The sequence below is a fragment of the Epargyreus clarus genome, unplaced genomic scaffold (assembly GCF_041222505.1).
Source record: "Epargyreus clarus isolate Ecla_fem2 unplaced genomic scaffold, WU_Ecla_fem_2.2 ptg000019l, whole genome shotgun sequence".
Taxonomy (NCBI): Eukaryota; Metazoa; Arthropoda; class Insecta; order Lepidoptera; family Hesperiidae; genus Epargyreus; species Epargyreus clarus.
Window position 1 is genome coordinate 2,117,650 of NW_027332227.1, and position 144,179 is coordinate 2,261,828.

The 144,179-nt window shown below is 34.5% G+C and overlaps 3 protein-coding genes across 10 annotated transcripts; 2 read left to right on the top strand and 1 right to left on the bottom strand.

Annotated features, from left to right (window-relative positions):
• Positions 1-2,101: 2,101 nt before the first annotated feature.
• On the bottom strand, positions 2,102-28,956 carry LOC140750466 (alkylglycerol monooxygenase). Of its 2 annotated transcripts, XM_073084002.1 has the most exons (11): positions 28,850-28,956; positions 28,403-28,522; positions 15,168-15,317; positions 14,465-14,592; positions 12,585-12,736; positions 12,048-12,151; positions 11,074-11,236; positions 9,382-9,533; positions 6,535-6,666; positions 6,023-6,142; positions 2,102-2,589 (listed from the first exon to the last, which is right to left on the bottom strand). In XM_073084002.1, the coding sequence occupies exons 3-11, from the start codon at positions 15,309-15,311 to the stop codon at positions 2,323-2,325; spliced, it is 1,362 nt and encodes a 453-aa protein (XP_072940103.1). In that variant the 5' UTR covers positions 15,312-15,317; positions 28,403-28,522; positions 28,850-28,956; the 3' UTR covers positions 2,102-2,322. The 2 variants fall into 2 exon arrangements, with proteins under 2 accessions (XP_072940103.1, XP_072940102.1); XM_073084001.1 differs by lacking the exons at positions 28,403-28,522; positions 28,850-28,956 and adding an exon at positions 16,872-17,077.
• Positions 28,957-30,649: 1,693 nt separating this feature from the next.
• On the top strand, positions 30,650-107,756 carry jus (EB domain-containing julius seizure protein). Of its 7 annotated transcripts, none has more exons than XM_073083504.1 (9): positions 30,650-30,888; positions 86,863-86,999; positions 88,116-88,268; positions 102,171-102,311; positions 102,890-103,004; positions 103,321-103,417; positions 103,768-103,852; positions 104,735-104,776; positions 106,163-107,756. In XM_073083504.1, exons 2-9 carry the CDS (start codon positions 86,900-86,902, stop codon positions 106,306-106,308), a joined length of 879 nt encoding a protein of 292 aa, XP_072939605.1. In that variant the 5' UTR covers positions 30,650-30,888; positions 86,863-86,899; the 3' UTR covers positions 106,309-107,756. The 7 variants fall into 7 exon arrangements, with proteins under 7 accessions (XP_072939605.1, XP_072939604.1, XP_072939606.1 ...); XM_073083503.1 differs by lacking the exon at positions 30,650-30,888 and adding an exon at positions 45,613-45,868; XM_073083505.1 differs by lacking the exon at positions 30,650-30,888 and adding an exon at positions 45,613-45,868 and having other exon boundaries at positions 106,181-107,756.
• Positions 35,690-37,797, top strand: LOC140750274 (uncharacterized). The gene is made up of 2 exons (XM_073083717.1): positions 35,690-35,770; positions 36,865-37,797. Exons 1-2 carry the CDS (start codon positions 35,690-35,692, stop codon positions 37,795-37,797), a joined length of 1,014 nt encoding a protein of 337 aa, XP_072939818.1.
• Positions 107,757-144,179: the final 36,423 nt, after the last annotated feature.

A 144,179-nucleotide genomic window follows, 5' to 3' on the forward strand; every position in this document is an offset into this window, starting at 1 on the left:
GTTTATTTATAGGCGAGATGCAACAAACATCTGTGTTGCATCATCTGTTTACTAAACTATTTTACCTGCAATCAAATCGATTATAACACGTACCTTGTTTTTTTTATTGTTTTATCAAAAACACACGTTAGTTGTAAATAAGGAAGTGAGAGGAACAAATATGAACATAACAACATAACGAATTTATATTAGTAATACGCTTAACGCTTATACTTTATACTTGTAGCGACTACTAATTTATACTATTGACGACCCGCGTGGCGGAGCGGTCACCATACCGGTCTTACGCGCAAAGGGATCCGAGTTCGATCCCCGGTCAGACAGATACCTAAATGATGAATTTAGATAATATGTATTTTGGATCTGGGTATGTGTGTGTATTTGTCTTTGTGTGTCATAGATTAGGAAAGATTACTCACTCCTAACAAAAAAAAAATAACCAGATTTGACTATTGAAATTGTCTCTGTCATCTATTTTTGTGTTTGAAAAATATTAATAAATGTATAGTCTGATTCATAATTAGGTGTCCAAAATGTAAACAAAGAAGTGTCACTGTCAAAATTAGCAAGAAACAAAAACTTTAACAAATTCAACAAAAAACGAAAACTTTAACAATTATACACAATTTAATAAACGCGCTATGAAAACGAGAAAACATTTGAGTTCGATCACAATCACGAAAATGAATAATATCAGCTACGAAACTTAAAAATGATGGCACAAGAAATGTTTTGGATTTCGATTGTGTTACCATTATCACACTTTAATTTTCTACCATAAACTTTGTTTTTTATTATTGTTACTGTATGGAATGAAATTGAGGTGATATAAATATTAGAAAATGTGAATTAATCTTAATTTATTTAGATTATTATTTTATTATTGTTGTATAACTTTAATATCGACAAAAATAAGAAACTACTATTTGAAACGTATTTTCTTGATAGGTCAACACCTTTGTTTACATTTTGGACACCTAATTATGAATCAGACTATAGAGCATTTACGAATGAAACGATATTTGTCCGCACTTTTTCTTCGATTTCGTGTTTTTGCACCACTTAACTGCACATGTCGGCATTATTCCGCGTAAATTACACCATGACAGCTATTAACTGGCTGACAGAATTGTCAGCCGTTTAAGCCATTTAACGGCTTCCTTCAATTTCAAGGCAGTGAGATATCTATACTTATCTAGGGTATCCTAGTTTGGGGCTGTGAATGTAGAAAGCGTTTATTATTATTGTAGCCCCGTACCAGATTTCTAGTTATTTTCATAAGATTGAAGTGTCAAACGAGCTTGCAGTCCACCTGATGGTATGTGGCTACTGCCGCCCATGGACATGTAATCAATACCAGATAAGACTAGATTCCTACCCGAGGTCGAGCACAGATGAGCAGCTACTCCTGAGGATTAAGCTGGAGTGCCTCAGAAAAGTATGTTTTACCACACCCTTCAAACCAGAACACAGCCATGCTTAACACTGCTGTTATTAGGCAGATATAGGTGACGCAGTGGTGCCGCCAGAGTCGAACCACAAATAGTTCTACCACCTTTTACCTTTTTTTGTCGTAAGTGCTGTGGACAAACCTTAGATCAACATGACCTTCACATAATTAAATTTATGGTTTAGATGCCCTGGTATTCAACCCAAATTGAAATGGAAATGCGTGACGTAAATTGTCATAACACAATATGTATCTTAATAAATTTTAATAAATAAATCGATCCATAACATGTGCCTATTTCTTAAAATAACAATGAGGAATTGCCTTAATAATTATTTACGCAATAATTGTGAATTGCCGATGACTGTTTAAGTAATTGTTTTCTTATCATGTTTATTGTCTTGCTTATAATATACTTAAGTGGGTCATGTGTAATGGATATTTATTATTATTTTCAATTTAGGACATTTTTAATGCATTGCAAATCGAACGCATAAGTTCTCATAGCATTATTTATTCTAAATTCCATTCCATATGTATTGAATTTATTCATTATTACATGAAATCCACAAATAGTTGTTTAAAGAAAATAAATTCTCGACACAAATTATCCATCAATAATGGATAATTCAATGAAAGTAAGCATTGCACTTATTTATTTTACATCTTTATTGTTAAAAATCAGTACTACATTACATAAATATAATAGACAGTCGTTTCTTTTAATACATACTATCTTATATTAAACATAAGGACAACAATGTAGACACGATATTACCACAAGCTTACTCTTTTAAAGCTTCTAAATAAACACCGAGTAATAGTACTATCAGTCATTCTATAAAGATTAAAAGAAAAAATATATTTTTATTTTAATTTCCCTTCTTATCTGCCTTTATTTCAATACTTTTATATACGAAAAGCAACGAAAATAATCCGGATAAAAGATAGAAAAGTTGAAGTATCGGCCCAAGAGGGGACACCTTGAAGAACACCAACCTATCTGCTAGTACTAAGATGAAACAACGCATAGTTTCGAAAAGAGGGGCCTTTGGTGAAGCGTCCAGTATCATTCCGAAGACCGTAAGAGACCCGATGATATAAGCCATTGAGAGAAGTACGGTGATTGGTGACATTGCCTGAAAATAGATAATTTTGATAATAAAGTGGATACAGCGACATCTATCGGCATATTGTAGAAAAACTCAGTTCGCATCGGAACTCTATCGATTAGTTTTAGGTACTTTTCAATATTTATATTTTTTGTAGCTAAAATTAATATGCCATTCATCTGAAGATCTTCATGTTCATCATTGAATATAACGACAATTGTCCAAGAATCCAACCTTAGTTCGTAGTTCTCTGGAGATTTCTCTTGTCCAATTTTATTGTGCCGTTCTGAAGTTTGGTCCTCTTGTGGCAAAGTTTGGAGTATTTTCTCGTATTGTGTATTGTTAAGATAAAGGTCGTGGACAACTTAAGGACGTTATCAAGTACATAAATATTATAAACGTGAAAAAAATATATACCATCCATCTGTCAGATAATGCTACAGTTTTTTTTTTATTAAAGGCAGCCTAAGAGTACTGTTCTAAAATAAGTATTAAGTATTTAATTATGATACTGGTTTAATTAACACTATACTAGGGTAGCAAGAATGTACTTAAGCTTACAAAAAAATATAAATGCTAGAAAATCTGAGTGGAATTTCAGACAGTTATAACTGAGCAGTCGAGTTATTGCTAATGTGGGAACCAAAATGTAACGTATGTCAAAATCCATAAAGATATAGATTGCAATTAGGTTCTCAAATGCACAGTATCGCATTAATATGAATAAAAGATATTTTTAAAACCTATTTATCATTACATTACTTATAGTATCATTCCATAATAAAGGGACAGCCTAGTGGTTAATCTCAGCCTCTTATACGAGTGGTCCGAGGTTCATATCCTGAGCATGCATCTCTAATTTTTCAAGAATTATGTGCGCATTAGAATTTAATTATCACTTACTTATTGTTTGAAGGAAAAATTATGATATACCTTCCTTGCCTGAGAGCTCTAAAAAAAATTCTGAAAGGTATGTGAAGTCTACCAATTCGCATTTGTCAAGCACTATAAGGGACTATAAACCCCATCCCATTCTGAGAGAAGACCCGTTCGCAGCAGTGGGACAGTAATGGATTGATGATGAAATTTCCATATTATTTAGAAATTAAATTATAACCTCATCCCATTATCTTGTTCTAGACAGTCTATCAAATTTCCAATGTCACAAAATTCTAGGGAACGTATGCTTACAACATCACAGATAATTGAATTTTCCTGTACTCAGTATGAAATTATAATACTAATGAAGTCTATTTATACTACATTTTGCCGGGAATAACTAGAGTGTAAATTTAGTTTAAGATAAATAGAATATTTAGAAGGTGGTAGAACACTTTATGGTTCGACTCCGGCGACCACCGCCACACCTATTTCTACCTAATAACAGCAGTCTTAGGCGCTGCTGTGTTCTGGTTTGAAGGGTGCGGTAAGGGAGACAGACTTTTCCGAGGCGTTCCAGCTTAGTCCTCAGGGGTAGCGGCGCATCTGTGGCCGACCTCAGGTAGGAATATCTAATCCTATCTGGGGTTGATTACAGATGTCGATGGACGGCAGTAGCCACTTACCATCAGGTGGACTGCATGCTCGTCTGCTACTCCTATATTATTATTAAAAAAATATATAAGAATATATTGTTTGTCTAATTCACATATTGTTGTTAAAATGGTTATAGGTAATTGGATTAACACCTATATATTGTAATACTATTGTAGAAGGTAATTCTATCGTGATTGTAATAACATTAGTTGCAAGACATTTTTATCGATATTACCATGAAAATTAAATAGTTGCTATATTTTTGTTATTGTAATTTCTTATATACATCTGATGTAACTTGTCCCTGCCCTCTATGGTAATCTGTAATCAATTCCAGATTGGAATCCTACATGAGATTTGTCACAGATGTATTGCTACGCCTAAAGATTGAATAGGAAAGCTAAATCTCTCTCTCTATATATATTTTAAACTCTTACGTTACTTCTGGGAAATAATGAGTGCAGTAATGAGCCTTGGGAGTTTCTTCATAGCTCACACTAAGTACTTTTGGCCTAGTTACTCAAAGTTTATCTTCATTGTAGTTTCTTTGGTTGGTGAACAACTGAAGTTTCGCTAAGTTACTACATCAAACATAGGCCTTAAAAAAGTGTACGTATTATTAGCTCTTTACAACTGTAAGTTTTGGCTTAGTGTACACTTTTAATACGAATAGTTTTGAGCGAAGAAATAGAGACTAGTTTAATGAAGTAATTGATATTACTAGATGTAGGTTCAATAAGCGATGAGTAAGTCCAGTTCGAATGCGGTCTAATAATTGGAAATTTTGTCATTATTATATAAATAAAAACAATTACAATAATTTAAAAAAATATATACATTATATAACGTTAACTTCAAACTGCTCTTTGAACGCTCAAATAACTACCCAATGCAACTTAATTTATTTCAGCTTACAATTTGCCACGGAAAGTTTCTTCCCAGAGTACGGACAAGTCAATCAATAGCCCTTGAAAGTCAAAGGCAGTTCTTAGATCAAGAGAAACTTGCAAGATAATGATCGCGGTCCCGTCGAGCCTGCGGGCACTTGGAGGTGTTTATGGCCTAAGTTTGGGAATACCAAGGAATATTTATTCTATTCGAGGAAACTTTGAAGTGGCAGATTTGGTAGGTTTGAGATGTTTTGATAAAGGAAGTGAGTGAATCAACTTATTATTAACAAACGTCCGGTCAGCAGTGAGTCAATTATGTATTGATGACAGCGTAATTGGGATTTGAACCAAGAGCGTTTAGGTAGATAGCCAGAATCCATACCTGTCACTGTTAAGTAATACATAATTATTATTACATATTATTATGTAGTATACAATTAACAATTTGGTTACTTTTAGCCCTAAAACGGTTTGAAACCTCAAAATATATTCCTTTTTACACAAAAAGGGACAACAAATACCCGAGGGATGGAATTTCAAACGCAATTTTTCAAATAAACTGGATTCTAGTCATCACAAAATTGTTGTGAAAGCCAATATGTCAAGGGCGTCAGATAAATCTGTCGCGTCAGTTTTAGGAATTGATTTTTAGATTGATGTCAAAACAGTTGGGGTTTCGAGTGGTATTTGAAACATATTTTTGATGAGGTGGATTTATTTTAGTTAAGAGTATATCACGAGATATTAAGTAAAAGAGAAGTTATATAGAAGATAACAGCTTTAAAACTACCAAGTGTTTGTTCATTGTCACTGTCAACTTATTATTGTCCCACTGCTAGACGTAAGTCTCCTCTCAGAATGAGTAAGCTTTATGCCATAATGTATCACATTAGCCTAATGGATTAGCATATTTCGAAACTTTTATAGAACTCTCAGGCCGAAGGAATATCTTGCTGAACTTTAAGTCAGGATAATTTCGTCACTGCTTTTTGTTTGTTTCTAACTTTAATTGTATATCTAGAAATGTAGCTTACCAAATGACTGTAGAACAGCTGGTGGAACCCGTACAGAACCAAGGCGTAGTGGGTCAGAAGATACGCGCTGCACCAAGTCGGTAAGACCACGTCGTATTTCACCCTGGTGTGGATTCCAGGCTGGAAATGCAAAATAATACTGATAAAATGCCATAGGTTACAACACTATTCGACCTAATGCCAGTGATGCCGATTGTTCCTTCTAGACTTCTTTTTATGTTTTTTATTATTTTTAATCCGACTACATAAAGTAGACAAAATATTTTGGAGGGTATGTATGCCTAATTTTTTAGCACGCCCTGCAGCAAAAATGACTTGACGGATTTTTATATATTAAGTATCGTTGGATTTGCCTAAACTGAAAGTGTGACATAGACATAACTTCACTTTTCAGTTAGTTATTTTTAAGCAGTGTTAAGTTTTATAATAAGTACTAGTACCTCTATTGTACTTAAGACACCTTTTATAACAATCGTTACCGTTTAACATTTAAAGTATTAAAAATAACTTACATCTTCCTTCATATCCTTGAAGCGTATGTTATTGACAGGCTTCCAGCTGGGCCTGTTGAACACTGCATTAAGCTTGTGGGACCATTTGGTGTATTCTTTGAACTTCTGTACCACATAACAGGTGTAGAATGTCTGGAAGCAAACGCTTAGTATTTAGAAGTTGCTTAGAGAACCTTGCCGTTGGACTTCGGCGGTACTCCTCCGACTTTTTTGTCTTTTAATGGAACTCTTCTATCAAAATGTACAAGTTAACTTAGCTATAGGTGTGTTTTAATTCCACCAATAGGATTGGTTGATATTCATGCCATGAAACTGCGTTTAATAAAAAACAAAGAATTGTATTATTTACTTGATTTGAATCAAACACATGGCTTAGTTATCGCGCACATCTCTTAGAGAGTAAATCTTACCGTGCTCAACTCTGTTGTATTGTTTTGAAGCATAATATTATATTGAACTACATTATATATGATTTAATCTTCCGATTTAGCAATGCATCTGTGGTCAGACGAGTTAACTACAGACTGATCGAGTACAGCCATACGAAAATTTAGGACCCGTGTATATTTCATATGACCTCTCAGAATTTATTTCAATTTGAATATTTTATGAACGACTGATCAGATTTTTATAAGCTTTGCACAACGAAGTTTGTACCTCGATAATCATAAATTTAGGAATATTTTGTAGTATAGGAGTATATTATTTCGAAAATATTTCACCCCTTTCGTTTCATAAATCAGAGATAAACCAAGTGTTTTTCCTCAAGCTCAAATAAACAAATGAGAAATCGCAGAGATTCTCAAAGTTTTCTCGTCAGAAACCGAAATGAAATTGCGAAGTAAATTTAATCTTAATATATGCAAAGACGATCCGAACTTGCTTTGGAAAGATAACGAATTGTAATTTACATAATATTATCGTGCGATCCATACTCGTATCTGTAACATTATGTTCTAAGTCTAATGTATTCTATTTTATCTTTATGAGTTTAAATGTGAAAAAGTTTACGCATTTACGAACTTTACTTATATTGTTTAAAATATGCTAATAACCATATGCTAAGTGGTCATTAGGGCACATCTTTAATATCATCATCATATTGTAGAGTATGATACAGTACTTGATCTATCCTGATACAGATCAGGATTGTACTTGAAACCAAACAAAAAGGTATCGTCACTACTGAAGACTAAGATGTTCGCTTCATAAACAGGCCATCCGACAAACCCTTCCAACAAAACCCAAGGACTGCTTGACGCAAGTACCAATAGTGTAGCGATGGTATATTCTGGGTCTTTAATTCTTGAAATTATTATATCGAAACAAATAATGTAATTTATCTTAAAAGTTATTTCTTTAGCGCGCGTTAAAACTTCTAACTGCGTATTTACTTCACTATATACTTTATCGCAGTGCAATTTATTTAAATGTTTTTAAATCGCTTTTGTTTATAAATATTTTCAACAATAACTAATAACATTTAACTAGCAGTAGTATAATTTTACAAATTAATTATGTTATATATTTTTTTTTAATCACGCTTTTAATCAAGACTTGAAAAAATCGTAGATTATTTTTGAACGAAAATAGATATTTGATAATTAAGCATGTATGTTTCTTATAGATTAACACACGTTGTTCCCGGATCTAACAATATGCAAATTCTAGTATTTAAATAGTTAACGCTAATGAACTATTCATTGGTTATAAAATATTTATAACTAATGAATCTAATATAAAGTTATAAATTTGGTAATTTAGCACTATCTGTAATATTTATTCTGCGGAGAGATTAATTATCAAGGCGGGTTATTCATTTGTTTTGTCCCGCGGATTCACCTGAGATTAAAAATGGAACATAATTTAAAAATAAAATTTTCAAATAAGACTAAAAGGAATTTACACTGCGACGGCAATGACGGTTTAAATTTTTTAGTGAGGAGCTTTAATGCCTTTTTCAAAATAAAATTAACCTATGTTATTCATCATAAAATCAACCAAAATCAACCAAAATTACCAAAATCAACCCAGCAGTTTTGGATACTCGGAACAAACAGACAGACAGATATAAAATAATTGAGCAAAATGCTGATATTTTGACATTACAAACTACACCATTAGTTCTTTAAAAATATGTTTTTACATAATATACTTTAACATTCTCTTAGTGACATTTAAGTAAATTATACCTATACGCAAATTTATAGAGTTGTCTTAAAGCATCCGTTTGCATGATAATTTTTAGATGTTTTGTATTTGGATATGTCATCGACTTTATATACTCGTAGTTGTGCTATTAAAATTTGTTGGTATATCGATTTATTAGTCTATTAAATGGATTTATGTTCGTCCAGATTACGTGACTTTTATGACTTTACCAGTCAAAAAATATTCTTGTAATTTCGATTCGATATAATAAGGCTTCAAGTGTTCGACAGACTACCTACAATAAAGACCTGCCAAGTCTAATTATGCTTGTTTTACACATTTTCAAAATATAATTGTTCACACTAACATAGTGGATATTTCGGCAATATGTACCTTGATTTCCACGTTTATATGTTTGCCTAGCTGGGCATCGAACCCTGAAGTCTTTGTTAGACCAGTATGTGACCGCTGCGCCACACGGATTCTATGTCTTAATATTACCAACATCAAGGAGGTTGAATTTCCAAATTATGTACTGAAGTTTATATAGCGATTATTCAGATTTCAATGAATATTAAATGGAAGTAAATCCTTTCCCTGTTTATTATTATTGTTCCAGGTACCCCATCGTAACAAAAGAAAAGTATATAAAAGAATAGTCTTGTAACTACCATTACGCCCACAAACATTAGTTACCTGTAAATGCATGGGGTTGAACGAAGGCTGGTTATAGATCAGGCCATACACGATGCGATCGTCTTCCTTCTCTTGGCGGAAAGTTCCAAACAGCTTATCCCAAATAATGAGCACGCCACCGTAGTTGACGTCGATACAAAACGGATTGCTCCCTGGAAAAACAAAAATAAATAATTGGCCAAGTGCAAGTCAAACGCACACGGAGGGTTCCGTGCCACCAAAATGTTCATATTTTTTATTTTTAGTATTTATTATTATAGCAGCTATTCAAATTGATACATTGTGAAAATTTGATATTTTACCTATTACGGTTAAATAGATAAAGCTAAAAACATCGAAAAATAACAGTTTATTGTATTTATTGTAGTTATTGCGACCCCCGATTTATTTTCAATTTTTTTTATAATATATGGGTAGCAGACGAGCATGCAGTCCACTTGATGGTAAGTGGCTACTGCCGCCCATGGACATCTGTAATCAACCCCAGATAGGATTAGATATTCCTACCTGAGGTCGGCCACAAATGCGCCGCTACCCCTGAGGACTAAGCTGGAACGCCTCGGAAAAGTCTGTCTCCCATACCACACCCTTCAAACCGGAACACAGCAGCGCCTAACACTGCTGTTATTAGGTAGAAATAGGTGTGGCGGTAGTGCCGCCGGAGTCAAACCACAAAGGGTTCTACCACCTTCGAAACTATTCGACTATTTTATTTTTAGTATTTGTTATTATAGCGACCACTCTTATACATACTCTATAAAAATCAAGTGTCTATCTATTACGGTTCAGGACATAGAGCCCTTTGACAGGCGCACAGACAGCGGAGTCTTAATAAAAGGGTTCCGTTTTTCCCTTTGGGTACCGAACCCTAAAAATATAATCAAGGATCCTGTCAGCGAGCTCAGTTGCTATAATCTGACAAGAAAATGACGTTACACGAATTTCGTAAATGATCTATCATATGCTTATCATATGATGTATTTTCTGAAATATTTAACAAAATACGTGACGTTCTTACAAGTACTCGATTCGTTTCAAAGTATTCGAAAAGTTTTATTCTCGGAAGATTCTGATTTAATTTGAAGATAGAAAGTTTCTGTGTATGTTTTGGCAGCTATAGCAACATCCATTACCATTAGTATTTGTTGGATTATTTTAATGGAAGCAGTAATGAGAATGTGATTTTTTTCATAAATTTAAATTAGCAAATGGGCACGTAGTTTTATGGTAAGTGACCACTGCCGTCCAGAGATATTTGTAATCCACTCAATGTAGAACATGATTTCTATGTAAAGCCGATCCCAGATGGGTGTCCGCTCTTAAGGATTAAGATGGTCGCCTCATAAGTGAACCGGAATTCACACTCCTCCGTTGTAACGTATACTTAATGTTAAAAGCATGGACATCTGGAATCAACCCCAGATAGGATTAGGTATTCCTACCTGAGGTCGGCCACAGATGCGCCGCTACCCCTGAGGACTAAGTTGAAATACCTTTGAAAAGAATGTCTCCCTTACCACACCCTTCAAACCAGAACACCGTAGCGCTTAACGCGTTATGAGGCAGAAATAGGTGTTGCGGTAGTGCCGCCAGAGCCGAACCACAAAGGGTTCTACACCTTAAAAGTACATGTGGCGATGATTATTAAGACTAGCTTTATCTTATAATTCAAACCTCATAGAGTCTTCTTACCATGATGAATTCTATGATGGCTTGGCGTATTCAACACGTACTCCAGTGGGCCCAGGGTCTTGACAGTCTCCGTGTGGATCCAGAACATGTAGAGGTAGCTGAACTGGTGGTGCACTATGAACTGAGCAGGTGGGATCGCTAGCGCTAGTGGGAGGTAGAACGCCTGAAAATAATACCTTGAAGTTAGTTTTAATTAAATTGATTTTGAGGTCGATGTACATATATATTGGTATGTAAAGATGAAAGTGTGTGGTTGGTCGTAGGTACATTGCTACCTTCAATAATATTCAATAAAATATGTGTTATCTCTGAATTTGAATCCGCAAGACGCACGATTTTTAAGTACAATAGATGACTATTCGATTTAGGTAGTTATCTTAGAATATAGGATTAGCGTTATTCAAAAAAACAGGCTCAGCAGAATTAAAATAAAATATAATTTATGTTAAATAAGGAAAAACGGCATATGAAGCGAATTAACAAAAACTACATAAGACCATTGTTAGGTATATCTTTCACGTGAAGAAGTAATTAGCACAAAGAACTTCAAATACAAAAGGTTGCTGAAGGCTCGTTAATAATAATCGTTACTCATCAACTTAAAGTACACACTGGGGATTTACTTGTAGACCGTGAATGATAGATAGTCCAAAGTTTCATGAGACACTTCAAAGGTTGGATCAAAGTTGGAAACAAGTCTAAAAATGTTGAGGGGTTGCGTGATGCATCGGAATATTTTTGAAATAAAACATCTTTCGACGCGTTTTCTCATTAAAATACTTAAGGGTTTTGATTTAGAGTAAACTCAGCAATATGCCTACTTTGACGAAAAAAAAGATTCCTCTTATGTAATACCCTTAAAAGGTCATGGACTTAAGTTCATGATATTAGGTTTTAGGAAGCTAATTAATATAACACTTGCTGAATTCAAGAGATATAAGTTGTGCAGCCATATATTAAGTGTGTATACTTACAAAGCCACACCATCCTTGCAAAATGGACTGTCTGATCCCAACTCCCATGTTGAAGTCTTCCGAAGTGTGGTGTACTTGATGTTGAGCCCAAAGAATGTGGATTTCTGTAATTGAAAATTATAACATGAAATTTAAATGGGATAAAAGGTATTTAAAGGTTCGAAAGGTTTTTGTGAATCTGAGACACTACCGTTGCACTTATTTTTCTTTTGGCTACTTTAGAGGATGTAGTGTTTATAGGATATAATGGAACTAAATATAAACCACCTCAAAGCCTCAAGGGATAAAAAGCAAATTGAGTAAAATGTCAATTTCAGGAAAGTCATCTGACTTTTTTAAATGGTAATGTAGCTATTGATAGAAATCTGTAAACACATCCATATAAATGGAATGTTATCTGAGGTCGGTATATTACGTTGCTTAGGATAAACTTAAACTTTCTTGGTACTATAGTGCAATTTCGAACCAAGATCACAGCAGCGCTCAGCTGTGTTTTATTGCAACATTGTTTACATAATCGTCAATAAATTATCATACCATGACAAGCTCTATGCATCCAGTAGTAGCAGAAGTCCATGCCCAGAGCTGCTAGGAACCAGGTGGTTGTGTGGTCCCATGGCAGGTCTATCAGCTTCCAGTTCGAATATATCCAGGAGTATGCGTAGAACTCAGCACCTCGCCAGATTAACCTGTATAAAATATATATTTTTCTTAATCAATTTGGTTTAGGGTAGTAATGGCCAGCCTCGTCCTAAAGGCTTTCAGTCATGTTACAGTTAGACATTAGTTATTATTTTCAAATAGGAAAATGTATTTTTAACGACAAATCTTCTGGCGAGTCGGTCATTATATCACTTCGACACGCAGTGGTTGTGGGTTCATTCCTCGATCAAGCAAACGTCTTAATGATCAATTTTGTTAGTTTGTGCTATGTTTATTTGTATCTCCTTGGATAATACCTTTATTATCGCATAAGGAAGAGAGTTATCTCATAAAGAAGTGAGTGAAGAAAGAACCATTTCATTATAAATAATGTGCTAAAAATCGGTCTATAAGTAAATGTTCGTGTAATTTGTAAGACGAAATTAATATTTTTCCTGAGAGATTTAAACACGGGTCGCAATTAACTAAAGAGGCTAAATGAATGAACACAAAATTCTCGTTCGGAAAATAAAATTAAAAATAGCTCTCTCCGATCCGCTGAAGCCTTAAATTAGTCGCCATGACGCTTTAATTAATGTTACAACAAACAAGTATTTTTACGGTACCGATAAATAAATTTTGTGCTCTCATAAAAGAATCTTAATTAAGGGCAGGCTTTTGTTTGAAATTGTATGACTTGCTTTAAACCTTTAAATGAGTATGTATTGGAGTGTTCAGAGAGATTATTTTCGGTACATTTTATGAAAACAGGTTTACAATTTGCGAGTAAAGGTTCCTTTCATGATGACCTAAACAATGATGTAATCTTTTATTGTTTGAAAGAGCAAATGTACATGCAGTCCACATGAGGGTAAGTTACCTTCTAACTTGAAATGCCTCGGATAAATATGTATCCCTTATCACATTCTTCGAACCAGAAAGCAGCAGTGGTCAAAAGTGCTATTATTAAGCAATCATACGTGTGGCGTTGATGCCCTTGGAGTTGAACCACAAAGGTTTCTATCACTTTTAATAACATGCTGCTAACAGTAAGTGTTTCCACAATGATTTCACGATGGACAAGCATGCAGTCCATCTGATGGTAAGTGTCTACTGTCGCATATGGACATATGTAATCTACCCCAGATAGGATTAGATATTCCTACCTGAGGACAGCCACACACGTGCCGCTACTTCTGGGTATACCTTACCCCACCCTTCAAACCAGAACACAGCAGCGCTTAACACTACTGTTAATAGACATAAATAGGTGTGGCGGTGCTGCCGCCGGAGTCGAACAACAATGGCTGCTACCACTTAAGAAACTAATTGGTAAAAAATGTATGGTAACCAAATATAAAATAGGAGTTGAGGATTAAAATAGTCTCCTTAATGCAGTAATAGATGCGGTGATGCTTCTCCGGTGTAACGATACTGGTTCTTTGCCTTACTAGCTCTACCACTTTTCAAATGTCAATATTGATTATAGATATTTGCAGATTTGTGAATCATTACTTATTTTTTTCTTCCGGGTATGAGTATTTGAGTCTTAATGCGCATAGTCTGGACTGGATATATATTATAGCATTTTTAATTATCGTCATAATGTGCGCTTGAAAGAAATAATAATAAATAATGTCCAGCGTCATTTTGATTTCAAAGGTGGTAGAACAAATATGGTTCTGCAGATGTCCATGGGCGGCAGTAGCCACTTACCATCAGGTGGACTGCATGATCGCCTGCTATTTAATATTATATAAAAAATGTCATCTTACCTGCCACCTTCATACAGTATGCCGTTCGATATACTGGTGATCCCATCGTTTAATCGTATTCCTCGTTTTCCTTTCAGTTTCAGTACGAAGTGTTCCAACAACATAAACATAAAGAAGTAGGGCCATGACTGTAAAAATAAATTAATAAATAAACAAGCTAACAAACACTACGAGTAAAATAATAGTTTGTAAAAAGATGTAAAATTTTGTCAAGAATATATTTAGTGGAGTACAAATACTACTTGTGTAGGAGCAATACTATATATCTATCTACAAAGTTAACCAACATCGGGCGCGATCGGGAGTCTGATGGGCGCCCGCTAATGCCTTATCACGGTTATTTACTTCAAAACGTACCCTCATACATTGATTCTGGTTGTTTTGTATGGAATGGATTGGGATCATTAAACGTTTAAAGCCTTATCGACGCTTTGAAATCCGACACGGATTGGTCACTGAACTAGATCTCGTTCCAATTATTTCGCAAAAATATTTTTGAGACCTTTCACAATAAACTTAGAAAGTAAAAGTTCATCTATACAAACGTATTTAGAACATATTCTATAGAAATTTTGTTTTTTTTTAAACCCGTCACATAATATGTGCATAAAAACTACTTTTTTACAAATCACAAATTCATAATCGCACGTAACTTCACGATTTGATATATAAGTATATATAAGTTAAAACTATATCCACTTACTTGCACATAGAAATTCGGCACTTCGTTTTCACTTTCGAACTGTGTGTTCTTAGGGTTTATGATGTAGAACATTCGCCCCAGCCCCTCCACGAACTCGCCAGGCCTCAGGAACCCCGCTCCGTCCACAAGACTTGTGTCATTCATCGTTGTCTTCAAAATAACATCGTTGTCAGATGTTGCGTATATATATATTTCGGAATAATTATTAACCCATTAGTCAACGCTTAGTTTTTTCAAAATTTAATCGATGTAAATTAGTGTGCTACAATATGTTAGAGGAAGTACTAAAAAGCTGTCAGATATATATATTCGCAGATTTAATCAAATATAAATAGATGCGATATATATGTTTGTGAGGTTTATTTTTTGATAAAATTGTCTGTGTATTGCGCAATTATTAGCAACGGCTTATCGTTTATTTCCTAAATGTTTAAATCCTTAGTGCTAAGTTAATGAAATAAGTAATTAAAAACATAAAATTCCATTAACAACAATTGCGCAATGTTTTAAAAAAGTGTGTTAATTTTACATTTATATAGATCAGGTTTATTTAATGGTGCAAAAAACTGTGCATAGTATTTTGCAAGATAATGATATCTCTGTTTAATTATATTTTGATGGTAGAGCTCTTTAGGCGTCGACTGCGATACCGGTAAGTAGGTGTGGCGGTAGTACCACATATATTTCTCTAAAGAATTTATATGTTTTATAGATTTGTTCCTATACAGGGTGAATTTTTCAAATAGGCCTTCAGAGCCAAATCCGAAACTATAAGGATTAGCGAAAAATGCTGAGCGGAGTTACGAGGCCATAATTTGATTCTTATAAGCAACTCTATCAGATAGAGGAATAATATAGAGGACGTATTTTTTTTCAAAATGAACTCGTTCGATTCCCGACTAGGGAAAAAGGTATTTTAAAAAACTAATGATGCAGTAAACTAATATTCACCCTGTATATTATTTATTTTTATTTATCTCGTATTGTTAATTTTATATTGAGCGGAAATGCTTAGTAATGTTCTTTATCAATCAAATAGTACTAAGTATTATTTGTGATAAAATAATAAAATAAAATAAAAATCAATATAGTTAACTATATACACACGTATATTTAATAATTTTAGTATGTATGCGGGGTTCTGACTTATTGTCTGATCTGTTATCAACATTAAGGACAACTGTTTGACGCTCAGTTATATTTGTTCAGTTGCTATTAACTTCTAGAGGGCTCGTTTCAATAGAAAATATTTTCATTGTAAATTATCTAAAATATATATTTATATAATGTACTTGTATATTGTAAGTCTTAAATCGATTCTTATTTGTATCAGTTTGTGTTTTACACCGGTCCGCATTGGAGCAGCTTGGTCAAGTATGTTCTAGGATGCCCCCATTCATCTCAATTTAAGGAGACTCGTGCTCATTAGTAGGACTTAAAAGTATTGCGATTAGCCACCAAAAATAATATATATAGGAAACAGTTACCAATTTTAACAATAAATATAAAGCTACAAAACTAATATTATACAAATATTATCATTCTTATGGAATGTAATGTAAATGAAACACACACAAAGTGCCTAATTAAAGTGTAATAAAATTGACGCTCCTTTTGACAAAATAATACATGTTACGTAACCAATACAATAATAATATAAAGGCCGTCAAAAAATCCTTAAAAAGAAATATCAAAATAAATTACCCGATTTTTCGAGGACAAACACTCAACAACAAAGTATTATTAAATCCGTTTGAAACTGCAAATCTGTTACATTTTATAATCGACCGATTTTATTCTAGGAATTCAAATGAATTTTTGGCAAGAAATTCTCAGTTCGAGACAGTATAGCACAGTTGCCAAGGACCAACTGATTGAGTGAACCCACAGTTTGATCTTAAGACTACGATGCACTTTCAGCATGAAACTAGGACGTTAATCGAGATATCAACTACATAACCGTTCTAATTAGGGTTGATGATCTCCGGAAAACGGAATATTTGTTTGTAATTTGTTAAATGGGAAGGCAATTTTACTTTCCATGAAGTGTAGTAGTATTTCAGTGGAAAGATGTGGATGCCGTTTGACATACAAGGTTTTGAAGGTGGTAAAACCCTATGTACTTCAACTTCAGTGGCATCATCGCCACATCTATTTTTGCCTAATAACAGCAGCGTTAAGCACTGCTATGTTCCAGTTTGAAGAGAAACATACTTTTCCAGCTTAGTCCTGAGAGGGGTAGCGGTGCATCTGTGGCCGACCTCAGGTTGGAAACTTATAGTCCATGGGCGGCAGTAGCCACTTACCATCAGGTAGACTGCATGCTCGTCTGCTACTCTTAGATTCTAAAAAAAAGGTTGATCTTAGTCCTCAAAAGTGACAACTGGTGATCGGTTCTCTTAGAACCCAATTAAAAATTAATTGTTGAAAGAAAAAAGAAAGAGGAATGAAAATTAATTAAGCCGGCAAAATACATAAATAGAGTAATGTGTTACATGTTGGTTACAGACGTCTATGGGTGGCAGGGACCACTATCATCATATAGATCGGGTTGCTATTATGAATATGCCAACTTATGAAAAGTTGCACCTGATATTGAGTTTTAGGCTAATGAGTGTTTCGGTATTATATGACCGTAGCGCCCCTAGCGGACTGTATCAGAACTGATTGGAAATGTATGGGAAATACGTAAACTAATACAAAAACAGTCATTTCTGTAAAAGCGTAAATACTCATATTAAGGGTACTGGCCACATCACTCTTTCGCATCACTTACCGTATAATTTCCGTGCTCTTTATTGCTGTGTAATTGGAGGAACTGGATCAAAGTGCCGACTAACAGTCGGCAATTCTTGAAGCTTTAATATCTTATATTGATCGATCAAGTATCAGATCAGATCAGTATCGATCAGTAGTAAGTAGTAGAATGGAATGTAAATAGATCGATCTGTTTACATTCCATTCTGAGAGATAAATATTTTTTCATAATACAGTTTGTTTAAACAGATCGTCAACGAGTTCGAAGACTTCTATTTTATGTAATGGGCAGATATTTTTTATTGTTTAGGCTAACATATTGTTCATTGCAATTATGGTCTTTTGTATTTTTTTTATACATTTGCAAAGGCCAACAATCCTTAATAATGTTCTCTAATCTGAAGTTGATATACCTACATGCAGTATATTTAGTGGTGACAACTGCCGCCCGTGGACATCCGTAATAAACCTCAGACAGAATTTTAGTCCTAAATAGGACTATACAAATGTGTTCGGCCATAAATGCATTACTTGAGGACTTTAAGATGTAACCCATTGTATAAGTGTATTTCTCTTACCACATTCTTCCCACTAGAACACAGCAGCCCTTTCTGCCTGCCTTTCCAGCCTTTCTTTTATTATGAGGCAGAAATCGGTGTAGCGGTGCTTTCGGAGGCAAATTACGAATGGTCCTCCCACTTTAAAAGAAGACAATTACATAAAGAAATCAGATATTTTGTTCGGCTGTATGAGATGATTATTTTTCAAAGTCGGTAAAAACTAGTTGCCTCAAAATTTGTACCCTTGCAAGACACAGCCCTAGTAGTCGGTAATCCTACCTGTAACGCGAGATCGAACCCGACGAGCCTTGAGGAGTTAGCCGCAACGGCGCTATTAGCTACCTCGTAGTTAAGAGAATGTATGAAACCTTATGTAACCAGCCTCTTTACATACATCGGGATATATTTTTAACTATTATTTTATTTTATTGGAAAACACATTGTATAAGAAGCTTCTATAAATATCTAAATACAGTGAAACCTGGTTAAGTGAGACATCAAGGGACCTGCAATGTCGTTTCACTTATAGAGGTATTCCACTTACCCAGTGTCTCAGTTTTCCTTGTCCTTCAGAACATTGTGATTCAATTTTATGTTTACTCTGAATTATTCTACAAAGAGTAGATTTTGGCACATTAAATTCGGCACAAACTTCTTCGCGTGTCTTCCCACTTTCATAAACGGATATTAACTTCAGTTTTCACGTAATGATAACGATTGTAGCTTTCGTTTTGACATTTTTCAAATAAACATCTGTATGATAGTAAAGCGAAACTAAAACTGAAGGTAATTGAAGCTCAAAATTTGTACTTACGTACTTGGAATTACGTGTGGAATTTGTGGGTAGAATAAGAATGAGTAAACAAACAATGTTATCTCAATTACAGAGGTTTATGCATATAAAATTTACTCGCTGTCTCAGTTATAGAGGTAACTATGATGATAAATCGAAAGAACAAATCCCAGATATAGAGGTTTACCTCGTCCCACTAACAGAGGTAATTCAGTGCCAAAGTGTTGGGACCTCAGCATGAGTTCCAGTTATGGAGGTTTCTCACTTATCCAGGTCCCACTTAACCAAGTTTCACTGTAATATATACAACTAAACACAATTGATTCGTTTCCGTAAATAAAACATGTTTGTTTGCTCTACAAAGCTTAAAAATATAATCGTCACGTCACGTCACCAACCCATTACTGTCCCACTGCTGGGGACGATTCTTCTCTCAGAATGAGATGGATTAGGCCATAGTCCACCGCGCCGGCCAAGTGCGTATTGGTAGACTTCACATACCTTTGAGATTTTTTTATATATAGATCTCTCAGGTATGCAGGTTTCCTCACGATGTTTTCCTTCACCATGGTAATTAATGTCTAATACGCACATAACTGAAAAATCAGAGGTGCGTGCCTAGCATTTGAACCTCGGACCCCTCGTTCGAGAGGCTTAGTTTATAAACCATTAGGGTATCACTGTTTTTTATAATGTAATGTAAAAATATAATAAATAACAAGAACACTAAATGCCACTTTTTTAATAATATCGTCTTGACCATCCTGTATAAACAAGTAATAAAAAATATATATGAGCGCACAAAACATATAATTTTATATTCCTAGATTTATACGGATCAAGTTCTTTGATCTTATGTTTTAAGACATTATTCATTTATTCAAATGGCTTTGCTGCCGTCATATCAATTTTGTCTACCTCGTTTGAGAAATGAAGTATAAATCATTCCTGAACGTAATATAAATTTAATATTCCCATTTCTATAAGTTATGGCCTTTATAACTATTTTTTTCATATATTTGAAGTAGAAGATGAGTATGCAGTCCACTTATTGAAAAGTAGCTACGTCTGTAATTAAAGTCAAATAAGATTCCTACGTGAGGTCGACAGGTGCCGATCTAACCCTGAGGACCAATCTGGAATGCCTCCGAGAAATATGTCCCCTTAAACTCACCACACCATATGTGTAACACATATATTCCATATATGTAATGCCTACTGCTATGTTGCTGATACATTTATGCTGCTGTTTTGGGGTTGTGTAGAAAAAAATGGAGATATTTTTTTCAGATACTGAAATGGCAAGTAATTATTGGACGTCTTATTGAAGTAGTAAAGAAACATACAGTCCAGTAACGGACACTATACTGAAAAATAAGTAACACTGTCTCGTGTTAGTTTTAGTCCTTTATTCTTTAAACCAGAATATAATAATGATTAACATTTCTGGTAAAACACAGAAATTAGTATTTCGATAATACGCCCGGAGTCGCGCTACGAGGGGTTCTTCCTTAAAAATCTAGATATAGATAAAATCGTTAATCTGGGATAGTGTATTTCAAAGGTAAACTTTTCAAAACTAATCTGGGCTCGACCTACCACACCTATTTCTAGCGTGCAACAGCTCTTCTATTTTAGTGAAAGGGTGTGGATGTTGGCTGACTTACATTGGCCACCACCTCTGTCATCAGGAGTATCAATACATGATATATATTATTGACTTCAGTTGACACCCCCTTTCTATATAGAATTGATTATTATAAAGCAGATGTCCATAGGCCGCTACCATCAGTACCTACCCTTACCAGGAGGTTTACGTTTCGACAAATATGAGTGTTTTGGTATTTGTTTCCGTATTTGCCCATACAAATTCCAATCAGCGTCCCTAGCGGATTGTGTCAGAACTAGGAAATCGTATTTGCCCATAAGTAAACAAATACCAAATCAGTCATATTTGTCGAAACGTAAAAACTCCTGGTACAGGTCTGCATGCTCATTTGCTTCCACCTCACAAAAAAGTATGTAAATCTCTTAAATCTACGTAAATAGTAATGTATCATTATCATCCATTTGTTACATAATACACACGTCAATCATGTTACAATGCAAACATATTAATACTCTTTATCGCTTGACTACTTCTGTATCGAAGCGATCACCGTAACAGCTACTGTTGTTTCTAAGGAGTCATTAGTGTTTACGATAAAGCATATTTAACACTTAGCAGATGATAAAATTAAAATTATTGGAGTTGAAGCAACCACTACCCATATATGTGTATTAATAGCATTGTTAGCATTGCAAAGCCTGCGGCGTCACATGGTCGTAGTTATAGCTTTGTTAAGGGGCCGGGGGTTGCGTTCCGTTGGAGATCCCGGAGTCCTCTACGCAGCGCCGAGGACGGCCACCGGGAGGTTTTAGTGCGGTAAGAGTCCCACATAACCCTGTATCGCTCCCACGGCATCGCGTACCTTTTGACGGTTTCCCCCTCGTTAACAAAAAAAGGGGCTGGGAGTTCTGAAACCAGGCGTAGTCGACACATTATACTCTAATCTTATATGGGGTTTACTTATTATTAGAACTTCATAAAATTACCTTCTTTCTTTATCTATTCGCCGTACCTGTTTCTAATAACATCGGTGTTAAGCGCTGGTGAGTTCTAGTTTATCTAGAACTCTATATTATATTGGGTTAATTACCGATGTCCAATTACCATGGATGGCAGTTCTCACCATCTGGTGTATTGCATCCTTATTTGCTACCTATATTATAAAAAAAAGTATATTTAACTATGTTAAAGGCTACGTGTTCCGGGAAAAGATTAAGCCATCGTGCAAAGAAATAAGGTAGAGGTTCATTATGTCATGATTTCCGAATTTAATAAATTATTTTATAACAATTTTATTATAAAATCACCGTTTAAATAGTATCTGGTTTGATAGATGTAAATGGCATGTCGAATTAAAAGAAGTTGTCAATTTAAAAAAGGAAAGTAATTTGGGCGGGAGGAAAATAAATTATGTTGACGAAAATAAATATAAGTAATATAATGTGTTAAAAAAGTGGGATAAAACAGAACGGGAAAGGTTAATTAAAGATATAATAAATGACGTTGAATCAAGGTAGTGTCAAATATTTATATATATTTAAATGGAATCTGATATGAACGCTGCATAAATATGTTCTGATGAGAAGACGTTTCATTACAATTAAAGATTGTTATTGTAAATATGCGTGTGACTCACACAACACGACCTCTCTCAATATAAGTTATGGTGTCTCAAAAGGTATGTATGCAGTAAATATGGGATTTACAATAAATTTTACAATAGTAAATACTTGTGATGAACTATTCATAAGTTATTGGAGACAGCGCCATCTATGCGACACCTTCAAAACTAAGTAAGGCTTCCGTAGGCCGTGCTATGTTCTATTTCGTGTTATACAATGTAATAGTTTTGTAAGTCAATCATTAGATGTCAGTGTTAGCGACGTTTACGGTCACGTCCTTTTAAAATAGGTAGATTATTATGTATATAGTACTCACGAGCATAAATATATGACTATGGGCAAATTAGCAAAAATATCTGCCCCAAGAACGAGTTCAGTAATATCTGCCTGCATAAATGTAGCAAAAATATCTGACATTAACAAGCAACATAATGAAGAGACATCAGCAATATGTGATGATAATATTCATCAAATAACTGTGACTACCTCATGAAGTAAAAATATTATACGACATTAATTCCAAAATAATATGATCTCTCATGAAACGCTAATAAAGTTATATTTTTCTTGGTAAAGTAGGGATTATTTTATATAATATTGATGCCTCTTTAGAGTTCAAGTATTCCATGCATCATCATCATCAGCTTCCCGCCGTAATTCCCTTTTTTCGGTTAAATAAATGGCATTCTTTTGGGACAAGCTTAAGTTCAAGTTTTAAACCATTATTTAATCATTTGTTTTTATTATTTAACTGCAATAAAGCAATATTTACACGGACTAGAAATATATATATTAAGTAATTGTATTATTATTTCCTAGATATGCTAAGGTTCTTTTAATATTTATATTTAAAAAATAATTTAATATAGCGTGGAATCTAAAACTGCAGTTATCAGTTATAGAATTAAACTTTTATTACAAAAGTAAGGTAACAATATCTATCTTTGTTTCATCTACTTGTAACAACTGTTTATTATTGCATAGAAACAGTTGTATCTGAAACAAAGGAAAATTCTCATTAAGACTAGGCAACAACGACACTTGGAACATAGAATTATTTAGAAGGTGCCTACAAATGGTACAGAATACCGCCTGTGTAAATATAATTTCCGGCTGTCGTTGTGTTCTAAGATAATTGACTCGTTTATAATTTGTAGTAGCATTTATCTATTACAGGTACATATAACTAACGGTTTATTATTTAAGAAAGTAAGGCACTAAATAATATTATATTCTTAATAATTGTGTCCGTTTTATTTTTAATCTTCGCAAATATGATCATATATCCAATTATAGACGTCAGCTGAAATAGCTTACCATTCGTCAAAGGCGTAACTCTAGAATTCTCCTGGCTCTGTATTCTATTTTATACGATCCAGCTTCTCCTTTGTATCTAAAGGGAAAGTTTCAGTTCCACACCTCGTCTCACGATAGTGGACTACGTTCCTCCAGAATTTTGAAAGTCAGTATTCCTCCACATAACAGTGGCTTCTTCCGATATTCTTTCACAGTACAGGCAATACTGCTATGGAATGCCCTACCCGGAAACATCAGGCAAGCTCCAAGCAGGAGCACTTTCAAGAGATTGGTTCGTGAACATTACTTACGACCACCTTCTAGCATTTGAGTCCTTCGATCTTTTATACTTAGCATATTTTTAATTTGTTCTTGTTTTGTATATATTTATTATTGTTACTAGTATGTATATATATGTATAAATATATATATATATATATATATTACATTTTATTTTACTTTTGTGTAAATGCCTACCACATAATGTCGCCATCGCCCAGGGTTGACTGGCAGAGAATGCCATTAGGCATTAAGTCCTCCCTTGTTACCCTTAGTTTAAGGTGTTTCAAAATTAAATAAATAAATAAATAAATAAATTAGAATAATGAATATTTTCTTCACAAGGTACCTACACTATTGTTGAAATATTAATATTATTATCTGTATCGCTAGACTATATAATATTCATAATTAATAACTTAACTTTTCATTACGCTGTCGTGATGTTTAGTTTTTGTTTTTTTTTCTTTGTATAGTTTAACAGTGTATTTATTCCCTCTTGTTACATCTATGTAAAACATGAATTACTTGTTTCTGAAATAAATAAATAATGTAAATATTATAATCTGGCATGGCGCCAAATTGGCATCTTAAATTTGCGACAAATTTTTAGTATACGAATTCTGTTTTATTTTAACATTCAAAGCTAAAACATAAATAAAGAAAAAGTAATTTTTCTTGTTTCGTTTACCGTACCTCTGCAAAATAAAATGGTAAAAAGGTTTCGTGTAGTGAAAGGCTGAGGTAGGTAAGAGAAGTTTTTCAGGCGTGTAAACCCGACCAGGTCAACTGTGTTTCTTTTCAAAATATTTATGTAGCTACATAATAATCTCCTTTAGTTACTAATATTCTCGGGACTCTTCTGAAAATTATAAAAACCGATTTTTTGGTTATGCTCCTTATCAACCTTTATTTTTTTGCCTACCAAGTAGCAAAATTTGTAATAGGTAGAAATTGTCAAAATTATGTCAATTTTTAAGAGAAAAATTGGATAGATTGTTTATTAATAAGTAATGAAGGAGTAAACGAGCACGTAGTCCATCTCATAGCAAGTAGCTACTGCCTCTAAGGGGCATCTGTAATCAACCCCAGATATGACTAGAGTTCTACCTGACCACACTCTACCTACCTATAGGCCGGCTACAATGCGTTGATGCGTCTGAGAACTAAGTTGGAACTCCTCGTGCTCTCGTCTCTCTTACCACACCCCTCAAAACTAAACTCATCAGCGCTGAACACAGCTGTTATTAAGCAGAAATAGGTGTAACGAAGATGTTCTACCACCACCTTTAATTCTTTAATACCTACATCCATTGAAAAAGAGTGACATTTTTGTAAATATTCTAGAATGGTTGTGGCGTCTAGTCTAGTCTAATCGTACTTGCCTGGTGTTGCAAATAGCTCAAAGCGGTGACTAATTCAATTTTATGGTTCAACACCCAGACTACTCGCCGTAAAGCTTTTATGAACACTTGATTAGCGTTAAATCTATATAAAATAAATGGCCAAGTGAAAGTCAAACTCTCACACAGAGAGTTCCGTACCAACAAATTTTAATTTACTTTATATTTTTAGTATTTGTTGTTTAGTATCATAGCAGCCATAGGAGTGAATGCATTGTGAAAATTTGAAATGTCTATTTATTACGCTTCAATAAAAAAAACGAAAAACGCTGAAAAAGGACACTACCGACGCTAGGATAGACCTAGCACAGACAGACACACAGACTGACAGCGGAGGCTTAGTAATAGGGTTCCATTTTTATCATTTGGTACCCAATTAAGATAGACATTTGAGAAACAGAGGTGCCTGGAATTTGAATCTTGGACTCCGAAAGATTTGAACACCAGGTAACACCATAACGAAAGGTATCTATTTCCTTCTATTGGGCATGAGTCTTAATCTTATTTTATCTGGGGGAGGTCTGGAGCTTACTCCTCACCTTGTTATATAAATTTGTTTATTCTATGTTAATTTATAAATAATGCATCAATTCTTATTATTTTTTAAATTAAATAATTGTCTAATTGTAATATTCGCGAAATTAACGAAAACCATATCATTACATAAATTTATCAGTTTACTAACACGTGGAAACCAGGTGGCTATTCTGAGCATCTTTCAACGAAGTTTCGGATCCGCGCGAAAGTTCCCTGCCATTACGAACGTGATATTTGTAAAGAACCCGATGAATCTGTTAAACTAAAATTGCAAATAAATTTCAAGCAGGATTTTCTTACCACTTCCCTCCCAAAAAAAGATTATTGCTATTTCAATGACGTAAAATAATGTGCCATACGTGCCATATGTGTCATATGTGCCATATGTGCCATACATACTACGATGTGCCATATCTAAATTTTTGACTGCCTGTAAAATTTCATTTCTTAACGGATTTAAAATAATCCTTACTTAATATTATAAATCCGAAAGTAACTATGTCTGTCTGTCTGTCTGTCTGTCTGTCTGGTTGTTTCTTCTTCACGCCTAAACCACTGAACCGATTTTAATGAAATTTTGTACAAAGATAGTCTGAGACCCGAGAAAGGACTTAGGATAGTCAGTTTTTATCCCGGAAATCCCACGGGAACTAGGGATGGCGATCTAAGATCTATTAATTGGAGAATCGATCTTTTGGACCAAAAAAAATCGATTATTTTAATCGATATTAGTAAGGATTGAATCGTAAACTATGCATTTCATAAAGTGATGATCTTTAGCAAAGTTGTTGTCCATGAGCCCACTTCCAGAGTTGGTACGACCAATTTTCGCCAGATGGCGCCACTGTCGTTCTAATGAAGGTACGAATTTTCAGTTTTATGTATGTTAGTATTTCATATTATTTTCTTTTAAACGCGGGCGAAGCCGCGGGCAAACACTAGTACACAATAAGCTAAATTTTGTCACATGTACTTTTCAGATCTATTATAATTATTTGTCAGGTTCGTTTAAAACCAACAATGTGTATAACGTATATACGTTATAGGTACTTTACTACATATTGTACTAAAGTACATTATATCCGAAGTTTCGTCCGAAATTAATATACTACAGAATAGACCCTCAGACATGTAGATTTACCGGGATTTTCCGGTTATTAGTCACTGATGTGGCTTTATGTTCAACCGTGCAGCTTATGTTGATACATTTTATGGGTTACGACTTTATTTATTGAAGCGGTTTATTACGGGTTAAATAGATTCAGCATACTGTTTGGACTTTTATGGGATATCTATGTATATCTAGATTGACGATATTATGTTCATATTGGCGACGTTATGTTACCTTTAAATACATAGATATATATATGTGTTTACTTTTCTTTGTAATATTGAGAAGATTGTGCAACTTATGGCAAATGGCCTCTGCCGCCCATGTATATCACTACTCAACCCTAGAAAGGATTAGAGCTCTTAGATCGGCCACTGCGTTTGAATGTCTTGTATATTTTCTCTTCCTCAACAGATCCTTCAAAATGCAACAAAGCACGTTATGAGTCCTTAATCAATCAAGTATACAGCAGAGACTTCAGAATACAGCAGAGATTTTATATGGCACTGCTTTTATATGGCAGAGAAGGCCCAAGATGGATTTTACTCCTTAGAAATATTTTAGTCAAAATTTAATAATAATATTATAAGCCCTAAACGAGTATTTCCTAAGAACATATTATTATGACCTATATCGCGTTTCCCACATGTATTATTCAACCTCATACCATGTTTAACGTAGATCTACACTGTATGGGAGCTGCTATAATTAATCACAGTTCTTTATGGGTCATAGCGCTTCGCTTCAATCATTCGTGAGGCGTTCATTGTTACAAGCTTGTAAATATCTGTCAGAAGATAAGTAGTGTAGTGCTGTTCTGTAAAATATCAACACAAATTTAAGTTTGATTTTAAGTAATCTAGTTAGCTTTGATATAACAAAAATTAGAACAGGCGAATTCATTTTGGAAAATAGTAAATCTGTGCATTCAGGGCTATCATTTTATAGGTACATACATATATTTGTAATATAAATGATCCTGAAAAAACAAGAGGGATATTTAGTTTCGATCCTTAAGAAATTTTAGAATCTATCATATCTGCAGGAAGTTTTTCGAATCGCTATTATGAGAAAACTCCGCACAAGAAAATCCTCAGGTAGGCTAGATTTTAGTACAAATGGTTTTCGCGTGGCAATCCAGTACTGTGGATCACCCAATATCTCGATATCTCCCAAAATTAACATGAAATAAAATATCCAGGTAACTTGAAATCCCCAAAAATACTACCAGTTTCCGAACAATGACATAAAAATAACGTATTACTTACATAATGCGAGTTGTTTCTTTGTTCTCCACACCCGTTGCAACGTTAGAACATTTTCCCACGTAAAGCGATTATTGTATATCCATCTACGACTCAATTCTCGTCGCCGACACGGCCCACGTCCTGCAATCAATATTACAGCGACCACTGCCGCAATAAATGCGCTATAATCGACATGCGCCATTTTAGGAATCCTTAGCTGACTTCGAACTATGCGTTATTAAGAAATGCAAGTATATAAATTTTATAAATAAAAATATTTGATACTATTCTTGCGTATTTTCGACTACTTGCTAATAATAATGTCGTATCAGCCGACATGTCGTGTCTTAATATACGGCAGTATGTCAGCCAATTTTTGACGAAAAGAACGCCAAATGGCCATATGTATAATGTAATCGTATGTTAACAGTTAATCAAACAATGGCATAAAAATAACGTATTACTTACATAATGCGAGTTGTTTCTTTGTTCCCCACACCCGTTGCAACGTTCGAACATTTTCCCACGTAAAGCGATTATTGTATATCCATCTACGATTCAATTCTCGTCGCCGACACGGCCCACGTCCTGCAATCAATATTACAGCGACCACTGCCGCAATAAATGCGCTATAATCGACATGCGCCATTTTAGTAATCCTTAGCTGATTTAAAACTATGCTTAATTTAGAAATGCAAGTGTATAAATTTATATGATACTGGTTTCTTTTTTTTAAATCTCGATACATGCTGATATAATAATGACAATGCTATTAGTGTCAGTTTTTTGTTAAATATAAAATAAAATAAAATAGTTATGATAATAAACATTAACTTTGGCGCATTAATTGGTAACAGCCGACATATTGCATCTAGATATATGGCAGTATGTCCGCCAAGTTTGGAAGAAAAGGACGCCAAAACGGCCGTACATAAGCTTACAAAACCATTTCAAGCTAGTATAAGCACCCTTTTAGGTCAATAACCCCTAACAGTCTGCATATTTGCGTTTTAAGGCTACAATAACCGCCTTTAATGAACTTATATCGTAGAAGAAAAAATGCATTTTGGCCTATTACAACAACTTTACCAATACAAAGCCTACGTCCTGCAATCAATATTGCATGGGCTGCAATAAATGCGTTATATGCTGTTTTAGCCAAATGCGACCTACAACTACAACCTACAAGCCTTAAAATATAATACTCACACAGATGCATTTTATTACGGAACCTGTAGTCCACAAGCTATATAACATTGGCACGTGATTTTATGAATATTGAATGGGCTGTCCGGTCGGAGGAAGTATAGACTGCCATTAGACACCTGAGCTTCCCATGATGAATCTATTATGTGGTAAACGGTACTTAGAAGCATATTTCTTTATTCCCTTTATAGTTTATGCACTAATAAGTCAGCCTCACTTGCTCGAGGATTTCCAATTTAGACCTTATGTGTAGGATCTGTTACCGGTAGCCTATTTAGTAATCATTATGGTGATTGGTGATTAGTTGATGATAATTATGTCAGATAATTAATTGAATGTCATTAAGTGAACAGAACTGTGTGTTCAAAACTTTTTTAACACGCCTTTTTATAACAATCAAGTGACAAACAAGCATGCAGTTACGTATGTATTGTGTTTCTGTTATTTACTTTTTGTTTTTAAGTTATTTACTGTTGATAATACATTTAGTATAGTCTAATTGGTGTGGCATCGTTGGTCAGAGTTGCACGACGTACAGGGCCCCACTGAAAACCAGTCGCCGAAGTCTGTTATTTCTCACAGGCATCGGCAGAGACTGAGTGCGACCATTTTGGCTGCTATACTGTATCATTTATATCACGTGTTTTTTTATGTTGCCTTACATGGACTTAGATAGTCACCTCATCAGACGGCGTCCACACACTTTACCGGAACGAAAAATTATGTACTTCACGTTAAAAATACTAAGAATATAAATAAAATACTACTTGACTTCTATGAAATAGATGGATGACCTTAATCATATCCACAGCCAGCAACAAAGTTCTAAATGGAAAATAATAAATTTAGTTCTCAAGATGAGATTAATTTAATCTTTTGCTGTATATTCACAATACAACTGAAGTGAAGTCACTAATGAGAAGCCCAGCTACAATACGAAGGAGGTCAAACGTTTAGTTCAGAAACTACAAAGAGATATTAAGTTACGTTTTTGTAAGTTTACGAGTTGTGTCCGGCTACGTAATTGTGAGTAATAGGATGATTGTGCTGTTTAGTTGACTACTGAACTTGGGCGGTTTTACACACGAAATTCGTTTCGAAGTCTTTACGTTTAGTTTCGGACTTTTGCAGAATACTGCTCTGAATTTAAGAGTGTGTGACGCACAGTGTAAACCCTAGTTACTCTAAGTATTTTGCTTTAATATCATAGAACATTTTTAATTTAATAACTGTTTTGTTTGATAGTTATGTGATACATTCAGATGGTATTGATAGCTTTTTGATGGCTTGGTCTAAAGTAGGTAAGTAATAAAATATAATCAAATAATTTGTTCCATATTCGTACTAGGTCAGTAAGGAATTCTTATCTTATTATATTTCAGTATTTTTTCCATCCTCATACCATGTTTTATCCGCAGTTAGCTTCAATGAAATAATTTTGGAAGCATCTCTACTGCCTAAAAGCGTATATCAGTCCCACAATTGCAGGGCGAAATAATGAAATACACGTAGGTACAATAATATGCTCAAAAAACATTCCCTCCGCAGTCTGATGAAAAGCCCTATAAGCTTTACCTCCTTAATTAATAATTGAGTTCGAAATCTAAGGACCGATTAAGTCTGAGTCGCTCAGCTCAATGCGCTAGTGATATACCGGCGCCACAAAGCTTTTAGTACATCACGCCCGAGGCTGATTCGACGTAAAAATATTATGAAGCTTGCTCCCCAGTCATGTAGGATAGCCAAGCTATAGGATATCTTAGGACAGTCCATAAAAAATCATCCGTATAGGACAAAACCGGTAGAAGTGAAAACTTGAATATTAACGTTGTACATTTTTGATATTTTAGAATGGTTAGGAAATAATTGTGCACGAATTGCTTTAATTATCAGTATAAAAGTACTATCATTTATGTGGTAAAATACAATATTTATTTATTGCGCTATCGTACACAAACATGACAGTCTTACGAATTTTGGATCAGGTCACGTGTCCTGACGCGAGTTTAAATTAAAATTTTTACCCATCACAAAAAGTGCACAACGCCGCTAAAGAGGTGTTCACTTCAAAAATACAAACAAACTGCAAACAATTCGTGTTACCAAACAGAAAAAATAATTGAAATGAATGATGTTTTAATAATTCGAGGCTATGGCTATATGCTGCTTATTACGGATTATATCTGTTTCCATCAAACAAATAATAACAGATAACTCTGTTGTCCATAATTTTTGTGAAATAAACTTTAATCAATGATCAGATAGGGATTTTTTATCCTTCTATCTGTAATTGTAGGCTGAGGTTGGCTATACGAGTACAAAGTAATATTGTGATGGTCTAAACACCGTAGACTAGTTTGTATTACAATCGTGCTTCCATAGTTCAGAGGGTATGTTATGCTATTGGTCATAGTTAAAATAACTTAAAATAAGTGACTCTTTAAACTTTGTAGTAGGCATTATGGACGGTGTGAAAGCATTTGTACTAGAGTGGCCACTACTTGTACATTCTTCTATTTCAACCCTTATTGGTAGGACAATCGAGTTTGTTCCAAGCCTAACAATTATGAAAATAATGCTGTACCCAGCAGTGAGATATAAAAAGTGGTTGCAGCTTATACTACAAAACTGTATGGCAATTATCAAATGACATAAAAACACATCCAATTCATAGAAACATTCCATCTAATTACATAAAAAACCGTTCAGTTATATTTAGATTCTGTTTTTTTTAACACATGTCTAAGCGGTTCAAAGCGGTTATTTCCAGTTGCAATCTAGTTTTTATCGCTGTGTAACACACACTACGCTCGTGTTAAAACGCAAGGATATTATCACTTAACGCAATTGACATGAAACATTAACTGTACCTACAATGTTGATGTTTTTATACGAATGCCACATATCAGGTTCGTTGAACTCTCAGCAGGTCTCAACCCTAACAACTTTTTTCAATCCCGTTATGCTGACGTAACACCTAGAAAAAGTAAAGGTATGCTGGCTTATGAATAGATGCCTACATGCAACGTATGCTTGCGACGCTTGAATGTGGAACCTATTGTATGTAGACATGACTACTATTAGGAAAAATTGATACCTAATACATTTACCGTTTAAATATCTGTTATGTTAATACCTGTTACTAATCCTAATCAAATTTATATCTATGAGTATGAACTGCCTCATAAAACACTCGTTACATTTTGAATAAAACAGACGAGGTTTTGTAGCCGCCAGAAAGTTTACTTTATTATGAACCGTTAAGTATCCGTTAAAATAACTAATAAATTATTTCCTTATATTTAAACTCATACTGAATGAATTGAAGTAACTGAATTTAGCTGCGAAATTACCTATATAGTTAGCTCCTTATAAAACCGAAACGGCAGTGAAAGTTATCATAAGATGCAGGACTGCAGCTTCGTTTGCTACTTTAATTTTCTAAAAAAAATCTTTTCATGTTATGGCATTCTGGAAATTTAAGTGCAAAATGTAAGGAAAGTATAAGTTATAGGATCGAATTTGAAAAAAAAACTTTTTTCTTTGCTCATGTTACACAATTGACGTGATATCCTAACAAGGACCTCAAAAACGTTTTCGGAACAGAAAAATCTTCATTTTCCCGAAGTTTCCCCTTCAGAGCTCAATATTCTTAATTTATATGCGGCGCGTGTCTCAACGGTTCATCGAATAGTATGGAACGAATATTTCCAATACCACCCGAGGTTGGAATGTTCCCATCAGTTACGTAGGTGGTATTATCAGATAAAGGTCGGCAATTCATTTCAAGAAATCCAGATAATGATGATGTTTTAACCAAGAGTACTTTATTTAGAAGATGGTAGAACCTTTTAGGGTTCAAATCCGGCGGCACCACTGCCACACCTATTTCTACCTCATGACAACAGCGTTAAGGGCTGATGTGGTCTAGTTTGAAGGGTGTGGTAAGGGAAACATACTTTTTTTCGAGGTGTTTCCCGCTTAGTCCTTAGAATATCTAATCCTATCTGATATTGAACTGATATTTTTTTGGATCTCTGGGGTTTAGGTGCACACGATCTTTTCCTTTACTGTTATAGAAAGTAATGATTAGGCAAAGCTCAGTCAGAGCTTGAATATATGCAAGATGTTGAGAAAACTTCGATAGCGTGATTCTGACTACTGGTAGCGCCATCTCTTGACGAGTAGCGAGAATTCGCCACAGAGAACCGTATGCCTAACCGTGTGACATAAATCTACTTGCAGCCAGGCGATAAATGACTCTAGAAGATATTTCTTTTACTTAAAGACGTGCCGTTGAAAGACATTTTTAACTTTGTAGGCATTTTCTTGACCCATATTCTTTATATTCCTTCTTATCCTAAACAACAATTCGTACACAGAATTGTCGCGATTCTATACAAAAAAGCTGAAGATTTGAATGCAAAGAAATATAATTGCTTCAGGAAAATATTAACATTTCAAACTTTAATTCTGTGACGGTAAAGTTTTCTTATAAATGCTCTCTGTTGTGTTGAGACTGTCGTGACTTGGTTATGACCTACTTTATAATTTAAAAAGCATTGCGTTTATTTAAAAAGTTTGAATTGTGATTAGATCTCACAAGGATAAAAATGTAGCCTGTTACAATCTAATACTGAAGGTTATACTTAGCTATATTTATTTGCTTTTAAATAACCCTAATTTGATTGTACATTCGAGTAAATATACACTTTTCACATTACCGTAAAACATAATAATAATAATAATAAGCCCCCTAAAATCCAACCTTACGTCCGAGCTGAACACCTAGCACACGTGGGGGGCGGACACGCGTACTGTACAACCGTACAAAAAACTTACGCGGCTAACAAGGCAGGGTAACCCTTTATGGAGATGAGTAAAAGAGTATATAATTTACGGTCGCTTCCCGGGGGGCGCCGGGGCGCATCTGGAGCCGATGCTGGATGCCACAGCATGCGATCCATCGGCGGTGAGGAGTTGAGCAAGCGGGCTCCTACCGAAAAAAATGTTACAGCTGGTCGTAGTGAGCTGAACAGGCGGGTTCACAACGTAGAAGCTACAGCCGATTCCACGGGCGATGATACTACTTCTTTATTCTCATCCATCCCTTCAACTCGCCCATCATACATGACAAGAAGAACAACTAGTTTGTCCACCACTACAACGCTTGACAGTGTTGTGCAAGAAGTCAACCTTGACTCTGAGCTTGCACCCACTACAAGCGCTCCTAGAACACGCAGACGATGGACACCAGAAATGAATAAGTTCATACTGCGTACTTACCTTCAACTTACCTTATTAGATACAGATAGAAAAACTTACCTTGAGTCGCTCCACTTGAAATTCATAGAGAAATACCCTAATATGCAAGTCAGCAGACAAAGAGTAGGAGACCAACGCCGAGCTATAATTAATAACAAACTACTAACACAAAAAACAATAGATGAAATAGAAGCTGAAGTTAGAGAAGAATTAAATCAATTAAAATTAAGTGCTCAAACTCAGTTCCCAACTAATCATACTCAATCAATAGCCACAATTACACAAACACAATCTACAACACTGGAAACACCTAGGGCACAAAATAAAACGCTATCTCGAATGAGATGGACCAATGAACAAAATGAAGCGATCATGCGGTCATATTATCGAGTTACAACTTTGGAGACTAACCAAACGGTATATCGAAAACTCATGCATGAGGATTTTATAAGAAAATTTCCCTCACTTGCTCATTTAAGTGAGCAACGAATAGCTGATCAAAGGAGAGCAATAATAAACAACAAATACATTAGCACTGAAAGATTAAATTCATTAAAATTAGAAATATCGAACGAATTACAAATAAACAACAGCACCAATAATAATTTTGTAATCACAGTTAATGACAACACCACTGAAATCCAATCAAACGCAAATAACATAGATATATATTCTACAGACGATCCAATAATACAAATATTAAATAACGATCAAGTAGATGTAGCAACAGATGGACTACATAACTCTCAAACAAGCCTAGAAGATAGAGACCTATTAATAGACGCAACATTCCAACAGACACTACAATTTTACATAGCAACTAGTCCTACAAACAGAATGTACATCCCCAAACAAAAACCGTCTAAGAATTTGGCCAGAATAGTACACTACATCAACAAAATAACACTCCCTGAAAACGTAAATAAAGACACTGATTTTCAGACATTACAGACTGCTATATACAGTGCGGCATGGACCGCAGCTAAAGTTAACACTTCAGCCAAGGGAAAAGAACACAAACACAAATACAAAAAAATTATACACGCCCCATTGGCAAAGACGTTTAGAACGCAAACTAAAAGACTTACGATCAAAGATAGGCAGGATGACACAATTTATTAACGGCAATAGAAGCAGAAAAATAATAAAACATGTAAAACGTATTAACAAACAATATAAAATTCACACAGTACACGAAGAACCAAACACACAACCCGAACACACATTAGACACATTAAAACAAAAACTCGCAGTTGTAACAGGCCGGCTACAAAGGTATAAAGCATGCACTCAAAGAAAAAAGCAAAACACTCAATTCATCCTTAACGAAAAACTTTTTTATCGTAACATCAGACAGATTTCCACCAATGTTCAGAATAACAATTCTAGTGATGACGATGGTCAAAACAATCTGGACCTAGAGACCTTACAAAATTTCTGGGCAGGAATATGGGAACACCCTATCGAGCATAACACCCAAGCAGATTGGATACAAGCTGAACTGTCTAATGCCAGCACAAACATTCAGCCAATGACATTCGAACACATATCGCCACAAATATTTCACGAAGTGCTAGCTCGGTTACATAACTGGAAGGCACCAGGATCAGATCAAATTCATAGTTACTGGTACAAAAAGTTCACAGCTGTTCATAGCTTTCTTTATAATTACATAAATAAGTTCATCCAGGATCCCAAAACAATTCCGCCCTACTTAACATCAGGTACAACATATATGATCTCAAAAGACTGCAACGACCTCTCTAACCCAGCAAAATATAGACCTATCACATGCCTGCAGACCTTGTATAAAATTATCACATCCTGTATATCCTCACTAATATATAAACACACTGACACTAATAAGATCTTAGCCGAACAGCAGAAAGGATGCCGAAAGTTTAGTCAAGGCTGCAAGGAACAACTAGTCATAGACTCTATCATTCTTAAAAAGGCTCAAAAATCCAAAACTGATCTCTATAGTATGTATATTAAAAGACAAATCCGAACAGAAAAACGAAAAAGTCACGGATAACAAAACCAAACTACTTGAATGGAGCCAAAAGTCTTTACACGGAAGACATTACCAAGATTTAAGCCAAATTAATGTCGACAAGGAAGCGTCGAACGCATGGCTTAAACGAGGTGAGCTCTTCCCGGAGACTGAAGGCTTCATGCTCGCAATACAGGACCAAGTAATTGAGACTAAAAATTACAGGAAGTTCATTATAAAAAACCTAAGCACTGATACATGCCGAAAATGCAATAGTTCACCAGAAACCATCCAGCATATTACAGGCGCGTGTAAATCAATAGCCCAGACAGACTACAAACATAGACACGATCAAGTCGCTAATGTGATACACCAGAAACTAGCACACCAATACAAATTAGTAGACACCATAGTGCCCTACCACAAATACATCCCCGAAACTGTCCTGGAAAACCCTTCGACAAAATTGTATTTTGACCGAGGGATTTTTACTGACCGAACCATCCACTTCAACAGACCAGACATCACTTTAATAAATAAAACAAACAAAACTGGATATCTCATCGACATAGCTATACCAAATACACACAACTTACAAACTACTATAGCAGAAAAACTATCTAAGTATACAGAATTAAAAGAAGAAATAACCCGCCTCTGGCATCTCCAAAAAGTAACCATAGTCCCCATAGTGTTGTCCACAACAGGAGTAATACCAAAACAGCTCCACCGGTCCCTTATTTCTCTAAACCTGCCCTCTAACACCTACCACCTGCTGCAGAAGGCAGTGATAATAAACACGTGCAGACTGGTGAGGAAGTTCCTACAATGTGAAGCGGACAACCCGCACCAACATATCAATTTAAACATACCCTCATCTCTCTTTCAAGCTACAACGCAAAACCACTCTCTCTCTCTAACGAGTAACCCAGCTGATAGTCACTTGGCTTAGGCCCGTGCTATCAGTACTTTCCAGCTACCCGGTTAGCTGAGCAAAATAAATGAATAGAAAATAATAATAATAATAATAAATCTTTATTTGCTTAAATAAGGTACAGTAAATTAGGTGTAATAAAGAATTTGTATATTTGAGTTGTATATAGTGTATTTGAGTTGGACATAAGTAGCTTTTTTATTGTAAGAACTCATGATTATATTTATTACGTTTTTAATTTCGTTGTTGTTTACGAATAACGATTGAGTTTTAGGAATATTGTTATACTCAGATTAATAATAAAAAAAAAATAACAAAAAAATACAACCGACTTCTATGTCACTACAAAGTAATAAATAATTGAAGTAAATATTGGTTTAGTACATACTTCTGAAGTTGGCCCTCAATATATTTCGTTGGATAACGATGTAAACAGCGTGTTTAATATGAGCGCCGACTTCAGAAATATGTACTAAACCAATATTTACTTCAATAATTTTAGTCTTATATGTTCCAACCTAACCTAACTAAATAGTCAATGATGAACTGGCTTTGCAATTTCATTAGAATCTACACCAAATATCTTCAAACACAACTCAATTATTCCCATCGGTTGAGGAGTTACATTTTTTGTCTCCAGAACCCACTTTGATCCTCATCATATTTAAATGGGACCAACTTGTAGCAATTGTACACACACGAAATTAAAGAAATTAAAATAGGTTCATAAACGGCGAAGTTATGGCTGTTATAATTACATGGGTGGAGGAGTTCCCCTCATTTTCTCCAGAACCCATCGATGGATCCTAACCATATTTAAATGGGACCAATTTTCAGCTCGTGTATATACAATAAAAAAAGATTTATTAAAATTAGTCCACTAACGGCGGAGTAATTCGTGTACATACATAAAAAAAAGATACCGGCCCAATTGATAACCACCTCCTTTTTGAAGTCGGTTAAAAAAAGGTTTCGACGTTCACAGCCTCATACTAGAATTATCTGTGTCGTGAGTGCCATGGACACATTCAAACATTCACAGGGCAGTAAAGAAGTACAAGGGTGAACCAATGAAAGTACAGTATATAAAAAAGTTAAATGTAGACAATTGACTTGTTTTATAGTGTGTTTCTTTATTACTTTGCCGCGCAAGTTAAAATTAAAGCATTAATATAAAACAAAATATGACGTGTATCTAATAACCTTAGAAAATCTTAAAAATTAAAATGTCACGCTCCATATTTTAAAACAATACAAAACCTTTTTCTAAGAGTTATTTTAATCTAAAACATTTACAGTTGGAAAAGCCTTTTCATTTAAAATGACACAAACAACTTTCAGGTTCTATTTTTTCAGAACACAATGATCTTATGAACCGACTAGTAATGGTCTTGTTGTAGTATGAACGATGAACGATTGTGAGGCGTTGTACGGTTTTATTTCAATCGTCACTCTACCAGGACAGAACATGGGTTTGGGTTCGATCCCCGGCGAGACAAGTATTGTATGAATTTTAGGTCGCTGGTTTTATACGAAATGTAATTTTGTATCCTTGTGCACTAGTGAGAATAAATGTAGGTGTAAACAATATATAAATACCGAAGAGTGGTGCTCTGCTTCCTTTGGCGACCGGTCGTCCTTGATGCAACACACACTCGCGACTTCCGATAGGACCTTCCCGGACCTCCGCAAGAAAATATCTTTATATATATATTTCTTATGTGCGTGTGTATGTCACTGAACTCCTCCTAAACGACTGGACTGATTTGATGAAATTTGTTGAGTGTGTTCAAGGGGACTTGAGAATGGTTTAGATTCACAATTTAGTCCGTGGGAAAAGGTTTTTTAATTAATTTTTAATTCGTAAGTAGTTATAGAAGTAGTTATAGAATTTAGCAAAGTTGTTGTCCAAGAGTCCACGAGGGTTTGGGAGCTGTTGGTAAGACCAATTTTCGACAGATGGCACCACTGTCATTCCAATGCAGGTACAAATTTTCCGTTTTATGTATGTAATATTATTTCTTTAAAATGCGGGCGAAGCCGCGGGCACCACTAGTATATTATAATTATAGCGTCCCGTGACAAACTCTGAATTATAACTGAATGTATTTTCCGTGAGTAATGACAGAAACGTTAACATTTGAAATTTTGACTTTACTCTGTTTGTGTTATACTGAACAAGTGTCTAAATGATAAATTTAGATTTTTGTTCTGGATCTGGGTGTTTTTGGATTGGTTTTTGTATGTGTCATTTACGATATCGAAAAAAGTATGTAGGGCTATGAATGTAGACAACGTTATTTTTTAGTTGTGAATATCGACGCCAATCACGATTTGAATATTTATTATTACATTTTATTTGGTTACATACATTAACATTTGTTTTGGGGTATAAGCTTTATGATTCCATGAGGTTATTTTTGGATTTTTTAAGTAGTTAAGTAGTTTTTAAGTAGTGGATGGTAGGAGCCAAAAACATAAGTAGAATGCTGCTTATTTGCTACTTTGACATAAAACATGATGTAAAAAATATTACACTAGAAAATTACTATTGCACAAATAACTAGATAATTTAAAGATATAGTCACATACGATTTAAAACATTACCCTCCGGTGTGTAAAAAGGCCGCCTTATTCATAAAAAACAACTTTTCCACAAACTTTTCAACACGAAATCAAAGTAATGGATCAGATAAGAGAAAAACGCCACTGACGTAGAAGCTTGTGTTTTCGAAAAATATATAACCTACTCGTCACGTTCTATTTTGTCACACACCGCGCAAAATACGAAATTCTGGAAGCCCGTAAAGCTTCGTAACAGAGGTATGTCGGCCAAATTTTACTGAAAGCTTTTTCAGCGATATTTTAAAACCAGTTATTGCTGTGTATGAAAAAATTGTAAACAGTGACATCTTTCATCACACAAAATTATAATAAATAATAGTTTAAAAAAAATAAAAAAATACACTTTTTATAGAAAATCCAACTAAAAAATAGAAAATAAAATTTTTAAAATTTGAATTAACAATAGTGTAAATAAGATAAAAATATTTTTTATTGTAAAAAAAGCGTGGCGTGCATGGTGTCAATAGTTATAAATATTTTATTGATACGAGTAGATATTGAGTAGAAGGATTATCATTTTGATAATATCTTAAAAAGCACCCCACGCTTCTTTTACAATAAAAAATATTTTTATCTTATTTACACTATTCTTAATTCAAATATTAATTTTTCTTTTCTATTTTTTAGTTGGATTTTCTATAAAAAGTGTATTTTTTTATTTTTTTTTTAACTATTATTTATTTTTCATTTTTTGGTCGATTTTTTTATAAAAGCGTATTTTTTAGTTTTTTTTAACTATTATTTATTTTTCATTTTTTAGTGATTATTTTAGCGATTATTTTAACGATTATTACGTAGCGTATTATCAAGTTTATCTTTCGAATCAGCATCAGCACCTTTGCTTAGCAGTGCAAAAATGAATATTGGGTCATTGTTTAACACAGCTGTATGAAGTGGTGTTTTACATTGGTGTTTATTTTTATTGTTAACGTGAAAATCTCAGAGGAGTTGTTGAATGACATCCGAATTGCCAATGCTAACTGCTTTCTTTCATAATTTATACCATATCCCAGGTCCTCTATCTTGGATAAAAGTAATCACGGAAAAAGGATGATAGAGCATCTTTTAAAAACAGGCGCTGATGGCAATACTCAAGAGAAAAACGGTCAACTGCTTTACATCTAGCCATTTCAAAAGGACGTCGTCCAATCATCGATTTAATATTACAGCATGATGATGTTAATATCAAAAATAATTCTAGAATTTCTTCTCTTTGTGTTGCTGCTGCCTGCAGAGATTTTAAAACTGTTAGTAGTTTAATTAACTTTACAGCTCGAGTTAATAATATAAGTTGTGACTATGACGATGAGCTGAAATCATATATGCCTTTACATTTGGCAGCAAGAAATGGGAACAATGAAATAGTGGAAATCTTGTTAAAGGAAGGTGCAGATGTTGAAGTGCTGAATGAATAAGGATGATGAGACACCGCAGGTTCAGGTCAGGTCAGGTCAGGTCAGGTTAGGTTAGGTGATCGGCGCGCCTGGTAGATTCCTTTATTGGTATTAACGCAGACCTTCCGGGTCTCAGGAAAACAAAAATCGCTGATCCTGATTATCCTAGTAAGGATAACGGGTCAGAATATTGAATTGTCATCGGTCCTTAATAAGTATGCCAAATTTCAAGTTAATCCGACGTTTTGAAGGGGGTTAAAATCATGTTGAAAGATTCCGTTACATACTAACATACCAACATAAATACGTCTGAAGCTAATAAAAGCGTATTAAATAAGTATGCCAAATTTCAAGTTAATCCGACGTTTTGAAGGGGGTTAAAATCATGTTCAAAGATTCCGTTACATACTAACATACCAACATACATACGTCTGAAGCTAATAAAAGCGTATTAAAAAGGAAAATATTGATTAATTTATTTTGACCCGACTGCCAAGGAAGGATTATGTTTTTCACTGAATTTGAACACATTGGTTAATTTTTTTTTACCAGATTACCAAGGAAGGGTGGTTTTCGCATGTGTAAGTATCCATAGATAGGTGAACAAATAATTATAGTTCAAAAAACTAAAAAACACGCTTTTATGATAAAATCAACTAAAAAGTAGAAAATAATTTTCAATCTAAGAATCAATTAAGGAACAGTAAATAGTATAATTGTGAAAAAAGTGTGGGGCGCTTTTCGAACCTGATAAATGGAGCACCCCACGCTTTTTAAAAACCACGCTATAACAGTTATTGAAACTAAAAAGCAATAATTATTTACAATCTCGTAACTTGCGATGAACTTTCTCTAAGGCGCTTGAACCATCTCACCTCGAAAATCGTTAATCCTGAGGATGTTGATAAGTAACCTTTGAGTACGGAATCCTAAAAATCATTCTACAAGAGGGCATTATAGACATGTTTCAGAACATTTGAGTTATAGGGAAATAACATTTATATTTTCTAAGCTAAAAATCACGCTATAACAGTTACGCCTATAGAAACTAAAAAGCAATAATTATTTGCAATCTAAACTTGCAATGAACTTTGTCTAAGGTGCTTCAAAAATCTCGCCTCGAAAATCGTTAATCCTGAGGATGTTGATAAGGACAATGGTACAAAATTATTAAAATCGTGTATTGTAATCGGTTTTTGATAATTTTCCAAAATTTTGAATTAAACTGAACGTTCAAAGTGGATAGAGATCGGGTTCAAAGATTCCGTTACTGTTACGTACATACATACATACAACTCAAGCTAATAAAAGCGTATTAAAAAATGGCAGTGACGATAGCAGAATTGTGTATGAAATTGTTATACGTTTTAGAAAAAAATTAACCAAACCTATCGTGTATTTATCAAAATAGGAATGGAAGGAAATGCAATGACGGAATTTTTTATCACATTGCGTCACACTGTTTCATTAGATTCCACAGGAAAAACGGTTTTATGGAATATTTTAAATGAGGTATTAAATGCCGGAAGTGATAAGTAGCTGTACCATTTAAACTGATATCGTGTATAATAATAACCATATTAATAGTAGTTGATTCACAAACCGACAAGCTATGCATCATGTACTTATGCGTATGATAAAAAATATTATAGTTGTAAATGTCACTTCTATTCTAATTTATATATTTTTGTATATAGGCATACTGTAGGTACGTCACGCCGCACTGCCTGGCGCAGTGTTGTAATGCGATGCGTTGCACTGAAGCTCCGGTAATGTCTTACGGCTCTAGCAGACATGATACTTTGAGCATCGGCCATTCGCGTTTTGGAGTAAACGTCGGTATAGAAACACATTGGAGAGACATTGCGAAATATATTTTATTTTTAAAATATAGGAGTAACAGACGAGCATGCATTCCACCTGTAAGTGACTATTGCCGCCCATGGACATCTGTAATCAACCCCAGATACGAATAGATATTCCTACTTGAGGTCGGCCATAGATGCGCCGCTACCCCGGAGAACTAAGCTGGAATGCCTGGGAAAATTATATCTCTCTTACCACATCCTTCAAACCAGAACCCAGCAGCGCTTAACACTGCCGTTATGGGGCAGAAATAGGTATGGCAGTGGTGCCGCCGGAGTCGAACCACAAAAGGTTCTACCACCTTCAAAATTGATAGTTTGAGCATCGGCCATTCACGTTTTGGCAATTACGTCGGTGTAGAAGCACATTGTGGGGACTAACTGCGGTCGGTCGTGGTATCGAAAACGCGTTTTAGCGACTCGAATGCGTATCGCGTTTTGCACCGAGCGTCCAAAAATCTGCGAATGAAAAACTGCGACCGTTGTTTGAACGTGTACATGGTGTAATATTTGATCGGTGCATCTAGTTTCCGAAAATTAGCTAACGCTCGTACTTAATAATCAAACTATACAATTTGGCTAAATAAAGATAAAAATTAAATAAGTTATTATATGTTACAATTAATAAATTTAAGTCTTTAATTGGAAAATTATTGAATAGACCATTGTTAATAATGGGCATAATAGTCAATCGCTGATGCTAAAAGTAGATGGTATGCTGAAGCCCCCACTCTACATAATCGTGCGAGGATCTGCATTACCCAGATAAAAAGAATAATGTGAAAATTTCATGTCTTTGCCAATTTTTGCACACAGTCGCCTAGCTATAATACATAATCGTAATGAAAGTATCCACTATATTGCTGGCCCCAATACAATCTGAAATGTTACGAAATGTACTTATAAATTATCAAATTATTTTAATATTCTTTCTTGTTCTTCTGCTTTACATAACTACAATAGAAAGGGGTAGGTACTAAAAATATTGTTTACCGTACACCATTTGTCATAACCGTAATAGTAAATAAGTCACGATGTTATTGCGCTGCAAAGAAAAGGAATTCACTGGGGAAAAATAAAGAAGAGAAGTTTCCTTTTATAAGAATTCACACAATTGTATAAGATCGTAAAATGTATAAGTCACATTTCTAACAACTGCACTTTTATTTTAACACGTTAAATGTGTATAATATATAACGATTAACGATTACAAAATAATATTTTAATATATTTTAACACTGAGAAAAGTTAAATCCGTAAGTCATAAAATATAATTCCGCAATCTACCGTGAATACAAAGCTTATCTCACCCGTAACAAAGACTTTATAAGCCGCGTGTATAGTTCGACATAATACTGCATTGTATAGTAAGTCGAATGTATAATTTACAACAAAGCGAAGACAGTTATTTCAGTCTGCATGTTTGTTCGACAGCGCATGTGCAGTCAATTTAATTTTATAGGGATGTACCTTTATCGATAAAAATGTATCGATGATTTATTAGAGCTTCTGATGCAATGCATGGCATGATGTTATATTAATTACGATAAATGTTATCAAAGTTTATACGTACATACCTTGAAATGAGATTAATAACATGATTATGGGGTAATCTCTGCATATTGAAATAGAGTACACATATTTATGAAATAAATGTAACTGTTTCATAAATTAAACCTTAAAATATCTTTATAAGATTTCTTTATATTTTTCATAATATATGAAAAACATATAAATTAAAACATGTAGATAATGTATTTATAATAAAAAACTTACATAAATCAAACATTATTCACTTCGCATTTCTGACGGATATTATAACGAACCGATACATAGAATGTTCTACAGTATAAAATTACTAACAATGGCAACACGCAATCTTATATCGTAACATAACATCACTATCGTAGCGCTACGAGCCCACCCCTACGCTACGAACCGCCGTAGTCCGCGTTCGAAGCTACGCGGGCACGCCCGTACTTCCGCCCAACGCCGATCCGCATTTAGCACAACTTCGAAACTTCGGAAGTTCTAACCGCACTTCTATCTATGCGCGTGTATAATGCGCACCGATTAATAATTGTCGAAGTGCTATAAGGTGGTCTAAGGACACACATGTGGCAAAGAGGCATCAGGTTTGATACCGCTTGGCACAAGCCTGGCTAGTTTGGTGTGTCGATACCCCTTGTGCGCCGGAATGACACGGTGAGTCAGTTTTCTTTGGTATTCGCGACTTGGTTTGCCGCTTATTATATGTTTAAATGTATATTTTGAAATTCTCTACAGTTTTGTGATCTATTTGACGTCATTTTCTTTGATTTTGCCACAGTTTTTTATAATACTCGGAACTTACAAAGAGTAAAGATAAATAAATTATAAGTTTTGTAAATGAAAAGTATAGAAAATCGGGTACAATATGGTTTTCAAACAACAGTACAAACGAATAAAGAAAACCTTTGTTGTTAGACCATTTTCTTGAATTGATATTACTGTATCATGCCACCGTATTGTGTTTTCGGGAACAAACCGTTAACTTTTATGAGTGCGGTAGTTTTGAGAAATGGACAGGCAATTTTGAGTATTATTGTTTACCGATTATAATTTATTTAAAATTGTATGCTTGTACAGAAATGTATGTTATTTCCATTTTATTATTATTGTAAACTGAAAGGTAGGTTTACATTGTACTGCTTGTATCTTTAATTGCTTAAATAATAATTATTGAACATTATGAACGTAATAATAATTTACACGTAGTTTTCGTAATTTTAAGTTATATTAATGTAGAATTTGGTATAAATGTGTTTCAATCATAAAGAAATCTAGAGGGTCAAAAAGAATCATCGTAACTCTGAAGGTGCAATAAATGGAGATAATTGATACTGATGTCTTTTGCGCATCAACTCATGCGCAAGTGCGCATACATGTATCATAACATGATGATTGATGTTCGTGATACTAGATACTTTAAAACGATTATAGCTAAAACTACACAAATTATCGATCGAATTGTATGTTTTTTTTTTTTGTAATATTAAGGTAAGTTAAATATTGATTTTAGAAAATATTATTTTATTGTTGATAGATTCTTCCATCTGAATCATTAAAACATATAGCTGTTTATCTACTACTAAAACCTACACAAGGTGGTAAAACCCTTTGTTGTTCGACCCCGGTACCCATGCCCTACGCCAGTTGCTACTTACAGGTGAACTGCATACTCATTTACTATCTTATATATTACATAAAATATCAAAATATCTTATTACAATAAAATCATTTATCTTATTACGTATATAAAAAATCTCTGCACACATTTGAATGTTAAAATTTTTCGATTGAAAACAAGAAATTCTAGAATGTTCTAGTAAAAACATTTAAGATGGTCATAAAATACGCTGATGATGCACGGTATGGTGCATAGAATATACAGCTGCACTAACCGCAAAAGACATGTACAAATAGAATAATTATTTTCATTGGCAAAAACCTTAAATGGAGCTAAAATTATAATTATCATTACTCGCATTGCACACGTATATTTATAATCTCTTTATCACATAATTAATGATAAGGATGAGTACTATACAAAGAAAAAAAAAAATTTCTTATTCTTCTTTTGAAATATCCCTCTATTCTTACTTAAATTCCACCGTTTGCCTCTACTAGACCTTTAAAGGGTCTGCCTTTGGGAAATTCCGTATGTTATCCACTCAATAAATCTTGCGTGATCCGCTACGGATCTGACGAAACCCCTGAATGCCTATACTTTTTGCCTTTTATTTAGCAAATTATCTTTTTATACTGAAGTCTCATTTATTATGCAGCTTATTTTAAAAAGTCCTGTCGAATAAGCAATAAAATTAATTGGAAAATAAGTACCTCAATAAAATAATATTAGTTGGATGTATATACAGAATAATATAAGTATTACTTATATTATCGGAGTAAAAACGGTAATTACTCACTCAGTGAAAGTAAGAAAACTATTTCCAAATTTTTAATAATAATTCATGCGAATGCTCAATATATTTGATTACTTTATATGAAGCCTAAAACAATATAACAACCCAAAATAATTTAAGGGGTTAACCTATACATAGTTTCAGAAATTATTCGGTGTATAAAAATCCAAATGAGGACGTAGTCAACCTGATAATTTTGTCTAAATTTGCTGACAAGGCCTAAGCTAAGACGTACAAAGAATTAGGTCAGTATTTCAAAATCAATAGTCTATTTTCGTTCGATTGTCGTCTCCGATGATCTAGGAAATTATAGAACAAAACGGTATTTTTAGCTGAAAGCATTTAGGCAATATTCTAGGAATTTATACGAAGCCGGCAGAACAAAGAGCCAGCTATTGGCTGCCGGAACTTCGTTGTGGTTTATTAAAACGGCACATCGATTAAATACTTAACCTTAGATGGACTGCTAGCTTGTTTGTTACGTAGGAACCGTGTTGTTGGTATAAAGACAGATAACTTGGGATTGTATTAAAGTAGAGATGTCTGTATATACAAATGGCCTGATTATATAAATAGGGTATTGCATACTGGTTGGGAATTGGAATCCTAGACATTCGTCGTTGATTTTTCGTAATTGTGCGTATTAGAAATTAATTCAGCTCAATATTGACAAACGCAATGTGCTCTTTGATCCTTCAAAACCTTTTTTCGGTAGTCAAAATGCAGGGCAACTTTCCACTCGTGCCAAATTGAGGCTAGCCCCAACTAAAGCAGTTTAACTTTCTTCTTAATATAAACTTCCGCTGACATATCGTAAATAAATATTATGTAGGTACCCTGTTTGCGTCACATATTCCTAAACAAATGAAGTACTCCGAATGAATGATTCTTCAGAGGTCCATCTTAAACATAGTAAAAGTAAACAAAATTGGGATAACTCTATAACAATAAAACAAATTTTAAGCAAAAATCCAATATCAACAGTAGATATTCAATATTTAGTAGAACAATATGATACAATGATATGAACCTAACAGCGCCTGAGCATTAGTCTGCAAAAAATATCAGTTACACGATAAGGCTATTGATTCGTTTCATTGGATAAGTTATCAAACATCTGCAGTCACGAAAGCCAAATATATGGAGTAGAGTCGTTTGCGTCGTCGTGCGTTACTTAACACCCCTTGTCGTTTATGTCAAAATACATACTCATTATACATAATATATATACATAATAATTTACTCTTCATGACCCGCGTGGCGAACTCACCATATCGCTCTCGCATGCAAGGGTTCCAGATTTGATCTCTAACCAGACTGATATGTGAATGAAGAATTTGCATATCTGTTCTGGGTCCGGGTGTTTGTGTATTTGTCTTTGTGTGTGTCCATGGCACCCATGACACAGGGAATCTTATTGTGAAGTTATGAGTGTAGGAAGCGCCTTAGCGTTGTGATAACCTCTCAGGCAATTATTCTAACAAAATGTTCAAACAACGTTACATATAAATAAACAAAAAGGTGACTACATTTAGCAAAGCTTAATGTAGCTCAAAAAATAATATTACGTACTCGTAAAACCACCAGAATAGCGATTGTAAAAACCTGACACGCGTTTTCAGGTCATAACGTTTTTATAAACGCTCCAATGGCATGTTACACTTGACAATTTTGCGACCATAGAACCAGATTTGCATACGTCGAGTTGCAATGCGGAGGTTTTCGGAAAATACACGTAAGTTCAAAAGCAGCGGTTGGTTGAAATTTTGATTATAATACTCGTGTTATTTTTTATAATTTATGTGTACTAAAAGAGCAAGCAGTCCACCTGATGTTAAGTGGCTACTGCCGCCAGTGGACATTTGCAACTAACTTACTATTTGCTACTTTGGACTATGTAAGTTAGAAGGCCTCAGATAAGTATATTTCCCTAAAAATATATTCTAAAACTACTAAAATATAAACTGTGTAATACTTATATTAGCATTAAAATGTCGTAATAATCATTTCCGATACGTAAACTTTATTGTATAAAGGTATACTGTAGTAATCTAGTAATACATGTAAAGATGTTTAAAGAACCAAAATATACTATTCAAAGTATCCGCAAAGCGTAAAAACATAACTTAAATAAATAAAACTTAAATTAAAAATCGTAGCGGCATTCGACACTGCGTAATCCCGTATGTTTTCCACTTACACGTACTCCATGCGTTTTTGTTGGCAGCAGTCCAACTGACAGCGCAGTGCAACCGTGGCCCGATTACGAATAGCCTTAAGGCAATTAGGCTATGAAGGATTGCATTGTTGCACAATTGTGTATGAGAATTACCGTATATTCTGGTGAATACGTAATAAAATGAATAATAAATTCCATTAAGTACGCTCATTTGGCTGCAATCTCTTTAATGTCCCATTTTTGGGGACGGGTTACTAGATACTTAAAACGAGGCAGGCCTGAAACAGAAGCCATATACTCTTACTTCAGAGTACAATAGTTTAAAGACTATGTTTTAACCACAGACCTGTACCCTTACCATGAGTTTTTACGTTTTGACAAATATGACTGTTTTGGTATATGTTTACGTATTCGCCCATACAATTTCCAAGTTCTGATATAATCCGCTAGGGGCGCTGATTGGAAATTGTATGGGCAAATACGTAAACAAATACCAAAACAGTCATATTTGTCAAAACGTAAAAACTCATGGTAAGGGTACTGTATTTGTTTTGTTCCCAAGTTTTAACGCAATACGTGTTCTGCGCTGCCAAAAGTATATTGACAGATCTAATAACACTGATATCTTTTTAATACGCTTTTTTAAGTATATATTATTAAGTATATATACTCTTATTTCAAAGTACAATAATCCTTTCTAAAACCTAATTGTAATGGGTTAACACTTACTGCGTTAGCAAAACTAGATTGACAGAAGTAAATATAAAACATCGCTAGCCAATTAAAACCAATTAAAGCCAATTAAGTAAACCTTATAAAGATTTCATTTAAAATTTGGTATATAAACTTGTATTTACACGACAACATGTAAGCAAATATATTTACCGACATCTACTAGCAGGTAGCAGATAGCGAGTTTTATCGTCAGATATTTTTTCTATCGCTATTGTTGCGATGATCGGAGGCTGTGAGCGCCATTTGTGCTTCACGATAACAAAGGGGTATTACAGCGAGAGGGTATATGCAACTATCTATGATAGCACACCCAATTTCGATGATACGATAGCAATATGGTTTGAGTTTTGAAGTTGAACTGACAAAAATATAAAACGGGCTTGTAGTAGTGTAGGTGCTTTAACTCGCATATAAATATGTAAAGCTTTTTCGCTTGTTATTTTTTCTAGTGAAAAGTTACAGGGTTCATGTAAGGTCTTTCAATAAAAGCAAGCCTTTATTTTTATTTTTATTAAAAATACATTAATTAATTTCATTTGAGATGTCAAATGAGCATATAGTAGCCCTGATAGTAAGTGATCTTTTTGAGAAATAAGTCGGTATGCCTCATATAAATGTCTGTCTTCACAACCTTTAAATCAGAACGCAACAGCGCTGAAATTCTGATATACATCAGAAATAAGTATGGCGGAATGTTTCTACCACTCGAAATTACTGAATTGGTAGATTAAACTGCTTTTATTCTGTAGATACTTTTATCTTGTAGGAACTATGAAATGCCAAATACTAGATAATGGCCACAATAACATAGTTTCTATCGGGAAATAGCAGTTGCTTCGACTCTCACGGGGCTTGACAAAGGAATAAGGAATTATTTCCGACTGCGTATAAGGGCTTTGTCGTGAATGAGGGTCGAAGCCGGAGGGCCGAGGGTAGTGGCTTAACGCAAAAGCTGCAATAACGTGAAAGTTATCGATTTATTTTTATAGTGCACAATAGTAATGACATCATCTTAACGAATCCGTGTAAGTTTTCTCAAGATGTTCTGCCGGCGAGTTTTTTTAAACTAGCAATTATTATAAAAACAAAAACTCGATGTATCCATATACACCCATACATACCATATACACATATTAGATTGAAACTCGTCAAGTCGTTCAATTTTAGCGTATCCCAAAGAATGAGACAATCAGACGCTCGAAAAATATTACCCCCCTTGGTCGGGCAAAAATAATTCCTAAAGGTAAAGTCTACTAATTCGTACTTAGCCAGCGCAGTAACCTCGTACCTAAAATCCTCTCACTTTGAGAGGACACCCTTGCACAGCAATAAGACTCTGTAGACGACGACTAACAATGACAATAACTGAATGAACAAATTAATAAAATTTAAATGTAATTAATATTTTTTAAAACATATTTGTTACGATCCTTATGTTACACATGTCAAAATGATTATATACTCATTGTTATTACAATGATATCGTAATATAAACTACTAGTGGTGCCCGCGGCTTCGCCCGCATTTTAAAGATTTTAAACATTTAATTCCGCATTTTAAACAGAAAATTCGTACATTCATTGGTATGACAGTGGTGCCATCTGTCGAAAATTGGTCTTACCAACTCCCAAACCTTCGTGGGCTCTTGGACAACAACTTTGCAAAAGACCATCACTTGATCAAATGCATAGTTTCCGATTCTATACAATGTATATAGACAAATATTTATTTTCAAATAAATAGATAGATGATCGTTTAACATGGATAAGTAAAGTAACTGTAGGTAAAATATAAAATCGAATTTCGGTCTTCTGGGTTGAAAGATCGATTCACCAAATCGATCCGTTACTGGAGATCGATTAAAATAATCGACTTTTTGGTCCAAAAGATCGATTATCCGATTTATCGATCTCAGATCGCCATCCCTAGTTCCCGTGGGATTTCCGGGATAAAAACTATCCTATGTCCGTTCTCGGGTCTCAGGCTATCTTTGTACAAAATTTCATTAAAATCGGTTCAGTGGTTTAGGCGTGAAGAAAAGACAACCAGACAGACAGACAGACAGACAGACAGAGTTACTTTCGGATTTATAATATTAGTAAGGATAACACATTTATTTCATGTATGTTTAAGGCCGTCTGTATTATTTGCGTTGAAAGAAGAAGATGAATAATTACAAGAGCAGATGAATAATTGCACTTGTGTGTATGTGTGTCATTTGGCAAACAAATCTGTCAGAATGCCAACTTTATTTTTGCCAGGACATCAATTTGTTGTAGAGCGAAGTCGTGATAAAATATAATGTTCTTATGGTTTCATTTTTTTGTGTATGCATATTGTTGTATGTATGCCTTGTGTAGGTAGCTAAGTATACATGATTATACCTTCGTTTGTAAATAAGGTTTTCGCACAGAAAGTTTAACAACATACTAGTAGACGAGCATAAAGATTAGATTTTCGAAAATTCATTCCTATTGAAGCTAAATATGGGATATTTGATTGGGTAATTTGTCGCAATAAGGGATATAATTTTAAATTCCCGTTTCGTATATATATCCATTACATATTTTAGAAAACAAGCGATAGAAAATTAGACATACCGCCATCTTCGATAAACATCTCTGTATCAAGTTACATAAATAAATAATAAATAGGTAATATTTGTTTCTTAAGCTTCATATTTCATATGATATAACTATTAAATAAATAATAACAGGAAGAGGGTGTACAACCCTTACTTCATACACACCTCACGTTCCGCCCTTTACCTGTTGTGAAATTCAGCACTGAAGGATCATGACTCCCTGTAAGCACCTTACGCGTACAAACTTACATACATAATTATGTGTGTAATGGAATTGATATGTTACATATGAGATTGGATTCATTCCGAGGGATTCACTGTTTAAGAAGTTATAAATATATAAGGGTCGGAAAAGTGTGTGTCCCTTACCACACCCTTCAAACCAAAACACAGCAGTGTTAAACGCTGCAGAGGCAGACTTATGAGGCATACTTATTTGTGGTGGTGATACCGCCGGAGTCGAACCACAAAGGGTTCTACCAACTTCTACTATTAGTACTGGTCAGAGATGATTAAGCTGCTTTTTAGGGTTTCGTGTCCAAAGGGTACAAACGGAACCCCACAGGGCTCTATGTTTTGAACCGTAACGTACCTTTCACTTGGCCAATTATTAAAGTAAATGCACCGGTTTATTACTATAATTATTATTTATAATTAGTACTATAATTATTATATAAATCACTATAGTTATTATTTTTTGAGAACTTATTAGTAGTTAGAACTATATTTACATAGTTTCTAGCTAGCTACATCATAATAACATGCAAAAAAGTTTTAAGTTAATGACCTAAAGTGACATGGTCTTGTACAAATTTACATATAAGTACCTTTATTTAAGTTAATTACTTTGTAATGCATTTTAAATTGCTAAAAAATCTATTTTCACTTTACTAATATGATAATATCGGTGTCATAGTGGCATAGAAGGGCTAATAGAGATTATGATTTAAAAATTGAGGCCCAGGTGTGAGGGCTTTGTCCCGAGGCTGACGACCCTGGATTAACTCTGGTTAAAAAATTTCTTTGACCACCTCTTTTTGTTTAAATGTAGTATTTTTGCAGGTTAAAGTTGCTATGTTTTCAAGGGTGAAATAAAGCACATACATTTATACATGCTAACTTAATTCTTAAGGGTAGCAACACATTTGTGTCTGACATTAGGTGAGATAAGATTATTTTGTAGTTGGCTACAAATATTTATGGGCGAAATACGATAACGATAACAAAAGGACTAAAACTCGTTTTCAGCTTAAATTTCATAGTATCATAGTGGATTGCGGCTGTGCATTAAAAAAAAGCTCTACTTTATATTTTTATATTATTTTATTATTCTGATGCATATTACGTTAATTACAGTACCGCTTAAAATTATTCATTTATTGTAGTTCCCATTACCTTCACAAATAAGGTATTTAGGGAAAATTAGCCTAATACGAAGCTTCGAGCGTAATCTACGGCGCCTAATTTGTAACCAAATCGGTAGTAAACGATCCGAACAGAGGAATCTATTGAGTAGCCTTAATCTGAATTGATTTGGTATTACGCTTAAATTTATTTGAGTTGAAATTTGATCACTGAGAAGGTAATCGATACCGGCACGTTTTGTTATTAATAGCACATTGTTTCTTAAAGAAAATTAGTGATTAATGGTCATGGAATATGTTTAGGTCGTGAATATGGTTTCACTGGAAAGGTACTACCGACCTCGTCACCTCTTCTCACTACCTCACTTTTATAGTAGGCGACCATCTTTAAGTGGCATCACATTTAAGATCGACTTCATTTAGAATCCCTATTCTTTATTGATATGGTTACCCTTAGTAAAAGTTTTTACGTTTTTATAAAAATGACTGTTTTTGTATTTGTTTACGTATTTCCCATACATTTCCAATCAGTTCAGTTTTCCTAAATTCCCGCCTAGCCAAGATTGTGTTTTAATATTTAAAATAAGTAATTTAGTAAATTAGGGTTTTCAAACGTGACCTTGGAGCCTGTGTTTTAGGACAATGGTTCTCCAAGGTCATAGTCAAATAACTGATAGACGAGACATGTAGTAAATAGTAATAGAATTTTAATTTAGTCGGACGTATTGATAGCGATTGCTTTTTGTGGAAAAAATGGATTGTTCAGTCCTATTGTTCGAGTGTTATGTTATTTGTGAATTGGTGATATTTTAAATGAAAAACACTTTAACAACATACCTGTATGTGTTGTTCTTTATATAACATATGTATTTTACGCAGGAATAAATAAACCGAACATACCCGAAGCGCATATCACGAAGCGCATATCCCGAATGACATATCATGAGGTTCTTTAAGAAATCTTCTTTTCCTTGAAAGTTATCGATGCATTAGCGCCTTTACTGGTGTTGCAAATGTCCAAGTTTCAGTTCAGTCAAAAGTAATTATGTATTTTTATTACTATTAATAAATTTTAAAGGGAATTTTTGCTTTGTCGCTGCCGTTACATTCCGTTTAGCATTATAGTAAGTCCAATGATTTGGTTCCCCAAAGTTGGGGCACAGATGCCACCTTCCTACTTGTTATGTACTGCTACCCTTTGATGCCATTTTCGTCTAAGAATGATCCTACATTAGACCGCCCTTTGTATTATTAAGGAAGTAAAGAACAGATTTTTTTCTATCGTATTGTGTTATATGGTTCAGATTTGTATAGTAACGTATCGTATTTCGTTCATTGAATAACTCTCATATGTACAGATTCCCTGACGACGTTTTCCTGCAAGGTTTCAGCAAGTGATCATTAATTTTGAATATACACATAACTTTAAAAAAATACAGATGTGTTTTTGCGATTTAATCCTCGTATCTCAGATTGAAATACCGAATATCTAGCCACTAAGCTGTCACTGTTAACATAACACTAAATAATTTATCCAACATCCCACGCTATCTAAACTTCGGATATTAGCAAATTTACCGAAGAATCTCAATCATCTGCTTTTATCAACCCAGCGCCCGAAACAAGTTCATTAACTCTCAGCTAATTACAAAGTCGGGGGCGCTTCAGGGGTTGTACGTGTAAATTAATGTGAGGCTTAATAATAGGACGCTTGTTAATAATATGTTCTTACGTTTCGGATGATTAATTAGACATGAAATAGTTATTCACTGAATATTCGTAGTAATGCAGAGTAATTTTGTATTGAAGGAAAATAAGTAGACAAGTAATTTTAAATTATAAGGAGTAGTAGACATTACGTACAATTGATCTTTTGGTCTTGTTTATGCATAATATTGTGAAATAGGGCTTGAAACGTCCATCCGCATAATTTTATCTGAAAACATTATTTTCTTTTATTCATTTAAATGTTGTGAGTCTTCAAATATTACAAACATTCAGTGTTTAATAAAGCACCAGTTTTTTTAAGTCTTAAAAGATTTTTAAAGAATCGAAACAAAAATGTTTTAAAACATTTGCCGTTGTCACTTACAATGTTAGGGGCTATTTTAGTCTAAAACATTTATTTTTCATAAAGGTCTCATAACATTATGTAACCCACTACCCGTATTATTTCTTTAGCACACACAATTATGACACAAATAATCAAATACCGAATCAACATTAAATAGCAACTTCGCGACTAAAGTTAAAGCAACGAAACCTTCAGAATTTCTATCAACTAACTAACGACTCAAGACTAAGTTTGAAACTGTGTACGTTACAAGAATTAGTTGCAAAGAAATCGAACCCCGCACGGAACTAGCATTAACTTTGTTCGGACAAGGTAAAGTTAGTTAGTCGCAAACATACCCGAGGTTGTCTTAACTAATGCGCGTAAACATACGGTTAGTTATGGTGCATGTTAGAATATTTATTGTTTTATTGCATAGTATGTTTTTCGTGTTTTTTCAATGCAACTTGGGACCACATTTCTTTAAAAACAGCTTGATTTTAACGGTATTCTTCTATTATAAATTATTATGTAACGCCAATATTTTTCAAATTATTTTGAAATAGTGTCTGTTTGAGATTTTAAGATGTTCTCTGTTAAAATTTTATTTATTTGCATAATAAACAATTGGAATATGAACAATTCTAGCGAAACTACTATACATATACTTTACTTTGGAACTAAATTAGAGTGATTGAACACTTTTTTTAAAACCGCAAACATTTGGAGTTGATGCTAAAATATATAGGCTTTACGTTGAAACAAATAGTCAGTACGGCTACATTTTTTTGAAGTCACACTGTTGAGCACAGCTCTTTCCAAATTTCGAAAAGCTTTGTGCAAACCACCACGATACATCAATAATAAGTCGTTAGATTTGCCCATTAGTCAACTCTCTTCATGTTTTCTCAACTGTTACGAAACAAAACAATCTTTAGGTATCTTTCGAAACTCCATATTTCATTGACTATAAAATGTCGTTGCTGTAATTATCAGGTTGTTAAAACCGAATCGTTTCGTGCCTAGCACTCAGCGGTACAATATTTAGGTGAGGTCTTTGTTTGCAGTGTATAGTAACGACTTGTGTCCTTGATTTTGATGCGCTAAGTTAATAATATTACTTAAAAAGTTTTAATTGAAGCTGGTAGAACCTTTTTTAATTCGACTCCGGGGGACAATCGCCACACCTATTTCTGCCTTATAACAGCAGTGTTGAATGCTACCGTGTTCTGGTTTTAAGGGTATGGTAAGGGAAACATATTTTTCCAAAGCGTTCCACCTTAGTCCTCAGGGGTAGCGGCGTATCTGTGGCCGACTTTAGGTAGGAATATCTATCCTATCTGGGGCTGATAACAGATGTCCATAGGCGGCAGTAGCCACTTACCAACAAGTGGTCTGCATGCTCTTCTGCTACTCCTATATTAAAAAAAAAAATTGAAGTGACAGCCGTTATAGCTCAGTGATATGTAATTGGACTGTCTGTGATAGGATCCAGTATTCGACATTCGAGCAAGCACTTTTTGAAGTAATAGGCTTTTAAAAATAAACTATTTTTAATATTTGATTGCCCTTTGTCCCGTAGACTACTACTTGAACCCTATACTGTATACGAATGAGTCGGGGACCCTCTGATTTAAAAAATCTGTGGTTATTTTGAGAGCTGATACCACCTCAATATGTCTGCAAAGACTCCAAGCTACATGCTACTATGTACAGCAACAAAAGAGTAGTTACTACCTGGTCGTGTGATATTATTGCCTACTTAACACGTTTTTACTACCGCCGCTCCAATTTACACCTCAGTCACTTCAGCTTTATGTACTGTGAAGTTTATGGACCATCTTTGTTCAAGCCAACGTGCATGTAGTTCACTTGGTGTTAAGTGGTCACTGCCCGCTATAGATTTTTGTTATCAACTCTAAACATGATAACAAACTTATCACAATCAGCCACATACGCTTTGTTACATTGGAGGACTAAAGTGGAACTGCTCGTGTAAGAGTACCACATCCTTCAAATCAGAAGAACTGTAGGCTAAGCTTTTTTATAAGAATACACATAAAGGAAACCGAATAAAATGTATAAAGACAATAATAAATTCTGGTGACTACAACAACGTGGAAATATTGCTAGTTAAGTGAGTACTTCATTATTTCTTAATCGTTGAAGGAAATAATATGTTTAGAATACATACTACATACTACTACATACATGTTTAGAATACATACAATTAAAATATTCATATTAACGGAAGGTTTTTCAAAATTAAAGTTAGTTAAATTCGTTTTGAATCTTTCATAGTGTAATGGCGAAATAAACTGAATTAAATAGATTCATCTTATCTAAAGAATTAAATAAAATATGTAATATTGTAAGCACCAAACATTTGTACCAAAAAGCTTTCGTTTAGTAAAGTTAAAAACACAAAATTTTAAACATTAAGCAATTAAGGAACAGAGATCGGTTCTAAGGATTTATGTCGCTTCGTATTTCGTAAGCCCCAATAGGTTACCAGCTCATTATTGTACAAGACGTTACGTAGCGTTGCAAGGAGACTAGTCTGGGTAAGTGCCAAGATTGGACGCCAAGGGTACTGAATCGATAGGAGTTTAAGTATAAAGTGTTTCGCTGAAAGATATCTTGTTCTATTGTGGGTAGGAATTTATTTGAAGCTCGTGTAGGTTTCCTTTTGATCTTTTCCTTTATCTTATGTATAAAATTCTCGTGTATCTCGTGTTTTTCGTGTAATGTTAGTTAGTTGCCGTACTCCTCCGAAACGGCTTTACCGATTTTCACCAAATTTTATATGCATATACAGTAGGTCTGAGAATCGGCTACTATCTATTTTTCATACCCTAAAGTGATAAGGGTTGTTCACCCTTAACATTTTTTTGTTTATATGGCAACACAACGTTTGCTGGGTTACCTAGTAATTTGTAATAGATTAGATAACATTGTGGACTACGCAAAAAATCGAAAAATATGAATGTGAAATTGAAGGTGGTGGAACCCTTTGTGGTTCTACTCCGGCGGCACCACCGCCACACCTATTTCTACCTAATAACAGCAGTGTTAGGCGCTGCTGTGTTCCGGTTTGAAGGGTGTGGTAAGGGAGACAGACTTTTCCGAGGCATTCCAGCTTAGTCCTCAGGGGTAGCGGCGCATCTGTGGCCGACCATAGGTGGGAATATCTAATCCTATCTGGGGTTGATTAAAGATGTCCATGGGCGGCAGTAGCCACTTACCATCAGGTGGACTGTATGCTCGTCTGCTACTCCTATATTATAAAAAAAAAAAAAAAAAACGCAAATCGGCATAATTTTATTGTATTTTTGCATAGATTATGGTGATGAACTTAGCATTCAGAGTAGACCCCATCTACATAGGTTTAACAGTTCCCTAATGGCGCTAAGAGATGCCAAAGTTCCTTTGTCGTAAGGATTATCTTTGGTTGAGTGCCAAAGTTTAGTGTTCTAGATGTCTATGTAATGTCTATGTAGCGCACTAAATCTTTTATAACCTACTTCAATGTTTTGGAAACTATGTTTTGTCTGTAATATTGGTATGTCTTATTGCGGGTACCTACGGCTCTTCTCTGGTTTGAAACTCCATGCTACTCCAATGACCATTCTTGGAAGCACTGGTAGGCCAAACCATGCACAAATGTTTTAACTCCTTAGGTGGCGAGGTTTAGTGACCACTATACACTGCGGATATGGTGTGACCAGAGAGGTATTTTTTATAATATAGGAGTAGCAGACGAGCAAGCAGTCCACCTGATGGTAAGTGGCTACTGCCGCCCATGGACATCTATAATCAACCCCAGATAGAATTAGATATTCCTACCTGAGGTCGGCTACAGATAGCGGCGCATCTATCACAGGAGTAGCGACTCCTGAGGACCAAACTGGAACGCCTCGGAAAAGTCTGTCTCCCTTACCACACCCTGCAAACGGAACACAGCAGCGCCTAACACTGCTGTTATTACGTAGAAATAGGTGTGGCGGTGGTGCCGCCGGAATTGAACCACAAAGGGTTCTACCACTTTCAAACATACTATACTAGCCATATCTTGCTAGCGTGATGTAGTTTTGCGTTTCCGTGGAAAATTGTAGATGCTGGATGACTTATAAATAAGCGTATTGAGCGTCCGCCATAGTCCTCATGATTGACAACGCAAAAAACATATACATATATGTTCTCCGTAAGTAGTCATTACTACTCGGAGTACATATATGTACTCCGAGTAGTAATGACTACTTACAGCAATAACAGCCAAGATAACTTATTTGTTGGAACGAAAACCTTAGAAGGTTAGTTGAGGACAGTCGAGTATTACGTCACACTTCACGTTTTATTTCACTAAAATATGCACCTAAAAACCGAATTTACTCGAGTCATAAAAACGACAGGTGATTAACAATGATCATTACGAATAAGTGAAATTAATTATACGAGTTAAGTAACCAGCTTAACTATTAGTGAAAATGAACGTTGAATTATAAACCATTGCACATTAAATGTTCGTTAAATATGTAATTTGCATTTGGCTCAACTGGGGTTAATATTTGATTGCAGCGATTAACCCTCCGTTGACCTTTATCCTAAACAGGCTTAAATCTGTAAGCGTGGATGGACGAATCCTACTTTATTATTTATACACATTGACTTAGTAATAACAAGACGATGGTAATACAAACATCCATCAAAGGAAAGAAGTGTTGAAATTTTGGTAGTACGAATCCAGAGAACGCGACACCCACATATGTATGTCATACGGTATATTATTATGATGGCATAATATCGTATAGTTACTGTCTTATAACAGCAGTTAAGTTCTGGTGTAGTCCCGTTTGAAGGGTGTGATAAGAAAGACATACTTATCCGAGAGCGTTCCAGCTTAGTCCTTAGGGATAGCGGTGCATGTATTGCCAACTTCAGGGAGAACTATAATGTTAGTCCATGGGGGGCAGTGGCCATTTACAATCAGGCCATTTACGATCACATGTTAGTTAAAAAATGTAAATTGGAAGAACAAAGGGTAAAGCAACCTTTACGTAGACCGTACATAGAAGCCTACGCTCATATCCGGGGATCACTAAATTTGAGATAACACAATTTCCGGCGCCGGATGTAGGCTGTGTCCGGTTTTGTAGTGGGTTTAATTATATAACACTCGTTAAAATTTGTTAAGTACACTTGAACAATATGTACGTTTTAACGTTGGTAATTGTGGCATACTGTGAGTTAACTATTATTTAACTCAGGCGTTTTATGTGCTTTCAAAACCAATACAGAAACTTTACTGTTGTAATAACCCAGAAATATCTAAGGTGTTTGATTTACAAGTTATTTTTTTACACTTTTTTGTTATTTATGTTCGGGGCAATTTTGTTTTCAAAACGGGTTTAAGAATGTTATCAGATTGGCCATAGATGCTCCTACCCCTAGGACTAAGCTGGAATGCCTCGAAAAGTTATATCTTCCTTACCAAGCCCTTGAAGCCAGAAGGCAGCAGATTCACATTGCTATAATTATTAGATAGACATAGACGTGACGGTGGTGCCGCCGGATTCTAACCATCGATAGTCTCACCAAATTCTATAGTAACTATCATTAACCGGACCACACTTACCTGTTTTAATGCAAAAACGTAAGTAGAACGTGTGGCTTTCAGTAATAAAATAGTAAATCAAATGCAAGCTCGTTTGCCTCTCCCATGAATGAGTATCGGAAATATGACTGAGTTCCGGATATTGCGTTACTCCAGTCCGGATATGCGCGTTTCCACGTTGACTGCTGTTCAGTACAGTTCTTTGCACCTGGTTATGTTATGTTTTTATGTAGAAGAGGCTAATATGCAGAGAGTTTAGATGGTAAGTGGTCACTGCCGCCCATAGACATCTGTGATCAACTCCATATAGATTTTTTCTTATAATATTTTTCCTTTACCATTAATGTGGTAGTTATTTTGTAATACGCGAATAATTATTCGTAAATAATTATTCGTATTTCTGCCTTATAACAGAACAGTTAAGTGCTGAATAGTTGTGTTTTTTTGCTGAGTGCTGTTTGTCCTGTGTTGTTGTTGTTTTAGCTTGAATAGTGTGGTAAGAAAAACTTACTTATCCGAGGCGTGCCACGTTTGTTCTTTGTAATCGTTCTCAGGTAGGAATCTAATCTCATCTGGCGTTGATTTCAGATGTCCATGCACGGCTACATCTTAATTACAAATATATACCTGTATGACGATGAGCTTAAAAATGTTGAAACAATCATAAAAACTAAACATGCACTTGACATGTATTTTGTACAAACACAAGCATTGAATTTCTTCAAAAATTGTTTACATCCGCACTTAAATCTTTCAAAGGCTGTTGTGAAATGCACCGCTTCCTTCGGGTCTGTGTACATCAGTATCTCGATGATAAACGACAAGCTTTAGCTTTATCGCATAAAGCTCTGCGCCTCAGAACTTAAAAATAATTATTTCTTTAGTTACAATTTGCGGTTTGATGTTATTTTATCGTTTTTTAAGGTGAAGATAAATGTGAATGTGTATAGGTTTCAAAGCTTTTCTATGTTAATCTAAGTGAGTATTAAATAAAGAAGTTATTGATAGTAAGTAGGCTTTAATTAGTTATAGAGACTACGTACGTTCGTATTTGATTAAGTTTTTGATTCATAGTCAATTCAAATGTATTTACCATTTATATTTTTAAATTTGTTTTTGATTGAGAGTTATTTAGTAGTATTGCCATTTCACCTTTATCTTTGGTTAAAATATTTAAGTAGTATTACCAATTTTCATCACTTGGTTGATGCACTAATTAAAACACTGCTAATAAATGAACATCTTTTTAATACATAGAAAAAAAATCTATATACAATTTCACAATTAAGGAAACTAACAATTTCCTAAAAATTTAAATCAAAATCCCACAAAAATTGTTTGTTTCCAAAAGATATTGTACCGTCAAATCGAGTATTGTGTACGTTTCCGTTCTCTCAATCAAGCAATTAAAACTTGAGAGGAGTTTCAGCCAAAAGAAACAAAAGACTCGATTGTATTGAGTGGATAAGTTTTCCGCGGTCTAAATACACTTTGGAAGAAAACAGAGTTGTTTACATTTCCTCATTGTTGTTTAAGGTGAAAACATACGAGCGTCAGTAAGTAGCTAGTGTGTTTTATACTAAAACGTATGTTTTGCGAACTTCCTGATTTTCGTAGATCGTACAAAGGTAAACAACGTTAGATGCGTAACATTTATGGTGGCTTAATTTTGTGTGCGCTTCCGTTCTTCGGACATACATTAAGCTATTGGTCCCGTTTCTAATCATTATAATTATGGTCATTACAGCTTACGGCCTTATGAGCGGTTTGATTTTTTTGTCACGCCTTACAGGCCAAGCGGCTCGACGGATTTTAAATATTAAAATTGTCAAACCGTTATATTACGAGTTGTCGTTGGATTCGTTTAAATTGTTGAGTGACATAGGCATTACATTAGTTTTCAATTAACTATTTTAAACCAGACGTCTTTTTTATAAAAAAATACTAGTTAGGCTATTCTAAACATAAACATTTATGGTTGGGCCAAATGTCTCCACATCAAAATTATTCATATTCATCGCGTTGGCACGTCGCTCCATAACGACTGTAGGGACGTCATAACCGTTATGACATGGAGATATTGCAGAATGAGATACAGTTATGTTATTTCAAATATTTTTAGGATAGACGCATCGAAGCAGTGATTGCGTGCATTTGTGTGGTAGTACAGGATGGCGCAAAATTAATCACCCTATTTTGTTTTTGTATAACTTTGGAAGGTGGAAGACACTTAAAAGATATCATATTTTCAAATAGGCAAAAAAAAAGTTACAGGTCCTGGTAAAGTACTCTATTACTCAAAATCACTTTTTTTATTCAGAACAAAAGTTATTCAAAAACAAAATAGGGTGATTAATTTTGCGCCACCCTGTATATAAGTGTAGTCTATGTTCATGTGTATGCCCATGGTATCGGATTCGAATTAACTCTGATTTAACGAAGTGAAGAAAAATAGCTAAGGGTATTCTTTGTGTGGAAATTACGCTTGAGAGTTCTCCTGAGAGAGAAAGTATTTACCTGACTGTCGTAATGTTTTTCAAGTATTTCTATATTGTATATGTATGTCTCAGTCTTTGACACGCCTTGCAAGTTGCAACTCAAACAGCTTGTCAGATTTTGACACATAAGTTTTACGACAAATTGTGGCATAGGCTACATTACTTCCTTTTTACAGTTACTTGCTTTTAAGCAGTAGCGATTTAATTTTATAATAGTTTGTAGTCTACGAGTATTACATACTATATTACATTAATAGTGGGAACAAATGTCTCCACATCAAAATAATTCATTCAAAACATCGCGTTGGCACGTCGATCCATAACGACTGTAGGGACGTCATAACCGTTATGATATGGAGATATTACAGAATGAGATACAGTTATGTTATTTCAAACGTTTTTTAGAATAAGTATATAGGCAGTGATTCCTCGTGTGAATGTTAGTCTAGTCTATTATTGGTATTGGGTTCGAATAAGTAACTGTGTGTGAAAATTATGCTTGAGAGTTCTTCGTATATTTATCATGGGTGTATCACGCTAAACGAGTTACGAAATAAACTCTTTGTGGTTTATATGTAGAGGGTCTACTGTCACACATATTTTGTCTAGTTTCCATGGACTTGTGTCCAATCTCCGTGCGTAATGCGTATGTGACGTCATGACCTAAACATCTAGATTCATTGTTATCATATTTATCTGGCCTGGGTTCGAACCTGAAACTTATTGCGTATCATGCGGGCATCGTAACCGTCGTCAATATTTGACCGATTTAGGCGCTTCAATCCTATTTAAAGTTCATTTCCATTTCATAAAATGCAACTCCGTGCGGATTTAAAACGTTTTCATTTAGCCAAAAATAACTGCCCTTTCTTTCAGCCTATTCAGTTAAATGTAAAGATGCAAAACTGTTTCTTTCCGAGATCAGAAACAAAGGCGAAGTTAATGAGATCGTCTCGTCAGATTCATTACTTGCTGCATGCATGAGTTTTGCTTGAGCTTTGCATAAGCTTAGGTTGAGCAAACCATGGCAAAGGTCACATAATTATCATACGGTAACTACTTTTCTGTTTTCTGTTGTCTACATAGTGGGCGTTTCTAATAATAAAGCATACACTTACAAGTACACATGTTATACGCTTTTTTTGTAATGCAAAAAAAATGATTTATTTCATTATTTTGTTCAGATAAAAATATAATAATACAAAATTGTGTACAATTAATAATAAACTTATTAAAATTAAATATAAATTAAAGCTATAAATATTAAATCGAAGCATTAAGGTGGTAGAACCCTTTTTGGTTCGACTCCGGCGGCACCACCGCCACACCTATTTCTACCTAATAACAGCAGTGTTAAGCGCTGCTGTGTTCCGGTTTGAAGGGTGTGGTAAGGGAGACAGACTTTTCCGAGGCGTTCCAGCTTAGTCCTCAGGGGTAGCGGCGCATCTGTGGCCGACCTCAGGTAGGAATATCTAATCCTATCTGGGGTTGATTACAGATGTCCATGGGCGGCAGTAGCCACTTACCATCAGGTGGACTGCATGCTCGTCTGCTACTCTTATATTATAAAAAAAAAAAAAAAAAAAATTAAAAAATGTAAGTGCTAAAAATTACCGGCTTCAGATACAACAGGAATTGTATCTGAAGCAGGTCACGCGTTGCCACACCTAAGAACTAAGATGGTCACGGCATATTATGTAAGTCAGTAGATATCCACATACTCCTAAACGCAAGAAACGTCACGCTAGAAATAGAAGTGTAGAAATATATCTTCGTTCTAACTTTAAGAACCATTTTAGGAAACAGTAGGTTTTATTACCTGTAGAAAGAAAAACTCTTATCACACTCTTGAAGGTGGTAGAACCCATTGTGGTTCGCCTCCGGCTGCACCAACACCCCACCTATTTCTGCCTCATAACAGCATTGTAAAATGCTGCTGTGTTCTGGTTTGAGGGGTGTGGTAAGGGAGACATATTTTTCCGAGGCGTTCGAGCCTCTGGTTAAAACACCTTTTTACCTTACTTTACTTTACTTTACTTTACTTTACTTTACTTAGTGGTTACATAATTACAATAAGGTATAGAAAGGTAGAACTATAATATACTAATGCCTTAGTAACAAAGCGGTTCAGTCTAGTGTTTCTGTTTATATTCGGTACAAATATTTGTGTTACGAGCAAATATTTATTTTGGGCCAGATTGTTGGCGTTACATTGGTACAGTCGGCATTGGAATACAATGAAATTCGGAGTTGTGTTATTCAAACTCTTGAACATACTCGTATGTGTTAAAAGTTTTTGGGCACGCACAGTGTATATGTTTCCTTGGACCGTTATTCTTGATATATCGAGTTCTAAGGACGGTCACCATTCTGTTCGGACATATTAAAGATTTCCGCTAAACTTATTGACTTTTTATTATCATTAATTTTGAGAATTCAGAAGATTAAATGCGAAAAATATAAAGTAGGGTTTTTATACTAACGTCCTGATTATTTGCCGCTTATGAACATCTGTAATCATCCTTGATAAGATTAGACTCCTAGCTGAGTTCGACCCTGTGATCGAACTAAACTTAGTCCTCAGGGGTAGCAATACATCTGTATGTATTGCTACCCCCGATGCCTAAGTTTAAACGCCTCGAATATGTAGGTACACTTCTTTTACCACGTCTTCAAACCATAATACAGCAGTAATTTGTTATCCAGTGTTATGCTGATATTTGGCAGAAATAAGTTTGGCGGTGGTATCACCGGAGTCACACCACATATTTCTACCACAAGGTCTATAATAATCTTAACATAATATCGTAATTTTATATGAATCTACTTTTACATTCGATGACAACTAAAATGTTTTTAAATTTGAAATATTAGACTTGAACAAATATTCAACTATCAAGCTACAAGGTTTTCTTTGTAAAACGTCTTCCATTTATTTCGCCTCAACAATGACTTGTTGAACTGTCCCTTGATGTCTTTTTGTTGAATAAATGTTTGAGAATTGAACTCCAATCTCGGCACTCGTAGCGTTCCAATGTTTAGATTTACGAACAATGCTTTTAAATTTAACTTTGTTTAGAAAACAATTTAAATGTAAATGGTTTTACAAATGCATTTTTAAATTATTTCTTAATCTTAACTTAAATTATTTTTAAGATAAGATTATTTCTGTCTCATCCTGACGCTGTAAAAAGGAAAGGAAAAGGATGTGGAAAGGAAGATGCACTTAAAAAAGGTGTTTCTACGATCTAAGAACGTATAAGGTCTGAAATTAAGTTCTTCCTGGAACACTATGAAGTGTGGTTCTTCAAAGAACGTGCAAAATGAGGTCTTCTAGTAAACTTTGGTGACTCTATTGATGTTGTAATGTCTTTATGCGATAGTGTGTGGCTTCCATCACGTATCCAATCTGACGTTAGATTAAAACCACAGTCACAGCGGTAGCAACGCATTTGTGGCTGACTTCAAATAAGACTCCGATCGTATTAAAATAAGATTACAGAAGTCCATGGAAAGCAGGCATGGGATTTTCAAAGTTATGTGAGTTTATAAATTAATTATCACTGGCTTAAGCGGTGAAGAAAACATCGTGACGAAACTTGTATACCTAAGAAATCTTAAAAAATATTTTTAAAGGTCTACCAACTCGCACTTGGCCAACGCGGTAAACTATGGCATGATCCTTCTCATTCTGAGAGGAGACCCGTGCCCAGCAGTGGAACAGTAATGGGTTGATGATGATGGAAGGCAGAGACCACGTTTCATAAGGTGGAGTGTATGCTTGCTTTAATTTGATTGATTGAATTAAAATTAATGTGATTGATTGAAAATTATTACATTTAAGAATTGTTTCGGTAGTAGTACGAAGGTTAACTGTGATGAGTTGACTGACTGATGCCAATCATGTGCATCGATTTCCTTGATTGGAAACCTCGAATCTCACTTCAGTCAAGTGAACTATTTGATGTACTCTGATTAGTGGTGGCTAATTATTTGTTTATTTATATTTGTTGTTATCAACTAGTTATCTCCTGCCACTTCATCTGAAATCGGATTGTAATCTTATACATGGTAGGACTTCCGAAGTATTTTTTATACATATATCTAATTTTTATTATTTGTAAGGTTTGTTACCGGAAAATTCAACTTCTCTCTTGTTATCTTTTTAATTAGATATTCAATTCAGTTTAATTTTTTTAACCTTACACAAAATTACGAAAAGTTACAAAACTTTTGTAATTTTTTATCTTGTCTTCATAAATTATCATTCTTAGTTAGACATAATAACAGTCTTATTAAACTGTCATTTCAGTTTCGTTACAATGTGGACAGTTTAATTAATACGAGGCATTAACCACCGACATTCCACTCTTTGTTCGCGCTACAATTACGCTGTTAAGCTGCTGGAAAGGATTTTCAACGAAAGCCCCAAATTAATTGTGCCACAAGACCACGAATGGCCCGTTAAATACCAGATAATTTTTAAAATTGCAGTAAGTATTTTTGGTAAAATTGTCGAATGAAATTTAATAGAATACGGTTTTATTTCGTAAAATACTTTATGGTGCTTATAGAGTTAAGGGAGCTTAAGAACATATCTAGATATGGCATAGATTATGACCTTATTTATAAGAAAAGTACAAGGAAAACAAAATATATGGAAGCGGGTATGGCTACTAATTGATAATAATAATCATAATGTATAACAATGAGGAATCTTAAATTGATAGATTTTGATAAAAAAATCATGCAATGGCAGAAGACATAGAGTGAATATAAATTACCTAATAGGGCATGATAAAAATAGGCTAATAATGAGTAATTTAAACAATATATCTTGTTCTAAAACTTTTAAACGTGAAATTCTATCAGTAGAGACGCGCAATACTAATAAAAATTAAAATGCTATATAAAAAACAACGAAACTATATACATTTTTTAACTCAATAAGAAATGAACCAAAATAAAGCTGGTAGCTGGAAAATCTAAATTCTAGACCTTGCATAATTTTATACAACAACATAGATATTTAGTGTCTTAGTCTAGACTGCAATAAAATAAAGCGTAAAAAATTATAGCTAGACGAAGGAATGGTAAGGTGTTGAAAATATAAACTAAAGTGCTTAATAGGAAAACTTTGACCACTTCAACGTAAGGTATAATTAAACATTAATGTCGTTTGATCCAGCACTATTAAATAGCAGTTCAATGACCCTGATGGGACATAATATATGAAGTGTTTCCTTTTGGTTTGAAAGGACAGTGAACTAAGTTGTAAGGAATGACTTCATCATACTGGTATCAGTATTATGTAGTCAGCGTCGTAATTGTATATTTGCAATATTCTATACATGTGGGGTTCACAATATATTTATTAACCAATAACTATTATGAAAACGAAATAACCTCCTATTTAAATTAAATTGAAAAGGGACGTGACCTGTAGTAGTAGAAAAGGGCATACTCCCACAATTTAGAAAAATCCAGCGACACTTCTCATATTAAAATCTGCCAAGCAGTTTAGGCTTAAATCCTGTCAAAGAATGAAACATACTACATACGTTTGAAAACATTACCCTCCGCAGTTCGGTTAACGTAAACATGTAAATCTTTCAGTATTTTAAACGGAAAGCAACAATGAATCATTAATGCTGCATAATTATTCCAGTTCGATACACAGTTCAACGTCACAGCGCAAACATTTGCGTATTTGGCAAACATTGACTAATGCTGCTCTATTTGTGAGATTATCCTTTTATTGAGTAGTAGGTACCTTGTCCAGGTAAAGGCAGCCAAGCACGAATCCTGTAGTGGAACATTCATATTATTTCATTGAGATTCCGGTCCGTAACACTGTTTTAAATTTAATGGTGATTTTAATTTATTTCCTGCATGTATGTCTGAGTGTATATGTATAAATGACACCCTCAACATTTTCATTTTTACGGTTTATTTACATTAACTTAACATAAACCGGAAGCAAACAATTAAGTAATTATAACAAATAAACATCAATTATGTTTATTTACGATCGTAATTAGTTACGACAGCAAATTATAAATCGAATTAAGTCGTCGCGAAGTAAAAAATGTTGGCTCAAACATTTGCTGCCACGTCACGAGTCGCAACTTTTTTATTTAATGGGAAAACCTCACGCTTTACATTCGTCTAAGAGGCGCCGCGCACTGCGGTATCACCACCACGCATGCGTGGACAGTTCACGCGAAACCCGACCATACCGTCTAACTGTAACATGAAGTATTTAAACAGAATCCCGTGAATGTCACTGAAATGATTCCGGTCAAAAAGGTAGGCTTGATTGAATGCAGTCCAATGTTTAAAATCACTTACGTTTCCCGTGAAAATTACCTTCGTGTTAGAATTTATATTTGTATTGAAACGCTGAATAGACGTTCGATTTCGTACGATTTGATGAATGCTAAATGTGTTCATTATGCGAGTGATTGGCTAATAGTAAGAAATCGGTCTATAGAGACTTGGATTTGACTCTAAGGCACTAGTTACATTTATTACATTATTCATAAAAATACAATACATTAATAAAATTATGTACAATAATAAATACAAAAAATATAACAGTTTATTTTGAAATTACGTTGTTTTAAAATTCAAGATTAAGAATAATGTTACAGCTATCGCTATCGCTATTTTAGTGATAAGGTCGCCAATTGTACATTAGTTTATTTTTAAAATTTTGTACTTTTGACTTTTAATTTGGTGTACAATAAAGAGATTTGTATTGTATTGTACAGATAATACCTATTTTTTTTAAATATGAAATACCTTGCCTTGCACTTACCAAGGAATAAATTTGGCTTGATATAAATTATGTAACTTTCTGTTGAACAAATATAATAAAATTGTACTTAAATTAATTAAATCCGAGACCGCATGAGGAGGCACACGAAAATCGCTCAGTGTAATCTGAGCCTTAGAAGCTGAACATTTTAAATATAGATGGTTTAGAGTCCAAGTTAACCTTTATCCATATCGATAACTGAACAATTGTATTCGAACAAACAAGATTATTATTACTATGATATGTTAACACGAGATTGCGTTTGCATAGTCAGTTCTCGACTCTCCGATATTGAATATTCAAAGATATTGTGTAGCTGTAGAAATTGATATTCTCTTCAAGTCGTATCTGTATATTATTCAAAGAAATACAATAGAATCAATATGATTTTCAGCTAGCAGTGATAGCCTAGTTAAGAAACTGGGTCTCTTGATTGATGGGTCTGAGGTTCATCCCAGGCACGCACCTCTGATTTTTCAAAGTTATGGGCATATTAGAAATTAATTATCACTTGTTTAAACGGTGAAGGAAAACATCGTGAGGAAACCTGCATACCTGAGAGATTTAAAAAAAAATATCTCAAAGTTATGTGAAGTCTACCAATAAGCACTTGGCCAGCGCGGTGGACCATGGTCTAATCCTTCTCATTCTGAGAGGAGACCCGTGCCCAGCTGTGGGAGAGTAATGGGTTGATGATGATGATTTTCAGAAACTGTTCTGATTTTTTCAATAGTATCATATTGTTCTAATGGCTCGCTTACAAAATATTTGTCTATGTAGTAATATGTGTGTCGCAGTGCGTGAAACGAAACGTCAAGTCTTCAAATGACTTATGTATATTTGGAGTTGAGATTGACAACACATGGATTGGGATGGTGGATAGATGTCATCTGGTTTTAGTGACCGATGGTTAGGTGCGGTCGATGGCTTTTTTGGTTTGTAGACGTAAAACAAGACGACAAGCAAGTTGTCAACCTCGGTCCGACTTCACCACGTTTCGCACACAATCTATTTTGATCCGACCTACCCGTGCATATTTGATTATTGTCGTACTTTCATGTGCTGTGACTAAATGAGCGAGCTATGATGTGCGAAGAACGGGATAGCGATATACGCCCACGCATCCCTTCGTTATGTAAGTAAAATGGAAAATGTACATGTGTGTGCCATTATGCTCGCGGTTCGCTCACTGTTTTGTGTTGTCTAGTGATCAGGTAACATATCTATATCCCTGTAGTTCCGGGACTAGAATAGGGCTACAGTATCCCCTGCCTGTCGTAAGCGGCGCCTAAAAGGGGGCTTCTGGGGTTGCGGGCGGCAAGAGTGGGAGCTCGAACCGTCTAGTAAGCTACCCCGGGAAGGATGGCGGTTTGTGGGGTCGTATACCGTCGTAAACACCAGATGATGTGGGAGGAGCCAAACGTGCTCCCCCCAGGGCAGAGCCCGGGGAATCGCGCTTGGAGGACTCCGGTTGTGTTCCGTCGGAGATCCCGGAGTTCTCCAACAAGCGTTGAGGACGGCCACCAGGGGGTTTTAGTGCGGTAATAATCCCACATAACCCGGCGTCGCTCCCACGCCGTCGGGTACCTTTTGAAGGTTTCCCCTTCGTAAACTAAAAAAGGTAAAATATCTATAGTTTTAATATATCATTGGCCTAATACAAAAATTTAGAAGCCATTTTTATTTTTTTGGCAGACTGCGTGGGTTGTTGAAGTCTATTTAGCGGAAGTCTTATAGAAATCATCATTTTACTGGGCTGTTTCCCACCTTTCGTCTTGTAGAGCAAGGGTAAACAAAGAAAGGAATAAAATAAAGGACATCTTACATCTTGAGTTATTAAATTAACCTAACATTTTGTTAATTGACATCTTTAGCTCAGTTAAGACAATTGTGAAATCCTATCAGACAAATGAAACTATTTATATTATGAAAATCATAGAACGAAAACTTTCATAGTATTTAATACGAACTTATGTAAAAGTATAAAGGAATGTAAATATATGTATCTGTTACAAACAAAATAAAACCTGTAACGTCAGAGCCAAATGACCCAGTATAACTGCCAAGAATTGTGGCTAAACAAAATTAAATATTGATTACTTTGGAACTTGAGACACTAAATTCTTGGCTAATTTCATGGCGTGGATTTATAGTACAATCGTTGGTTGTTTGCACGTCTACTACCTTTTAGAAAGACGAAGGTTAATTCCATTCCATTTAATATCCTCCGCTGTATGTAAGCTATAGAAAGAGGGGTATTCTCAAGAGGTTTAAAGGTGTTTAACCCTTCGTGAGTGAGCTCAGTAGACATCATAGCCACACTTTCTTTTACCTTATAACTATGGTGTTTAATGCTGCTGTGTTCAAATTTGATACGATTTCCTAGTTCTGACACGATCTGCTAGGGGCGCTGATTAGAATTTGTATGGGCAAATACGTAAACAAATACCAAAACAGTCATATTTGTCGAAACGTAAAAACTCCTGGTAAGGGTACAGGTGGCCTGTACGCTCCCCTACTACTCTTATATTTAAAAAAATACAAGAACAACACGATATCATTAAAAAACAAATTGAGACTGCGAAAAGGAATTAAAAAATTGAGAGCTAAAAAAGTTATAACGCCTATCGATCAACCACTTAACGACAACGAAGTCGCATGTTACGTTATGCTGTTTCATTATCGTTGTTACAACGGAGTTCTGATGGACCTTTCGTGTTACTGAATGGAAGTTTGTCATATTACTACTTAAACAATCTAAAGATTGTTTGCTATGATAAAACATGGAATATGAAATATAATTATTGGTTGTTAGAATATGTTTGATTTACGAGTATAGCATTTTTTATTTGTTACTTATATATATTTTGGGCGTTTGGGCAAAAAGAATAGTGTAGCGAAACCGACAACTAAAATCGACACTATGAAGTTGGCTAGTAAGGTTATATAATACGATGTGATAACATATCGTAAGATAATATATATATTTTTTAAATAAGAAATATAACTTCTCACGAGCGGTCATAAGTACACACACAATTTATTAATTGGCCAAAAAATAACACTATTTAAATTTGTACTATGAAATTAAAGTATACATGGAAAAAATCTTTAAAATGTAGCAAGTTAACCGAAGACCATAGTAATCATTTGTAGAGATAACAATCCTAGTCGACTTGGACTAAACTAAGGGGACGATATGCAAATAAACTATGTAGAAAATATAGGGGCAATGCAAATAAGTTATGTAATCAAAATAGAGGGTAAAGGTGACATTTTTGTGTGACTCGTTGTAAATTATTGTTAGTACAACGATTCTTTAACAAGATACATTATTAAAAAGAAAATCTCAAAAAACTTAACTGTTTTAAAAGTAATTTAATTTAATTTCATGCGACTCTTGGATTTTACATACGAGAAGCTGTTGAAAATCCTGAGAAATGGAAATGTAAATGAAAATAAATGGAAACGCTGATATGTTAACATGAATCGAGTTCTTAAGGCTAAAGAACGTGGCAAAAGGATCGTCAAATATGCACACAAAAACACGTATATACGTATATACATACATACATACATACAGGCTACTCGCTTACTGGGGCAATCGGTTAAAATATGTAGGTATGTATGAAATCGATCCTTTAGTTATGTTTTATCGTATATATCTCTTTTTGAAATAAAAACCGTAAGAAAAAATGTAAACACAATTATCCCTCCAAAAACTTATGATTAGATCTAATATTTTGCGCAACAATTTACGTGACATTTCGCAAACATCAAAGATTCAGAAAATCCAAATGACTATATTTCTGTAAAAATAGTGCCAGATTTTCCATTCTGTATGAAGACGCTGACAAATGACTAGATTTGATGATACCTTCTATTTTTAGTTAAGTACCCACTCGCAGATCTAAAGCAGGCACTCTCAAGAAACTCAGTTTGTGTACAAAGAAAGAAACAAGTAGAGATACTTAAGGTAAAGTCACCTATTTCCGCGGTATTTTCACTAAAACTAGAAAGAGCGTCAGATATTAAGCATTTGCTACGGCTTAATAAGGAATTAGATAATTTTAGCAGAAGCTTTATTATCTGTACTCTTGAAATAAACTCGACATTTTACGATTAAATATTGATTTAAATGTGTATTTTAAATAAATATGAACCAAGGCAGAAAACCCTAATTCCGATGTAAAAATCCTTATTCCGATGTATTTGGTTCCTAATTCCGAGTATACAAAATAAGGGAGAGAAAGAGATAGAACGACTGCTACATGGTGTATAAAAATAAATGTTATTTATTGAATTTAGTTTCAATTTCGATTCAACTTTTTTTATTAGTTAAAGAGTAGCTTTATCAAAATTGTTCTTAGCTATGATTAAAGGGAAGCTGCCGAAATAAACATTTTTTATAGTATAGTTTCTTGATAGGTTAATTTTACTAATGTATATCATGTATTTTTTTAAAACTGCAGTCAATTCGTGTATCTGCAATACAATTTTGGACATTCTTCTTCGTGTACTTTACTAAGGTTTATTATCGTACACCATAAATAATAATAATATGGAATACCGTCATGAGGTTTATAGAATTATTTCATTTTAAATAATTTAATCAAATGAAAACGTCGTAAAATGTTCTAGTTCTTATTTAATTATCCGTTATAATCGTATAACAATGTTAATTCTTCATTAATTAGGATTAAGCGAATTACGGATACAAACAATAGAAATGTTCTTAAAAACCGATGAAAACTTTAAACACCCTTTATAGTATTTTTCGGTTATGCCGCGGATTAATGTGCCCATATAACCTAATTCCGACTTATATACATCGGAATAGCGTTTCATAACTAAAAATCACGTTTCCAAATTCCGATTATTAAATAATAAAAAACTTTTACACAATTTAGAGACAGAAACATGCTTTATTCAAATATGTACATAATAATATACAATACTTGTTCAATATAACATCCATATCTGGATGAACTTCATTTTGTCTCCTTAGTTGTCCCATAGAAGAAATTAGGAAAGTACATAAATAGGTCATCTTTGATATTATATAATTAGGTAATGCAGTACAATGCAGTACCACGGAAAATGATTTCGATATTAATTGAGTATGAAATTTGTCAAATCCGAAGCAAGACGTGCTTATTCATAAAAACAACTACATAAATTGAAATTAAAAACAACTCTATGAAATTGCTATTCCGTGGTATACCTCAGTTTTAGGGACAGCCCAAAATATTTGGCACCTAACGCCGCTGTATTTTTAAACTTATTTTTACTCTTATCTGTTAACAAATAAGCACAAAATTTAAATGTTATCGATTTCATATATATTCAATATAATGTTTTCATCGAAACACTATCACACACATGCAAATTTACTGAAAAAATCACTATTTGCGAAATCGTGACATTCACGTGCTAAAGGCCCAAAATGTATGAAGCATGCGTTTGATGGAGGCACTAATGCAAAACTATGCGATTATTCAAAAAACCATACACATAATACTATTACGATAGCCATATGACAATAGAGTGATCAATTATCTATTAAATGACATACCTTTTATTAAAAATGAGTTGGTAAATAGTTTATAAAAGCCGTTTTTTTAAATACCACGGAATATGGTGCCAATTTCAGAACCCCTCGGCATTAGGTGACTTTACCTTATTTTTATCTTAGGCCTATATTTTCTTCGATCTTTTCACGGTTTTGAATTTACATTTTTAACTCTTTGTATCCAAAGTTTCGAAATGAACCGTCTGATGGTGAATACTAAGTAGTGAATACTAGTCCTTTGATTAGCAACTTTCAACTTTTAATCAGTTTTTTGATTAGGTAAATGTTTTTTTAAAAAGCCTTGTAATAGAGAAGATCAATCTTTTGTAATTAAAAAAATGAATTCGAGGCAAAAACAAAAGTTTAAATTATAAAGTACGTAAAGGTGTAAAATGAGACATCATACGAGTCCATTTAGAATTATAGTAATAGTTACTATAATAGATAGGTATGAATAACACTTACATTTTAAGATGTAACGGGCGCTCACGATACGCTGTTTTGATTTTTTATATCCGATATTACCCAAATTGTTGGTTTTAGAGTAGGTAAAGAAAATATTTGTAGGTATAATACAAAATTTACTTGGCCTTATTTCCAATGTTTCATAGTCATCCTTTGAATAATGTAACACAAGTTTAGGATCTCAGGGTCTCCAAGACCTTTTCGATTTGGCAAAATTCGTATGAGTCAGCGTTATCAGAGATAGTAATAATACACGATGTCGCATTTGCGAAAATCGTTTCAGCCTGGAATTGTGTACACAAATCAAATGGGTATCACCCTTACGATGACATCGGCAAATTCAATCTAGGCATGTTATTTCGAATCCATTTCAGATTAGTAGTACTAATAAATACTATAGAAACATGAAGCGTCTAGTAAAATAAATTGGATGAAGGGATAAAATAAATAGGATAATTGTTATGTTCAACTATTTAATGAAGTGTGAAGTTTACCAATTCACCGCGCTGACAAGGTTACTAGTGCGGTGGACTATGTCCTTAAGCTATATCATTTGAGAGAAGACTCTTGCCATCAGTGGGGCAATAATGGAATGACAGCGATTGGTAGATGACAATGTACTTACTGGCAATTCATTGATTGGAAATTCACCTTCAAGAGCGTAAATTGGATGAAAGGTGTTGAATAATAACTTTTCGTTTACGTAGAATTAATTATGCTCTGTCTGCATACTCTACTTTAGTCTTTGTATAAAACATACATTTAAAAGACGAAACGATATTCTTACCTCAGGTAACACCATCATTACCGCCTATGGATACTTTGTGACCAATCTCTTTAAAAAAGTCGTTGCACTTAACCTATTGTTAGCCTTCTGCTGAGGACGGGTCTCATATAGTACGAGATATCTTATGTGGGCTATGATAAGGCCATTTATTTACCCCCGCGAATCAAATTTGAATAGGTAAACAAAGATCCGAGCATGAAAGAGACAAAAATAATAATCTGCACATTCCAATAATTTGAACTTACATTTCTTACTCGAGTACAACAAGTAGAGTAAAACAGTAAGAACCTCACCATGTATCCCGGTTCTTACAGCTCCTTCATTGATTAAATGGTGTGTCGTGCGTGTTGCACGCACATTTTAATCATTTCTATTACGAAAGTTTAGGGCTGCGTCGGATTTGCGGCTAACAGTTAGCCAGTACAGTAGGCTACGGGTTAATGAGGGGTGACTGATCGATTAAGTCGGGATTTTATCGGTTAGTTTTAAAGTTATTATTCTGCAGATACTTGAGGTGATACACGGATCAACTGCTCAGACATGATAGGTACCAAGTACTAAATATTATAATTTTGGTAAGGTAAGTGGCAAATGGAGTTGGTAGCGACAAAAAAATCCGTGTGGACTACTAGCAGAAAGGTTGAACATTTCGCATAGCATAAGACTAAAATTTGCTGAGATGGCGACCAACCTCCAACGAACCAATTTTTATACAAATAAGTCATCGATCATGCCGTCAAAGAAGGAACACAAGATACGGAATTACTATGAGCTAAACCCTTTTTAATTTTTGAGAAAAAAGGCTTGCAACATCATTAACATGTACTAACTGATTCAATTTTAATTCAGTTTAGATCATAAAGATTTAAGGATTTCTAAAATGGCTCTCAATGGTCACTGAAGATGATGTACTAACGGTGATGAGCGCGAAGTAAGATGAAATATTATCCATAAACTGTACTAATGAAACATATCACTATTATTTTCACAAAAATACACGTAAAATATAGACATAAATATTATCAAATATTCTTGTCTCTTTCCCAAGGCGTCCCCTTTCTATAAAAGTATCATGACCCCTCGTACATAGGATAGTAAATTTTTAAACACTCATTCACACAGTAAGCGGGCAAAAAATTCACACGGAATACTTGATGTGTAAAAATGTGAACCGAAATTGACCTTAATCGTGGAGTGGTCAAGTGTGAGTCGAACTTGCATACAGAGTTCCGTATAACTATTGTGTAGTGATATATGTGTTATATATTTACCAAAAATAGTTCTTTCTTATTATTTTTAAGCAGTCAGCAGTACTTTGGCATTCTTAGCATGAGCCTGTTTCACCTTGAAGTTTTCAGTATTTACACTCGCTTCCCCTAAGTTGCGTATCTTCGAAACATCTCGGGGGCTTTCTGTACTCCTTTTGCCCAAACGTGGCACGAGGACGAGAACGTAATTCGAGGACCTTCGAATTATCTGAACTGCAAATGATATGGATATCCCATTTATTCTTTCGCTTGCTTAGTCTAAGAGTTATTTTTATTCTTGTACGAATTTCATCCATACGGATTTTGTCGCCTAGAAAAATATCTACCTAATAGTCATAAATTTCTCCATAATTCGTTGATTTACTTTGAGTTACGCACGAGTATCTTAGTGAAAGACCACGTCTTGACACCGTAAATATTACTAGCAACACACACTGCTCGAACATCTTCAACTTTGGGCTGACTGCTTAAAAAATCTCAGTTATTTAAAGATGTTCAGACTACGGACCAGAGGGTGCAGACTTACCTAACAGTCTACGTAGCACCATAGCATGTAGTCATTGTAGTCACACAATCATTTGTCACGTACCAATAATGTATACGATTTCGCAAATGGACATAAATATAGGCAAGGATTAAAGTTTGATAAATTACATATATTATTATAACAGAGTGATTGATGAGTCAATAACATGGATCGTAACTGCGAATCGCTCCAAATGTTGGTATTAAAAATCACTCAGTGCTTTATAATTTGTTCATCAGAAGCGAGTTTTATTTTGCTTCTTTTGTTGTTCTGTATAAATATTTAAGTACGAAATTATTGTGCAGTGGCCCTGATGGTAAGTGGCTACTGCCGCCCGTGGACATATTTAATCAACACCAGATAGAATTAGACTCGCCGCTGACTCCTGAGGACTAAGTTGGAACGCCTCGGAAAAGTATGTCTCCCTTACCACACCCTTCAAACCAGAACACAGCAGCGTTTAACCCTGCTGTTATGAAGCAGAAATAGGTGTGGCGGTGGTGCCGCCGGAGTCGAACCTCAGTGGGTTCTACCACCTTAAAAATGGCCAGCTATGCCAGCCAGAACAGTCTATGTACATTTATAATCAACACCAGATAGGATTGGAGGTCGTCAATCAGGTCGGCTAAAGCGTTGGTACCTCTAAGGACTAGGTAGGAACGCTCCGAGTCTCTTCTCTCATTTAACCCTTTACACCAGAGTACATCAGCCCTTAACTTAGTTGTTATTATACAGAAATAAGTCGTTGGTAATGCCCTCGAATTTGAATTATTTCTAATTAAACTTCAGTACAACAGCTTACATTAAGTAACCGTATTCTATACAAAATAATTTAATTCTAGCAACATTTCTTCAAAATTTGTAATCAAACTTCAATTATACGACTTCATCAAGGGCATAGAAGTCACTCGCAAAACTTTCGGTAGGTCTTATAAAGGACTCTTGACAAACTAATTTTCAGTAAGGGTAAGGTTAGCAATTCTCACTCTATATTAAAGTACCCTTATAATCCAATTACAATTCCATTTGCACATCTAAGGATATGTCCTTGCCCTTATTTTTAGTAAGATTGATGTGGCAAACGAGCTCGCAGTCTAGTTCATCATCATCATCATCACTTCAGCCTTTATCATTCCACTGACATAGACCTCCCCTAGGGTGTACCACAGTACTCGGTCCTGCGCTGATCTCATCCAGCCACAACCACCTTCTTTAGGTCATCGATCCAGCGTGCCAGCGTGCAGTTGATTCCATCATAATCAACAGCTTATATTATAAGACAGGGGGTCTATCTGAAACCGATCATAAGGATGTTGTATTGTAATTGTATGCGTTGCCATCCTGAGGATAAAGATGGTCGTTTCATATGAGGACTAAAGCCAGAAAGGAAGAATTAAGGGGCGAGGTATCCCTTAAGGATTAGTCCCACATTAGATGAAAGTGAGCCTTGTGTTCTGTTAGGTACAAACCTCTTTTCATCAAAGCCGGGCCCGATGGGAGCGTCGTGCTTGAAGGACTCCGGTTGTGTTTCGTTACTTGATCAATTATTTCCTTATACGGTCCGTAAAGCCTCATAAAGCGTAACGACAACTTTCCAATGGCAACCACCGAAACCGACTGCTTACGTGAAGTTACAGTTTTGCAAATGTATTAAGAATTATAATTATTACATACTTGTAATATGTTAAACTTGCAATATATATGCTGAGTATTTCAATAAGCCATCTTAATACCACTTGTAAGTCGATAAAACATAAGAATGAGTTATAAAAATTAAATTACTAGAACTTTTACTTTTCAAAATATGTGTGGTAATAAAGTCAAACTACCAAAAAAAGTATGACCATAAAATTAATAGGAATACAATAAGTAAGCGCTTCTTATTTAGAATATTCGCAAGACACTGCAATTTCGTAGCAATTGTGAAAGTGGGAGCAACACTTGGCCTAATTGGGGCAATTTCAAGAACCGACAGAAACTACTAGATGTGTAGTTAGTTTAAAGATCAGTTAACCGATATTAGTTACTATATTGTTTGTATAATCATAGAACGATGCTTGTCTTATACTAACGTTTATCACTGATTTTATAAAACTAGTTTTCGTCTTGTGGTCGAAATTTGATCGTAAATCCTATAGTATTTAAATAAATATATCGTTACTGGAAATGCTTTTCTAGTCACGATATAATCCTATAGTATCCGTACATAAAGTAAGGATATAATCCTTATAGTCTTTAGGTTTTTTTAATTAGTAGACTAAATATCGTCGAAAGCTACTAAACAAAAAAGATCGGTTTACGTACTCGTACAAGCGAAAAAAGGTCCTAAAATTTATGTTGTTCGCCAATAGTATATAAGTTTATAATTGTTCTGTGTACCTAAAAATGTTATAATTCGTTTTAATTGTAGCTCAAATTTAAAAAATACACATAATGACTAATGATACAACATGCTACCATTACCAAAGCTGTGGCTTTGTTTGACAACGGCGTGTCTTGTTTGCTGATAACACCCGCTATATTGAAAGTAAACATGAACGTGATAGCGCCTACTGTAATTGTTGAAAGTAGGACTTTGACTAAAGTTTCTGGATTTTTAACACGCTTTTATTATCTTGGGTTGTATGTATGTATGTTTGTAGGTATGTATGTAAGTAACAAGTAACGGAATCTTTTCGAAAAATGATAAGTGGAGCACTCCACGCTTTTTTCACAATTATACTATTTCCTGTTCCTTAATTGATTCCTATATGGAAAATTATTTTTTACTTTTTAGTCGAGTTTATCATAAAAGCGTGTATTTAGTTTTTTGCACTATATTTATTTGTAAATGCTTTTCTGTTTAATAACGTTTGTGTAAAGTTTGGCCTACCAAACTTCGAAATTTTGCAATTTTATAATAAAACAATGGATTTTCTTATAGCAGGTGTATATGTAGCGTTCTGTCAGATAAAATAAAATATTTATATCTGCTTACTACAGTACAGTTTTAAGTAAAACATAGGTACCTACATATAAACTAATAATCCTACTACATAATATATTTTCTGTAATATACGTTTATATACTTTTGTTTATCACTAATAATAAAGTTAAGAAGTCAAGTCAGGTCATATAAATATCATTATATTTCAAGATTGTTGACATGATACAATACATGTTGTTCACTATTCTAGTATACTAACTAATTGGGTTAATTTTATTTAATGAAGATAAAGTAATTTGTAGTATTATATTTTTACATAATTTCTTATTTATAAAAAATTGTACTAAAAGTGAAAAATCCTCCGTATTATAAAACGTGAGTATAGTGAACATTTCATACATAATAAGGTATTTTCAAATTGGCCAAGTGCAAGTCGAATCCATGCTTTGTTGACGTAATTAAAAATATTAGCGTAAAATTTAAATAACTGGGGCATACTCGGCAAAAGCCGTGTTAATGCCTTCGTTTAAGCCCTTCATAAATAAATAATCTACCATATCTTGGTTTGTTTAGGAATCTGCTTTCATATTCTCTTTACCCAAACCGTCAGTAATGAGAGTAAACGCTTCAACTACTTCAACCTTTTTCAAACTCATCTCCGACGAAATCAGCTTTAGACTTCAGGACAGATAAGAGGCTTACGGAAAACGAAAAGGGTATAACAAAATATAGGTCTTATTTTACGGCTCTGTATGCGACGCAAATTATATGACTCACTTTACATTTGAGTCACATTATTTTAATCATTTGATTATTTAGCTGTAGGAACTTTATTGTAATAAGCTTTTTGGTTAGAAATAAAATTCGGTAACATGACTTTAATAGAAGTTAAATTTAAATCAATTATAACAGTTCAAAAAAGACATTAAAATCAAAATAAATGGAACTACGGGAATCCGTTAAGTAGTTTCATCGAAAAAGTCGAGTGATTTAATTTGAATCAAATTAAGGTTTACAGAAATTTATATTAAATGTTGAATAATGGAAGCAATATTGTGTCCTTAAACTTTCATCTGTTTATCCAAGATTATGTCTTAGCTGTGTTAGAATTTTCGGTAACGTTCCGAATTGACAGATTTGGGTCAAGTAATCTCATTGGTACGCTGATGTGCCTACTCAATTATGATGCTGTGATCTCTCGCATAATGACAGATTTATTATTATACGTAATATTATGTTTAGAAAATCGGTTGCTTATCCAATATTAATAGTAGATAAGCAGTGATAACACTGCGTATGAAAAGTATAATCGTCAAAAGAAAACCACTTAAATATTATAACCACTTAAGCATTATAATATAATAAGAATAATTATGTACGAGTAATTTTTTGGTTCTTAAACATACATTGTTTTTAAAAATAAATACATTTCGTAATATAAAACCTTTATAAAATGATTTTCTTATTAAAAAATCACGTTGAAAATAAAATAAATAGTATGTGAAGAATCCATTCATTCCATTTTCCATTTAACGTGCGAGCGCAGAAAGTTCCATAAAATAAAAATTTCATTCCAGTTGGAAATAATGAGTGAAATGAAAGAATATCACAAAAGCGAAAGCAATTAAGCAGATGGAGCATGGTTTAATTTTATATTCTTGATCTGATTATCACGGCCTCATCTTGTTTGCTTATTAAATTTGAATTCAGTGGAATATTTAATAGCCTGCGTTCGTTCGTTATCTCAAGTGGAATGCTAGAATAATTGGAGTTTGAAATTGGAATCACGCAAGGGCTTTCGATTGATGTTCATATCAGTTTGAATATTAAGTCAAGTCTGTTCCGTATAGATCTGTAGAGATAAATTGAATTGAGGTCACTTGGTAATTTCAAATACCTGCTATTTTATAGTTTACTATTATTATGGTTATATTATTATCATAGATAATATAAGAAAAGGTTTTGTTTTAAGTTTTTGTTTATCTGTACTTAAACATTTCTGGTACGGGTTAGGAATCTAAGAATAATGGAAATCGCATGATAATGAGAATAATAATAACTGAGGATATTTACAGTCAAATAGATGAAGTACCTATAAAGTATAAAAAATAATCGGTACTTAAAAACAAATCCGTAGTAAGGAGGTCAACCGAGAGATTGCATCGATATTATTTATTTATGCGAAGAACATAAGTTTTCAATGTTTATTAAATTATTGTCAGTTGTTTTGTATGATTAATTACGTTTATTAATATATTGTCTTAGTTATCATTGAAGTAATCATACAATTAATAATTTAAATTATTTATTTTTTCCGGAATTATTTTACTATAACATCAACAAAATTGTAGAATCCGTTGCACATTTCCGATTGTATTCATGTGTGTGCACATCGTGTTTATCGGTATCTGTTGGGAATAAATCAGGCCAATTTAACAGCCATTTGGTATTGGGCAGCGTACTGCGTATTTGCACATTTCAATTGCTTTCAACATTTCTGCTCAATAGCCGTATAATTTCCAATAGCTTATGATAGTTCATGATGATATTTAGCATATACATGGGTGCCGATTTAGTTATCAATTGAGGTGCAATGAGATTTGAGGTAGCCTCCAATTATGTGTTCGACTGCTTCCATTTGCATGTTTGAGATTATCCCCCTTCTGTATTGAAATAATAAAGCGTAATTCTTGATCCATTACACAACTTTTATTATTCCCGCGCAAAATACAACTCAAACGTCAAGACTATTATTTTTCTTTTTTTATGGTAACTCATAACATGCCGGCCAGTGATTATGTAAGTGATTAAATAAGAACTTACTATTATAAAAATAACACAAAGTAATTATTTAAAATAATAATATTAATAAAATAATTTGAATAGATTGCTAACACAAGAAACCTATAGCATAGGTATATGATTGTATAAGCTTTAGTTATTCGGCTCTGGAAGGACCAGCGCCATGCCTATTTTCTGCCTTATACTCGTAACAGCAGTTTCTATCGCTAGTAAGTTCTGTTTTGACCTGATTGATTGTAATTTAGTACTGAGGGTAGCAACGCATTTGGGACTTTAATACTATTTAAGGTTAATTACAGACGTCTTAGTGCAACAGTGACTACTTACTGCATGCTTGTATTATATCTCAAATACGTAAAAAATATAACAAAAATCCGATTTAGAATCGTTTTACAGTAATAAGTGTGCTACTAACCTGGAAATACCGGAGAATGCTTAACCCCGTTGCCGGCTTTAGAGGCTTCCTACCTTTATTTTCTCATACCCAAGTATGGACATTTTTATACATATAAGTTTGTATTTGATTTTTAAAATTATTCCTACCTTTAAAGATAAGGTATTCCAACTTAGCTTATTTTAATGCAGTCTCAAGACCAGAACACAGATCGCATACAGGTATTTTTCGACAGAAATATGTATATTGAGTGTCGTAATGGAACAACAAAGAATTTTACCACTTTTTTATGAAATCGAAGCAGCACACTACACGTAAACTGTATTAAGTTGTCAAAGACGGTCATTAACATCTAAATAGACTTCAAATAGAAATTAACTTTTACCTGATTTTGATTATCGATGTATTACTGTCTCCGAAGATTAAGTGGAAACATTGGAGCTTATTAGTTACTTCATTTTTTATACTAGAAATGGAAGAAGAAAAAGCTCTATATTTTTATATCTCTTATAAATTAAAAATAAGATTAGATCTGCTTTCAAAGTCAAATCACAAAGAATTCTTGTATCATATCATAAGACCTTGTGACAAAAAACTGTCGTTGATTCCCTATATATACAATATTAAACTGTAACTGTTGATTACAGGCGGGTTGTTGGCATGTGACGCAGCGCAGTGAGCGGCATGCGGGCCGCGCTCGCCGCGCTCGCGGCGCTGTTGGCGCTCGCGTCCAGCTCCGCGGAGCTCGACGCGTCCGATGTCACCACCGCTGCAGCTGCCTTCGGTAAGCATTCTTCTGAGGCTCTGATTACATTAGTGTGGTAAAGAAGTTTGTGGCGCTGATGGCGCTCGCGTCTACCTAGGCAGAGCTCGTCCGCCACTGCTATTGCATTTGTTAAATTATTTTCTATGGCTCTAAACTAACTGATTTTGCGGATTGTCTCGTATCCTGCGATGTTGATTCACACACAGCTCTATGAGTCCTATGTAACTTTGTGCCTGCGATGTTTTATAAGATTCAAATAGCAAACGAGCTTGCAATCCACCACATAGAAAGTGGTTACTGCCGCCTACATAGCTTTTATAGAATAAGATTTTCTACCCGATATCGATCACAGATGTACCGGGAATTAAGACGATTTCTCATAGGTCAGTCAGCCGGTATCCACGTCCCCACACCAAATCGCATAACTGCTTCACGTTAGGAACAGGCAGGTTACCCTTACCCGTCGAATAATACTGATTTAGCACCTTTCAAGTGTCACTGTTTCCTCTGCAGTTTTTAGTAAGAAGCAGTCTAGGGGAGAAGCAGCTATTTAGCTAATTAGAAACTCACCTATTATAAAAACATTCAAAATGTTTTAAACATCGATATTAATATCCCCGCAAGTTAAACATTTCGCACTGGAAAAACTATAGCTATCTTTAAAGTTTAAATGGCACTAGTTGAAAACTACTTGGTTCAAACTGTACTTGAGATCGAATCTTCCTGTCGCTTCAGTTTATCTTGATAAACTCGGAGGCTTGCTTGGTAACTTTATACCTAGGAATTAAATATAAACAAACTGAACTTTTCGGCTTCATCGTTTCCCTTGCGTATACTTTAAGGATACCGCATACTCCCTACCGCACTATTGAAGATCTTAATATAATGTTACTAAAATTTTTAATATCGAGTTACTCGGGACTAAATAAATATTTTTGCGCAAGGAAATAATGTTCAGAAAACAATGGTTGATGGAAATGGTCCTGAAAAAGCCATAACTTCTTACCATCGCGTAATTTGCATATTTATTTATTACTCTATTATCATAAATACTCTCGTGAACTACTATGGACATCGCATCATCAAGATTAATCTGCTTATACTATATTTGGTACCGTTTTGTTCTTTCACCAGACCCATCAAAACGTGGCAAGATGATGTACGGCGACCCGTGCTCCACGGTGATGGAGTGTGGGTTCCCAGACTCCATCTGCGACGACATTCAGAAGATCTGCCGCTGTCACCCCGATCTGCCCGTCACCAATCACGTGGATAAGTGTGGAAAGCGTAAGTTTATGTTATTTATTGTAGGTAACGTTAAAGATATGTACTCGTATGTCAGTGTTTTGTATCAATTCTTAAGGGTGTGAGAAGACAATATACATAAAGATAATTTACGGTTCACGTCCTCTGGATGCCCGGCATGACAGGGGACATCTGTCTGATGGATGAAATTCGGGATTTGTTGATATTTTTTTTCAAATGAAAAATTCATCTCTTCTGGGTTATTGGAATAGAATGACGTCTTACAAATCATAACTGTGCGTTCCTTTGGACGCTCAGCTCCAGGTCACGAAAAAAGGCCTCATTACATCCGCAACCCAGCAACGTCGGCCAACACTGATGAGGATGATATAAGTATTTTCATTATGCTTTATACTTATAAATACATTGCTAAAGGATTTCTAATATGTACCTTTATCTTTTATGGCAATATGTAAAAGAACATAGCAGAAACCCCTTTATATGTCGGATGGAAACATCTTAAATATTTCAAGAGCCTTGAAGATACCTGAACCCTCATTTAAATGTTTTCAATATTTGAAAGGCTAAGGGCTCAAAATATTATTCTTGCAATATCATTCGCGTTTATAAAACCAACCCAGCCCAGGTAATATTGAATTTAGTACCGTAATATCAATGGAATTCTCTAAGCTTGTATATTTTTGTGTTATAGATATAAGCAGTAGGCGTTTCCCGACCTCTATATGTAAATTTATTTAGATGTATGGTATAGAAAATAGGTAGTCTCAATGTAATCTAAAAACGAATAGTGCGTATAAATTCTTCGGGATTAAATATTTATGTATACATGTATGTATGGCTGTCTTTTTATATTTTTCTGTTAGGGTCTCTTCAAAACTGGGTAAGAAACCTATAAACCATCCAAATTTATATATGTCTTATGAAAGTTACGCATTGCCGTCTATAGATTCATCCATCTGAAACTTCTTAAAGTTTTCTATAATTATTTTTGCTTTATCAATTTAGATATTTTGCAGCCTTAGGGTTAAGAGTATTCAATATAACCCGAGATGTTAAGGAATACAATTCACTGTTACGATCATCCTGGGAAATCTGCGTTGCGTAGACTACATCCCCTGATATCGATTGAATCTATTGTATATCTTGTGTAATTTCTACATGAAATTGAATAAAATTTTATTATTAAAAATAGCAAACTTAAAGATAGTTTCTTTCGTGGTGCAATGCCACTACACTAAAATATAAATTCTTTTTGTTTTATAATAGCAGGAGTAGCACTGCTGTGTTCTAAAATTAAGAGTATAATGCAGACTAAGGTTACTAATGCATAAGATTATAGATATAAGTATAGTATACTAATTAAGAGTGTAACTTTAGGGGACCTCGGGAGGCACTGATCACTTACTATAAGCTTGGCTGGATGTTTGCTACTTCGTAAAAACAACTCGTTCTTGTGTGTGATAAACTGAGTTGTGAATTATTATGTCCATGGTCCATTACTTACGATGGTAAAATAACCAGATACGGTGGACTGCTGGTTTCCTACTTCTCCTTCTTTATAAATGATCCTACAGTCCACCTATAAAGTAGTCAGTTTCAATCCATAGCTATCTGTCAACTCCAAACGGACAGACATTTACTCTGTATGTCATCTTATCCACTCCATGCAGGAGTTTACGAGCCCCATAAATTACATGGACACTACAATACATCAAACAGTAAGTGGCTATGATGGCAGTGATATATGACGTCATATTTGTATTACATTATACCATGATAGTTGAGTCTTGTATACAGTAATTGAAGATTAGTCTACGTCAAAGTCCGACAGTATTATTTGGTGCCCTTTTAATCCACGTATACTTTTATATGATTGGAGTAGAACACGAACTTACAGTGTACCTAATAGTAGGTGCCGTATGTGGTCACTGCCGCCCATCGACATCTGTGACCATAACATCTGTGACATAAAACAGGTTCTACCTGACGCTGATTACAGATTGGTTGACTCGTGATGACTAAGTTAGTCGCCTTATATGGCACCCACATTCTTCCACCGAAGCAAGAACTGCTTCATGCTAGAAATAGTTGTGGCGATGGTGTACCTTCCCCGTCGAACCACAATGGTTTTACTATATTTGGCTGGTACTATCGTCGTTGTTAAGTTTTTTTAGCTTGGGGTAAGCTTGGAGCATACTCACATCACTTCACATGCTTTCAAACCCAGCTAACACAGGTTAATACGCTGTCTATTTATAATGAAAACAATCAGGACAATGGTATAATTTACTACTCGCTAAGTAGAATGTGCTAACATAACATGAATGATGATTTGGTAAACAAATATTACGTTGATTTTCTTCGAATAGCCACGCAAAAGTTTGGACAAATGCCAAAATTATGACGTATGCGGCCTCCGTCTACATGCGTCATCTTTGGGATGCTGGAAAGAGGCGACAATCTCCGAAATTTGTTCAAGAAAGTGTAGGAAAGGATATAGATTTTTATTCTACTTTGAATGCCAATTTATGTCCACAATGGAAGATTCCAAATCAAAGTTGTCTAAGTATTTTTTTATTATTTGATGTAACATATGAGCATATTGAGCATGTAGTCCACCTTTAGTAGTATATTAAGTGGCCACAGCCGCCCGTGGTACATGGTGCTCAACAGTGGTATAGTGTTATAAATCGATTATACATACATATGTACTTCAACTTTCTAGTTAGAGTATTTCTCTCTATATATTAGAAAAAAACAAAGAAATCCCGGCTGCTTACAATAACATAGACGAATGTAGCCACACCTCATATGTTAAAATCCGTCGTTTGGTATGTAGGCGTTGCCAAAACATGAATTATACCTGGATAAAATCAAGAAACATTCCCCTCTGCAATCGGGTAAACATATAATAGTAGTAATAACAGAAAATTTTAGTCTTAATAGTTAATCTTATCGTTAGGTTAAGTTATTACACTCAAAAACGAATTATTATACTCGTTCTCTACAAAAGCAATTAATTAAATATTCAACTGCAATTTCAAAAGGAATGCAAATGTTTCATGGAATTCAAATTAACTAAGTGCAACGAACTGAAATTGAGTGAATACTTTAAATGTTAGTGGATTTTTTAAGTAATAGTTATGCTTATTGACGATTTTTAATGGCTTTCTCTTTCGATAAAAGTTCTGATTTTATTCTTCATCCGTCAATTACTGTGTCTCTACTGAGAAGGATTAGGCCATAGTCCACCGCGCTGCCCAAGTGTGTATTGGGCTGTTACAAAATTTTAAATTTATCCTCCTGTAAAAACATGGTTCTTTGATAACCTGTGTAGTAAATTAGTCGCCTGCAAGGTTCCCATCTCGTTCGCTTTATTTGCTCTACCATCTTTCACACGTTACATCTAAATCACGAAATTAAAAAATATACATGAAACTTTATAGCAGAAAACAAAATAACCAACTACTTAAAGTTTTTTTTTTTTATTAATATAGGAGTAGCAGACGAGCATGCAGTCCACCTGATGGTAAGTGACTACTGCCGCCCATGGACATTTGTAATCAACCCCAGATAGGATTAGATATTCCTACCTGAGGTCGGCCACAGATGTGCCGCTACCCCTGAGGACTAAGCTGGAACGCCTCGGAAAAGTCTGTCTCCCTTACCACACCCTTCAAAACGGATCACAGCAGCGCCTAACACTGCTGTTATTAGGTAGAAATAGGTGTGGCGGTGGTGTCGCCGGAGTCAAACCACAAAGGGTTCTACTACCTTCAAGTAATTGAAAAGGGAAGTAGTGTAGTTTATGTTAATCCTACAATTTAGATTAATCTAACGACACCACATATGTGAAAATTCGTCAAGCCGTTTGGGCTGTGGGGCGTGCCAAAGAATGAGACATACGTTCGAAAAACATTACCTACCGCAATTGGGTTCAAAACATTTTAGTTTATACGCTTTAAGCTCGTAACAGCTAAAGCTGTTTGCTTTAAATGCTGTTACAATGATTAACCGTTTAATCTAGATAGTTCGTTGAAAACCATTTGACAGTATATTGGTTTATTTAACTTTGGTTGACATGGTAAATAAAATGGACGACTGCATTCAGTCAAAGAGGGATTTTCGTGTTTTATGGTTCATTAAACTTTATGTGTAGCAAATTGAGTGTATTTTTTTTTAATTCCTTTAAAATTGGTAAAAGAGGTAAGGTACCACCGCAAAACCTAATAGCGCGAGGTATTTCTTGTGTTTTGGTGAAAGGGTGTGGCCTTCTTACATAGATTTGGTTACCAGTCCTCCCCAACCCTCTATGAATTTGGTTATAAATATGACTTGGAAAAAAAGCAGCGATAGCCTAGTGGTTAAGAAACTCGGCCTCTTGATCGAGGGGTCCGAGGTTCAAATTCTAAATTCCGCACTTCTGAGTTTTCAAAATGATGTGCGTATTAGAATAAGAAATTAATTAGCACTTGCTTCAACGCTGAAGTGAGAAAACCTGCATACCTGAGAAATCTAAAAAAAAAGAAAAAAAAGGTACGTTTAAGGTTTTCAAAGGTATGTGAAGTCTAACAATTCGTAATTGGCCAGCGCGGTGGACTATGGCCTAATCCTTATCATTCTGAGAGGAGACCCGTGCCCAGCAGTGGGACTGTAATGGGTTGATGATGATCATGATGACTTGGATACACTTAATTTTACTATAAAACACGCGTTTTGCGTAGAACTTTAAAGAAATAAGCTCAAAACCATAGGTAACCTTTTCCAAGTAAAATTTCAACGCAAACAATTTCTCAAGATCAAGGCCTTATCTCGTATTGACGAAGAATAGAAACATCTCAGCTATTGTTTACGTAGGTACCTTAAGATAACATCTATACTAATTAACCTTGGGCAGATTGTAACTAATGATCTGATCCGAGAGTTCTAAATAAGGCCCTCCAATGAAGAGGTTGGCCGCTTCTTTGTTTTGGTTTTAAACTTTTTCTTTATTCAACGTTGAGAATTATTGTTATTACTTATATAGTTTGAAATTAGAACTCTCGTGCTGTAGTTAAGAGTTCTAATCCGAGACTCAACCCAATTTTTTCAAAGTTGTGCCTATTATTATACCAGTTATATTATATTATACCATATTATACCTATAATAATTGATTATTATACCATTTCGTATAATAATCAATTTCTAATAGACCTTTAAATGGTACCTTTAAATAAAGGTAAGACAAAAAATCGGGAGAGAACCCAATGCCAGAATAAAAAAAAAGCTCTCAAAGATGGTTCTACCAATTAATCTCAGCCTGACGGGCAATTACTAAACTAAACGAAACTAACTCAGTTGACTCAGAGACTAAACTGAATCAGTTGATAATGATGATTAATTATTTTTATCTTATGGCACAATATTAAAATAATGTCCTAAGCTGTTGCCAGCACGAAGAATGAAATTCGTTTTAATTTTAGTAAAAAAGTCGTTGTAATAAACCTGATTACATTTTTTATGGTCATATTACCTTTTCCTTACACGAAGTTGACCTCATCGTTTCCTTTAGGACCTCATTAGAGCTATTACGAATCATTAGTCATTCATTTCTAACTATTTCCTTTAACTCATGTATAATACTAACACGCAACTTGTATGATCAATTTCATTAGCAATTATGGTTAGATTTCTTCGATTTTTATTTGTGCGTCAGACATATTTGCAATGGAATAGCAAAGAAGTTAGGTTTATACGTTTCACCCCATATAAAACTGGTTCTGAAACTTCCAACCCATTTTGTAATTAATTTAAGTTATGCAAACTTTTTAAAGTTTAAATTTCATGACAGTATTCAGGTTTAGAGTTAGAAAAGGTAAAAAATACTCCAAACGACGGATTTGAATAGTATATTTTTCAAAAAAGTACGATCTTAAGGTGCTACAAATGAAAAAAATATTCTAATTGTTATTTTTACATTAAAAAAATATTCTACTTTTAAAGGTGGTAGAACCCTTTGAGGTTCGACTTCGGGGGCACCACCGCCACACCTATTTCTGCCTTATAACAGCAGTGTTAAGCGCTGCTGTGTTCCGTTTTGAAGGGTGTGGTAAGGGAGACATACTTTTCCGAGGAGTTCCAGCTTAGTCCTCAGGGGTAGCGGCGCATCTGTGGCCGACCTCAGGTAGGAATATCTAATCCTATCTGGGGTTGATCTCAGAGGTCCACAGAGGGCGGGAGTAGCCACTTACCATCAGATGGATTATATAACAAAAAAATATGTCAACGATTAAAATGATAAAAATGTAATACTGACCATAAATAACTTATGTCCAAAATTTGGTCAAAGTTAGACAAAGGTTAACAATCACCTTCGCGACCAAAAACGGGATAACTTGTGGTTTTAGGGTCTCTACGATCCCTTTCACAAATATTTCCCTTTGTAAACCCTTTTGGAAGCTTAATAATATTCCTGATACTCAAGTAACCATATTTAAACAAGGATCTACATACTTATATGAAACTGTATTATTATAATAGAAAGGACGGGGACCCTTCAGGAGTAAGATGTCTTATTTACATACCCAGTTAATGTAGTATGAAAATATTGTAACTTTACCCCTTATATGTAGTACAATGAACTCATTGCTCTCTTTATGTTCGAGCGCGTGAAATTCTGTAAAATAATTATTATAAAATTAAATATATAATTACTGATTTAAGATACAAAACGATACTATATTAGAAGCGTGTACTTGCGTAGCTTCATATTTTGTGTAGGACTTAACCGAATTATAAAGGTTAGCAAGAGCGTAGTCGGAGATTGGATGGGTAATCGTGTTTGCAGAGTAAGCCGTCGGTTCTGGTTGTTGTAATGAGGTAGCAGTCGTTAAATTTGTTCGGAGCCTTGTGAACGGATATAGCCTTTTATATCTACATTCATTGAACGTTTGAAGGTTGTAGAACCCTTTGTGGTTTGACTCCGGAGGCATCACCACCACACCTATTTCTGCCTATTAACAGTAGTGTTTAGCCCTGTTGTGTTCTGGTTTGAAGGGTGTGGTAAGGGAGACATACTTTGCGTTCCGGCCTAGTCCTCAGGGATAGCGGCGCAATGTGGTAGGAATATCTACTCCATTCTGGGGTTAATTACAGATGTCCATTGGCAGCAGTAGCCTTACCATCAGATTTACTGATCTTATACTACTCCTATATTATAAAAAAACTTTCATATTTTGCACATAATATCTTAACTTACTTTATTTAACACAAAACTATAAAAATGTTTTAATAAATATTACCAACATAATAAAGTAACCCGTGGCTTTTCCACAATCAACCCGTCTCGTGCCGACACTAAGCTCCTTTGTGAGGCGCACTTTGATCCCTCAAAGAGATAATCACCCTTTGTTGTCAATCACAGCTGCTCACATTGTTTTGTTTTTATTGAACGGAAATTGTGTGTCTTTGGTGTGATTCACGCAAGAAAAGATTAGTGAATGGTCTTACGAAATATAAGTAATAGTTCATTTTATTTTTTTTAATGCAGACTCAATTGGATTTAATTTAAGTATTTCAACTTTTTAATGAGTCCAAGTTGTAATAATATATACTTCTAACATTTTTGAAATTAAGTTACTAACGAGAAATGTTTCATGATGGTAATTGGTCACTGCCGCTCAAGGGCGTCTGTAATGATCGGCATATAGAATTGAAGCACTAACTAAATTTAGCTAAGTTGGAATGCCTCATGTTTTACCGTAATTGTTGCACTAAAGCAAGCACTGTTTATATGAGTAAATAGATGTGACAGAGGTACCTACCACCGGAGTCAAACAACAAACTATTACCTTCCTCTCGGACAGAGCGCTCTTTCAATATTTTTTTATAGATTAATATTTTGGACCTTTTATTTTTTTTTACACTAAAATATGTGAAGTAGCATGAAGTTAGTGGAAGTAAAGTGAAATAAAATATATTGTGTAAATATGTAAATATAGAATAAAATACTGACTTCGTAAAACACATGACACCTATAAAGTCACCGTATTAACCTTTTCCATAATTTCAGCTTGAAGAAACTTAGCAATGTTTTGACCTTAACGTGGCTGTGAGCAGAGTATGAATTTTTAAATAAACTATTTTGCGAACTGTCTCGCATAAACTTGACACGAAAACTGGAACTGAAATATTTAAACAGCTCTAAATACGAGTTTTTAAAAATACTTGAAAATTAAATGCGATATCTGAATCACTTTTTTATCTTCGACTCGTATAATATTAAAAATATATAACTAGATAAGAAAAAGCTTGAATTGAATTTTAAACTATGTAGCTTTAGCAAATAAAAAAATAGCAATTAAAAAATAGTAGATAATAAAAGATTAAGTTTAAGTTACGTAAGCCTTTGTGACTCTCTACTGATCAGATGAGTGGTAATGAGAAGAAGTCCAATGAATATCAATGAAAGTTAAAAGAAAATCTGCTGGTCTACGTATTATAGCGTCTTAAATACATAACATAAATTAACGAAAAATATTTTGGTGACATTTAAAGACAAACTTCATTGACCTAAAAATATTTGGCACCGTTGTACTTACACGACGCAGTGGGAATAAACCATGTCCGCGGTCGATGTCTGAAATTAAGATAGTTGTCTCACTCCCAGCTTAAAGATCAAGCGATAACTGACAATGCCTTTTAAACCCTTAATAATTAGTATTTAGCTAACAAAGCAGGAATCACTATAACATACGAGTACCATCAATACATTTTAAATCTTCTTAATATGTCTTAATATGCACAGGGCCATCCTTAATCAGATTTTGGGATATATAATTGATAAGAGAAACACAGTGATTGTAACCACCACAAAAGAAATTCCTAATCTTGAAGAAATTTCCAAAAAAAATCAAGAGTTTAAAATATAATTTAAAAATTAGATCCTGTAGGATAACAGATTCGAAACAAAATGGCAAATTACATCTAGCATCAATCATATTTTTTATAAGTAAAGCTATTGATATTCCATTAGTATCTTGTGAAATATTCCTATGTTAAAATTTTATTGCAACAAAGTTTTCTATATCTACTTTACAATATTCATAAAAAAACATATTTAAAATACCTATATTATAACTATATTTATGTACATATATACAAAAAAGGGGAATAAAAAAAATATTCACTATAAATAAAACAAACCATCTAAAATAGCCGTGTGAGGCATGGTTCCCAAAACGCTGGCGGCGTTCCCTTGCTGCACTGCTAGGCTCAATCTTTGGGCGAAGTAGCCGCCAGCTCTTTGGTCACCAGAAGCGAGGACAAGTCTGGTCGACATATCTGACATGAATTTCTTCATATCAGATGACCATGGACCCATTGTCTCCACTGCAAGCGCCGCAAACAAATAATTATCCAATATATTACTATATTTGCGGCGCTTCAGTATTTGGGCATGGTCGGCTGCAGCCCCAGCGCTCACAGACGTATTACCAACGTGAGATGGGGCTAGAGTGTCGACACAGGTCGCATCCCATACCAGGGGTCGTCCGAGACTCCACGGCACCAAAGTGATACCATCGGGTCTCTTGCCATCGTCTCTGAATAGACCAGAAGGTTCCAGTGTCGCTGGTACAGAAACGGTAGCAAGAGCCCGACGAATAAGATCGTTAAGAGTCCCGTGACGATAAAGCCGACCAGCACTCCTGGTACAGGACAGGCCATGCCGACCCAACTCGTCCACCACCTGCCCACACGGACAAAGGTGAGACTCGCATACCTTGGCACCGAGCCGGAGACCTACAGAAATTCTTAAGGTAACTGGATCCAGCACGGTGCCAATATTACTAGACGGCAACGCATGTAACCAATAACCTGACTCGCTTTGAGCAACAGCTAGTAAACGGGCCCTATCAAAATTATCCGAACATCGTTCAAGAAGGCAGGCAAAAACAGATTTAATTGCTGGCATATCCCAAATGCATTGTTTGGACTTATCTGTAATAGAGGTATCTTCAGACGGAAATAAAGCACACCAGGCCTCCGTAGCCTCCGACATGTACGCCACCCGAACATCATCCATAGAAATGTTTAAGATGTCGGCGATGAGGGTAGTCGTACTATGACAAGAGGCCAGGAAAGCCGGGAGCGCCAAACTTTCCGTCCTGCGGATACCTATGCCACCGAACTTAATCGGAAGAGTTGCCTGCATCCAGGAACGATCATCAAATTGTAAATTTAGAATTTTGGACACACAATTTTGTAATGATAAATCTAAAATTTGAGTAAACGAAGGAAATTTCCAAATGGGACAACAACGAAGTAAGTACAAGAATTTAGGTGCGAAAAGGCAAAGGCGTAAAATGTAGATAGCCATATGCGGTTTTATGTCGTAAAGTCGTTCCGAATTTAATTCAAAGTGTGTCAATTTAGAATTTATAATGGGCAAAAATGCATCTTCAAATATTGGAGCACCTAATAACGTTAAATTTTCTTTATCTACAATAGCTATGTTTGGAGATAATAAATTAAATTGTTCGTAAATATGATGACATCTTTCGACTGATAATTTGTCCGAAAAAAAAATTTCACACTTATTAAAATTTAAATCTAAACCAATTTGGTTAAAACGCTCGATTATAAATTTTAGGTCCTCCAATACAATTGATGCATTTCCTCCCAAAGAACCATCATCAAGGTACCATACATTAAATTTTGAATTTAGTTGTGTAATAATTGGTTGTATTGCCAGACTAAAAATAACTGGGCCAAGAGGGTCGCCTTGCTGACATCCCACACAAGATTCAATAACTTTATCGCCAAATAATAATTTTGATGGGGTACCATAACACTGCCACATGTAGTCAAATATTTCAGGCATTTCTTTTTGAATTTCCGCTAGAAGAGGTCCCCTGTCTACCGAATTAAATGCATTTTTCACATCAATTTTAAGAAACACATCGTAATCATTTTTGTTTAAAAATGTACGAGCAGCGTGTACAGCTGCCTCGCAGCCGCCCTTGACTCCGAAGCCAAGCTGCCGCGGCTGAAGCTGCCTGGACAAAAGCTCATTATAATTCCGGCAGCATAACTTGGAAACCAATCGTCGAAGAGTACATCCCACCGCGATAGGTCGAATGCCTCCATCTTTCTTTTTGAGAGCAACGAGGTTGGCTCCATAGATTATAGGTGTTATACTGGAAGGAACCCGTCCTGCTAACATTAAATTAATGAGAGCGGTGAGCTCCTTCAGTAATCCCTTTCCTACTTCACCTAACAAAGGATCGGTTAGGTCTTTCAAGTGCTGAGGTGTAAGGCCATCTAAGCCACCAGCAGATCCGTTCCGAAAAGAACGAATGGCGGTCTTAGTGGCTTCCTCGCTAACTCTCAAATTTTCAGGCTGAAGAAAAGACGCTGGGCTAGGCAGCTGCGAGGATGTGTTTGGTATGGGATGCTTATCGCGGAGAGCTCCAAGCGTGTCAGGTGAGTGCGTAGCCATTGTGTCATCAGAAAATAAAAGTTTGACTGCACCTTTGATGTCTCCATCTGAAATTTTATTTTCAATTAATTTTACAATATTGTTTCTAATGGGATTATAATTTATAGAAGTGGTGTTATCTGGAATTACGTCTTGAACTGTATTCAATTTTATTAAATTGCATAATGTTTGTTTTGGAGATCTATTATGTAAATGTAAATTTTTATATGCAAATAATAGAAGTTCTTCCCAAGCATTATTATTATTTTCTGATACTACTTTGGCCACGCACTTAGTAAGAGACATGGCCACGGTGGAACGCGCTCCTTTCGGAATCCGTTTAACCACCCTGATGTTGTGTTTGAGGTGTGCGAGTCTCTTGTGTAATGGTTCGTCATTACGATGCCCACTTGAAGGATTTGTATTAGATGAGACAGGATCCTGACTAACGACTACATCTATGCGAGGGATATGGATACGGCTACAATGTTTGACTTATTTAGTCGATTAATTCGCTTTACTCGATCTGGCAGTTAACTAAAAGTTGCAAGTAGCGTGTCATCAGTACGTAAATTTACAATTACATGCACTATTTACACAAGGCCATTTACATAAGTAATTACCTAAGCTAGTGCCTTGTACAATTTTAATTCAACGGATACGTGCCTGATTTTATGTTGTTATGGCATTTTATGCGGATTTAATAACAAATTATACTGGCGTTATCTGTAAATTGCCTGTTATTAAAATGTTATACCTATTTTATTAAATAGGACAGCTCCAGCTTTATTTTAGTATTGAAAAAGTGGATTTGTATTTTGGTCGCTCATTATACAATAAACCATCATCTTAGGGTGACTAGTAAATAACGGAGAACATATTTAGGACCGAGCGAGTTTCGTAATATTTCGATTAAGCTAAACTGATAGAGAATTAAGAAATCAATATCAAAACATGCATACTTAAATAAAAAAATATAAAGGTGGTAAAACTTTTATTGCTCGAATGTGGCAGCACAAGCAAAACTTTTTTCTTTTATGTGTAGCGCTCGTGGTGTTGTTCTTATCTAAAGGACATCCATTATGCATGACACTTTCAGTTTCGTCCATCAAAAATAAAGACTAATGCATAATCTTAAGGGGCTCTTCAAAAAAGGTGCAAAAAGAGCTCTCATACAAAACCGGCGATGCATTGGCGACTCCCCTGGTGTTGCAAATGTCCATAGGCGGCGTTGACTACTTTCCATCAGGTAGCACGTCTGCCTAATCGTTAGATTAAACAATAAAAAAAATCTGTTAAGTCTTGACTAAATTATATATCTTCTGTTCTTTACCTATGGGTACTCATAAATATTCACAATTATACTTTTTCTACATTATATTATACAAGTTCTGCAGTCTATAAATTTATGGTAAACCATTGGCTTGGAACCTCCGTGACACCACACCATTAAATATAACCTAGTTTCTTACACGTCATACTTTTTGTATTTCAATGATGTGTTTCATGGAAACACCAAGAATGAAATCATTACTTATTTTCCAAGAATAAGTAGCTTAACGTTTAATTACTTAAAGAAATGATTTCAGGGTATAGAAGCTTATAACAGACAAGTTAGTCTTTGAAAGGTGAAACTAAGAGGTTTGATTATGGCGACATTATTGCCAAAATTTGTCAATTTGTCATCAACTTCAGTACCCTTAGTATGTTTTTACGTTTTTACAAAAAATACTGTTTTGGTATTTGTTTACCTATTTGCCCGTACATTACAATCAGCACCCCTAGCGGATTGTATCAGAACTGATTAGAAATGTATGGAATATCCGTAAACAAAAGCAGTCATTTTTGTCAAAACGTAAAACCTCATACTCAGGATCAAACTCCTATTCTAGTAGGTTTGATGACAACGTGTCGACGGCAGCGATTTAGCAATTCCCACTTTTTTTTTCAAAATATTCCCACGTTTTTTATCAAAATCAACATAAATAACTTTCTACGTTCACAAATATATTTGAAATATACAGCGACTATCGATAAGCTCCATGCACGCTACATAGCAAAGTGCCAATGGGAATAGAGCTTTTAACCGCTCGAAACGGATATGGGCTATCATTTTATTTACGGAATAAAATAAATAACACATCTTTATTGCTTTTATAATAGCATGTGAAGATAGTATTTCTGGAATTTTAATTCAATTACCTAATACTTGCTGCATTTGATGTAGCTGATATTATACTTATAACAGCATTGCTTATGTAATAAAGGTTTAAATTAATTCCTCTCTTAAAGGCCTGTCTTTTTTTCTATTGTTGAATTTTATAGAACTGTTAATATTAAAAAAAATGTTTCTTAGTGCTCATATATAACATAAGGTACTTTAGTACAGAAGCTTGCTCTTAGTCCAATTCCCTTTAGTATTAGAATGAAGTCAAATTAAAATTAACTATTGTATTGTTTCCAGCTGCCGGTATAAATGAGACATGTTCGTTCAACGCACAGTGCGAAGACGTGGTGATGAAGACAGAGTGTCGGAACGACAGATGCGCTTGCAAGTACGAAATGATTGCCGAGGTGACGGTAGACGGCGGTATTGTTTGCAATCGTAAGTATCCCTCGTAGATATGGAGATCTCTTGTTCTACCTGCGGAAAGACTAGTCAGCATTATGTGCATGGTGGATGAAAATATGTAGATGCCACACCTATTTCTAACTTGAAACTGTTAATACTTTTCGATGGAATGGTATGGACGCCGGCTGACTTATTCACGGACATGGTTGGTATTTTTATGATATTGAAGTAACAATCAAACTTGCAGTCCACTTGAAGGCAAAAGTCATTGCTGTCAAGCACATCTGTAAACAATTCCGAATTGTGGTTCCATTTGAAGCCCATCAGTTAGTCTTAGCACTAAGACGGTCGCCTTTTATGTAAGTCAGCCGGCATCCACACTTGTTCATTAAAATGTAGAAAATAATTCGAAAGGAAAAAGAAAATAATAAGGTTAAACAGGCTGTCATACTGGCTGTCAAAAAAAAAATCAGGAAGGTGCATTATTTAAAAGAATACCCTTATTATTTCAAAACCCGTTCAAGACCGAGGGCGATTACTTGCTTATTGATTTGTATTTGAATATTTTGTCATAAATATATGTGTCTTAATAAAATGATTTTTGTTTTCAGCGGAAAAGCAGATAGAGGAGTCTACAAGGACCCTTGACCCAGCGATGATTGGCGTGCTGGTTGGCATGGCTCTTATGTTCGTCATCATTTGTGTTGTGCTTCGTTTGTTCAGCAGGTATGTTTATGGCCTTTTATCCTACTTTTAGCAGGTATATTGATTCCAAACGGATTCACGGAAGAACGATTGGGTTATTAGGTACGTGTCGTTTTCAAATCAAGACATCGCACTATTTTAGCGCTAGGTATCCATAATATTAGATACTGATACGAAATTGTAGTTACCAGCGACACCCATCCAACTTCCAATCGGGTGACGTTACCTGACGTTACTTAACTTTATTAGTAATTTGTGTACACAAGCCGTACGCAAAATTTGTTTTATTTTAGTGGTATAGTAAATATTTAATTAGTATTTTAAAACTTAATTTCAGGGCCAGATGGAGGGAGAACCGCACTATCTTCAACACACCCAACCCTCGACTAATGAATGTATCACTGCTCCGGGACTCGAAACTTCTGCATTCACAGGTATTCACCTACTTAAATTTTATGGGCACCTACTTAAACTATCCACTTAAATTAAAATAAAAACCAAATCATTTTTTAAATTCAAAATAGGTTCTTTTGAACCACTTCACAAGGTGTTTTGTTATGGAGGAGAAGTAGCGAAAAAAAGTTTAAAATAACTCGCAAAAAATGGCAATGCTAAAATAACTCCCTGAATCTTCAAGACAATTTTGAACGTATAATGCTACGATTACGGCTAAAAGAAGACCTCCTGCCACATTTGTTTTGAAGCCAATTAAAGTGAAGGAAAAAACTACTACTTTCATATAAATCCCTAAAACATAATGAACATTATGTCTAAATTACTCCAGGATCGCCGCGGCTCCCGAGTCAGCATGCGTCCACCTTCACGACAGGCCAGCCAGCAGGAACTGAGACCGCACTCGCCCAGTCCAGGTAATCCAAACACCATAACTAATCTACTAATGATAACGATAATTTGTCATAAGGATATTAGGTGTCGACTTAGTGGTTTTTTGTCTTATTTGTAGTAAATGTGTATTTCTCATACAATTGATCATTACGGTAAAGTAACAAATTTCTGTTAAAGTTAAAACGTTACTAAGGTAACATAGAAATGTACATCAACAATCAATCGAACAATCAGGTGAACATTAGATAGATGGAATATTTATAACGTGTATAATGTATATCTAAATTAGAGATAGATATTCGTAATAAATTTTATTTAATTATCATGGGGCTATTAACATTAATATTTGAAGAATGAGATTGGTGACTTAGAATAGTGACAATCATGTACTATGCAAACTTATTGGATGAACACTCAAGACAAAACACGATAGCAAAATTTATTATGTATGCAAAACATTTTGATTCTACTCATTGATGATTGATTTTTTAGGAGAATCTCTCAAAGAATATGTTCTAATAATCTGATACTCAAATTTTCTTAAAAGTTGATTAGATTTGAAACTATGTGAGTTTTCCTGAAAACGAAAGGGAGTTAAAATTTTAAAGTAGGTACATAAATATTTTTCACGAAATGATATTTAAATGGTTAAAATTGGTTATATGTGGGTCTTAGTAGGTATAAGCCATAATCTCAAGCTGATGCTAATGACTAATTATAATTACTACAAACAATAAATAAAACAATAAAGTTGAGAAAATTTAAGTCCAATAACATCAATGAGTAAAATCATGATTTTACAACACCATCCAACTACACTAAATCCTATTTCTTATTCAACCAACACGCCCATGTTATGGTATCCATTGTGACTGTTATTCATACATGATTCCATTTATCGACAGCACGCCATCACCAAAGCCATCAGCTTCACCGAAAACCCTCAGGTTACTTGATTGTTTCATTTTGCTTCATCTGATATATTTATTTATATATTTAATTATGCAATTAATTATATAATGGACGATGAGGTAGAAGAGCATGTGATAAAATTAAAATACCTGTAGTGTTTGCGGAAGTTAAAATCAAAAGAGTAAGCTTCCAGTTTCTGGATGATCATAAGCTTTTGTTTGATCTAGTACTTTTACATTGTGATATTTTTATAAAGGAAACTGATATAGAAAAATATTATAGACGTATGATGGAACATGTTTTAAATATTAGAATTCAATTGAAGTTGCATCGCTATCTGCAGTAGAATATTTGAATAGTTTCTCAAGCAATGGCATCTAACGTAGTCAATGCTTTGGATGATATAAAGAAATGATAAAGGAGCAAATATTATTACTAAACTATGATGCATGGCAAAGCTTCCTTAACATTTGATGGTATCTAAAAACTAATTCAAAGTGAATGATATATTGCCATATCTTTAGATAAGAAATATGAAGCATGAGACATGGCTAGCTTAGAGAAGCATGAAATCGATAAACTTACATCATTTCTGTTTACAAATAAAAAGTAAAAAGTTTTCGAACAAACGTCTACCTCATTCGTCATCTTTATGTTTATTTTCATCGCACGCCGTACACCCGTATGATATTTAATTTTATCACAATGTATATATTTTTGTGTATTTGACACAGTGTGAACAACAAAAACGTTACCAAAATCTTCAAAATTTTGACACACATCACAATTTTATTATTGGTTTCTGAAATGTATCTTTTATACTGTTCGTGAAGATTTAAACTGTTTTAAGTAATTTATTTTATTTGTATGCTTAGATTTAATTTGTGAATACAATTTATAATTGTCAATAAAAAATGATGATCATTTTTACTTGCGGTTGCTTTAAACCGAGTCTTAAATCTTATAGTTAAAGTACCGTTTTATAATCTCATTTAGCATGACTTATTTATTAGTTATCTCATTAAAAAGATTCATCTAAACAAACTGATACTAGGAACTGTTGTAGAAGTTAGCTTCATAAATTAGAATGATGTTGAAAAAGACTAAATAGATATTATAAGAATGGCTTAAGTTATTAGAATATTACAGCGATAATTTAGAAATGGGACTGAATAAAAGCATGTCTGACTTCTTACAAATGTCCATTAAATGCTAAACAATCTTATTTTAAAACGACCGAGTTAAGAATAAACAGTTACCATCAAATCTATAATTTTTTACTGACTTGATTATTAAGTAATTCGAAGTTAAATCTACTTTAAAATTTTCTGGGTATTATTACTTTACTCTTACTCGGTTGCACTGAAATAAGTCTCTTAGGCATGCTGTTTCTAAAAATAATCTTTCATTTTTTTTCTTAGATATGCCTACTATTGCAGGATCTCACCGTGGTTCTAGAACCAGCAGTGCACATTCGGCAACATCCTTAAGGTCTGCGACACTGCGGTCTCCGACAGCGCCTGGACCTACTTCGGTTACTGTAGAAATCCGAGCTCCAGATTCATAAACGGAGCAAACGTTTGAAACACATGTTAACATATAACATGATGGATCGTAAATTGAAGGATATACTTATGAAGAACTAAATATAAAGGCAATGATAATCGTCTCGAATGTATGCTTTCAAATGAACAGCATGACACCCGAAGTGATAGGATTCGACGTCGGGATAGAAATTGATATAAAGACATTTTGTCCAAATGTTTACAATATTTGTGATAAAATTTACCAATATATTAAGCTTACAAATGTCGTGAAAAAATAAGACTACTTGCTACGTTTTGGCAATAATATTGTGCACTTGTACCTATCTGTCTTATTCAGCCACTCGAGAAGTGCCTCTTATTCAATGCGTAAAGGTTTGTCTGTCATTAAATAATAGATTTAAAGCGAATTACATTTTAAATATTAATTATAACACAGAATAGATTTAAAGCAGTTTATTATAATTATATCACGTTCACAAATACAAATATTGATACACTTTTTTTGATGATAGATGTAGGACACGGAATATTCAACGATATTATAATAGTCTAGAATTATAGAGTGAAATATTTTAGCTTTTTTAGCGTTAGAACGATCGCTTTTTGGCAGTTTTGTAGTTCGATAGTTTGAAAAGTCTATTACTAAGAATAAGTAAATTTAAAGAATTGTTTTAGATTAATCTTCGTTTTCAGCTCTTATAAGTACAAGCTAGATTTTGTGATTTTCTGCCTTAGATGACTTATAACTCACGATTCTATACAATATAAGCAATAAATAGATCTTAACTATATTATGGGGACCACCTCCATGTGCTGGAGTGATCTGAATTTTGATTTAGAATGAATATAAACGAATAGAGGAGTCGGAATGGTCTGCTGCTTTTAATAATAAGACTTTCAAGTTCTAGCTTTAATTTGTGAGGAACGCAGCTTTCCTTGAACCATTACTATGAGAGATTTGTGAATCGAGCGTAAGTTTTCTTCTGTGTTTTCTTGTAGAACCTTAAACTTATTTCTTACTTAATACGTAATGTGTAAATCCGGGGAAGTTTACACATCTTAGATAAGGCTTCGTTGCACCTCAGAAGCTTAGACCAAGTATAATTGCAATACGCACAATAAGTGACGTTGAAGCCGTAGATTTTCTTGTGTATCTTTCGATCACTGACAATTGATTCTAATGTGTGTGAGTTCAAAAATGTCATCTTCATCACGATACGGTGTATACAACAATTTAGGGGAAGAATTGGGGTATGGACCGTATAAAATTATCGACAACATTTTTGGATAATGCAAATAAAGTGTACTGAAGTAAGCTAGCTATTTCGAAAACTAAGCTATAGTATCTTCTAAAAAATATGCTCACAACATAAATTATATATTTCGAACACTGTGCTAGTTATATATCTACTGAAAATGCTGTAATTTACTTATATGAACTTTTATTATAACTTATACTTCTGAAGAACAGTGTTTCATTTATATTTTTTTATTTTTGTTTCCCTATTCCCGTCCTAATAATATAAAATAATAATAATAATTTTCTTAAACACATTGTCAGTAGTAGCTTAATACGTCATTGCATATAATTTTGAATCTAAGCTTGCAAAAAGAGACGTATCCTTGGATATCTAACTCGAAACATTCAGATCGCTGTGAAAAGCTCGGGGTTTTTTAGCTAATGTTATTGCACTTATAAAATATATAAAATACTCTAGTTTATTAATTAAAAAGTGCTCCAGTAGCGGCCCTAGCACAAATTTTAGGTGGTGCGACATCCCATGGTGGCACTCCCTAGGTCATGGCGAAGCTTTTTTTTAGCTCTCATCTTATAGATACGCCACAAAATGTGATGTTGCAGCCAAATAGCTTAAGTAGACGTTCAATAAACAATCTAGCCTCTTTACTAAACAATTACGATCTGGTGTTTTCGGCGCCCCTCACACCGCCCAGATGAGCCCCTTTAACGACATCTCTCAGCAAAAATATGTATAATTTGCACAACAGAAAGAGCAAGTGACGGCTTTATTACTATGAAGATATAGCGCCATCTGTTGGAACTTTTATATCCTATTTGGAGATAGAGCCTCTGTACTTTTCTAATACAATTTAGTTTCATATATTTCGTATAGATGTCGTAGTTACGCATTTTTCATATTAGACAAATGAAGTTTAAATATAGGTTCTCATCATTTTATTATAAGGCATTATTTTTCAAATTCTTTAAATTATCATCATCATCATCATCATCATCAAACCATCACTGTCCCACTGCTGGGCACGGGTCTCCTCTCATAATGAGAAGGATTAGGCCATAGTTCACCGCGCTGGTCACGTGCGCATTGGTAGACTTCACATACTTTTGAGATTTTTTTTTATAAATCTCTCAGGTATGCAGGTGTCCTCACGATATTTTTTCTTCGTCGTTTAGCAAGTAATAATTAATTTCTAATACGCACATAATTTTGAAAAATCAGAGGTGCGTGCCCAGGATTTGAACCTCAGACCCCTCGACGGAGAGGCCGAGTTTCTTAGCCACCAGGCTATCACTGCAATTATTTAAGTGTTATGTAAATATTGTTTACCATGATACTCGGTTATGAATATGTTAAAGGTGTAAAGAGGTGTAGAATATTGCATCCTGGTGCTTTAACGTTCATCAGGTCCCTAATGGTCAATTAGAATCTCTGTAACGATAGAGCTACGATTTTATCCTTCAAAACAACGCAACTCTTCCCTACTGTAATAAGACACAAATATATGTAGGCTGAAGTAAAACAAATAATACTGTACCATAAAAGTTATCGCTCTAAACTGAAATACCACAACGGAATTATATGACCCAGTTTCAAAATTTCGTACACCTCTACACCATACACATTTTATTTCCTACCAGCCAACGTCGCTTTGACTGGCCACTAAGCCGTACGGTGAATGACAGGCATTGAAGCCAAAGTTAGAGATCAAACACGATAGCTTGCAGCAAACAAGCTCCGCGACTTGTGTGTCGTGAGCAAAGCTGCTTGTATGTTACCGAGCTATTTTTTATATAGACGGTAAGTGCAGTTTTCTGATTTACACGGGTGCACTGGTTTTTTAGGCCTACAATTCTTTTTTAAACGAAATTTAAGTAACTAACTATGCGAGTTGCATAGTTAGTTACTTCAATTTCGTTTAATTATGGTGAATGATGATTAAATAGGATTAGCAAACTAATTGAGGTAATCCTATCACTTACAATAATGTCTTGCAATCACTAAGGATAAAGTTAGAACAGGTCGTGTTTTTCTGCCTTACTGTATTATTTTCAGAGATTTTAGGTACTTATATGTATAATAGAGTTATAAATACTTACAGAGCGCAGTCAAATTATAAAAAGGTGTACCTTAATAATGATTTCGTATTTAAACTGAAGTACCACAACGGAATTATATGACCCAGTTTCAAAATTTCGTACACCTCTACACCATACATTTTATTTTCTACCAGCCAACGTCGCTTTGACTGGCCACTAAGCCGTACGTTGAATGACAGGCATTGAAGCCAAAGTTAGAGATCAAACATGATAGCTTGCAGCAAACAAGCCCCGCGGCTTGTGTGTCGTGAGCAAAGCTGCTTGTATGTTACCGAGCTGTTTTTTATGTAGACTGTGAGTGCAATTTTTCTCATTTGCATGGTTGCCCTGGTTTTTAAGCGCAAAACATTTTTTTAAACGAAATTTAAGTAACAAGTGCAACATATTATGATAAATAGTCATTCAATAGGATTACCAGAACTACGTGAGGTTTATCACGCATATGTTGGTACTAAGCGTTAAATTAGAATGTCTCTTGTACCTTTATGATGATTTCATTCATTGAGTGTAATATCTACGAGTATATTACGATGTATACCAGAATTTCAATGGTTAAAGGTATACTGTATTTGGTGTATTTTAGAAGACGAAAAATTTCTATATTATAATAACCATACTACATAAGCAATTGCGTAAGGAACTTCTTAGGTAACTGCCCTAAAATATAAAGTACCTAAAAGAGAACACATGATATGAACCAGTAAGTCTCAATGGCGATACGAAGTAAAGCTTCTTAGTGAACGTGACTAGTACTTTCTTAGTACGACAAAGTTTTGAGGAAACAAAATCCGTAATACATTTTCTCAAAAGTACCCATTACTTACAAGTTATTTTGGGTCAAAGGTAATTTGGGGTACTTGGAAGTTGGTATTACTAAAGTATTAAATATAATAAGCACTTGTTTTATCCGATTGAGAAGATTTTTTTAAGCTTATGTGTATGTCATTTTCTGTGGCATTCTCTCCAGTCCACACGGTCTAAATTGGACGTAGTTAAGCAAAATGGAGCCAAATCACAAACACCGTTTTTTTAGTTACTATCACAAATGCCATCTTCACATAAACTTTCGTATATGCAAAAAAATTTCAATGGTACATTTTTTTCTTTTGAAATATACAGATTTCAGAGATACCAACCATAAATCAAGCAATTTTTTCAAAATATATTTTTTGTGGTTGGATCTATTTTGCATAACTACGTCCAATTGTAACAGTAACATAAGCTATAATTTTAAGTAGGCGGGTTATTGTTTTATGTAATAATAATTTCTAGAAGCATCCTTATAGAAATTATAATAACTCATCAGTGATTAAGAAAGTATAATGATGATCGGTCAGTCAGTCAGTGAGTGAGTGACAAAATTACGCACTTTGACTAGTTGTAATTCTTAAACTACTGGTTCAAATTGAATATGAAGTCTTTGTGCAATGAAAGAAAGAAAGAAAGAAAGAAACCATTTATTTTACATGCTATACAAGTTACAACATACAAAAGAAAATAATAACAATGGAAGGGATACAATAAAAATAATAACAAATAAAATAACACGTGACGTAAACGATACAGTATAGCAGCAAAAATGGTCGCACTCAGTCTCTGCCGATGCCTGTGAGAAATAACAGACTCCGGCGACTGGTTTTCAGTGCGGCCCTGTACGTCGTGCAACTCTGACCAACGATGCCACACCAATTACACTATACTAAATGTATTATCTACAGTAAATAACTAAAAAAAACAAAAGTAAATAACAGAAAATGAGAAAGACATATGCGTAATACCTCGTGTATACTGCGCTGAGTTCCTTAAAAATTAGGCTTGTAGCTTTACCTAGAACGAAGTTGGAGGGGGTCGAAAATGGCCTGAATTGCTTCGAGAAAAGAATGCTACTGCCGTGCCGCCTTTTTATTTTTTTTGTTCGACTTGCGGAGGGCACTGCCGTGCCTCCAGATAACACATTTCTTTGTATACAATATGAATTAAAATATTTACAATTATTGTAACACGACCGTACAAACACCGACACACTCATAGAAAATACTGTTCATGCTGTGAAAGCTTACTATCTGTAGGTAGGTATAAGCAAACTTTTAAAAGTTCTCATCCTACAAAAGGTAAATAATAATCAGATTTTGCATACTCATTTGTCATAAATAATAATTTGGAAGTCAAAGAAAGTACCTACTATAGATTTTGTGTATTTGTACTGATGTATTTAGGCGTTTTCATGCACGTTTGGTCTACGTAAAGGTCTTATTGAACTGAACTATTCTGTTCGTTCAAAGGAGCAACAAGCCGTAGTATCCGTGAGCAAAGCAGCTTACCAGCTGTGACACTAGTACTCTAGAGTTCTAGACATTTCCAGGTCGGAAATTCACTGCCAGCAATTAATTTGGTCGAAATTGTCCCCTTAGTTACTTTACTGTTTATCTTGTTAATTTTCGAAAATTCAGAAGTGTAGATGATTCCTATATCCTAAATGTGTTCAACAGATTTTTTTAATTTCAAGAATGTTTCTTTTGTCATAATAAACACAGTTCATAGGTATTATTGACTATTTTTGGAAGTTCGGACTTGGTGTTTGTATATGTAAAAATATACCTATGCATCGCATGTATGCGTGCATATGTACACATGTATATACATTGTTCATAAAAAAAACATTTTGAGAAGTGTTGGACAATAATCAACCGAAAACAGTATACATTTTAAGCTTAAAACTAAAGTTATATTAGTGTTTTAAATTTAAAAAGTAAAAGATGTAATTATGATTTTATTTAACCCTCAGTCAATGTGGTTTTCAGTCAGTCAATAAGTTTATTTTTTAATTATTATTCTGAGTATTGTATAATAATTATATATCGTAGTAATTCTACTTAATTTCCGCATGTACCAAACACACGCCGGAGCAATCCGAAGCAATCTGAAACTTCATTAAACTTGAATCAGAATGCGGTCGACTTGATTAGCCACCTGAGCTCGTTTCACACTTGTTCTGTTGGTATAAGTGAATTAGTGAACACGTGCTTAAGTGGGAAATAATGGAAATTTAAATGAAATTAGCATGAAAATGAAGCTGCAATGAAGTATCCCATCTAGTATTTTAGTTACCAAAATCTGCTTTGGAGTATCAGGTTAGATGCTCTACTTGTCAAGTATTCAAATAATGGGAAGTGTGTTCGAACACAATTTCTAAAATTAGATACTTATTTATTTGTTTATTTATGTTTATATATACTAAATGTTTAATTAATAGAAGTAGAATTTTAATCATACGATAAACCTGAATATCACTGCCGTCCATGAACATCTGTAGCCGATTTCATATTACAATACTATTATATCTCTTTATTTGATACAACTAGCAAACGAGCAAGCAGCCCATTCAGTGTTATGTCATCACGGTCGCTTGTGGACACATTGTATAAGAAATTAACTATAGAACTGAAATCTATAATAAATACAGGCAATAATACTGAGCACTTAGATAGAATCCCTAAAAAGTGAAGTCTTAAAACCAGAACACAGCTTAAAGCACAATGTTGTTAGTAGGCAAAAATAAGTTTTTTGGTAGTGTCTCCACAGGCGTCAACAAATCTACCAATTATCCTATTGTGAGTTACATTGTATTATGTCAAGATATGTAGGTATGTGTTGGTCATTAGGGACCGTAGAAACACATTTAACATTACAGCATATCCATATCAGATCCATTTACTTGCTTCCTGACCAAAGCCATCCCTTTATCAAATTAAATGGTATAATTTGATGAAAGAATACCGGACAACCCACATTTGCCAAATTGGATTTATGCTTCGCTGAGGAAAATTAGGTTATTTAGATATTACGTGCTTCTTAGGAATGTTATGTATATAATAGTAGGTGTATAAATAAAATAAATAATCTGTGTTAGTTTAAATCAAAACGCAATATTTGATATTAAACTTTAGAGATCTACACCTGGACAAATATCTTCCCTATTACCGCCACTAAAACCAGACCCGTATCTTCTGTATCCAGAGATTATATGTTTTCTTGTATAGGATGTCATTTAATCATGAGAAGAGCCAGTGAAAGGCGATACTCCAGACGAGCCAATTTATTATTATAATTTTACCAATATATTTTCAAAATTGGGATAATCAGGCTTTCAACATTTATATACAATTCTAACTATAGTAGAATGTAGACTAAAGTACAAAATATTTGAAAGAAAATATTAAAATTGCAATCGTATAAGCCAGATTTAACTTGTATGTAATAATTTATCCTATTCCAATCACTATACCACTGGCCTCCGGTCCCTAGCGTAAGGCCATATACCATCAGGAATTCAAGATTTATAAGTATTTATCCCATTTCGGATATCGAGTCCTGCCCACAGGCTCGGGTGCGGATATATAAATCCAACCCCCCCACCTATAGATAACCCCTTTCAGGCCATAAATTTCGTGTAAATAATCTTTGTTATTAGTGCCCTGGCAGAGAGTAAATTGAAGAATTTTGATTTCGATTTTGATTAACTTTTCGCTGTTGTTCATTTTAAAATTTGGTGAGTTCTCCATTTTGTTTCGTGTATTGTTATTTCTAATCTTTTAAATTTTTGATTTTACGTGGTTTTATCTAATGTTTGTTCCAGAAATTTTCAAGGCTAATAAAATTGGTGAAAATTGGTACCAATATAGTTCGACTACGGAGGTGCAATCGCCACACTTATGTCAAACGGAAAGCAGTTCTTGCGTATCACTGATATGATGCAGACGCCAGCTGATTAACAAAAGAAGCGACCATCTTATGTCAGTTAAGTGGTGGCAACGCATGTCCGATCGGCTTCATATTAAATTAATTATAATTACAGATATTCATGGATGGGAATCGTAACATACCATCTGGTGGGCTGAATGCTTGTTCTGCTACTTCTTCAATCATAAAAATGTACGACGAAAACCATACAAGATTAAAGTAGTAATAACGATGGGTCTGCAATTAGAACAAGGAGCAATCAACTACCTTTCATATATTTTTGATCCATAGCAGTTCCCTAACAGTATTTCTCAAGCAATTTATGCTTGAAGCGTTCCTACAACTGTCTCAACAAAGGCAATCCATTTCAAACAGAAAGTTCTTCTATCCACTGGTCGCAGGTGCATGGTTCGTTCAGAGAACTTAATTTGTTTGCATCCAATTAAACTAGATCTTCTTATGCACTAGCGTCTGCCCGCAACTTCGTCCTCGTAAGACTTTCGAGTTAAAACTAATGTATTCTCTTTAGATTCCAAAGCATTAATGATTACTTTAAAAATGTCTTGGGTTTCCAAAAAAGAAATGATGTTAGAAATATACTTCATAAATGTACCATATTAAGATAAATTATTCTTAATAATAATGACCTGAGTATTGACTTTTTTGGTCTCCTTAAATTACTTCCACATTTGAATCCAATTTCCACCAAAACGCAAAGTACTCGTACTTCATGCTAGAAATAGGTGTGGCGGTTGTACCTTCCCGGTCCACCTATACTGGTTCCACCAACGTAACATAACTATTTTACCCTCATAATCTCTTCCTGATCCGCAAATAAAAATAGTTAGGGGTTTCGATTTTAAATATTCGTCTTTATTAGCCATCATTTGCAAAGTTTAAATGGGGTACAAAATAGTTCTGGATTTTCGTTATCCATTTATCAAACTCAAACCTATTCATTCAAATAAAGTACTTTATAATGGAGCGGTAAAGTCGAAAATAGGATTCGGGAATAGGATATGAGCAAATTTGGGATGAACGTGCCAATGGAAAGTTAACAAAGGATTCCGGTTGCGAACTTTACACCTATTCTTCGCACTGGATGAACATCGCACGAAACAACCAAACAGGTATGCTCTCTAAAAACGAGGAACTTCTATACGGATTTAATTACCGCCATCAAGCATCGAGATCAAAGTAAAAGTTGAAACTTAATTTTGTTGACACACAACAGTACCGCGTAGCGAAAGTGAACCCACAAGCAGAGGATTCCGTGTTGGGCTGATAGAGAAAAGTTGTATCTATTGATTTCATTGAGTAATTGATTTCATAAGTAATAAACGTTAAGCAATATGTTAATTAGTTCCGAACAAAAAAGTAAAGTTCGAATCTAGAACGACTTTTCAATTCTTGATACCTAACAAGATATTGGCTTGATTATTTATTAATATTTTGCCTACCAAAAATTGAAACTTGTTAGTTACTACGAATCTACATTTATGTTCAATATTCTTTTGATATCCCTCAGTTCCGACTCGGAAAAGTTACAAATACAATTAAGTGAACAATTTTTCATCCTTATTGAACGAGACTCATCGCATAGGAACTTGACAAAACTTTCTCTTTCGAATAGGAATTATAACATTAGGTCACTAAAATTTAATTATATGCAACTGGTTAAAGTAAAAAACTGCAGAAACTTAACTTGCTGTCAACTTAATATTATTTCAGAAACTATATCTGACAATTTTTTAGCCTTTTGAATTTTCCAGAGTGCAAAAGTCATGTTTCGCCAACGAATGTCGTTTTCACACGAAAAGGTATCGGATATTTTTGTCTCAAAGCTCAAAGTGACTTTGTGGTCCAGATTTTGTTATTCAGGTACAAGCCTGAAAAAGCTGGAAGCAAAACAGATTTAATTACTGCAGTCGAGATCAAAGCCAGCACAGAAGACAAGGAAGACGTGATTACCGTAAGTTGTCGTTCGTTTTAAGAAATTATTTAATATCTAAATAATAATTACTTTGAGTATTCTATAGATGGTAGAAAGTGTATGTTTTGACCGGCGAGGTACCACCGACGTACAGACAGAAATCATACCACAGAAAGTAAGTCAGACAGGCAGCGGATTTTGGTTTTGAGATCAGTGAAGTAGGTAGAACCCTCTGTGGTTCGACTCCGGCGGCACCACCGCTACATCTATTTCGCCCTAATAACAGGAATGTTCAGCACTGTGTTATGGTTTGAAGTGTGTGGTAAGAAAACCATACTTATCCGACGGGCGGCAGTAGCCCCTTACCATCATGCTGCTACTCTATATTATATTCTCTATATTATATCACGTTATTCTTCACAGAAATTGTAATGTTCGAGAACTTTTAGCAGTCGAAATGAACATCTGTCGTATTACATTGTAAGCCAGTACGTGTGAGTACTTTGTTTGAACTTTTTGTAGTTGTCTTTTATTACTCATAGTCTGTGGTGTTTACTTCAATACTACACCGAGTATTACCGACATTTAAATAAAACTACAAACTTTTGCATACAAAAAATCAAAATTTTATAGTAAAACATTAGAGAGATATTAATATCATAGAGATAAGGGGATATAATATTTTACAATACTACAATTATATTTACGGACTTCTTCTGAGTCGCTTCTTCATTACTGCAGGTCGTGCCTGCTCTGGGCGCCTACTGTGCAGGTGTGCTGCAAATTTCGCCAAAGTGTTCGGTCTTCCGCTTGTCTTAGGTATTCTGTGACATACATTTACGCACAATTGTAAATAATTACGTAAATTGTAAAATGTATTTACTAAAAAACAGTATCAAAATCGATAAAACAAGTGTTATTAATAATATGTAATCTGAATCTGATTATTGTATCTACATACATATAATGTTTTGCAAAGTTACCTGTAGAACAATATTGCATCATAAGGAAAAAATGCGAGATGCCGCTCAAAAGATGTTGAACAATGCTCAAAGTGTCAGTACACTTGTGGGGCAATGTTTAAACCACGGTCTTAGGTGTGGAAGTGCTCGCGTTATTGTTATCGTATTAAGTATTCTACTACTACTTAATTTTAAACCTTTTTTGTAAATATATGTATTCTTTCGTGGTCTTTAATTAATTAACGTTTTAATTAATTGTTCATTTATTTATTTATTTATTTATTGAACACCAACATAATGTACACTAAACATATTACCAAAGCGTGAAATAATTAGAGAAAATAGGTGAGTGCCATTACAGTTACAGGTGAAGACTGCATGCTATATAAAGAAGCGAGTATATACAATTATAAGGGTAAAGTGAACACGTACATTTGTAGATAATATTTTTTAAATATTTTTTTTAGACTAATTTTAAACTATTTCTGAACTTGCAAATGTCATGCGTAAAAATGTCAATATCTATACATTTAGAAACTTCCCGGAATTCGCGAACCATTCTGTTAAGAGGTGCATTCTGACCAAGATTTGAATAACAATGAGTGTCTTCGAAAATATAAAATCTTGACGCTCTGGGTAGTTTACACGGAATAGAAAAGTTTAGCTGTGAAACAAGTTCCGGGGCATCAAGCAGTCCATTTGCAAGCTTATAAAGAAACAATAGGTCCAGCATTCGTCTTCGATTCAGTAGCGATGTCATATTAAAATGTTTCAGCCGATCTGTATAGCTCTGAATGCTGAATGCTACGCTGCAGTACTCTAGACCACTGCGCACAAGTGCGTTATAAAGTAAAATTTTTGTTTTGGGACATTTAAAATCTCTGCAGATGCGTAAGACAAAGCCGAGGCATTGAAAAGCTTTTGAACAAATATTGTCTATATGTGTGTTGAACCTTAATTTATTGTCTATCATAATACCCAAATCCCTTATGTTAGCCCTCTCATCCAGTACCTCGTTGTGCATTTTATAATTATAGTTAGTTTGATTTTTTTTCCTAGAAAAGTGGACTACGAAGCATTTTGAAATATTAAAATCCATTTTGTTTAAACTACACCACTTGGTAAGGCGGTTGAGGTCATCCTGTAAGAGCGCTGAGTCTGAAAGTGAGTTAACGACTTTAAAGACTTTCAGGTCGTCCGCAAACAAGTAATAGTTACAATGAAGAAAACATTTGCCAATGTCGTTGATAAACATGTTGAAAAATAATGGGCCCAAATGAGATCCTTGCGGGACGCCAGAGAATATTGGAAAAGTTTCGGATGAGTAACCTCCTGTTACAACCAAAGACTCCCTTTCAGTCAAGTATGAGCGACACCAGCTAAGCAGTGGCTCGGCGACCCCATAGGCCGAAAGCTTGGAAAGAAGTAATTCATGACTTACGCGATCAAATGCTTTGCTGAAATCCGCATAGACCGTATCAATCGAAGATCGCTTATCTAGTTCTAGCTTGATATTATTAAGAAAGGAGACTAAATTTGTAGCTGTTGACCTACAAATTTAGTCTTCATCGTAAATTATTATATTTTTTACTTTGATCTGTGATCCAATATGATAAATTATATATATATTTTTTTTTATAATAAAGGAGTAGCAGACGGGCATGCAGTCCACCTAATGGTAAGTGGCTATTGCCTCCCATGGACATCTGTAATCAACCCCAGATAGGATTAGACATTCCTACCTGAGATTAGCCACAGATGCGCCGCTACCCCTGAGGACTAAGCTGGAACGCCTCGAAAAAGTATGTCTCCCTTACCACACCCTTCAAACCAGAACACAGCAGCTCCTAACACTACTGTTATTAGGTAGAAATAGGTGTGGTGGTGGTGCCGCCGGAGTCGAACCACAACCACCTTTTAATTGTTTAAAAGAAAATGACTAACCAATAATTTATTTAGTTAATTTAAAATTGAAAACGTACAAAATAGGAACTCTATATCAACACGTGTATATGTTCATTAAAATAAATATTTCCAATTACGTTACGTATTGTGACATACTTGTAAGTCTAAACGTTAATTTTAACTTGTGATGCTAAATTTTACACACATTAATATTCATTTGAGAATTAGACGGACGATTTTCTCCGACGCGGGTTCCTTTAAACAAATAGCTTTATTATCCCAAAAGCTACCAACAAATGGGCGAAACAACAAACTGTACAAAAACGGTGACAAAAAATTAAAGCACGTTGAAACTCTCGCTATTAATAAAAACAAAGCTCATTAGTATCAAATGCGTTGTCATTAATACTAAACCCTGGCAGAGTTTGAAAGCGCTAACACTAAGGTCCCTTAGAGTCCATTTGTTAAACCCTTTTTGAACCGTAAGAGAGTGAGCTACTGCTTTCACCTAAATAAGTTTATAAGTATTAATGAGGTTAATGAGTTTTGATAAAAGTAAAAAAATATCAGACGTTACTTTTTAATTACATCCTATAAATAATGTATATTTTACATTAGAAGATCTTTTACTTCTTTTTTTCTTCTTTTAGATCTAACAAAGTAACAATAACACGAATATATAACATTATTTAGCAGATTTTTAATATTATTTTTTAAATTAATATATTCATAATCAATATTATTCATATTCGTAATTCAATAGAACCTATGATCATTCTACTACTATACCGCTTTCAGCATTATTTTGTTTTTCTTTCACCATTTTTTACTCTACTTATTTCCCTTTGATGGTTGTCTTTACTTCATCTAATAGTTCCTCTTTGGAAATGAAACACATACCTAAACCTCCATTTGCAAGGGTCTCCTTAAACTGTAAAAGGGCTCAAGGATGAAATGGCCTTAGGAAAGGCTGTGGCAAAAGGTCCTCACCCTTATGAGTATTGTTGGAATGCGTGTTCTGTTCAAACATGAGATGAGATGAGAGTAGAACACAATAAAAACGAAAAATACTTCATCATCATCATCATCATTATCATTATCAACCCACTGCTCTCCCACAGCTGGGCACGGTTCTCCTCTCGGATTAGGCCATAGTCCACCGTGCTAGCCAAGTGCGTATTGGTAAACTTCACATATCTTTGAGAACTTTTTTTCTTAAGATTTTTCGTGTATGCAGGTTTCCTCACGATGTTTTCCTTCGCCGTTTGCAAGTGACAATTTATTTTGTAATACGCACACAACTTTGAAAAATCAGAAGTGCGTTCCTGGGATTTGAAGGCCGAGTTTAACCACTAGGCTATCACTGCTTTTGTTTGTACAATTAATGTACTAAAGAAAGAAATGAAAATATTTGCTTTGTGCAATTAATGTACTACATATTTGCATGTTTTGTATGAATGAGATATTAATGGGTTTGGAACGGTTCTCGGAAATAGCCTTTGGTCTGGTTTTTGCGCTGTTTCCAATTCATCACATCGAACTTTTTAATATAAATATCAGCATATTTCCTTTTTTACCTTTTGTAATAAAAACGACCAAGTACTCTTTGATTTTAAAATAAGCCTTTTAATACAAAATAAATAAATGTCAATACTTCACGGGATATATTCGTTATCATTCGTCAACCCATTGCTGTCCCAATGACAGCAATGGGAGAGGAGTCTCAGAGTCGTGTATACGCCATAGTTAATTGGCCTACCGCGACAATATAATAGATATGGTATGGTTATTTTTGGTGGATAGATATTTAAAGTGGGAGGTATTAAGAGACGATATATCTCTGAAAAATATCATGTAGTACAGCCCTATTTGAGGCCGATAATGCTTATGAGCGGTATTGACCAATTAACATCATAATAATATAAGTGTGTCCATTACACAATGTTAATATTTGAACCTTACGTGGTTGGACTCAGGAGATCCACCGCTACACCTTCTTCTGACTTATTAGTAAACAGTGTTAAGTGCTGTGTTATGGTTTGAAGGATGTGGTAAGGGAGATTTACTGGGACTTATCCAAGGCGTTCTAACTTAGTCATCAGGGGTAGCAGCGCATTCTCTAAGGAATTTAAACTTATATTAGTTTTCAATTGGTGACAGTCACTTACCTTGCTATCTCATAATAAATAAATAACAGCTTGTGGTAAAAGTAGACGAAGTACATCAAAACATAACAAAATTACTTCAAGGTTAAGTTAGAACCGCACAAGTTTACACTTTCATAACCAATTACAAATAACCAACTTTATGATTTACTCATCATTTACAAATCTTACAACACGTAGGCGTTGAGAGTTCTAAGTTCATTAATATACATTTTCACAAAACAAAGTTTAAAACCTCATCCGGTCTTCCGTAATTGAATTCTCCGTGTTTTGGAGGTGATTATATACTAACAAGCGCTAACATCTGTCCGTCTGTATTAAATTTCGGGAATAAATTACGGTAATATGCCTTGCTAAAGAACTTGTCTTATAAAGGACGATAATACGAGAGCGATAGGTTTTGTTGTATCTGAAACATAGCTACAAGTATATATTTAATGACAATAATATGACTTGATTTTTAGTATAAAGCGAAAAATACAATTTATAAATACAATTTATTATTAACGCTGAACTCATTTCAGGTACTTTATTTTTCACATCCTCTACTACCTAAAGTATTCCGAGAGCAGTAAGGTACTTTAAAAACAATTTAATTTAATTCGTAAATATGAATCACTCAATTCTTTGAATTAGCTACAAGTTTATCGCTTTGAATAAAACAACTACCTTACACAGTTGTGTGGTCCAAAATCATAATTAGATTTGCACATGCACGTGTAGGTGGTACAATTAGGACATTCTCTTTTTCATTTTGAATAATAAATATTAAATTTTGCGTAATTTGGTCCGAGGATAAAATTTTGTGAAAGAATATTTAAGGGTTCTTTGTAACGAGCGTATGTTAATTTTAAAGTACGTGTTTCTTGTGTTACATTTTGAAATTGGTTAATATCATAACTTATGGAATTGTAATTTTGTTTGTGTAAGTAATGCTATAAAGGAAAAGGTTTCCGGTATACATTCATAATTGATGTTATAACAATCTAAACGAATCAAGTTGGATAATTATACTGCTGCCAGGTATAAAAAACAATTCATATACTTAGTATATTTTTATCAGGGTTATATAAATTTTTTGTGCTTATATTTATTTCTTAGGATTTACACCAACTAGTGACTATAATAAGATTTAACATAGTGGAGATAGCGTTTTAAATAATGGTATCAATACTATACAACTATTGCATTACACAAGTGTATATATCCTCAGTTCTTAATCTCTAGTACAATATGAATTAGATTTGTCTATTTTAATAACCAAAAATATAAAAAAAACACTAATTTAATCAAACTTGACTGTGCGCACAAAACTTGGTTTGTTGACTTATTGCAACGAAAAATGCATAGTTTTTGAAAACCTGCCCTGAAAGGGGCTTTACAAAAATAATAGAATAGTGCGTACAGGTTTCATGTTTTATTTGGAAATTCAATATGCCAGGCGTTATTGATGAAGTGGAAATTCTATAGGACATTTTCAATAGCTTTTACTAAGCTTCTATTTATTAACTTTTACTAAGTTTAAAGAAAAAAAAGAACATTCTGAATTAAGTCCAATTTACTAAATATTTTCAAACTGCTTAACTATGTTCTACGCGAAACTTCGGTGGTAAAACGTATGTTTCTAAACCTAATAATTCATAAATTATCTTTTATGTTAGCTATCAATAATAATTCCAGAATAACTACAGTTTATTAAGTAGGATTTTAAAATAAATAAACATATTTTTCACATTTTCAACATGGCTTCAAAAGTATTTTATGTAATGTTAAAAATAACAACTGTTCTTCGATGTTTATTAGTATTTACCGTAACAAAATATCTAATAACGTAACTACAATCAACATACCAGGAATATTCCTAGTAAGCGGAATTTGGCATACGAGCACTCATTGAAAAACTAAACCGTTACGGAATTTCCGCTAACAAGGAAAGTTTGGGGCGTTGCAGCGTTGGAGCGGCGGAGCAAAAGGTACATTGTGATGTACCGAACTTCATATTGTTTACACCGCTTTTAGCGACAGCGTATGATCCGCAAATCCAGCTGAGAGTTTTGTGTAGCAAGCGGGTATATTATAATTATTGTGAGGTTGCTTAAGTTAAACTGTTATAGAATTTCCGCTAACAAGGAAAGTTTGGGGCGTTGCAGCGTTGGAGCGTTGGAGCAAAAGGTACATTGTGATGTACCGAACTTCATATTGTTTACACCGCTTTTAGCAACAGCGTATGATCCTCAATACTAGCTGAGATTTTGTGTAGCAGGGGGTTAGAGCTTATAATTATTCTGAAATTACTTATCAAAGTAAAGAAAAAAATAAGATTAAAATTTACTTACCTAAATTGACGTTAATAAAATAAAATTGGCAAAATAGTGCTGAGAAACATTTTGCCACTGTTTTGATGTATATGATAGTCAATCACTATATTGAATACTTGTTAAGACAAAAATATTAGCAAGTAGCAATCGTTACTGAAGACATAACGTCTTCTCCGACATCCATTAAAAGAAATATTAGAAACCGCAATATACTCCTTATTTCACACATCACAAATCTAGGCACTTTCAATTACCGATAATTACGTAATTAGTCATTACGATATTAGAATATTACACAAAATAGCTTTGTAATATTATAATACACTGTAATAATGCGTTGGAATTAATTAGTCGGATCGTACATTGAATAATTGAATGATTACGCGCTGCACTAATGTGATTCAATGATGAATATGCTTCGGATTATCTTAGTGATGCTGTTTGAAGATTTGAATTATATTAATTAATCAATCTAATGACGGTTATATCTAGATTATAAATTGATACCATCAAAATTGTATATCAAATTCTCATGAATATTTTAAATACGTAAATAAAATTATAATATATAATATCTAAATTATAATTCATAATACCTATATACGCATAATACATTTTTTTTAACCAATTGTGGGTGGTTAGGTCTGAAGTCGGCACTCAATGTTTATTTTGGGCACTCAATATATATTGATCACGTAAACTGTGTCCAATATGAGCTTTGTGGTCGATAGAAATTATGATTATCATGATAAATTGATAAACACTTAGTATGTCAGTGTGAATGATGTATTGCGGTGTTCTGAATTTCCAAAAATTCCTTATAACATTGTAAGTATTATTCCCTTACAATCAGTCAAATTGTAATGCTCCTTCCCATATTATAACTTTTATGCAATTACTCGCACAAAGATGGATTGAACGGAAAGTTCTAAGCACTTCCATGTATCATTATCGCTTGTTTCATCGCGGGCATGTTACTCAAAGCGATGGAAGCGATATATTCTTCAGAATTGGTCCCGCTAGAAAAAAGTGCAGCAAAACTGCAGATAGTTATTTTACAGCTATTATATTTGTAGATGACATCACAATACTAATCGCGGGTACCCAAAAGAATAAGAATTTAATATAGAAATGAATTTAAGATTTTAGTCTCACCTGAAATCGGTAACAGCGGAATATTTCTAGCGATTAAATTGGAAGACCTTATGTAAATGTTTTCCCCTTACACCCTTTTAAGTCAATAGCGATTTACAATAGTATAAGGTAGAAATAGGTGATGGGCTAAGCTAGATCTGCAATGAATTCGACCGCAATAAGTGGTGTAAAAATAATAATAATAATATAAAGAAGAGTATCGTTGGTCGCGCGCAGTGGTGACGCAACAAGTAATGCATTGACAATAAAACCGATAGGTATCATCGTAACGTACCATCGTATCAATCATCCTGATGGAAAGCTGCGGCTGTTAGGAAATTGATGTTTTTACTTGCCGCCGAAAAAGTGAAGCTGGTAACATGCAACCCTATAACGTCAGAGCACGGATTTGTCGCTATGTAGCACTATGCAAATAACTAACAGCTTTATCGAAAATTTAGGTAAATGAAAAGGATATATAAAATAGAAGTAGAATGTGGTACGACTCCGAGGGCACCACTGTCACACTAACTTATGTATAATAATAACAGTGTTAAGCGCTGCAGTTATAGTAAGGACCTTATTCAACGCGTTCCAACTTAGTCCCGAGTACTAAGTTACAACGCATCTGTCACTGACCTGAGGTAGGACTTTAATCTTATCGGAGATGTCCATAGGCATCAGTTGCCACTAATCATCAGATGGATTACAAATTAATTATCACTTGCTTAAACGGTGAAGGAAAACATCGTGAGGAAACCTGTATACCTGAGAAAACATGTTTTCAAAGGTATGTGAAGTCTACCAATACGCACTTGGCCAGCGCGGTGGACTATGGCCTAATCCTGACCATTCTGAGAGGAGACCAGTGCCATGATGATAAGATGGATTGCATGCTTGTATACAAAAGTAAAATTAAATTATTCTTTATTTAATAATAATAATAATAATATGAAGGTATATAGTCTTACTTAGTATACACTATGATCTTGTGGCAATTCGTTCTACAACGCCATTTATAAAGCATCTTGGAAAATAACCCTCTGCCCAGGAGTAATATAATGGACCCCACTATATCATGTATGCCGTCATAAGCTACAAACTCGCAACTAAGACTCGTTTGTATTCCCTCAGTCGCGAACGTATGAACAATGAAAGGCACGTGCAAAATACGTCTTTAAACATACGTAACATACTTGAAGCAGATGCATAGTATTAGCTGCCCCAGACAGAACAAAACTAAGAGTTACGCTCATTATCTGCTAAGCGTCTTCACACTCCCGCTGAAAATTTAATACCAAGCGAGCAATCTCGCTCGTAAAGAGGCTCGCGTATAAAGACCGAACGTAATTCTTGCAATATGCAATTGGCTACTTGACACTTTTTGGGAAAGTGTTGTAATGAATTAGTATACGTATTATATATGCCTTTCATTGATCACTTTTTCGAAAAAAGGGCTATTTATTAATAAAAAACAAAGTTTCTTTACGGTGAACGGAACGTCGCGTTAAATCAGGCGGTCAAGTGTCATTTTGTGGCGAAACGTCATTATACTGTAAACAAACAACGCTCGGAAGAAACTAGGGAGTTATTTAGCTTTTATAACTAAAATTGAAATAAATGACAAGTTATAAGACGTGTGCAGTGACGATGTGTACAAGTACGATCGCTAAATATCCTAACAAATTTGCTTATACACGTTCCTAAACCGAAATTTCATAAACATTAAAAGAACTTGCAGACAGAGGATTCAAACATATAATAGAAGTATTAATGAGAAAAAAGAATAAGGAGTGATTCCTATACTCTAAATCATCAAACCCGGATGTAATCAGAACAAAACAGCATGTTAAAGTATTCATATATTTCATATATTATAAAGATGTCTACAATAAGAGTTAGAATAGTATTAGTTAAGAATAGAATAAATGAATTAAAAGACGTCTACGAGAATTCTCTATTTTAAGGCCTCATTCTGTAATTAATAAGAAACAAACTATTTCGATGACTGAGTTATTATTACTTGTGCACGGATTAACTTACAGGACTGTATAATTAAAAATACATGATTTGCTAATTTTAATCTTTTATTAACCGACTGCTTTGTTTGTTAGGTTTATATGGGTCTATTATTGAGTACACACCATAGAACTTTTGTATATATTTATAATTTACAATATTTACTACAGATAACCTCAAAGCATTTTGAAGCTGTTATTTTCTTGTATATTGAAGCTCTTGCTAAGCTGAATTTTTGTGCTGCTTGAGTGTGTACTTTCTTCATTTTTTAAATTATTTTCTGTAACAACTAGATATATAATTTTTATCATTGTCATTTTGAGAAATCTGTAGTGCAATAACAGCAACTGTATGGTCTTTTTCCTTCCTTTATCTTGTTACTCAAGTAAAGAACTACTATTTCCCATTTCCTTTACTTTATGTACTTCAGAGTGCTGACCACCTTTGAAACTTTTGGTTCCTCACTTTCTATGACTCCACATTAAATCATGTTTGCTGCATCCTTGGGAGGCAGGACAGTCATCACATTTAATAATACTTTGTTTTTCATATACAGTCATGGACACTGAGCATGACTTTTGATGTACCTTGTATTCAGGACAACTTTTACTTTTCATGAAATACAAACTTGCCTGCCTCTTAAACTGCACATACCCTATAGCGTCGTTAGTCGTTACTATACGAGTGTCGTGAAGATCTGAAAATATAAATATAACCAATAAAGAATAAATAACCTTAGAGCAGTTCACATAAGAATATAAGTATAGTTTAAAATGCTTGATAATCACTTAAAGACAACCTTTCTTCTATCGGAAATCGGTTAAGAAATGTTTTAACTGTCCGAAATGATTAAATGTAAATATAAAGAATATTTTACTTACGTTGTTTATATGTGATTTCCATAGGTTATTTCACGGAAGTTTTTGTATTCATTTTTATTTATTGCATTGTATATCTTCTTTAAGCAGATTCACGCTATCAGCTTTAATATACTGTGGATTCATTTCGGTTCACAACATAAATTCAACCAACTCTAACAGCAAACGATATCATTTTTATTTGTCTTGTTTATTATGCATGTAGTGACGTCACCTAACATTTAAGGCAGCACTGTCGCCGTTTTGGGATTTAAAATCCACAGATAAAAAATCGAAAATTTCTTTTAAAAAATTAAAATACTTAGAACGTATTAAAAATTAAAATAAATACTGCATAATTTATGTTTACTTATAAGCTATCATATTGGATATATTTCATATTTTATTGTTATAACTGTCAAGTACCCAATTTGAGAGTAGAGTAGAGAGTAGTGATGTTCATTCACAAGGGTAACAAAAAACATTATGTACCTTTTAAATGTATTTTTATAATAAAGAAGAAGCAAAGGAGCATGCAGTTCACTCGATGGTAAATGGTACTGCCGCGCATAGCCATCTATAATAAACCCCAGACAAGAAAAGATTCCTACCGGAGATCGGCCACAGATATGTCGCTACCACTAAAGACTTTATTTTTGACAGCTTTTCAATTTGCTGGATTAAATAACGTGTATTGTCGCGTTTAAGCTTTATCGCATTGATGAACTTATAGAGCAAAGTTTAAAATAAAATGGATTATGATGCTTTGAACAAACCTATAGGATTATTTCGTCGTTGTTAACCCATTATTGTTCCACTGCTGGACATAGCTCACCTCACTCAGACTGAGAAAGGTTAGGCCGCAGTCCACAACCCTGGCCAAATACATATTGGTAAATTTTACATACCTTTTGAGGACATATTTTTATAGATCTCTCAGATAATAAATATGTCTATAGGTATTATTTGAATAAAATAAATTATTTCCAAATTCCAAGCTTGTATGTTTTATTGGATACTAAAAGTTTCATTGCAACTCCATCCATATAAACGAGAGTCTAGTACCGTCATATTCTTTATGTATGGAGCACTCAAGACTTTTGTTTAGACGACGCAAATGGCGGCTGTTGACGCGGCCCGTGAACGGCTAATGTACGGCCTTTACTGAGTGTTTCAGCTTTTTATACGCGTAAACCTTTTTAGGACTTAGAGACTTAGTATAAAGGTGATTTACCTTAATAAGAAGTAAAACGGATTATATAGAAACGAAGGTTATGATTAAAGGAGAAGAAAAAATATAGCAAGTAATCTCAATAAGACGAAAATCTGTTCTGGTTTAAGTGGTAAATAAAGGAGAATACTATATGAGATGTAGCAAAGCATTTAAGATCGATTTTAGGTAGTCTACTTCTAAGAAGACGTCCTTTCACGTGTCTAAATACACTAGCCACTTTAAGTCAGACGTATAGAATTATCATTTCTTTTAATTTAATAAAGAAGTTAAAAAAATATGTGGAAGGTGTCGAGGTCGCTGAAAAGTATGTAAGATTTACAAATTCTAATAAATCTATATTTACGTAAGAATTTTACGAAAAAAAACAACCTTTTACACGTGAAATTCGAAAAAAAAACTGATGAAAGCGTTTGACAAAAACATGACTAAAAAGTCAAAAGTCAAGTTTTTGAAAACAAAAACAAAACTAAGCAATAGCGGAACAGGGGTGGAGTAACATTTGTATCCACAGGGTTTTTATAGAAAAAAGCCTACAACCTTTTATTTTTTTTTTATAATATAGAAAAAGCAAACGACCATGCAGTCCATCTGAGGGTAAGTGGCTACTGCTGCCAATGGACATTTGTAGTTAACCCCAGATAGGATTAGATTCCTACCTGACGACGGCCACAGATTTGCAGCTATCCCTGAGGACTAAGCTGGAACGCCTCGAAAATGTATATCTCTTTTACTACACCTTTAAAACACAGCTTAACACTGCTGTTATTGGGTAGAAATAGGAGTGGCGGTGGGGTTCTCATTCTGAGATTGTCCACGCCCAGCAATGGGACAGTAATAGGTTAAATAGCTTTGAACGTTTCTTTAATTCTACAGTCATCGTCATTTTAAAAATTAAATTAGCATAGTTATACTATGATATCGACGACCCGCGTGGCGAAGGAGTCACACTACCACTCTGGCACGTAAAGGATTCCGGGTTCGTTCCCCGGCTAGACATGCATCTGAAAGATTAATTTGGATATCTGATCTGGATCTGGGTCTTTGTGTGTATCTATGGCACCCACGACACTGGGAACCCTAGTATGAGGCTGGGAGTGTCGAAAGTATCTTAAGCGTCTATGTATTTTTATATTGTATATTTTATCATGTATTTGAAATATAAATTGAACTATCCAATACAAGGGAATTCTAGTTCAATATACTGTACCCGTTCAACATAGCTTCGAAGTGACATTAAGCAAACTAGGAGTTAGGGTACAATTTCAATAACACGGTCATAGATTGTACCGCTCCGAATACAAGGGTTCCAGATTAAGTATACTCAGAGACATGTGTATAGTTTATCTATAATTCCTCTTAAAATAGATTGCAAATAAACATTATTGTATTACGTCTAAGTAATAAAAAGGCGCAGGTAAGCGATTGAAAAAGTTAATTGTGATAAATTAAAACTTTTATAAATTTACAGTGATATACTTCCCTATACACTTTTTAATGTAAAGGAGGTAAATATATTTTCCAAATTATAGGTATTCCAAACTAGTAGTAGTATATTATAATACTTATTTGCTACATTATTACGTTACAAACTAATCAACTTATTAGGGAATTTGAAAATATCCTTATGTATTTTTAATTTAGTACCTAAAAGTTATTATTGAGACTGGTTTATTTTATGGCCATTTTCATAAACTTTAGAGACAACTAGAATGTATATTAATTATATAAATATTATTTCTATCTTTGAACTTTTATGCTAAAATAATTTAAAAGGCATATAAGGGACGTACTTTAAAATAGCATGAAGAACTGTCTATCGTCAGTGGTGATGTAAATACATAGATAAGCCCTGCAATGTCGAAGTAAGTATAAATAGGTAGTGTAGAGTAGTAAGTGATAAAGAGAGACATTGTGTCTGTGTGTGACCTGCTCTGTGTATTCGGCGACGTCGGAAGTAGTCCCGGCCCGAACCAGCCAATATCCGTTCTGAGCGCTTTGACGCCGCTCGGCTTCGTCCGATGACACTGTTCTGTTGTGTGTCTATTTTTATTTCAAACCAGCTTAAAGGGGAAGAAAAAGCTTAAAATAACATCTTTATTTATAGCAGCGATAGTCTAGTGGTTAGCTTAATCGAGGGGTCCGAGGTTCAATTCTTCACATGCGCCTCTGACTTTGTAGAAAATAATTATTACTTGTATAAAAGGCGAAGGAAAACATGAGACAACCTGCACACCAAAATCTTTTAAAAAGTTTTCAAAGATGTGTGAAGTCTACCAATTCGCCCTAAGCGATCCTAAACTATTTATGACGTAAACTCAAACTCTGCGAGGAAACCCATGCAGATCATTATTACAGTAAAAAATGCAGTTACGTTTTTATTCTTCGTATTATTTAAAAGTATCCAATGAGCACGCAGTCCATCTAGTGGTAAGTGGCCGCTGCCGTTCATGGACATCTGTAACTAACTCCACGAAGAGCAGTGCTTCTATGTGATACCGATACACCGCATAGTCACTTGTGAAATGAAATGAAATGAAATATATTTATTTTTTTGTATAGGCCAACGGCGGCACTTACAAATTGTCAGTTACAATATTTTCTTAAACTACTACCGGATCGGAACGCGACCTCTACTGAGAAGATCCGGTAAGAAACTCAGTGGGTTTGTCTTTTTTAATTTTAAAAATAATTATTCTCTTTTTAATTTTTTTTTTAATGCCATTATTTTTACATATAATTAATAAAGCATTAGCTCCAGTATCTTGCTTTACATTTATCTAAAAAAAAAAGAGGATTAAGTTAGCCGCATCATCAGAAAGTCAGTTAGCATCCACACCCATAGAAATAGATGTGGTGGTACGTCCCCGATCGAACAGAACTGGTTCTCCAACAATAACAAAACAATAGTGGACAAGAAATATTTATTAATAGCACATGACCAAGTATCACGGTAATTTCATCCTAAATATGCGAGTAATCACATTATTACGCATTTGCATGCATGATGCATAGATGTATTCAAATTATGGTGACGGCGCGCACACTCAAAATGCAAATAACCTGATTAATCTATACTATTAATACGCGGATCATATTCATTTTTGGGGTAAATTGTTATTTATTTTATAAATTATTTCAATATTTATCATTTTATAATGGTAGTACTATATTGTAGTATTAATTATACGTTGATAAAGATTAATTTGTTTCATAATTATAAGGATAGCAGATGTTATAATTGGTGGGGGACATTATAGGTGGTTTATTCGTAAAACGTTAAACACGTATTTTCAAATAATTCATACCTTCCACAACCACACCCTCCCCCAAAACAAAAGAACTGCTTCGCATAAAAAAAGAGGTGTGACAGTGGTGCTAATTTTTGTTTTTCGAGCGAGGCTTGATGGACTTTACCATATAAGGTCGTTAGATTTGGCTTTTTAGTTATTGATTTTGAAGCAGTCGGGTTTTCTGTTTTTATAATAATTACTCGTAAAAACTCTACCCAGTTACATGAATTGCAACGGCGAAACATTTTAGTTTCTGACTCCATCTGTCATTTATGGACCGGATGAATTTGGATAACACTGAAACGTTTGCGACGAAAGTTTCTTTTTATTATATAGGAGTAGCAGTCGAGCATGCAGGCCACCTGATGGTAAGTGGCTACTGCCGCCCATGGACAACTGTAATCAACTCTAGATAAGATTAGATATTCTTACCTGAGGTCGGCCAAAGTTGCGCCGCTACCCTTGAGGACTAAGCTGGAACGCCTCAGAAAAGTATGTCTCCATTACCACACCCTTCAAACCAGAACACAGCAGCGCTTAACGCTGCTGTTATGAGGCAGTAAGTAAGGCAAAGTAATATATGTACAAATTGATATTTTTTGAGGGGATTTGAGGAAAGGGAGTGACATCATGTATATTTATCAAAAAAATCCTACTATTTTATTCTGCGCTGAAGTGGAGAAACTGAGCCCTAGGTTAACTTTGTGGGCACGATTTTTTTTTTTTTTTTTTTTTTTTTTTTTATAATATAAGAGTAGCAGACGAGCATGCGGTCCACCTGATGGTAAGTGGCTACTGCCGCCCATGGACATCTGTAATCAACCCCAGATAGGATTAGATATTCCTACCTGAGGTCGGCCACAGATGCGCCGCTACCCCTGAGGACTAAGCTGGAACGCCTCGGAAAAGTCTGTCTCCCTTACCACACCCTTCAAACCGGAACACAGCAGCGCTTAACACTGCTGTTATTAGGTAGAAATAGGTGTGGCGGTGGTGCCGCCGGAGTCGAACCACAAAGGGTTCTACCACCTTCAGATACGTCCAACACGATACGTCATTTTAAGTAACTGATCCAATACAAAGACTAAGGCGAGAAATTCCCCACAAATTTCAAATAACAGAAACCCAGGATGTACACAACGTTTACTAGTAACAAGCTCTCTATATGCAAAGTCCATCTGGATTCGATGTGACCAAAGAATAGCAATGGAATTGTAGTGCTTTGTTTTATGCATTTTATTTGTTTTACGATACGTAATAAAAACTTACTATGCATCTACACCTTGCTGTAAGAAACCACTGCCCAGCTGTAGGTAGTAGAAAAGCTAAAAGGTATCATAGAAATAAACTATAAAATGATTGTAATAACAAAAAAAAAACGAGCTTAAATGTTATTCTAAAACAAAATAGGTTCATTAATTTTGCCTATAGCCTATGTCACTCTCATAATTTAAACGAGTCCAACGATACTCCATATTCCCTTCAAATCCATTTGGGTTGCAAGAAATGCCAAAGAATAAGACATACGCATATACATAATAACATACTCGTACATATGTTCGATAAACTTCACCTATCGCACATTGGGTTAAAAATTAAATATCAACTGTTATCGTTAAAATTAAAGGTACAAATTTACAATTACAGTTATTTTTATGTACGAGTAATATCATCTTTGTTTACGCGGGCGAAGCCGCGGGTTCTGCTACTAAGCGTATAAATGAAGTAGTTCGTTACCATTCAGAAGTTCAAGTAGGGTAATGGAATAACTCGTGCCCAGGACTGGGACATTGTAAGAGTTATGAGATGGTAAGTAAGAGTCATGCATCTAAGAATATAAATGTTTATTACCATCTGCAAAATAGATTTACTCCTAATTTGCATTGGTGCAGCTAGGAGAAGTATGGTCCAGTCTACAGTTGTTTGAACATCCATGCCCAATAGTGTGATTCATACTCATATATATTAATTATATACCTAATACGATAATAAAGGTTAAAATGTAACTATAAATGAAGAACATTAGAAATCCCATTGAGCCTTATTACCAGGAAAAGCCTTACCGGATATACCATCGTGACATATCCTTAAAGTATTATAGCTCTTTTCCTTAAAAAGAAACTCATTCCATCTCTTAATTCGTTCCAGATTAGGTTAGATGCGTTTAATGTGCTAAAAGCAGGATATATAAATACTGGATATACCGGATAGCTTTATATATTTTTTTAATGCTTTTTTTTAACAAATTTTATTAGCTTGGGTTGTACGTATGTATGTAACTAAGTAACGGAATCTTTGAACCCGATTTCTATCCACTTTGATAGTTCAGTTTAATTCAAAATACACGATTGGGGCGCTTTTCGAAAACTGATAAATCGAGCGCGTGGAGTGCTCGATTTATCAGATTTATTTTTACAATTATACTATTTACTGTTCATTAATTGATTTCTAGAGTGAAAATTATTTTCTACTTGTTCGTTGATTTTATCATAAAAGCGTGTTTTTTAGTTTTTTTTAATTATATTTATTTGAGTGTCATTTTAAGTAGCGACTGGTGATATTACTGTTATTATTAATTAGTTACTTTAATACGATAATTTAGTTACTAAGTGTTTATAGACTCCCTTAATGTAACGTGCTTTGTAAACGTTTTTTTTAAATGTAATATGTTTTCTTATTTTTTTTTTATATATTTTTGAAAGCTTTTACAAGAGTTACATGTGTAAATTGCTGACTAGTCGACCGATTAGTCAGTACTTTCAAACCTAACTACGTGCTAATCGACTACCACAAAACAATGTACCTACGAGTAGTTGATTTGTTTTCAATGGAGATGAAATATTAGCGTGCTCATACATCAATTGATCGTTCATGATCGGTTCTCTTTAACGATTTGGGTTGATCGACTCGTGTGTTACCTGAAGTTGTTCAACAAATTGCAGTTGATAAAACGATCAACAATCATTTGGTGATTGGACAATCATGATTCAATCATCGAAGCCTTTTAAAATGTACTCAAAGGATGACGTGGGGAGACTGATCAATTATATCTTCGGTCGATGGCAGCGATTGATTGGTGAAATAACAATTGATGACCGACGTTGAATCATCGATTCTACAATCGATCAACGAACGACAAACGAACAATTGATTGTTCCCAAAAAATAATCTATCTTAATACAACCCTTGACATAAACGTTGAAAGTTTGTGGTTCGACTCCAGCGGCACCACCGCCACACCTATTTCTGCCTCATAACAGCAGCATTGTTAAGCGCTGCTGTGTTCTGGTTTGAAGGGTATGGTAAGGGAGATATACTTTTCCGAGGCGTGCCAGCTTAGTCCTCTGGGGTAGCGGCGCATCTGTTTCCGACCTCAGGTAGGAATATCTAATCCTATCTGGGGTGGATTACAGATGTCCATGAGCGGCAGTAGCCACTTACCATAAGGGGGACTGCATGCTCGTCTGCTACTCCTATATTATAAAAAAAATGAGTTTTGTGAGCTTAATCCTTGCTACTTCTACTAATTGTTTAGTTTTGTTTTCTTCTTGGTATCTCTTCTAAATTCCCTATATCCGAGTTCGCGTGAGCTCCCTTATTGAGCACTCAAGCCCTCTGAGTCGAAGTGAAAACAGGGCACGCAATAAAATCAACATCACGCGAACACGCGATCATTGGTGGCGTGACGCGGGAACAATGCTAGTTATTTGATCAATGAGGGATCCTTGAGGTGATCCAATTATGATGTTTATATTTTTGTCGTAATATGAGTATGTCTTGTGAGTTGTAATTTGTCTTTTCGATCTGCGAGTTGAATCCCAGGGACTTTAATTTTTCAAAGTTACTTGCGTAGTAAAAATAAGTTATCACTTAGTATAATACTTATTATTAATAGTAGTATAATACTCCTTTATTATACATAAGACAAGACAAAGAATTGTAGTGTCAAAGGACGATACCTTCATTATATGATTATTTAGCAGTTTAAGTTAGCGTAGAATTACTCATTAGTCTTCGATTAGGCTAGATTGTAATTAAAATAAAGTACCTTATTATTCACTTGGTACTTTATATATACAAAAAAAAACTTAGTATAATGGCGAAAGAAAACCTACACTAAATTACTTAACTATTATAATAAAAGCAAAAAATCTGACTGTATAAAAATAAAGTCTTCCTACCAAAATTTATACAATGACCTTTCCTATAGTAAAAGCAGTTTGCAGGGTACGCCAAAGAATGAGATATAAGTATGTACATATGCTCAAATAACCTACTTTCTCCAGCCGGAAAAATACTGATGTAAATAGGTATATTATATTTATTTACAATTATAGTTACTAAATATATAAAATTTTAAGTAATAGAATAAACTATAAACTAAATAAGGACTTATTTACAAAATATACAAAACTATAAATAAAATAAGCCATCTAAAATTGCCGTGTGAGGCATGGTTCCCAAAACGCAGGCGGCGTTTCCTTGCTGCACGGCAAGACTTAGTCTTTGTGCAAAATAGCCGCCAGCTTTTTGGTCACCGGAAGCAGTGATAAGTTTGATCGTTATTTCTGACATGATTTTTTCATATCAGATGCCCATGATATTGAGATGTTGGCACTCCCAGTTCTAAGCGCTCGTCTTTTAAATTATAACCACCGGAACAATGTTTCCTATAAATATCTTAACCAAAACTATACCCGGTAGTTCCCAAAACATAAAGTCATACAAGCCAATTTAATATTTGTACAGTAACAGTTAGGGTCTGTCCTCACGTAACAATGGACAACTACGCCCAAGTGTCCCAAATAAACATAGATCTTGTACGCTATTTGTTTTAGCGAACGCTACAAATATACCCCAGTTGTAGTGCAGACGAGCGTGGAAAGCGCGGTTTAAAAAACGCTGAAATTGCTGTATTGTGGTTAGAAGATTGTGGTAAGGCATGTTAATATTACTTTTGTCTTTTGTAAAGAAAGTAAGATTTACCTTACCATTTTCAAAAAAGTTTTTTGAAAATGGTAGTAGTTATCCAAAAAAAACTTTAAACTCTACGTCATGTTTGTTGCATTTTTTTTTCGAAAATCACAATCAGTATTAGTATCAGTATTATTTTGTTTTATTTTAGCTAGAATTTCGCAGTTATGTAAAGTAAAAAATATATATCAACAGTGACAAAAAAATCTAAGCCACATATACTTACAACCAAGGCTTACACCATTATTTTTATACCCAATTTATTACTCTTTAAATGCTCGTCTGCACCACTAAAGCCGGCTAAACCCTAGCACACACGGCGATCAAACAACAATTTCTCAACTAACAATATTGCTCATTCACTCAATCTGCTGAGCGGCACGGCTTGGTTCACGCTTTGTTCCACGTTCGAATTTCATAAAGAAAAGGATTTTCTGTATAATATTTTGTGCCTACAAACTTTCTTGGCTTTTTTATACTGTAGAAGTATATAGAAGCTGACAAGTATGCAGTTCATGATGGTATGTGGCTACTTCTTCTTCGTAAATTGCGTCCCCAATTATTGAAGGTTGACCATCAGCTTCTTGCTTTCCTCCTTGCTTGTAGCTCTACGAAATAGCTCAGTGGGACTGGCTATTCCGGTCCACTTTCGGATGTTTCGTAACCACGACTTCTTTCTCCTGCCAACCTTCCTTCTTCCACCCATACATATAAGATTAAATTCCTACATAAGGAATAAGCATGTCTACCTTAACACCATGTAAAACCGGAGTATATCAGCACTTAACAACGCTATTATGAGGCAGTAATAGGTGTATTAGTGTGCTTCTGAAGACAAACTACCAATTGATCTACTACCTTAAAAGATCTAAGCCGAAAATCTATTAATGAACTCCAATATACTGGAAGTGACCCAAAGTCGACTTAATACTCGATGTCGGTCGATATATCATATGAATACATAGTTTCCCTCCCTCATACTAGTCACACATAACCCTTCAAAATCAGCATTCTGTAAGTGAAGAGTAAATTGGGCAAAAACTAGACAAGCGTAAAAATGTCGACGGAGCATTATACAGCATATTAGGAACATCGTGTATTCAAGTAGCGACATCTATGCTGAAAGAAATTCCAATAGTGTCAATTCGGTGCTTAGGGAAAGGTGTCTTCGCATACTGGAAATGATGAAGAATTAAATTTGGTAGAGTTCTACATGATTTGACATTGATAAGTTGTAACTAGAAGGCACAGTTTGTATTTTTGTCTTTAAAACTATTTAACTTACTACTAACATATACATAGTAGTAGACTACAAATACTACTATTATTTTCCGCCTGCATGAAATTATCATTTTTATATCTTTGATTTATAAAGCATTGGATAGATTATGGAATGACGGGCGATAATCAACATAAGGTAGAAGTCCTGTCGCGATATAGTTGGTCTGCGCGGTGGACTATGGTCTAAACTTATTACAACCTGAAAGGCCACCTGTACCCAGCAGTGGGACAGCAATGGGTTGATGACTAATGACCGTAGACTCTACGGTCATTAGTCATCAACCCATCAGAAAAATCATTATTATCCTCTACGGCGTAGAGGATAATAATGATTTTTCTGAAAGAATGAGTCAGTGCACGGTTACCCTTAATAGCGTTGTTGACGAACGAAGTTGGAAGATGGATCGCATCTTCGACAGATGGCTGCGACGCCGAACAATGAATTATTATATGTGTCACGTGTGATATTATATAATGGCCGTCATTTGAGTGTTTGTTGACTTTAAATTGAGCGGAAATTACGCTTTCAAATGAATATTTGACGTTTAGTTATAATTTTTCTCCTCCATACTGTATTTTTTCGTCATAACAAATTTTTCAAAATGAATAAATGTACGCAGAATGTCAGTGCTATTCATGCCTTTATCTAGCTAATGTATAATTTGAAACCACACAAACACAACTTACTTCTAGTGTGAAGCAGTTATTGCATGTCCGTGAAAGGATAGGGATGCAGGCTGATTTACATATCAGGCGAACATCTTCACCGACAGTAGTGACAACGTAACTGTGATTAGCTTCAATACAACCTCTGTTTTGCATGGAGTCTACAGATGTTGATGGACAATACTTATTTGGATACTTCAATGTTATAAAAAATCAAAACCAGAAAGCCATTTTCAAAAATAAATATTACCATCAAAAATACTTAAAACTACATCACGTTCAACATGACCTAACATGAAACCCAAAATCGTTTCATGTGATTTATAAAAAAAGATCCGATCTTCAGTAAAAACACTTACCATTACTCTATTTTACGCGTTCACATCGCTCGGAGCCGAGATAACATTATTCCAAGTGGTATTGCCGAATCAATCTACTCTGATACCCGCACGCCTCATGTTCTCGGTATTAAGCACTCGCTTGTCTAATAAAATTACTCCCATTGCGTGCTTTCACAGTAATACGTAGAATATGAATAAAATGTAGAAGACGTTGGGTTATGGTTTGAAGTCGGATTTTTTTTTATTTGATAAGAGTACGAATAATGTAGATTTTACATATATGACGTTTTATAAGTAGTATCGTAATATAGTAACTTCAGTGCACAATATTATTATATGCATCTATGCACCGGTTGTGTTAGTCTCATATGACTTTTAATATGAACACCTTAAAGTTAGCGATCATTATTAACTCGTATAAGAAGCCTATTTATTTTTATATTCTTAGTTTCATTCGAAAGTTTTTATTTTAAACTACATTTGTGTTAAAGAAAAGTTTACTCAATATAATCTTAATACATTGAATTCCTAATGGCTACTTGTGTTAAAAGTAAAATTGTAATACCAACGGGTTAAATGGTACAAATAATTCTATACTTACTTTACATATAAATAGCAGATGAAAGCAGTTATTTCTGGTTTAATTCTCTTAAAGTGAAATTGAATTTATGCACTTATTAAATAGTACTATTAGCGTAATCATATGGCATTATTACACATGCATAAAAAATGTGACTGTACATACGAGTATAAGCCAAATACACAAGTGCGTAACGTAGACTATAAGAGACGTGTAGAGGTAACAAAGAATGTGAATGATGCATACAATATAGATAAGTATCAATTTTGAAGGTGGTAGAACTGTCTGTGGTTCGACTCCGGCAGCACCACCTAATAAAAGCACTGTTAAGTGCTGATGCGTTCTGGCTTGAAAGGTGTGGTAACAGAGACATCCTTTTCCGAGGCATTACAGTCCTCAGGGGTAGCGGATCTTCACTCCAATATAATAGAAAATAGTCAGATACAGCCATCATTACACTAATGAAGTCGGAGAGAACCATAATATATAATAAGATAATAACAAATACTTACACGTAGAACATTTTACATCCCTCCTCTAAAAGCATTCAATAATAAAAAATGTAACAAATTCTAATATTAAGTAAGACATAAAATTGACATGATTATGGTCAAGTGAACACCGTGAACAAACGATCCAGTTTACGATCCAAGTGAAAATTACACCGAATTTACGATTCGTGATCGTAACGCCGGATCGGATGGAGATGACATCAATTTAGAAAATTGATGCCTCTCCGTCCTACATCCGCGCTTTATGTGTATGAAATTGTGTGTCACTGGAATTTATATGGTTAAATCAATGATATTTTACACTATAGATGGGTTACTTGCCCACTAAATAATTCGAAAAAATGGGAGAACCACGAGCGTATTGACACACACATGCTCATTTTTCATTTTACTTACGATACTTTACGATTCGTGATCGTAACGTCGGATCAGATGGAGATGGCATCAATTTAGAAAATTGATACCTCTCCGTCCTGCATCGCTTTATGTATATCAAATTGTGTGTTAATAGAATTTATATGGTTAAATGTATGATATTTTATACTATAGATGGATTACATGCCCACTAAACAACTCGAAAAAATTAGAGAACCGCGAGTGCATTGACACATACAAGCTCATATTCCATTTTACTTACGATACTTTACAATTTTTGATGGTAACGCTGGATCCGATGGAGATGACATCAATTTAGAAAATTGATGCCTCCTCGTCCTGCGTCACTTTATGTGTATGAAATTATGTGTCACTGGAATTTTTACGGTTAAAGCAATAATATTTTATAATATAAATGGGTATAGATAGGATTGCCCAGTAAACAACTCGAAGAAGAGGGAGAACCGCAAGCGCATTGACACACACATGCTCATTTTTCCATTTTACTTACGATACTTTACGATTCGTGATCGTAACGCCGGATCAGATGGAGATGACATCACTAGAAAGTTGAAACCTCTCCGTCCTACATCCGCTTTATGTGTATGAAGTTGTGGGTCACTGGAATTTGTTTGAAATAACATTTTAATTTATACACTAGCTTTATCCGCATTAAAAATGTAACTCACCTACATCTAGACGCACGGCAGTGCAACCACCAAATTCGGGGAATTAAATTTACCTAGTGTAACCAAACCTATATTATACCTTTAATATATTTAATATGTTTTTACAGAGGACCAATAACACTGACATTTACGTAGTACATTCAATACATATAGGAAATATATATAAATATTTAGTTAAAACAAGCTATGTCCGCGGTTTTATCCACATTTAAAACTGTAAATACTCAAGAGATCCATGAGATTTCATTTTTTATTGCGCAGGACCACAATTATTTTTCTAAAATAAAATTAACCGTGTAAGAACTAACTAAACTTCTTACAATATCAGCTACCTGCCACTATAGTTACAAAACCACAGTATTTAATGTATATTTTTATATTTGGGTGAGAACGCATGGCGTAGCTCGTTAAAATAAATGGTTCGACTTGGCGGAGGCATTGCCGTGCCTCCAAATAAACACCCATATTGTAACTTGGACCATTTTAACAACAGTTACAGTATAAAACGCATATAAAAATACTTTAAATATTTCCGATATAGATACAGTATTTCAATAGCCGTTTATTATGAATCCAGTTATAACTGGATTATCCCGGTCAAGCAAACATTGCAGTAGCCAGTACCGATCAGTTTTACGATCTGAGTGAAAATTACATCGAGTTTACGATTGTAGATCGTAACGTATAGCATGCAAATGGCGGCAATACCGGAAATTGATGGCGCTTTTGTATTATTCAACTATGTACTATGTATAAAATTGCGTGCTTAGTATGATTATACACTTGTTCATATACATTTTAGGGTACTGTTCTCAAAGGGTAAAATAGTACATTAAGTACTAGGATAACATTGAGTACTAAGTCGACCAACAAGTTTTTTTTATATAATATAGGAGTAGCAGACGAGCATGCATTCCACCTGATGGTAAGTGGCTACTGCCGCCCATGGACATCTGTAATCTACCCCAGATAGGATAAGATATTCCTACCTGAGTTCGGCCATAGATGCGCCGCTACCCCTGAGGACTAAGCTGAAAGGCCTCGGAAAATTATGTCTCCCTTACCACTTCTTTCAACACGGAACACAGCAGCACCTAACACTGCTGTTATTAAGCAGAAATAGGTGTGGCGGTGGTGCCGTCGGAGTCGAACCACAAAGGGTTCTACCACCTTCAATACTGATAATTACTTTTTGTTATAGCTTGTAAACTCGTGGGATTTCAGCTTCGGACTTACGCGAGGATATTCACTAACCAATAAGCTTCACACTATATTTATAAGCAGTCACGAAGAAATATAAACTTTAGCAAGGAAATATAAAAATTCTTATTTAAGAGATAAACCGCCAAAATTGTACCACGAGAAATACCTCAAGTTTATACAAAACGGAATGGTAAGGAAAGTCAACAATTGTAATTCGTATGGTAATGAACAAAACCAAGTATAGCGTGATGTCACTACATTATGTTGGTGCTTATCGTCCGCTGTCATGTGATGGCATAATGACATTATTCCTTCACTTGAAGTTGTGAGTAAGGGCGTTTGTCCACCGCCGCCGTCACCGGACCGTCAATACCGAGATTAATATGAAGTGACGGACGTGCGGTGGACACGCGGCTATAGTAAATGTATGTACCGCTACTTCGGCGGCGTCTTCTCGTTTTCGGAGACGGTCCGGTGACGGCGGCGGTGGACAAACGCTCTAAGACTTGAGTATGTAGTGTATGCTTTTGCCGTGGCTTCGCTCGGATAACAATCGGTTATGTTGTTTAGGCGCCAAAGTGTATCAAACAAACCAAAAAACTTACATTCGAATTTATAATATTAGTTAGGATAACTTGGTGAACTTCGTACAACTTAAAAAACAGTTTGTTTGTACCTTGTAAGCAATATGGGTGGTAGACATTCGTAATTTCAGTGGAATCGGCATACATGAGTAACAACTACTTATAACGATTAACGATGTAACGATTACTTACTCCTTACAAGAAAATGTAACCAGTTTTGACAATTGAAATGTCACTGTCATCTATGTTCGTGTTTGAAAAATAAAAAAAATGTAGTTTTTAGATCATTTACGAATGAAACGATATTTCTCCACACTTTTTAATAATAATAATAATAATCATCATTTATTTCAGAATTAGATTCCATATTATAAAAATTAAAATCAATTACAATTACAAATGTCAATAAATAAAATGAAATAAAATTAAATAAATTGAAATTGAATTGAATTGAATAAAATGAAATGAATGACGTAAAATAATATAAAATAAAATATCGTGTTAGTAACAATTTGACTTACAAGTATGTTAGTAAATTACACTAGGGAACCTACAATAAAGTAGGTACATACTTCACGATAAGAGGGAGTAGAGAGAGACGGGCACATAGCAATTAACGTAGACACCTGTTAACGTTTCCTACCCGTCACTACTCCCACTCAGAACTTTTGTATGGGACAATCTAGCCTATCTGCAATCATTTTCAAAATACTATTGGTGCTACTCCACAAACGGTAAAACATAGAAGCAACCCGCTTTCTTATGATGGCATGG

What these genes read in the sequence shown, in the direction of transcription:
- LOC140750466 (XM_073084002.1), bottom strand. Translation starts at nt 15,311, where the DNA reads ATGAATGACACAAGTCTTGTGGACGGAGCGGGGTTCCTGAGGCCTGGC. An exon ending in ATACTGTATGAAGGTGGCAG is followed by an intron (nt 12,737 to 14,464) that starts GTAAGATGACAT and finishes TATTTTATACAG; the next exon opens with GTTAATCTGGCGAGGTGCTG. An exon ending in GATGCATAGAGCTTGTCATG is followed by an intron (nt 12,152 to 12,584) that starts GTATGATAATTT and finishes TTTCAATTACAG; the next exon opens with AAATCCACATTCTTTGGGCT.
- LOC140750274 (XM_073083717.1), top strand. Translation starts at nt 35,690, where the DNA reads ATGTACATCCCCAAACAAAAACCGTCTAAGAATTTGGCCAGAATAGTA. An exon ending in AAATAACACTCCCTGAAAAC is followed by an intron (nt 35,771 to 36,864) that starts GTAAATAAAGAC and finishes AAATCCGAACAG; the next exon opens with AAAAACGAAAAAGTCACGGA.
- jus (XM_073083504.1), top strand. Translation starts at nt 86,900, where the DNA reads ATGCGGGCCGCGCTCGCCGCGCTCGCGGCGCTGTTGGCGCTCGCGTCC. An exon ending in CGAAACTTCTGCATTCACAG is followed by an intron (nt 103,418 to 103,767) that starts GTATTCACCTAC and finishes AAATTACTCCAG; the next exon opens with GATCGCCGCGGCTCCCGAGT. An exon ending in GCTTCACCGAAAACCCTCAG is followed by an intron (nt 104,777 to 106,162) that starts GTTACTTGATTG and finishes TTTTTTTCTTAG; the next exon opens with ATATGCCTACTATTGCAGGA.